Consider the following 106,207-nt stretch of genomic DNA (forward strand, 5'->3'; position numbering starts at 1 on the left):
ACCCTTGATCTCTAACACATACTATGCTTAAGCATGTTGATACTGACAATTACTCAGTGTAACATTTACTAACACATAAAAAGGGCAAATACCCATAACTGAATGAATACAAACAAAATTAGGCAAATGTCAACCTGAGTGAGATCACTGTTTTTGAATCCCATAATGTTCAATGTAGGCAGTTTTATAAAAATGAATTATGAAACACAAAGACAATAGAAATATAAGTTATTTATTAATCAATCCACTTACAAAGCAGGTGGCTTAATGCAAGCTTATTGACATCTTCACATATGATCCATGGGAACATGTCTTCCACATACAGACAGTGATGTTACTGACTGATGCATTTGCAATCTGGGGCATATTAAGCATATTTAGACAAATAAAATTAGGCTATCCTGTATATGAAAGTATCTTGATAATATGCATCCTGAAGTGGATTAAAACTTTCTCCAAAAGAGAAATGTTAGTACATTAACTTAACTTTAATATTCTATATTATGCAGTAAATCTTAACTATAGAAATTAAAATTTTTAAATCAGTGATCGACTCTTGGTAATGTATGAAGTGGGAGTCTAAAACCAGAGCAACAGTAGGTTGACAGTATAATTTGTGCCTCACAGTATCTGCAGATTTACTGTTTTCAAGCTTAAAGAGAAATAAAACAAGAGACATGTAGATTCAGCTGACTTTATTTATCTTTAAACTAATAAAAATCCCTTTAAAAGTGATTCTGGGACCTTTAGAAGATCTAGGAATGCACAGATACCTGCCGATGACTGCAATTCTAAATCCTGACTAAATGTGTTTACAAAAATCAATGTAAGCAGATATCTTTACTATGCGTGCTTAGCAGAAGACTGAATGAAATTCTACATGTCTTCAATTTCCCTAAAATTTTGTTAAATCTGCAAGTATATACAATCCAGCTAATTGAAGTTAATATTTAGTGTTCATCAGAGCTGTTTCACAGCAGCAAAAATTGAATCTGGGAAATAAAGTTCTAAACGATGTAGGAAAAAGATAAATACAATAGGAACAGCAGTCTAAATGTATGGTATTAATATTCAACTCTATCTGTATTGTGCTAAAAGGAAAAGGATACACCAAGAAGAATTCTATTGATCGCTCTGGTGATGTGAGTACCACCTGCATCTGGTTGAAATGGTTGTATTCTGTCCCCGGTACCGAGGGTGGTGTTGAACTCAGAACTCCATATGGTAAATACACAGCAGCCGTTCTGTCCTAATTAAGGAATGTCTTAATACACAATATTATCATCTTCTAGAGGATCTTTATACATTAAACTAAAGTACATGATTGATTAAATTAAACGTTAGTAATGGATAAAAAAAATTCATAATTCTCAAGACCTGGTACTATGTAAAAAACAAAAAGACCACAAAATTCTACTTACTAAAGCAGCTAATCTTGCCTGCAAGTTTAGGGTCACAAGCCCATAATATGTGCAAAGAAATGCAATACAAGGAACCATGCAAAAATACAGGAAAATGATACAGGAAAAATGTCAAATCTAGAAAAAAAAAGCTTTTATAAATACATCAAAATCAACTGTATACATAAACTGTAGGTCTAGCATTAGTTGTACCATGTAGCAGAGCCAGCACTCTTAAGTTCAAGGCTTCCGAATCTGCGCAGGTAAGTCATGCCATCTTTGGTTGATGCAGTACCAGGAAGGTGGGAATGAGAGGGAGGGTAAGAGTTCTGAAACATGGTGTCAACTTTCACTTGGCAGCTGGGCCTCAATGTCCACTCTGCAAATGGGGCACTTCTTATTGGTGATCAACCACTGGTCAACACACACTTGGTGGAAAAGGTGCATACAGGGAAGGCGTCTATCATAAGCAAACAAAACAAAAAGCAAAAGTTAATTTTAAGACAAGTGCAGTGGCATTTAAACAAATGATACCTACAATACTTCAGTAATGTTCTGAAGTTACTAAACATTTTCTCTTCTGTTAAAAAAAAGAAACAAAAAAACCCCAAAACCCTCCCTACTCAAGATTATATACCTACATTAAATTAATACTTTGGGCAATGTAATGTATTAATGACCAAGATAATTAAATATCACAGCTAAAGAATCAAATTATATAAAATCTCAAGAATTTTAAGAACAACAACTATAGTAACAATTATTCCAGCTTTGTTTCTATACATGAGCTGCCAATGTATTGGAGTTGGCAATATGTTCCCCACAACATAATACTGTAAATATATTTTTAATATCAAATCACTGTATTTATGAAGCACTTGCAAAAAAATTCTCACTTAATTCTCTCTTGAAAGAATTATATAGACATACAGCAGCCATATCATACTAATTAAGGAATGTCTTAATATGCAATATTATTTTCTGTCTAGAGGATCTCTTTAACACATTAAAGTACATGATTGATTAAAGGTTAATAATACTGTTTCATGAGATCGTTTTCATGTTATATCATACTATGCTACTCTTTTAAAAGCAGATTAAACAGATATGTATGCTTTAGTACACTACACTATCAATTAGAAATAGAGAAATAAAGCTTCCATGCACTAACATGCTAATGTTAAATCTAACAGTAGAGTAAAGGTTACTGACTTAAGTGTCAATTTCAACTTCCACCACTGTTGAGTTGTCATACATTTCAGAATTCATATTTTGTAAAAATAGCTAAAAAGAGGTGTTCTAATTTCTCCCTGCACAGTATTGTCAATACTGTAAAAAACAGTTATCTATATTTATAAATCTTCATTGGAAATAAGTCAAAGAACCTTCAAACAGCTTCAAACCCTCAAACAGCTTCAAACAACCTTCTATGTGATATAGTAGACAATAAAAGTTTATAACTTTTCTCTCTCTCTTAGTCAACTGAAGAAATATGATACAGGTGTTATATATGTTATAGAACTTGCTTCATATGGGATTATGTTACATTAGAAAAAACAATAGGAACGAAACAGTTACTTAACAGATTATAAAAAGGAAAGTCTAAAATATTTGGTTAGCATAATAATATTTTCTAAATCACATAGTTGCAAGAAGAAAACAGTCTACAAATTGAGAGGAAATTTTAGGACAAGATCACTTTATAAAAGATGATGTAAAACAAACTGCATGGAGCTAATCTGGATCCCTCTCTTTAAGCTTTGGAGAAACATTAATATACATGTTTTGGCCTCCAAAGTCTCTCACCTCTCAAGTTCTCTGTCCTGCAAGATTCAGGTAAGACAATACTGACCACAAAATCTCCCTGGCCAAGTCTTGGTGTGGCCCTAAAACAGGTAGTATATTTCTCTTTGATGTTAATACAGAAACTTAATCTTTTTTACTGTTTAATTCACATTACAAGGCAATTCTACATATCAGAGACTGGTAACAGGGTACGCTAGGAGTAATCTTTATTTGGTTTCTGGTCTGCTTTATAATAAAATTCCTCTTTTTTTGGCTGTGTTGCAGGTCTGTGGGAGATTAGTTCCCCGACCAAGGACTGAATCAGCACCCTCAGTAGATCAAAGTGTAGAGTTCTAACTACTGGGCGACAAGAGAATCCCCTCAAATAAAATCTCTTGTACAGTTTTGACAACGAATTTTAGATAATTAGTGTTTAGTTACCTCACATCTTCACCTTCCTCTAAAATAGACAAACAGATAGTACATTTTTCCTCTGTGTCTTCCTCAGTCCCTTCTTCCCCATCTTGTTTGCAGTGCAGTTTCCTCTGTGAGAACCAATCAGTTGTTACCTTGTTAGTAGAGATGACATTATTGAACAACTGAGTAAAGTTTGTGTTTATTTTAAAAACAAAACAAAACAAAACCATACATTCACCCACAATATATTTCCCAGATAAAACTGCCATGAATTAAAGGATGAATTAAGTGACTATTATCAACGAAGTGTTCTCTTAAGACCCTTAAATAATCAGCATCAAAATTAAAAGTAACAGAAATTCATTAGTCTGAAATCTATCATTTCTAACCCACAATCAGGATCATATATACTATTTTGTCCCATCATGAGGCACAGCCAGATAAACTTCGTTTCATTAATAAATGTTTCAGATAATGTTCAAAAATGAACGTCAGTTACAGTATTTAGCTTAAACAGTTGAGAGGACTTACATTTAATGGTAATACCCCATTAATACTCTTAGGAAAAGAGTGAAAAATACAATAAACAGTCATTTTCACACTTCATTAGTCTCTATAGTATATAACAGTTTGTTGAAAGAAATTTATTTAACATGCCTACTCCACATCTTCTAGATGTAACACTACATAAGGAATATAAGGGTAGAATATAAGAAATGTAGGTCAATTAAGTTCCTATCCAAACAACTGACTAGCTAAATTATGGTGCCACTATAGGATGGAGTTCTGTGTGAGCTATTAATAAGAATGCGGGTCATCTGTAGGTGCTGATATAGGATAAAAAGAAAATGGACAAAAACTGTATGTATATTATCCCCTTTGAGTTATTTTTAAAAGTGGAAGAAAAAATATATACATATGCACATTATTAAAAATGCGTGGAAGATTACCTAAGAAAATTTTAAGCATGATTTTTCTTCTGGGAAGGAAAACTAGGATCATTAGAGTAACATACTTCAATTTACAGTTTTAGATTTTTTAACCATATGCAATATATTGTTTTAATAATAAAAAAATATAGTTGATAGACTCCACAAACTTGAAAACAGTCCATGATATTAAATGTTATGTATTTCAACAATAATGTAAATGTTTCATAGAATAAATGCTTACCTTTTTGTATTTATGTGGATATGTACATCTTTCAATTGTCCCCTGGGATGCTCCACGATTAACATTTCCTAATCTTTCTTCTAAATGAATAAGTTCCTGAAGAAGAATAACTAGTATTAAAAGCCAGTATGATTATTCCTTGAACAGCACAGTCAGTATTGTAAAAGCAATAAAGTACCATATTTATAAACATGCAATGTAAATAGAGTATTCAAAAACCCATATATGGTAAGGCAAATGGCTGTCTGTAATTATTTCTCAGCTAACTGAAGTGGTATGGCAAAGTTATCTTTGTAGACTAGAGCAACGTATTACCACATGATCCTATATAAGTCAGTAAGCATGTATGCATCTAGAAGATGAAGTCACTGCAGTAAAATAGGGAAACAAGTCAAACAATAGTTCTTGACTCCAACTTCCAAACTGACATGAAGAAACAAAACATTAATCATATTTAAATGATCTGTTCTTCCAGAAAATTCAGATATTTAGCAAAAAACTGAATTACTTAGGTTTCTTTTTCTATAGCAAAGCTTCTCTAAAAACTAAGCTTAGTCAAAAAGCATTAGGCATTGATTATAGTAGAAAAATATTTTAAAAACCTAAATGTTTTTCTAGAAGAATGGTTAAATTATATTCATCCACCCAGGAGAATATCAGAACTATCAAAAACAATGTACTAGTCAAAAAACTTATAGTACTTATTTCCCAGATATATTGCAAAGAGTAAATTTATACAAAAAATGTTATCACTAAATTCTAATGTATTACAAGCATCACACGGGTTCAGTAAAGCATATAAGTCTAGTGCATTTAAAAATTTTCTTAACTTCTTATTTTGTATTGGGGTAGAGCCAATTAACAATGTTGTGATAGTTTCTAGTGAACAGCAAAGGGACTTGGCAACACATACACGTATCCATTCTCCCTCAAACTCCCCTCCCATCCAAGCTGCCACAAACATTGAGCACAGTTCCACATACTGCATTTATTTAAAAAAAAAAAAAAAAAAGCATTAAGGTTTTTCTTGCACATTTAACGGTATGGTTCTTTATCTGATATTTATATTTATTTAATAAATTTCTACATTCTTCTATTATTAGATATTTTCAATTACTCTTCTTCAATATTCGGGTAATTTCTGATGCTGATTAATATTACTTATAAATCTTTCTATAACAATCCTTAGAAGCAATATAGATGTGTTACTGCCTTTTGATCCCCAGTCACTGCAGCAATGCTATAGTTATAACTATTAATATTACATATACTCTCTTTTTGCATTACAGATACTGTGGCAAATATCATTAATGCTATTACATACCTCAAAATTGCCCCTGAAAGGACCTCTGAATGATGTTCCATCCAAGCCTGATGAAATGTAACGAATGTGAGGATAGCCTGCCATGTCAGGAACCTATTTGAAGAGAACAGGTAAGCTAAATGAATTAAGAACAGGCTCAAGTTTTACTGCTACCATCGAATAATTCAGATACTCAATTTTCTCCATCTAGCTTCTCAAAAAAATCAACTTCAGGAAGAATACATAACTCCAAAAAAGGCATTCCGTTAACAGGTTCCTCTTCAAAAATGATCTCGTTTATAATAACTTTTAAATTATCATCAGAAGGAAAAAAATAGAAACAGCAGTTCCATGAGATAACAGATTCTCTTCTACTTGATTTATTTTGCACAAAGAATCCTAAGTAGAGAATACTCAAACTTAAGAATGATGTTCTTAGTAGCCTAAACATACAAAGAGTAAAATTTTTATAAGATCTGGTCAATTTCAGAGAGCTTTATTGTACAGTATTAAGAAACAGAAATGCATAAAGTTTTCTAACAAAACTTAATTTCAGGATAAAAGTTTTATTTCCCTTTCTCTAACCCCCAAATAGCCAAAGGTACCTTTGGCTGCTCTTTTGGTTTGGTTCTATTAGTGAAGTTTTAACAGTTTTTAATTTTTTGTTAGCTAAGGTCAGTCTTCACAATCTTATTTGTGAGCTCACCTACTTGACAGAATTTGTTTGTAACTCCAAAATAAATAGCTGTGCTCTCACAAGTCATTCACAGACCTGCACAGAGCAGCAAAAAAATCTGAGCTGCCCAATACGTTCTCCCAGTTGAGGAAGAACAAGACCCTGCCCATTCGTTTCAGTTCTTACACTTTATAAACAAGTGTCTTTTTTGCAATGTATTAAGTGCAATGTTTTTCACATTTTTGTACTTTTTATAGGTCATTTTGTTGTTTAAACTGATCCCCAAACATAATGCTTAATTGTTAGCTAGTGTTCCTAAGTGCAAGAAGGCTGTGATGTGCCTTATGGAGAAAATATGTGCACATAAGCTTCGTTCAGGCATGAATTATGGTGTCATGAGCTTGGCCATATGCTCAATGTCAATGAATCAACAGTATATATCAAATAAGTTGTCTCTAAACAGAAAAATACATTAAAACAAGGTTATGCATTGGTTGTTGGGACTGGAGGCTTGCAATAACCTAGGGCTATATTCACCCTGGGAATAATGGTTCAATAATGGTTCACTTCACAATAACTCTATAGTACATTAACTACCATGAATAACAAGAGCTGACCGTAGTGTTAGGAAGGGGATATTCTGAGACCATTCTTGCATTTTTATAAACAAATCTCCATACTTATTTGGCTTCCACTAAATCATAATACACTTCTAGCATGTTTTACAACTTTAAAAGACAGTTCACACATGGAAAAGAATTTAAAATAAGCAATAATTTCTACGCTTTAAGTAGCCTATTATTTAAGTATCTGCAACTTTCCTTATAATCAAGATCAATAGTATCCAGCTCTAAGCAGATAACCTATCTTCCTACACATCTCCAAGAGAAATGAAAAAATCAGAAAGGAACTTCTGCCTTCCAAATTACTTAAAGCTGCACTTCTCCTGTAACCCTCCATAGCCTTCTTTCTCTAACTTTTAGGGATAAGCTTCCTCTTTCTCTTACCCAAAGGTAAGCTCTATCATTTGCTCCCCTCTTCTCTTGTTTCCCCAACCTGGACCATCCCTAACTGCTACCCACCCTTTTCCTGGATATCGTCAAACAAGTCCTCCCTAATGTTACCCTGTTTTGTCTTAAACCTAAAATTACCTTCATGTTTCTCCAAACCCAGGTTCTCTAATCCTAATAGTGAGAGACTGTTAGTCACTTAGTCGTGTCCGACTCTTTGCCACCCCATGGACTAGAGCCCTCCAGGCTCCTCTATTCACGGAACTCTTCAGGCAAAAATACTGGAGTGGGTAGCCATTCCTTTCTCTAGGGGATTGTACCTACCCAGGGATCAAACCTAGGTCTCCTGCATTGCAGGCAGATTCTTTACCATCTGAGCCATCAAGCAATAATCAATCCTGGACCAAATGCCAATGCTATTTCCCACTTTCCCTTCACAGCCAAGTTTATTAGGCAAGTAGTTTATATTCAGTTCCCACATATTTTAACTTTCCCTACCTTACTGTGATCTAAGAGGCACCCCAACCTCCATCCCTCATCATTACTGAAATCACTTCGACAAAAGCTGCCAAAAACCACTCTAATGCCAAATGCATTCAACATTTTTCAAACTTTACTTTTTTGTGATGAAACACTACTGACCATGTTATTTTGACATTATTCTAACTTTGTTTCTCCTCAACTACCCTAGCCAATTCTTGGAATTATTTGTTTGAAGCACAGTTGTTGTTGTTGTTTAGTTGCTAAGCTGTGTCTGACTCTTTTGTGACCACATGGACTGTAGCCCGCCAGGTTCCTCGCACCACTGAGCCACCCAGGAGGCCCTGAAATACAGTATTATCATTTAAATACAGTATTATTATTTGCCAAGGTTCTTTCAATCTCTCATCAGTCTGCACATTTTTCTTAGAAATCTAATCCTCTTCCATGGATCATGTAATATGACAGACAAGTGACACATGTAATATTTTATATTGACAGATCACAACCTATCTTTAACTCAAAGACCAGTTTATTCTTTGGAGATTCAGACCATAAACCCAACTTCCTACTGGACAGTCCACCCTGACACACATGTATCTCAGATTCAATATGTCCAAAATCTAACTCACCTAACCCCTTCCCTAAATCCTCATCTAATATTCTCCAAACTAGTGAACGGCAGCGCCATACACCTAACAACCAAAGCTAGATATCTGGGAATCATCTTAAATATTACTCAAACAGAGTCCATCATTTTTAGGTCAACTGCCACTGCCCTTGTTCAAGCATTCATCAACTTTCATCTCTTCTACTATGTGTCCTTCCTTCCACCATGAAACCTATTTTCCACACAACTGAAGAGATGGTCTATTTAGGTACAATCTGATTAAATCATTCTACAACATAAACATGATCAAGACATCCCTCTTTCAATGGAGTCTAATTTCTAGTTTCCTGGCAGGGCATGTATTTCATTGCTGAGTGACCCTCACCCCTAAGATCTAGAAACAGCAACTAGGATTTTCCTGGCTTATGCTATCTGAAAGCTCTTTACATGATGTAGCCACTTTAAGAGCACCATTCTCTATTCCAAAGCTTGCTTAGAAGTTGCATGTGTAGTAAAGTGTCTTGGAAACCTTCTCTGTAATACTTCTACCCCTACAAAACTACTCACTTCTCTGTACTATGCAATATGTATTATGTGAAAAGCAAACTCAATTTTTGCTGAATTTGCTCTTTAGAACTCAAACTGGTGTCAACAAAATCTGAATATGTTCAAATCAGTTACAATTAGTACAGTTTTTCTACTGATCAGAAAATAAAGTATGAATGCATTAGAACAGACCCATTAGCATTTATGATGATAAAGCACATGTCCCACTAAAAGTGGATAAAGATTGTCATGTCGATATAAAAGGAAAAAAATGTCATTTTTTACATCAAGAAGAGTATATGTAACACTGCAAATACAAACACATATTTTACTGCATCTAATATCTTCTTATAGCACAATTTCAATCTAATAATAATAATTCTAATCCTCTACTGAAACACCTATTAACAACTAATACATTAAAAATATTTCCAAAAAATAATTTAGAAAAGGAAGAACAGTTTTTGAAGGCAACTATGTTAGAATTTTGAAATCTTCCTATTTTACCATTAAAGGTAGAGCTCCTAACTGCAAGTGATGAAGCCGAGGTGGTGCATGGTAATGGGCCAAGTGAGGATGCAACGCTCCAGGTGTGTAAGTAGCTGCAGTTACTCCAGCTTCAATTCCCAGTTCCCTGACAAAAGAGAACAGTTTAAATGTTAGACATCCTTACAGTGTCTATTATCAATAGAAATGCAGGAGTATGTTTACATTTTTTAATGTCACCTGAAGATTCTTATCTTACTTAGCTGAGAAAAAAAGATAAGTTAGCCCCAAAGATATAACTAATAATTTCAAGTTCATTTTAGAAACTAAAATTCAAAGGTTCAATTTTGTGACCATGAGGAGCAAGGCATTTGTATCCAGGTACTTCTATCCTTACAAAGGAAGGACATACAATGAGTGTCCCTAAGTTTCCTTCCAATCTAAAAGTCTGATTTTTCATGAGAAGCAAATACAATTGAGTTTACTTTTTTGGTTTATATGAATGTTGCTCCCAGGTCTTTTGTTTGTTGGATAGTGCCTCTGGATTGTTGGCATCAAGGATAATTCGAAGAGTAAACACTTCTATACCTTATAAAGCAAGGGTAAACAAAATTTTAGAAAGTAAAACTGGTAAATATCAAATCTTCAATTATTTATTCTCATTTTATATTTTGTCTGAAAAGTGATTGTGGATCAAGATCTCAATAACTACCTACAGACAACAGATTCAGAAAGAAAATTAAAGCAAATTTGCCTCCATTTCTCTAGGAAACAACTCAAGCCTGGAGGATCCAGGCTTGATTTCCCTTGTCAATAGCAGGGGTTAAGGGAGGTACAGCAAACATGAGTAAAAAGGTGGGGGTGCTGGATAAAGAAGTTATGAAAAATTTAGGGGTTTTACTTTGATGGTAGATCTCTGAGAAACAACAACAACAAAAAAGCTCTACTCCAGTTTGACAGGGTTCCCTGCCCTACAACTCAAGCTGCAACTCTTTCCTCCCCAAGTCTCTTATGACTCACCCAGAGACAGTGAGTCACAGCTAAACTGGAATTCAGTTTCTCTGTATTATCCTTAAAAAAAATTTTGTATATCTAGCTATTTGCAGTGCTAGGTCTTACTTGTAACACTCAGGATCTTCAATCTTGTTGTGACATGTGGGATATTTACTTGCAGAATGCGAACTCTTAATTGTAGTATGTGAGATCTAGTTCCTTGACCAGGGATTGAACCCAGACTCCCTGCATTGGAAGTCCAGTCTCAGCCACTGGACCACCAGGTAAGTCCCCACGTTACCCTTACCCTACAAAGTATCTCTTCCAACCTTTTCTACCACAAGAAACTGATCACAGCTCTGAAATAAACAAGATACTGACCAGGCAGATCTCTCCGGAGCCTGTCGAGGATGTGAGGACATAGTCTGAGGCACATGAATATGATGCCCGTGACCATAATTTGGGTGCATCCTATGTGGATGGGGTGGGGGGCGTTCATGTGCCCGCCTGGAAACACAGAACACAAAAAGACCACTGGAAATAATTGAATAATTGGTTATTTCTTAATGTAGAAAGAAACAATCTAGTATTAATATTATAAACATCTATAGATTAGCCTTGAAATTAACTCTGTAATAAATTATAAAAATGCAATATAAAATAACCTAATGATTAGCAATAAATCAAGAAACCATAGCCCCACAAATTCTCACTACTCATTTATTTCAATGTCTCCAATCCAAATATCATCCAAGGGAAAAAACAGTATCTTTATAATCTTTATATAGCAGATATTTTAAAAAGGATAACAGGAACTAAATGAAAATAAAATTTTAAAAATTAATACTCCAGCATATGCTACGGACACAAGGAAGTTGTTTTAAGAAATGGAAACTATCTTGCTTCATCTTTTTGCTGTAATAATATTCATCCATTTTAATGGATAAAATTTCTAAGAGAAAAAAAAACTTCTAAGGAAAAAAATTTAACCTGTGTATTTTCTTCAAACACATGCAAATACATGTCAACACATCTGGGAAACTGGTATTACTTCTATTCACACTCTTTATTCATCAGTCCAGCTTACTGTATTTTCTCTTTCTAAAGTCTGTCAAATTTACAAATACAAATGGTCACAAAGTTCTAAACGAATGGCACTTGAGCAAAAACATTTCTAGGGATTCATTTCTATAGTCTAATTCTTATTTTCTACTAGTTTCAAACACATATACAGATTTTTCATGTTTAACCTTAATGATTCAGAACAAGCAATTTTCTAGATACTGGAAGATAGAAATATTAATTAGCAACTTTCTATATAAAGGGTCACTATATTAAAATGACAGAAATAGTCACAGATTCTAAATATAACCTTAAATTATATAACTAAAGAAAGAAGTTACACAAGTGCCAGATCATTGATTAAATCAAGAATCTGCAAACATTCTGTAAGGGCCGAATACTTAATATTGCTTGCTCTCTAGGTCACATGGTTTCTGTTGTAACCACTCAACTTGTGGTTTTTGTAGTGTAAAAGAAGCTACAGACAATATATAGATGAACCAGTGTAGCCATTTTCCTGCATAACTTTAATAGGCAGGCAGAATAAGACCAACAAAGTACACTGCCCCAAATTAGAACATCAGGTCCTGAGTTTTCCAAAGAAAACATAAAGTTCTTTTTGTTTTTATAGTCTTTTCACATGAAATAACCTGATATAAAATTTTTATGTCGGCACCTACAACTCAGGATAAGACCTTCTGGTTAGTAAAAAATTAATTTCCTAGTGAACTGAGGATTAAATATAGCTATATCACTTCTGAAGACTTTACAGTCTTAAAAACCAATGGAAAAAAAGAATAAAGGGTGATTATCTTTTTAAAAACATAAAACATACGTTGGATGCTGCATCATTCTCCTTCTTTGAACTTCCATCCTCTGCATCATTTCATGAGGATGCAGTCTTTGTGCTGGAGGTGCTGTGGCTGGAATATGATGTGAAATTGGCTGGTGTGTGGGAGGAAGATGCTGAGGGATTGGTGCAGCTGTACTGGCTAAGTGAGTTGGAGGTGGGGGTGCCACGGGGTGAGATGTTGCATGAGACGATATTTGAGAATGGAAAGCATGAACTGGATGAGGAATAACATAATCCACTTGAGGCGGAGGCTGAGTCTGAGGAGGAGGGTTTCCATGAGAGTGGGGGCAGGCAGAGGTTTGATGATGAAGTGGTCTTGTCAAAGAAGCATCTGTAAGAAAAGCACAAGCACCACAAGGTTAAACATATATTGCCATAATACATTTGTGTTATACTTTACAAACATATTAGTGTATTTTTATTTTATAAATTCTTTATCAATGCTTGAGTCTGCTTAGTCTTGTTTGGCAACCTGCTTTCTTCTTTGAGTAATCATAGGTATCTTCTCAAGTCAATATATATAGCTTTACTTCATTCACAGCATTTCATTACAGGAAGGCACCTAAATTTATTGATCGCCGTTGATAAAAACTGGAAGCCATTATCAAATCGCCATTGATAAAAACTGGAAGCAAACCAAAGCTGCAAAAACATCTCTGTGTATAATTCCTCTTGTGCTCTCTTTCATACATGCATGTACACGAGTGTCTGAACACAAAGGCACACACTCATACACACCACTCACAGAAAGTTTCTATAGCATAAATTCCTATAAGCAGTTCTGAGTCTGAAAGAATAATTTAAATTCAGATTATTGTTGTTGATCATGTCCGACTCTTTGTTACTCTATGGACTGCAGCACGCTAGGCTTCCTTGTCCTTCACTATCTCCCAGAGTTTGCTGAAACTCATGTCCACTGAGTCGATGATGCCATTCAACCATTTCATCCTCTGTTGCACCCTTCTCCTCTTGCCCTCAATCTTTTCCAGCATCAGGGTCTTTTTCAGTGAGTTGGCTCTTCGCATCAGGTGGCCAAAATATTGGAGCTTTAGCTTCAGCATCAGTTCTTCAATAATATTCAGGGTTGATTTCCTTTAGGATTGACTGGTTTGATATCCTTGCTGTTCAAGGGGCTGTCAGAGTCTTCTCCAACATCACAGTTCAAAAGCATCAATTCTTCAGTGCTCAACCTTCTTTATGGTTCAACTCTCATATCCATACATGACTACTGGAAAAAACAGCTTTGATTATATTGACCTTTGTTGGCAAAGTGATGTCTCTGCTTTTTAATATGCTGTCTAGGTTTGTCATAGCTATTACTATGCTATACTATTACAGGTGCTTTAAGTTCCGTGGCTGCAGTCACCATCCACAGCAACTTTGGAGCCCAAGGAAATAAAGTCTGTCACTGTTTCCATTTTTTCCCCCACCTATTTCCATGAAGTGATGTGACCAGATACCATGATCTTAGTTTTCTGAATGCTGAGTTTCAAGCCAGCTTTTTCACTCTCCTCCTTCACCTCCATCAAGAGGCTCTTTAGTTCCTCTTTGCTTTCTACCATTAGGGTGGTATCACCTGCATATCTGAGGTTATCGATATTTCTCTCAGCAATCTTGATTCTAGCTTGTGCTTCATCCAGCCCAGCATTTTGCATGATGTACTCTGCATATAAGTTAAATAAGCAGGGTGACAATATACAGCTTTGATGTATCTCCTTCCCAATTGTGAACCAGTCAGTTGTTCCCTGTAAGGTTCTAACTGTTGCTTCTTGACCTACATACAGGTTTCTCAGGTGGCAGGTAAGGTGGTCTGGTATTCCCATCTCTTTAAGAACTTTTCACAGTTTGTTGTGATCCACACAGTCACTTTAGTGTAGTCAATGAAGCAGAAGTAGACGTTTTTCTGGAATTCCCTTGCTTTTTCTAGGATCCAGTGGATGCTGGCAATTTGATCTAAATTCAGATACTAGTTGACAAAACACCTTTCCCAAAAGTTTACCATAATTAATTACCATCAACAGTACATGAGAGTTCCTGACTGTCACATATTTTACATGCTAATCAGAAAAAAATTTTGTATTCATGAATCAATTATATTTCTTCCCAGAATTATCTATTCACATTGTTAGCTTATAATTCACCTTTTTCTTGATTTATAAGTATTCCTTGTCATAAGGTAGTATAAACATTTTTCCAAATTGTCTCCTGGTAATTTTACTCTGTCATAAGCATTTTGCTTTTGTAAAATCAAAAGTATAAATTATGTATTCATAAACACATAAATCATGTTCTCCTTAATCATGAATGGTTATACAGCACTATAGAGAGGACAGCATCCTGCAAGTCCGGCACGCCTGTAACATGTTATTAGTCCTAGGCACGCCTGTAACATGTATTTTCACCACTGCACTTCTCTCCCTGCCCCATGCTATTTTTCTTGTGCTACATTAAGGAGAGGGCATATTTGCTAGCTACTTGCCATGAAAATCAGCCTTTATTAAGATGGTTTCACCCATTTCTTCGATCTGAATCTTTACGTTGCAAAATGACTGTTGAAAGGTCCCTTAAGGGAATACTTTTCTCTCTTACTCTTAAGAGATGAGCATCAGTTTGAGGTCTAAAAATAAGTTTGTCTCCTCCTTGGATTTCAGCCCTAATTTCATTTCACTTGTAAGATTTTCTTGGTAGTCTGGTATGGAGCCATAGCATTTCCCTAGTTTCTTACAGAAAGATTACCTTCAATTTTTAATTGCTTTAATTCGTGCAGCAGGGGTGAAAGTTAGGTAACCACAGACTCATTCAGCCATACGTCAAAGGAAAACTTGTTAACATATATTTAAAGGAAACTTTCACTGAGCTCAATTTAAATTGTAAGACATATTTTTAAACTAATTTTCTAAAAGTTGTATTTTCAAATCAATGTTTTACTCTAAGAAGTCACAAAGCTCAGTACTTCTTAGTCATCAAAAAAGAAGTTACTAAATTCTCTAACTGTTAACTATTCTTCCTCAAATTTAGAGCATTTTTCCCAGTTTCACAGCAAGGTTTTCTAACTATATAATTATTATACAAGAAATAATATTCACAAATACCACAAAATGCTAAAGTTTTGCTTTGGAATTAATCAATTTATTTAACTCTTCATCAATCATTTTTCAACTTTACTAAGGTATAATTAACAATTAAAACAATATATCTAAAGTGTATAATATGATAATTTGACACATTATACCATGTGAAATGATTACCACAATCAGTTTAATTAACATATACATCACCTCACACAGTTGCCAATTTTTGTGTGTGGTTAAAACTTCAGCCATCATTATGATGCAGTGTTTATCTAAACAAAATAATCACTAATCATTGTATAAAGGTGATATATTCTGCATTCCCACAGACCATTTCCCTTCTTCTCTGTATTATGTGTTCCTACCAGTAAAAATAAACAGACAAACAAAAAGTGTTCTTGATATTGTTTCTTAAAAGTTTAGCATGTCACTTTAACCCAGCAATCTCAGTCCTAGGAAGTTACCCTACAGACTAGTAGAAAACTACAAATAATTTAAATGTTCATCAATTGAGGACTAATTCAATATACAATGGAATATTATGAGGATATTAAAAACAATGAGCTAGAATTTTATGTACTACAAAAATCTGAGATGTATTGTTAAATTTTTTAAAAATAAAAAATGAAAGGCAAATACTATGTTTGATATGATCCCATTTTTTTAAAAAAGGAGAGATATGTCATAATAAGAGATGTGTCATAATAACACATGCAGAGAAAGAAAATTTCTGAAAGGGTTTATAATGAACTATAAACAGTTGCTACCACTGAGGTATTGGGATTAGTGGGAAGAATGGAGAAGGATTTTTAACTTCTTATATTATTCTGTGGTTTGAATTTCTTAAAGTGTACACAAGTTACTTTTATGATAAAAAGAAAACATTAACTTTTTAGATTAGAACATAAAAAAGCAAGGGATACACTTATAAATTGCTTCAATATATTATTTTTAAAGAGGAGGGGGAGAAAACCACACATTTTGAGTTCCCAATAAAAGATGATAAATGAAAGATGAATATCAACAACTATTACAGAACAGCCTGCACATCCTGCCAGTGTTCACACACGGAATTTGTCCACTGGTTAATGTTTTGCAAAAACTTGCACTCTTGAAAAGATAAATGATGTATCACCAGATTTCACTGTACAAATTCTGGGTTGACTCTAGCTGTGTATGCAGGACACAGATTTTTAAAATTATAGGGCTGGAATCGTAAGAAGATAAATAACTGAACATTATCCCTCATATGTAATCAGAGGACAAAAGCAAATTTCCTTGCCAATGTTTTGCTTTATTCCTGGCATGAATTTTCAGTGCTTTTTTTTTAAAAATCAAAATATTTAATAAGTTTCCATCTGATTATTAGCCTATGATTTGACAAAGCAATAAATATATGCTACACAGCCTAAGGTTATTTCTCATTTCTTGTATCTTATAGATTTCAATTTCTTAGAAAAGTCATATCTGATTCTATTTTAACTGCTTGTGTGAAAAGAGTACAGAAAACCTTTCTACAATTGTCTTTCTGTCAAGGAATTTTCTCCTGTGTCTCAGTTAAGTTTCAGAATTCTTAAAGTTTAATTTCCTATGCATAGAAACAACTACTAAACCTTCCAATTTCTTTTTAATACTAAAGGATAAATATAAATTCCTTAAAATTTCCTTTTATAGGAATCTAAAGTACCATTCAATGTACGTCTAATAGATAGACATTAAAATGTAAATGTTAAAATGTAAATTAGACAAATATGATACTTTTTATTATTTTCCCAGACCTTTTAAAACAACATCTGCCGTTTTTGCTTAAGAAGACCACTTTAGGTATGTGAGGTGAAGGAAGGATGAAATGGGAAAAATACACTCCACTTTTAGGTCAAGGAAATACTAGAAATTTATAAATTAGAATTACTGAAAGGTTATTAAATGGAGGACAGTACAATGCTTCATTTATGTGCCTCTAAGTTCTTTGCCTATTAAATTTATACTTACAAGGAGGTGGCATATAATGTCGACAAGATGACAGTGAGGCTGGTGGAGGGGGCTGGGGCTGGGGCTGGGCAACCATGCTTGATCCATAACCATCTATGGATAATGGCTGACTCGGGGCAGCGGCAGCAGCAGCCTGATGGCCAAAGATTGCAGCTCGGGAAGAAGAAACAGGACAGCAGGGGTCAAATGCAGATGCTCCATGAAAACCAGCACTTCCATGACTTCTGATACCACTGCTGCTCAGGTCTACTGGCAATGCCTGCTGTATAAAGAGGAACTATGTTTTATCTTTCTAAAATTTGGTCAAAACATTGTTTATGGTATACTATAAAAGTACTCAATGTAATCTAGAAAAATAGAATCAATAAATTTGAAACTGGTAAAATTTTGAGTGTGAAGACCTACTGAGCACCAAAAAACACTACGTGTATCTTGGATTGTAAAAATTATAGTGCTTATCCACTTAAAAACTATAATCAATTTTAAATAATCAAGCATGTGATAGTGCTTGAACAAAAGTTAATGTATTATTTTAAGATCTATTTATCTTCCATATACTAGATCTTAAGAGAGAAACTTTTAAATCATACGTTGATATCCTCCTTTACACCAAAACTCTGACCGGTAATTTAGGACTCCTTCAGAAAACATATAATCATGCCACTGAAAACATTCAAGGTTTCAGGTAAAAATCTCATTTTTAAACTGTACACAGCAAGGATTCAACTAAAACTCAAATAGTGAAAACATTATCCAAGATAACAAAGGGTCTAAGATTATTCAAGCTAAAACTATTAGCTTTGCCTCTTAGTTACCTTTTTCACTTAAAAAAAATTAAACCACGATTACTTTTATTAGTAAGATAATTTTAGGGAAGGATCATTTACCAAGTTGAAAAATCAAAGAGTCTAAATTCCATCCCTACTAGAGCACTTTGAAAAGTCCCAAGGAAAACAAACGCTTTACCGTCTACTCTAGAGCAGATAACAGAAACAGAATTGCTTCTTTATATTCTTGAGTATTTTAAGTATAAGCCTTTGCTTAGTGTTCAGTACAGCTGCAATTTTTTAAATGTGATTAAAGAAAATGAAGATGTTATATATGGAATAATATGTAGGGATTGTTCACTACTGAAAGCTGGGGGGCTAGAGGTGAGGAAAGCGAGGGTAATGCATTTAATAGAGGCCCAGGTCACTTAGTCCAGTGAGGAACCATAGCGGTCTTAGTATATTTTTAAAAATTTATTTTATTATTATTATTTTTAGAGACAGAGTGGTCTTTGTGGTTTCAATGGCCACCCTGTTCAGAGGATAAAAGAAACATAAGAAACTCTGGATATTAAAAGGGAAGGAGGAGGATGGTACAGAATGAGGGAAGGACAATAGAACTACTTTCCTCTTGTACATTATGTGTCTACAATCAATTAAGTAAATATCTGACGTCTTTCTTCAGAGTTGGCAAATACAATATCAGCTTCTAATGTGGATAAATAAGGTTTAAGAACAATATTTTAAGATTGTGAATTATTACTGATGACTCAAATCCTTTGTGTATTTCCTATTTATGTTAAAATTTGGCAAATGGACTGGAATATTAACATACTATGAAGGTGAGCAAATTTCCTATCTTCTTCTCCAGTCAGTGATTAAGAAAACTCCCAAAGAGTGAGTAAGGTGGGGTGAAGGTCCTCCTAGAAGCAACCGAGGGTAAAGTTAAAAGTAGAGAATAAAAAGGGGGGAAAAAACCAACAGAGAGAACCCTCTTCTTCACAATTCCAAGAGTTCACTCAATTCTTATTCTAGAAGGAAAAGTGGGGTTAAGCAAGATGGTACAGAAATAGCAAATATTACTTATTTGCTGTCCAGTCGCTAAGTCCTATCTGACTCTCTTGCGACCCCACAGACTGGAGCCCACCAGGCTCCTCTGTCAATTGGATTTCCCAGGCAAGAATACTGGAGTAGGTTGCCATTTCTTTCTCCAGGGGATCCTCCTGACTCAGGGACTGAACCTTGGTCTCCTGCATTGCAGGCATCTTTACCACTAAGCCACCAGGGAAAGTGAAAGTGAAAGTTGCTAAGTCGTGTCCAACTCTTTGCAACCCCATAGTCCATGGAATTCTCCAGCCAGAATACTGGAGTAGGTAGCCTTTCCCTTCTCCAGAGGATCTTCCCAACCCAGGGATTGAACCCAGGTCTCTTGCACTGCAAGTTGATTCTTTACCAGCTGAGCCACAAAGGGAAGCCCAAGAATGCTGGAGTGGGTAGGCTATCCTTTTTCCCGCGGATGTCCCCGACCCAGGAATCAAGCCAGGGTCTCCAGCACTGCAGGCAGATTCTGCACCAACTGAGCTCTTAGGGAAGCCCTTTACATAGATCATAAATAATGCATAACACTAATTAAACTATTCTATCAAAAGAGAAAGTTACACCCAAAGGAGTAGTATGATAGAGTCAAGTGACTACTAAAACTTCTCTGTTGTTAAGACTAATTAATCCTCCCCAATCTTTCTCTGCCTATCTACAGTCTGACAATGAGACACCACACAATTATAAATCCTAAGATTAGTCTCCTTCTCCTCAGCTTCCTACTATGTCCACACAGGTCTCAAATATAGACTATATGAGACTATCTCAGGTACATGTGGTTAATTTCAGAGTCCTACAAAGAGCTACACGAATCTCAAACTGTTCATATCTCCAAAACCTCACTCTTTAGCTTCATATCCATTATCACTATTGAATGCCTGATCCTGCTGATTTTCCTCAAGGTTTGTGTATACTCCAAATACTTCTACTTAGAGACAGATGTTAGAGAAGATCTCCTAGAGAAGGAAATGGCAACCCACTCCGGTATTCTTGACTGGAGAATTCTGTGGACAGAGGAGCCTGGTAGGCTACAGTCCATAGGGTCACAAAGAGTCAGACAGGACTGAGCAACTAACACTTGAGAGAGAGAGAGAGATGAGCAGGTCACACCTATATTTGACACAAAACAATAAGAGATTCTACCTACAATTAAGTCACTCAGGTTGCTTTTTTAGGCCCAAAAGGTAGAATAGGTGTAGTCAATCAACAGATGTTAGTACTTAGAACTGCTGTTAACAGAGCCAAAACATCATCTAAAATCTCTTTAATCACATTTCCTACTAAACCCTTTCAATTTTTTTTTTTTATATCAGCAGCTAGTTTCTTCTTAAGGGAACACTTCACTTTCTCAATTTTAATTTGTCAGAACCAGAAGAGATAATCATCAAAAATTTAAAAGACGAAGCAAGTAATGTACTTGAGGAAAGGCCGGAGGGTACAGTGGAGCAGTTACTCTGAATTTCACTTTAACTTTTTCTAGCCCATTTTTTTTAGCACATGTGTCACTTACCATTTTATATTACCCATTTTGTTTTTTAAAGTATGCACCACCCAGGTTTACATCACAATTATACACAGAAACAATACAGCAAAAGTTAAAATAGCACATAATACCTCACTTTATTTACTCCACGTGATCACCAATATGAATTTAACACTATTTGACATTTTAAGTACTCACTAATAATATCAACCAATTTACTTAATTAGCAAAAAAAATTATCAGTAATTTAAAAATTACTGATAATTTTTTTTGCTGACATTTCAATTTCCCAGAAACTAAAAACCTAATCTGCTCCTGAGAAACAGGAGGTTCCTCCCTGTATGGTTTTGCAGCTGAGAAGTCTGTTTATTTCTAGATGAGTGGAGATTACCGGGAGGCTCCAGAAGAGGAGGTAGAGGAGGAAAAAACTGGGAGAATTCCCCAATTTCTCATGAATGAGGCTGACACTGCAGTTTCAACACCTTTGTTTGAAATGAAATCCTAAACATTAAATCCACCTATATTTAACTAAAAACACTGAAAAACATTCCAGAATAAAAAATAGTATCCAATTATCCACATCCCTGGTCCCCTCAATTGGTTGCAATCATTTACAACATGAGAAAATCCTAAATACTTAATTAAAGAAAAAATCACAGGTCATTAAATTATGCCACTCTTGTAGCGGCAAAAAGAATGACTTATTTGTTACATAAACTTTATCATTAGGTTTTTTTCTCTGGAAAGAGCTGCAATTTTAAAAAATTAAAGAAAAAAAATATAAATAAATAAATAAAAAATAAAAAATTAAGAAGAACTCATCAAATTCCACATACCTGGTCATGGTAGCTGGCACTGGAAGTACTATTTGCTCCACAAGGTGGCTGTACTTGTGGAGGTCTTTCCACAGGACATGCAGGGTCACTAAAGGAAGGAGACACTGGGACGGCTGGGTGGGGAGGATGATGATGGTGGTGATGATGCTGAAAATGGTGGCCATGCTGCTGAAAGCAACTTGTGTGTGGATGTCCTAATGCGTGGTGATTCTGCGATGGCCCTCCACAGGGCGAGTGCTGGGGACAGCAGGAAGGTAACCGAGGCATTGCAGGAGGGCCAGTTTCTGTTACAGCATTAGACGCAGTTCTCCTCGAGTCATCTTGAAATGAAAAAATGCACAGATCAATTAAATGATCAAGTATCACTGTGTAAAAAATATGTGTGTGTGCTTAGCTGCTCAGTCATGTCTGACTCTTCACAACCCCATGGACTGTAGTCCACCAGACTTTTCTGTCCATGGGATTCTCCAGGCAAGAATACTGGATGGAGTAAAGTAGCCATTCCCTTCTCCAGGGGATCTTCCTGACCCATGGACCAATCCGGGTCTCCTGCATTGCAGGCAGATTCTTTACCATCTGAGCAACCTTGTGTATAAATAGGTAAATAATAAGTGATTAGTGAATTCAAGTATCTGTAAATAATAATGTGATATAGTCACATTCTTAACATGTATATCCTGTAATTTTAGGCAGTGGTCTTCACTGGGATTTTCTTCCAAGCTTCAAGAGGCTTATATTAACCATGATGTTTAAATATGGCAATAAATCACCTTTTCCTAGGTCATGATAAATTATTAGTTTTTTAAAATAAATTATTAGTTTTAAATTGTATTTTAAAAACTCCAAAGTATCATGGGAGTCCTTTCACTATATACAACAAATGCTCTTAATACTATAAATCATTCCTATATAATGAAGACTACTATGTCATACTTCTTAAAATCTTAACTTCTTAAAGATATAACTATCCAACTCAGAGCATATCTGGCTAAGTCTCACTAACATCCAAAGTCTTTTCCCTTTCTCTAGTCTCTAAACTCAGACCCAATAGAACAAAAGAAATGATAAGATTCTACCTGGTTGAAAATTAAAAGTCTCTTGTAATAATTTTGTGACTCAAAGTTGAATAGTGGGATAAAAGAATGGAGTCAGATGGGCTTAAATTCTAATCCTGAGCCTGTCTAATTTGAGTAATGTGACCTTAAGAAAGTTATTTAATCTCTTTCTCACCTATTAAATGTAGCAGTAACTATCCTGCATGGTTGTTCTTAGAAAAGATAATAATCTTCTAGGTACAAAACATCTGAGTCCTAATTATGCTCTGTCACATGCCCAGAGTTACTTTGAAGGTACATTCTCCCAGGCCAGAAGAAAAGCAAATGTGTCCCCAGAAGGTTTATCCTAGTGTTTCAAACTCCTCTAAGAAACAGTACCCTTTCCTCAAACTACATATGTGCAAATTAAAAAAAGATAAAAATGGAGATACATTTTCTACTTAAAAATAGAGGAATAGAAAACCCAAAGCCTGTCCTTCCTTTCCCCCACATGACTCATGAGGCATCTCCTCAGAATTCTTAGGATTCTAGAGTACACCTGTGTTCCAGCAATATTTCTAGAGTAACCAATACCAGGGATACCCTATTGCTATTTGGCTCACAATACAAAGCTATTCTCTTCTGGGTCAATGTACCAATTAGGAATCTTCTGGTTATTTACAAACAATACAAAAAATCCAACCAAAACTGGCTAAAACAATGAAGGGAATTTACAGACTCACATAAATGAATCTGGGTGGCTCTGACTGATGGGTGTGATTGCAGTACACCTCCCTGTAATTCTCCAGGGTCTGCCCTCCTATACATGTCCTATTCTGCTGTTGCTGATTCTCTTCTGGGCAAACCTAAACTCTTCCTAAACCCTGTTAGGCAGTATTTCTATTCTAAATCTCTGAATATTGTTGTTTTTCCCCCTCAAGCTCCTATTCTGGCCTATTTGGGCTAATTTCCTGAGCCCTTTTGTACAGGTTCTTAACCTGAGAACTAGAATTCAGGAGTCTGTAAACTCAGATAGAAAAGAATTACACTAATCTCTAATAGCCTCCTGGAATTAGTATTACCTTCTTATCATAAGTTGAGAGGTTAAAAATCACAAGTAATTTATAACAAAACCAAAAAAGATAAAAAGTTAACAAGTTGTTCACTTTTAAAACATAAGTGATAGCAGATTCAAAGTCAGTTTGATAACTACACCCCTTTCATTCATTTGCATTTCAAATTTCTTGAATAACCTGGATAGAATCACAACTGGCATACTAGGAACTGACTATGATCAACAGCTATCTTAGTTATGCTGAATCAAAAGTAGCTATTTTCTATAGGCTATAATATTTATAGCAATATCATTATTATAGGATCTTCACTTCCTACAACATTTCTGAGGTTATATCTCAGTCCCCATGTCAAAATGTTACACAAGTAAATGTCATTTATTATGTGTTACTTCAGAAAAGAAAATAAAAAACCTTTAGGACACTAAATCCATTCAGTGGATGGACTAAATGACCTTCATGGTTCCTTCCAACTGTGACACATTAATTTTACAAATCCGAAAACTCTAAGACTCAGGAGATAAGTCTAACCAGAGCAAGAGACCTAGGGACTGCATGACCAAAGTGATAGATATGACATTTATCTGTTTAAAAATGACTTGCCCTCTTGGTCTTCAATTATTCCAAAAACAAAGGTCACAGTGAGAGAAGAGGAAGCACAATAACTATAATATCCTTAAGGCTGAATACATATTTAAGGGGTTAAATGATTAACAGTATGCCCCTCAAAAGAGGACTGACCTTATAGCTCTACTTCTTAGGGTACAGTTTTGACTTCCAATTAAATTAATATGTTTTCCTACAGTCCAGAAGCTCTTTGTTGCTCAAACAAGGTAGAAATCCAAAGTAAAGACAACTGAATATCCTCTTGTTCAAGAGTTAATAACCAAAGAAATCTGCCAGAGCAGGGTGAAATACAAAGATATCTGATTAAGCAAATAAACCCTGCCTTTTTTTAAAATTAAAATTAGACTACTGAGTGTCCACTAAAAATAGACCATCACAAATCTACATCAGAGAAATTAACTCCATATCCCAGTGACATCAAGCTGGTTAAAGTACTTTTACTGTAATTCTAGGAAGATTACCGAGATGTACTCATGCATTTATTCATTTATTTGGCAAGTCTTACATATAATAATAACATGGCTAAGGATCTATAAAGGTACTGGAAAATACAACAGTAAAAAGGAAAGTCTTGACCATTAAAATAATTTAGGGATATTGTCTGCCTTTGTTGTTTTATCTCTAGCAACTAGAAATAAGCTACAATGTAGGAAGATCAATAAGCACTTGCTAAATTTAAGCTAACCTCACAAGGGAAAAGAGGCATACCTGCATGGGAGCAGCTTAGTGCTAAAAAAAGGAAGACTTGATCTTTTGTCCTCAAGGAGCTCATCATCAAGCACAGAGAAAAATTTAAAAAGAAATCAACCAGTATTGTAACAGAAGCTCTGGGTTCTAGCACAGTATAGAGCAACACTGTCCCCCAAGGAGTATCCAGCAACAACCAGGGATACTTTCGGCTCTCACAACTGGAGGGGAGGGGGCACTATGGGTTATTCAGTGGGGAGAAGCCAAGAATGCTGCCAAATATCCTACAATGCACAGGAGAGCCTGCCCGCCCTTACAGGAACTGTCCAGCCCAAAGACAAGAGTACCAAGGCTGAGATATCCTGGCATAAAGAAGAATACAGGATTCAAGCTAGACTATGTAAGTCTGAATTCTGGCTCTACTGTCATATAACCTTCACCTGCAAAATGAGAATAATGTTACTTCACCTGCAAAATGAGAATAATCATAGAATCTGTCTCATAGGTTATTACAAAAGTCAGAACTACTATAAAGAAATTATTAACCAATATTATGAGTTCCACAGGTTTTAGCTAATATTATCCACTACAATTGTTAGCTCTTTTTATATTGTGTTACCAGTGCCTAGAACAGTGCATGCTACATAGCATGCAATCAATAAATAGTTTGCTGGATAAATGAATACACAAGATATGTATGCATACGCTAGGAACACATTGAGAAATCACACAGATGATAAGTTGACTGGGGGCATGCTGAGTTTAGGTGACTGCAGAATGGTCCAGAGGAGAGGAAGCTGGTATGAAAATTTAAAACAAGGAGAGCAGTCTGGAAGCACAAAATGGTGAGTCATTGACTATTGGTGGCAAGTGAAAACACCTACAGTTATGAGATGGATCAGTGAAAACAGAGATGAGAATAGAGTTCTGGGAGAAAAGAAGATGAGGAGAAAATTTACTGCCAGATTTTTAAACACCCTGTTTGTTTTAAAAGGAGTCAAAGTTAAATGAAGGAGTTTAAGGTGAAGAAGATCCCTTAGGTGTACAGACTTAACACAAATGCACATGTACATGTATGAAAGGAATGAAACCAGCACAGATGCTGAACACACAGGCAAGATTAAAACAAGGTCAAGGACACAAAAAAGGATAAAGAGCAAAGATAAAGAAACTGGAAGCTACAGGAAGGGAGTTAAGAGACCAGCAGTTAGGAGATATGGATAGGTATAAACATACAAAAGTTTGTTTGTTTTTTTTACATACAAAAGTTTTTAATAAAGGGGCTGGAAGTTACACGTATTCATGCATGAGAACCTTCATTTATTTTTTTAATCCTCTTTCCACCCCCAGAAATGAGAGTCTTAAGAAAAATAAGACAATTTTGGAATAGACACTGAGGGGAAGGAAAGGGAAGGGAACTAACTGAGGTATATCATACTATCACAACTTATTACCAACAGCCCAAGATTTGATTCCATAAATTCAGGAGGCACCGATCTGCATGGTTCTATGATTTTTATCAGCCCCATTTAGAAACCTGGATAAGAAAGAAGCTAGATCGCTCAAGTGATTCAAGGTTGGACATATGCAAAAAGGTGCAAAGAAAAGACAGGATGTGAAGAAAATAGATAAATGATATTCTACAGTCCTGGAAGGAAATGAAGCCAGCAGAACTGAATGCTCCTAATATAGTCTGACTATCTGTACATGCTTTTATCAGATTTATACAGAGGAACAACTTGGTCTTGAACAAGATTCTCCTAGTCTAGAGAAATGTAACATGATTAAGTCTATCAAAAGGGCCATCATCAAAAGATAGAATAAATATCATGGAGAGGGTCTACTCATGCAATGATGTTACTACTTAATAGATTAAATGTGAATCCTAACTAAACAAGGGTGTTAAAAAATAAGTACATAAATAAAAGCACTGAGATAAAGTTTTCTTTAAATAAAGTTAGGACTGTTTCAAAGTTGTCTTTATTTCAAAGTTGTCTTGAAATAAAGTTGGGACTGTTTCACATAACATCTAGATAAACATAAGGTACAGAATGCAACCAGAAAAGAGTATGCAATCAATAAATGAAATAAAAACCCATTTCACTTCTGCCTACATTTTATTTTTCAAAAAATGCAGTATTTAAAAGATTCCCCTAGGAAACCTCCTTGTTTCCTCAAGGTTCACCTTAAGTTTCCAGGGAAGGGAGATCTAAACCAGACACAAGCAGTTTTCCAATCTGCTCAATGTTAAGTTATAAGGATAGAAGAATTAAACATATTATTAAAAGCAAAAAAAATTTTTGATATAAAATATATGGTGGTTTCATTATTAATGGTGATTACTATTATTACTGGTGATAGAGGCAATCTACGATCCATAGGGTCTATGATGTCTCTGTTAGTAAACAGCAAGTTCCTATCTCTGTGCCATCATTCAGGAGAGAAAAACGGCTAGTTTAAGACCTAGTCAAACAGCTGATAGGAAAGAACCAGAGACGGCACTGCTAACTGAAACTTAAGAGATAATCCATAAGCTAAAACTATAAAACTTGCTCTTTAAAAATTTTTATTGATATATAGTTGATTTACAATGTTGTGTCAGTTTCAGGTATTAAGTGACTCAGTTATTTACATATATACATTCTTTTCTGGGGGGTGGAGTGGGTGGGCTTCCCTGGTGGCTCAGATGTCTGGAGAATTCCATGGACAGAGAAAGCCTGGTGAGCTATGGTCATGAGGTCACAAAGAGTTGGACATGACTGAGCGACCAACATTTTCACACATCACTTTCACACGTACTCTTTTTTTACATTCTGTTCCGTTATAGATTATTACAAGATACCGAGTATAGTTCCTCTGAGGTATACAGTAGGTCCTTGTTGGTTATCTGCTTTATATATCAAAGTGTGTATATTTTAATCCCAAACTCCTAGGGATGAAGGAAGAAACAACGTGTTGTTGCAAGAAGGAAACTGTTTTAGAACTATTGAGAAGACCATCAGCTTCATACTGCACACAATCAGCACCAGCATATTCCCTTAACTCCCCAGGGGGCCCTTCTTGCATTTATTTTTCCCTTTTTTTAAAACTATAAAACTCTTAAAACATAAGAGTGAATCTTTGCGACCTTGGGCTAAGCAATAGCTTCTTAGACACGACACCAAAAGAATAAACAATAAAATTGAGGAAATGGACATTGTCAAGCTTCTTAAAACTCCAACTCCTACGTTCAATTCTTTTGGATACATATTTAGGAGTCGATTTTTGGGTCTTATGGTAACTCTGTGGTTAACCATCAGAGTGTCTTCTACCATTTTAAACTCCTACCAGATGTTAATAAAGGTTCCAATTTCTCAATATCCTTATTAACACTGGTCATCTTCTGATTTCCTGTTTCTTGCCTTTGTTTTATTTAATTATAGGCATCCCGGTAGGAGTAAAGTGGAATTTCATTCTGGTTTTGATTTGCATTTCCCTAATGACTAATGTTTTCATGTGCTTCTTGGTCACTTATATAAATGACCTTCTTCTTTGGAAAAATGGCTATGTACATTCTTTGCCCATTTAAAAACTGGGTGGTTGTTCTTTTTACTGTTAAGCTGTGCAAGTTCTTTATAATTCTGGATACCAGACCCCTCTCAAATATATGATTTTCAAATATTTTCTCCCATTCTGTAGGCTATCTTTTCACTTTCTTATAATTACCCTTAATGTACAATAATTTTAAATTTTGATCAAGTCCTATTCATTTTTATCTTTTGTTGACTGTATTTTTGGTGTCAGCCATTCAATTCTCCCCCATCTCTTTCAGTTGACCTATAATACTCTGGTAACATAGCACACAGGAACTCAAATATGAAGTCACAGTCTAATTCTAATAGAGAGCACTTTGTTAACATATGATGTTTATTCTAAGAATATACTCTTGCTAACACGGCTAAAATCTTAATAACAACCATTCTTTTTCTAACAAACAGTCTCTCCCCGCCCCTTTTTATTTTTTAAACATACCTCCTGTAGAAGTACCAGTCATACTATTGCTTGTGAGAGTAGTTGAAGTCTCTGACACTGTGGAGGGTTGGCTACTAGTGACAGCTGAAGCAGTATCAGAGGCCTGCTCAGAGGTAGATGGATTTGAATTGTTAATGGAAGCGCTTGTGGTTTGTGATTCCATTCTCGCAGAAGTGGTTGGCACTACAGTAGGTTCTACAAAATACAAAATGTTTATTTAGCATTTCAAAACAAATTAGGCAACGCGTTATATTTTAATGAAAGCTAATATTTTTATAGCTATTAAACTTAAAATGTGAACCCTCTGATAAGTACAACATATAGTTTAAAAAGAAAAGCTTTCGTAAAGTTAAATCAACATTAAAATGAAACGGTACTGTATTTTTAAACATATATGTGCATACTCCAATAATTCAAAGGACTAATAGTTTTTTTGGGTAAGGACTATGTAAGTTTTCTGATCACAGGTAAAGTAAAAGTCCCTCTGCTATGTTCACACACATTGTCACAGTACACAAATTGTACTTTCTCTGGTACCTATGGATTTTAGAGTCACACGGTTTGGATAGAAATTCTGATTTCACCACTGACAGATTGATCCAGGAGAAATTACTTAAATACTCTCCATTTCCTCATCGATAGAACTAGTAAAGCACAAAATTTTCTTCATAGAACTGTTGTTAGGATGAACAGAGATCACACATATGAAGCACTTATATATGATGCTTTAAAAATGGAAGTCATTTAATAAACATTAGCTGTGATTTTTAATATATTTTAATTTTTTACATGTCTTTTGTATGTTTTCCCCCAATTTTTTGCAAATATTTTTATCAGTGCTTTCTAATAAAAATTAAAGTTTCTGTAGTAGAAATTAAAAGAAATTTCAGGTAGACCTTAACTTATGAATGGGTTCTATTTTAGACTCTAATTATTAAATGACTTTAATAATTAATAATGGGAATAAATCTGTCCAAAGCATAGTCACAATAATTAGAATTGTAAAGAAGATATTTAAAAGTGATACAGAATAGAATGAGAAGACAACCATTCTATACAATGCAGTACAGGAGACTGATTACTGAAAAACAAATAGTGCCTGTTAGTCTAAACGGAACCCTATACTTCAGATGCTTAAAGAAATATATTTGTCTAAACTTAAAAGGGAGAGGAAAGAACTTCTGTTTATTTGCCAATAGTTTACCTGTTTCTCAGTCAGAGGTATTGAATTTTTTGGCTGAATAATTCTTGATTGGAGGTGGTGGCTTAGAGGTGGGCTATCCTTTGCATCATAAGATGTTTAGCAGCACCCCTGGCCTCCATCCATTAGATGTTAGTAGCACTCTCCCTCCACTCTGAGAATCAAAAGTGTGCAGATACTGCCAAAGGTCTCCAGGCACACAAAACGGCCACTAGGTAAGAACCACTGTTCTAACTAAACTTATGTTTTAGATTTATTTTTAGTAAGATGGAAGCCTTCCACTGAGAGAAGGGAGTCTTATCTACTAATCACTGGAATACTTTTAACATAAAAGTATTCTGTTTGAACTAAATTCAAGTGGATTAAAAAGTTACTTAGATGGCAGGTGTCACATGGGAAAACACAAAAAGTTTCCAAAAGAGTCATCGATATTTAATTGGATAATCTTTAATAAATCCCTATTATATTAACCACTTCTTACAGATGATTTATGGTATTTCCAAAATAAAAACCAAGACATTGTTAACTGAAATGTAGACATTGAGAATAAATTCTCTCTTCATAAACATCTTAACTCCAAAGTATTGGTACTCTGAAAGTTATGATCATCCAAACTGCCAACAGCCAATATTCGAGTTGATTGCACAAGGCCCCTAACTCTTCTGACCTAACAAATGTATTCTTTATCTAATTTATAGCTAACTGCCAAAACTAATGGACTTCCCTTGTGGCACGGATGGTAAAGGATCCAATCCATATATGGCTTACCAAATATTAAGGACATTATGATTGAGGGCTTCTTTTTAATTTATTTTTTATTGGAGTATGGTTGCTTTACAATATTGTATTAGCTTCTACTGTACAGCAAAATGAATCAGCCATACATATACATATATCTCCTCCCTTCTGGACTTCCTTTCCATTCAGGTTACCACAGTTCATTAAGCAGAGTTGCCGACCATTTCCTTCTAAGATGTAACTATCAGTATCTGAAGATAATTCTCAATTTGAGGGAAAATTCACAAATGTATTCATATATTCATACTTGCTTACCACATTTCCTAACCTCTGCTTTCCAACTCTAGCGTTGTTTCCTCAGTTACTTGGGTAGAGCTGTATGTAAGCCAAAGAAGTGACGTGTAAGTCTTAGTCGCTCAGTCATATCCAACTCTTTGCAACCCCATGGTCTGTCCATGGAATTCTCTAGGCAAGAACACTGGAGTGGGTTGCCATTCCCTTCTCCAGGGGATCCTCCTGACCCAGGGATGGAACAGGGTCTCCTGCATTGCAGGCAGGTATTTTACCATCTGAGCTACAGAAGCCCTGTAAGCCAAAACGAAACACTAAAGCTAAGCAGCCCATAAAGTAACCATATTACACTGAAAGATAACGTAACTTATAAAAGCAAATTCAACATCTCAGATAACTAGTATTAATCATTTAAACTCAGTTACACTGCTTTTCTGTTCTGTATTTTAAAACTGTTGTTTCTATTTTTCATAGTAAAGTTAAAGTATGACAGCAATATTATAAATGAAAGTAACACATAAGTCTGAGGATAGATCAAACTACCACTTGTAAAAATAATTATTTCTAAGAAAACAACTACCAAGCAGTGAAACAATAACCAGAAACAATTTTTAGACACAACTTACAAACTGGAGTTATATTATCAATTGAAAAATAACATTAGGATATCTGCCAACTTCTCTGTAATTTAATAATATATTATTGACATATTATTATTATTACCAATAATAAGAAGCAATAAGGTTTCTAACATATTAAGATATTTCATTTTACTAAATTGTCTTCATAATTCCACACTGCTAGCATTCCAACTTACCATCTTCATCAACAGTAAGGTCCACAACTTCTGCTGCATTCTGCCTCAAGGGCTGTATAACAGTAGACATTCTATTGCGGTTCCGTGGCTCCTGTGGTCGACTTGTATGAGAACTTGAACCTTGGCTCCAGTGAGATCTATTGTGTCCAAGGGTTGACCGAGACCTAAATAACAAAATTTTTAGTCACCTAAGAAATCATAAGCCTTTCTTACAAAATAAGTTGTGAAATTCTTCATGCAAGAATTCTCCAGAAAGATAATCACAACAGAATTTAAAATTATGACTAGCATAATGCCGAGCACTCAATAAACATCTGTTGAATTAAATATTTAATAAATGTTCATCAACCAACTGACCTAAGAAAATGAAAAATATGCTAGGCCTATAAAATATAGGATTCTGTTTCAAGAGTGCTGCTCTCTTTTCAAGGTGTACTTTGAATAGTCACCTGGGTTATAATCAATCATTTACATTTTATGTTAATACCTAAACTTATTCACCATAGATATAGTAACAAAAATATCAACACCCTAAATATTTAATAACATTCACATGATCTTCAGTGTTGGGAGTCCAGAACCAAGTTGTTTCTGGGACTGTCCTAAAAGAGATTTGAAGTACGAGAGATTTCTTGCTATCAGGAGAAGTAAGGATAGTTGTAGCTAGTTTACTGCAGCTAACTATACTTTGGCAGCTATACATAACATCATTGTTTGAGCCACTTTATGCTTTAAAGGCATATAACTACAAACCCTCAACACTGAACTCCTTTTATCATCTTTTAATTATGTGTATTGTACTAAATTACTTACAGGCATATATTTTATTTTTACAAAATTGTAAAGAATTCACTGTAATGATCTGGATTAAAGGTACAGAGAAATGGTATATAGAATATGCAGTTCTCAGGAACCAAGGAGAAAAAATAAATGTTTTAGGAAGATGGGGTTTGCTACAAAGTTGGTTTTTCCTCCTGCCCAAAAATGTAAAACTGCCTATATCGAGGGTGGGATGTTCTGAGAGAATAGCACTGAAACAAGTATACTATCAAGGGTTAAACAGATCACAAGCCCAGGTTGGATGCATGAGACAAGTGCTCAGACCTGGTGCACTGGGAAGACCCAGAGGGATGGGATGGGGAGGGAGGCAGGAAGGGGGATCGGGATGGGAAACACATGTAAATCCATGGCTGATTCATGTCAATGTATGGCAAAAAACCACTACAATATTGTAAAGTAATTAGCCTCCAACTAATAAAAATAAATGAAAAAAAAAAAAACCTGCCTATATGCTTATATGTATGTATGTCAGCATGTATGGAAAAAAGTGAGCCAGATCCACTAACATGTAGTCGTCTACATATGAAATTGATCACTCAAAGTTCATACAGAGAAGTTCAGAGAAGAAAGCCAAAGTTCAAACTGAGCTGAAAATGGCCTCAGCAATCAGAGTCTAGAAGTTTAGAAAGAACTTCAAATTGTAAAATTAAATTTTCAAGTAATAGGACTACAGTGGTTAAATCCTCAGAAACAGATTAAAAAAAAAAAAGACAGTTTATTCCAGCAAGAATTGTACATATTAAGGCATGAGGATAAACAAATGCTTCAAGATGAAATAGTTTTAGATAAGGAGAACAATCACCATTTAAAATTCCTGAGAAACCAAGAGTCTTTGATGAAACTGAGCAGCCTATTATTTCTGAGAAACTGTTAATAGCTGAAGAAACTTCCAGGTCATTGCAGTACTTTGGTGAAAACTTCACAGGATGTACTAACTCCAAATATAATGTTTAGTGAAGTACCAGCAAAAATCCTGATGTATAAGGAACAGTTTCAGAGAGGCCTTAGTGGCAATTGTCAAATCCTGACACAAGGAGATCTGAAATATGGATACATTCTCTCTTAGAGGAGGGGCGAGGAGCCAGTTGAAGTGACAAAGTTATGTTCTAGGTAACCAGAAGGAAAATAAATATGAGTAATGAGCTTATATGTCTTTTTCAAGAGCACTGTCTACCATTATGTAAATGCATTTGCTTGAGTATTTAAACATCTGCATGGTAAAAAAGCTCTCCAATTCCATGAAAAAACAAGTTCTTAGTTTCAATAATCATTATAGCTCATAAAAACCAAGTTAATGTTGTATCAAGCATTATGGGCAGTCACAGGTATCTATGGCATATACCATGAAGTATCAATTTTCCTTCAAGTATGGGAAAATCATTTAAATTTAAACAAGGATATGTTATAGAGTGCTCTCTTCCATGCCATTAGAGCAGTACCCAATGAGAAAGTGTTAAGCAAAGCAGCATGTTCTAGATATGACTGTAACATGAACATTTTTTTTCAATCAATAATATTAAAATACAACAAGCAAATGCATTTCTAAATTCATTCCAACACAAAAATTAAGGTTCATCCATAGATTAGTTTTGTGCATGAAATGAAAGAGAGGAGCAGTTCACTGCTTCCTTTATCAGTATTTGTAACCATCTAAAGCCCAAAATGAATACAGTATTAGGGTCTCTCTCTCTCTCTTTTGGTCAAAGTGATTCTCAAAAGGACAATGTCATTTCAATTATTTATCAAAACAAACAAGGATATCCCATTCATTTTTCACTACAGAGCTTATAACAAATTACTGAGTGAAGGACAAAAAATTTTTAAAAGAGGTTTTATACAAAGTTGTCCTAATCTAAAAGCATAAATATCACTGGTATTAATGAGAAACCAGGAGTTTGTGAACTCTGAATCATAAAACAAACTCAATTTTATAAAACACCAAGTAAAAATCAATATTTACCTAGAGCAATGACTCAGCTCTCATTGTATACTTGGGGTGCTTAAAAAATACTGATTCCTAAGATTCTGGTTCAACTGGTCTGGGCCATGATCCAGCAACAATATGTATTTTATAATCTTCCCAGATGAATCTAACTCAGCCTGGTTTAACAACCTGGTTTAATACTCAAACTAGGTTTAAAAAAAAAAAAGTAAAACAATGAAGATATCTGCAGCACAAATGTGTCTAAATATTTATACTTAAAACTTCAAATATACAACTAGGAATTAAAATCTTACCGATAGCTTTCCCCAACTGTTACTATCTCCACTTCACTGTCAGTTGAGGTAACATTAATTTCTTCATTGGCAGTGATCTGGGGAGTGGAGGAAGCTTCTATCACCACGACATCTTCATCAATATTTCCTAGAAAGAAGAAAATATATTTGAAGGGTATATGAGATAAACAAAGTCCTACTGTACAGCACAGAGAACTATATTCAGTGTTCTGTGATAAACCATAATGCAGAAGAATATTAAAAAAAAAAAGAATGTATATACATGTGTAATGTTATCAACTTGCCAAACAGAAGAAATGAACACAACATTATAAATACTTCAATTTAAAAAATTAAGGGCATATGCCTGTCAGCTAACTTATAGACAAAAAATTTTGACAGAAATTAGTCACAAAAGTAAAACTCTTATCTGTCAAACTTTTTAAAGCCAGAGTTCACTACATATAGTGAAAAGTTACTTACTCTTTTTTTAAATTTTTATTTATTGTTTATTCTTGGTTATGTTGGGTCTTCACTGATGTGTGTAGGCTTTCTCTAGTTGCAGCAAGCAGGGACTACCCTCTAGTTGCAGTACACAGGCTTCTCATTGTGGTGGCTTTTCTTCGTGCAGAGGACAGGACTCTGGGACACGCAGGCTTCAGGAACTGTGGCGTGTGGCCTCTAGAGTGCCTGCTCAGCAGTTGCAGATCACGGGCTTATTTGCCTTGAGGTATGTGGGATCTTCCCAGACCAGGAATCGAACCCCTTGCACTGGCAGTGCGGGTTTTTAACCAATGGGTCACTAGGGAATTTCCAGTACTTACTTAATCTGTACATATTTATTTTTAATTCTTCTTATGATTTTTGTTTGTGCTTTACAAACTTTTAGTAGTTTCCATATGAATTTGCATATCATATAAGGACATTAACACTGTAATATTTGGAAGTAGTCATTTAAGATCTTATGTAAGATATTCACATTCTGTAAGATATTAACATTTAACATATAAAATGAAGACACTACACTCTCTGCACACTTTCTTCAGGGTTGTTTTTATTTGTGTGATACGGTATGTTTTAAGAAATACAGTGACTGTTTAGTTTTATGCTACAAAATCTTTAATTTTTCTGTACACAATCTTTTTTTTTCATTTATTTTTATTAGTTGGAGGCTAATTACTTTACAATATTATAGTGGTTTTTGTCATACACTGACATGAATTAGCCATGGATTTACATGTATTCCCCATCCCTATCCCCCTCCCACCTCCCTCTCTACCTGATCCCTCTGGGTTTTCCCAGTGCACCAGGTCTGAGCACTTGTCTCATGCATCCAACCTGGGCTGGTGATCTGTTTCACCCTTGATAATAAATATACATGTTTCAATGCTGTTCTCTTGAAACATCCCACCCTCGCCTTCTCCCACAGAGTCCAAAAGTCTGTTCTGTACATCTGTGTCTCTTTTTCTGTTTTGCATATAGGGTTATCATTACCATCTTTCTAAATTCCACATATATGTGTTAGTATACTGTAATGGTCTTTATCTTTCTGGCTTACTTCACTCTGTATAATGGCCTCCAGTTTCATCCATCTCATTAGAACTGATTCAAATGAATTCTTTTTAACAGCTGAGTAATATTCCATGGTGTATATGTACCACAGCTTCCTTATCCATTCGTCTGCTGATGGGCATCTAGGTTGCTTCCATGTCCTGGCTATTATAAACAGTGCTGCGATGAACATTGGGGTGCACATGTCTCTTTCAGATCTGGTTTCCTCAGTGTGTATGCCCAGAAGTGGTATTGCTGGGTCATATGGCAGTTCTATGTCCAGTTTTTTAAGGAATCTCCACACTGTTTTCCATAGTGGCTGTACTAGTTTGCATTCCCACCAACAGTGTAAGAGGGTTCCCTTTTCTCCACACCCTCTCCAGCATTTATTGCTTGTAGACTTTTGGATAGCAGCCATCCTGACTGGCGTGTAATGGTACCTCATTGTGATTTTGATTTGCATTTCTCTGATAATGAGTGATGTTGAGCATCTTTTCATGTGTACACAATCTTTTCTAAAGTATTCTAAGTTTGGAAAATGCTTCCTTATCTAGAAGACATTATATTGGGTTCAATGTGTTTCCTTAGTATTTACTTCACCTAGAACTAATTTTTACTTCCAGCATTAGATAAGATTATTACTAGAATTTGGCCCTGCTAAATGAAATAATGTAGTCCCACGTGCACACACACACACACACACTCACAAAAACATTGTATGATTTCACTTATGGGTGACTATCTAAAGTAGTCAAATTCACAGATAAAGTTGAATGGTGGTTACCAGGACTGAGGGGGGAAGAAGGAAAAGGCAGCTGTTAATTGGGTATGGAGTTTCAGGTTGCAGGAAGAAAAAGTTCCAGAGATCCATTTCACAACAATGTGAATATTCTTAAAACTACTGAACTGCACCCTTTAAACTGGTTACGACGGTTAAACAAAAATAAGATAAAAGTTACGCTCCATTTCTTCTCTTGCTATATTTTCCACAAATCTAGGGCTAAACTATCTTTTTTAAAACAGTCTTTTCTCTTCATTACTATCACCTGTCTAAAGGGCAGCCAACAATTTCTAAGATATGCTTGAGATAAGAATTTTCCAATAAAAATTATATTGAGAGCTTAAAATTTCATCCACTTTAAGTGTACATTTCACTGACTTTAGTACATTCATGAAGCATAACCATCACCTCAGTTCAGTTTTAAAATATTTCCAATACCCTAAAAAGATCCCACGAGCCCTATTTCAGTCACTCACCTACAGCATCCCTACACCCCTACAACATGGAGAAGGAAATGGCAACCCACTCCCACTATTCTTGCCTGGGAAATCCCATGGAGAGAGGAGCCTGGTGGGCTATGGTCCATGGGGTCGCAAGAGTCGGACACGACTGAGCGTGTGTCCGACTGAACCACCCCTACAACAACTAACCTGCTTTCTGTCATTATGGATTGATTTGTATTTTCAAAAACTCAATATAAATGAAGTGATACATTATAGACACTTTCATATCTGGCTTATTTCACTAAGCATACTTATTTTGTGATTTATTCATCTTTCTGGCATATCAATAGTTCATTCATTTTTTACTGCTGAGTAAGTATCCTATCATATGAATATATCACAGTTTATCCATTCTTCTGTTATTGACAGACACCTAAATTTTTCTCACTTTTGACTATTATAAATAAATGCATGTACTTCATGTATACATGTGATTTCATTTTTCTTGGGTAAATTCCTAGGAATGCAATTTCTAAATACTATCATAAATTTATGTTTAGCATTTTAATGAAGTGCCACATTGTTTTCCTAAGTGATTGTTCAATTTCACATTCTTGCCAGGAAAATGAGGGCTCCAGTTTGTCTACATCTTTACCATGAATTATTATTGTCTCTTTTTTATTATAACTGTTCTAGTGCATATATTGGAGACGGAAATGGCAACCCACTCCGGTGTTCTTGCCTTGAGAATCCCAGCGACGGGGAAGCCTGGTGGGCTGCCGTCTATGGGGTCGCACAGTCGGACACGACTGAAGGGACTTAGCAGCAGCAGCAGCAGCAGTGCATATATAGTAGTATCTTATTGTGGTTTAATTTTCATTTCTATAATAACTAATAATGTTGAGCATTTTTTCAAATGCTTATTAGCCACTGTGCCAAAATATCTATTCAGATTTTTCATTCATGTTTAACTTGGACTTTGGTGTTGAATTATAAAAGCTCTTATACATTCATTTTCTTAATGGTGTCTTATGAAGCATAGAAGTCTTTCATTTTAAGATGGTACCAAAGAATTTATTTGCAGGGCAGCAATGGAGAAACAGACATAGAGAACAGACTTACAGACATGGGGAGAAGGGAGGAGAGGGTAGGATGTATGGAGAGAGTAACATGGAAACTTACACTACCAAATGCACAACAGATAGCCAACAGAAACTTGCTGTATGTCTCAGGAAATTCAAACAGGGGCTCAGTATCAACCTAGAGGGGTGGGATGGGGAGGGAGGTGTGAGGGAGGTCCAAGAGGGAGGTCCAAGAGGGAGGGGGATATACCTATAGCTATAGCTAATTTATGTTGAGGTTTGACAGAAAACAACAAAATTCTGTAAAGCAATTACCCTTCAATTAAAATAAACAAAATTAAAAAGAAAAGAAGTCTTTCATTTTGATGAAATGCCATGTCAGCAATTTCTTTAATGGATCATGTTTTTGGTGACTCTTTAAACCTCTACATAACCAACAGTGACTAAAAATTTGTATGTTTCTTTAGCAATTGTGTAATTTAGCTCTTAATATTTATGTCTGTGATCCATTTTGTTAATCTCTGTGTCTGACATGATATAAAAGGTCTAAATTCACCTTCTGAGCATGTAGATCTATAACTGTGGGTTGAAAGGACTAAAATAATTCTATTTTGATACCTAGTACAATCAGGTTTTCTTAATTATTCTTCAGGATTATAAATCAAGGGGAGAGAAAAATTCCTGAGATTTGGACTGGAGTGGTGGCATTAGACATCACTTTAAAAGCCCTGATATCTCTAAAACATATATACTTCCATCCAAGATCACATCTTGTCATCTACCAATATCATATTTATAAACCCCTAAAAAAACAGAGAATATGGTTTTATTATAAATGTAATTCTATAGTTACATAATTTTCTTCAGAGAAGCCAAATGTACTTCAATTGAGATTATTCTTAGACACTTTATTCTCTTTGCTGCTTTTGTAAACATGTTACCTTTTTCTCATTGTATTTTCTACGAGTATGTTGGCATTCCATTGATATTCAATTTTATCCAGTTCTGACAGAACGCTTGCTTACCACATGATAACAAATGGCTCAACTTTTTTCTCAGTGTGGAGTTGACACAGTCTACATTCCTTCACCTGAGGCACCATTTCCAGACATCCTGGAATTTCATTTGTAATATAGCTCTATCATCAAATATCTGCACTACTTCAAAAGCCAGCCAGTATTTGGAGGAGGTTACATGTCCATGATTAGATATATAACATGTTCTCTGATACTGATACTCCAAAGAGGATAATAAGGCATGCACTAGTAAAGCACAGAGGCAATGAAAGATGTTATGATTTGAGAAATAGTTATTTTAAAAATATCCCCCCAAAAAAAAAAAAAAAATCCCATAACATTTCTATTTTGGAATACTTATAAATTGTTCTATCCTCTAAATAGAAAAAAAATTAAGATTTAAAAACTATGAGATGTGCAAAATTTTAAAGTAGTTTCTAAGTTCTAAAGACTACACACATAGACATGTTCAGGTCAAATGTTTTTTTGTTTGTTTCTCGTTTGCTTGTTTTGTTTTTACATATGGGAAACCAGGAGATGCCTTCTCTGCTTTTTTTTTTTCTTTTTAATTGTTTTTAATTTATTTACTTAGATACACCAGGTCTTAGATGCAGCATGCAGGATCCTTTATTTGCAGCATGTCGGATATAGTTCCCTGACCAGGGATCAAACCCAGGCCCCCTGCATTGCTAAGGCATAGTCTTACAGCCATTGGACCAACAGGGAAGTCCCTAAATGTATTTTTAACATCATAAATATCTTAAACACAAAGAACAACAAAACTGCAGCACTTAAGTGTCTACTTAAAGTAATATTCTCAATTCAATTTCCAAATTACTTTTCTAATTCTTCATATCTCATACATGATACAGATTAAGATAAAAGCTCCCAGAAGTCATATATTTAGAACTAAAAGTATTATATATAAAAATAAAACACCATGGATTCAAAAAAAAAACAAAAAACTCCCTTATTTTAACCTATCAAGTAGACATTACCATTTTACATGGAGAAAAACTACATCTGCATATCAACTTTATTGGTGATTTCCCTCCATGGTATGTATATATGAAATTTCTTTACAAGTCTGTAAAGAAATCACCTAATGTTGTTGTTCAGTCACTAAGTTGTGTCCCACTCTTTGTGACCCCATGGACTGCAGCCTGAAGGTAATATTAAACACCTTTCACATAGTTAAGCAAAGTCAAACATCAGTTCCAATGATAAATTATACAAAGCTAGCTTTGCTAATGCATTAAAATTCAATTTGTATCATTTTTTATGAATATAGAGGTTGTATAACTAAAAGTTATATAAGTAACTCATTTAGGCACTGTTCCTCTATTTGCTTAAATGTAATTTTTCCAAAAAGAATCTTTATAAGTATTACTTGAACACACTACACAAAAATTATGTAACTAAATAACTATCACAATTAGGCAAGATTTGGGTATCTTTAGAATGACTATTATTTAAAACAAAATTTAAAGGAAATATCCCTTAAATTATTAAGTTAACCCTAATATAGCTTTAAAAACATCAACAGGTCACTTCTTATTGGACCAATTTCATTTTTATGTTGTCTTTTACACATAGAAATATTAAATGACAGGAAACTTTAGTGTAACTAAAAGTGATGGGACTGCAGGTGACTTAGCTATTTCTCTTAAGATTACTTATTTTATTTGTACTTCGTGAGCAAAATAAAATGTAACAACCTGGATAGTGTAACAATGGTAAACAAAAACAATGGTTGCTCTCACAGACTTCTTCAAGAATCCCTCCATATCACTTGTTATTTTCGTTTCCCTGTGTCTTAAGTCTGGTATGATGCCAATAACAAGAAGAGCTTCCAATTTGTGAGCATATACTCTGTCCCACATTTAATATTCTACATGTCTAGCTCCATAAGAAACTGAAACTTAGAAAGTTTAAATGACTTGTCTAACAAATATAAGCAACACTTGGAATTAACACCTAATTCCAAATCTGAACTCAGACTCTTTACATAAAATATATCATCATGAAACGCATACTCAAGGAGCTGATGCCTGTTACTATCAAAAGAATCTTCCTGTTACAGTTGCCATTGCTACTGCCTCCATCTTCTGTAGTCACAAAGTTACTTAAGTTTTAATAGCTTTGACTCTTCTGTGGGATGCTTTTGTTGGGTATCTATTCAACAGAAAGGAAAACATATACATACACAAAGAATCAGTATCCAAATGTTCACAAACAGTATTATTTACAATAGTCAAATACTAGAAACAATTCAATGTCCACCACCTGACAAATGGTAAACAAAATGTGGCTTATCAATACAGAGGCATACTATAAAGGAACTAAGTAATAAAATGAATAGAATTAAATAAAAACAAAATGAACCTAATTACTGATATCTGCTACAACATAGATGAACCTCAAAAGACTAAGGGAAGTGAAAGAAGCCAGATACAAAAGATCACTTATAGTATGATTTCATTTATATGAAAATGTCCTGAAAAGAAAGTCTGTAGAGACAGCAGCAGATTAGAGGTTGTATGAGGAGGTCAGTGCAGGACAGAGACTAACTATAAACAGGCAGGTGGGATCTTTTGAGATTAATGGAAACGCTCTAAAACTGTGCTGTGGCAGTGGCTGTACAGCTCTAAGGTTTACTAACCACTGAACTGTATGCTCAGTGTGGGTACATTTTATGATAGGTAAATTATACCTCAGTAAAGCTGATAAAAAATTTACAAAACATTCCCTGCAAGATCAAAACTACATTTCAGTAAATGAAAAGACATTCCATACTCTGAATAGGAACACCCAAAATCTTAAAGATGTCAGTTCGCTCTAATTTAGCCTACAAATACAATTCCAAAAAATATATCGTCATGTGTCTCCCCACTACCACCATCCTCAAATAAAAAGTTGATTATACGTTCACTTGGAGGAAAAAACAGGAGAAAATAATCAGGAAAATATGAACGAGTCTATAATTAAAACTGTGCTTCTAGTACATGGACAGACAGACTGCCCAATGGAATAGTAGGAAAGCTCCATAAATAGATCCAAATGCTTATGGAAATTTAACATATGACAAAGGTGGCATCTCAAGTCAATAGGAGAAAGAACATTTTAAACGGTTTGGTTTGGGACAGTTGGATAGTCACATAAAAAAAAAAGGATCCATTCTCCACATCGTAAACATCAAACAGGTCTGTGCTTTGTAAGGGGGAAAAAAAGGTAAACAATACAGAGGCCAGAGGGAAATGGGTTAGTGGGAAAAACTTTACTAACTATGATTAAAAACACAGAAACAGTAAAGGTCAATAAATGTGACTAATCCAAAACAATTTTTGACACTGCAGAATCAAAAACTAAAGACAATTTTGAGGAAAATGTGCGATATAAAATACATCTCTCTAATATATACATAAAAAACTTCTAAAAATGGATGGATTCATGTCAATGTATGACAAAAATCACTACAATACTGTAAAGTAATTAGCCTCCAACTAATAAAAATAAATGAAAAAAAAAATGGATGGAATAATGACCAATATTCTGAGAGAAAAATAGGCAAATGGAGTGACTGATCTCAAGAAAAGAACTGCAAATAACTTTTAAATACATGAAAAGACACACAAACATTACTCATAAAAAATGCAAATTAAAATACACTGATATACTACTTCTTCCCTATCAAATGGACCAAAAAATTAAAATCTAACAACAGATGCTGCTGGAAAGGCTTTGGGGAAATAGGCACTTTCACACAACGCTGATGAATCCAAAATGGTTACATTTCTTCACAGAGAAATTTGGCTGTATTTTTAAAATAACATACTCTTTTGTCTCTGACCCAACAATCCCCTCCTAGAATTCTATCCCAAAGATACAATGGCATAAACTATCAAATGACATATATAAAAAGCTATTCATTGCAAGCCAATTCATAATAGCAAAAATCTGCAAAATTGTTCATCAATAGGAGACTGGTTGAACAAATTAGGATATAACTATACAACAAGTACTGTGGACCTGTGGAAAAAATAAAAGAGGAATGAAAAAGAATGAATAGAGGAATGAAAGCCTACATCTCATATCCATTTTTTTATTCCTCTAATATATCTCTATACTCTAGCAATTGAATATATTGTTAAGTGAAAAAGAGAGCTATGTTGTGCCTAAGGGGAGGATGTGGGTATGTAAACATATATACACATACATATATATACATTTGCTAATCTTTTTGAAAAGAAAAAATGGAACAAACTAAGGCAAAAATAGTGAGAAATGACTATTAGTGAGAAAAAGACAAGAAGAGAGGGCAGAGATGGAAAACTAGACCTCAATGAATGCACCTTATTTAAAAGTTTTGATTTTGTTCAGCCGCTTAGTCGTGTTTGACTCTCTGTGACCCCAAGGACTGCAGCATGCCAGGCTTCCCTATCCTTTACTACCTCCCAGAGCTTGCTCAAATTCATGTCCATTGAGTCAGTGATACCATCCAACCATCTCATCCTCTGTCACCCCCTTCTCCTGTCCTCAATTTTTCCCAGCATCAGGGTCTTTTCCAATGAGTTGGCTCTTCACATCAGGTAGCCAAAGTACTGGAGCTTCAGCATCAGTCCTTCCAATGAATATTCAGGGCTGATTTCCTGTAGGATTGACTGGTTTGATCTCCCTGCTGTCCAAGGGACTCTCAAGAGTCTTCTCCAGCACCATAATTCAAAAGCATCAATTCTTCAGTGCTCAGACATCTTTATGGTCCAGTTCTCACATCCATACCTGACTATAGGAAAAACTACAGCTTTTACTATATGGACCTTTTTCAGCTAAGAGATGTCTCTGCTTTTTAATACCCTGTCTTGGTCTGTCACAGCTTTGCTTCCAAGGAGCAATCATCTTTTAATTTCGTGACTGCAGTCACTGTCTGCAGTGATTTTGACTTCAGAACCAGGTATGTGCTTCACAGAATTAAAAGGCAAAAGTAAAAATTTTTACAAATCCTTTAAAAGAAAAATACAAAATCCTGCAGCAACCATGAAACAAATGATCCTAAATGCATATTAAATTGGTGGCAATAACCACACAGAAAACCAGCCAAGGGCAAGAAAGAAACACACAGAAAAAATTTTGCATTATATTCAACAGAATTATTGTTAGTAATAAGTATTTTCATTTAAATTCACGTATGAATGTTTACTTGTCTATGTATTTATGATTTGTATAGAATAAAAGTTAATATTGTTAAGAATCAAGATTTTCAATGTAAGAGTAAACAGATCAAAAAGTAAAACACAAGCTTACATAAAAACCTCAATCCTAAATTTTCAGTGGAAATAGTCACGTGAATTAATGATTTATCTTTCTATAATCTTTACAAACTACATCCATTAAAAAAGATGAAAAGCAATGATAACCCAATAGAACAATGAGCAGTTTTGTTCCCAGTGTATAGTTTCCAAATATCATTTCTCAATAAAAAGCAATCAGGAGTACTTGGAATGATTAGTTCCAGGTTTGGGACAGGAAATGAAAAGGATGAATCTGGACTATCTTGTTATATCAGAGAGAAGGAAATTATCAAAGTTTACTTGAGTGGTATCAGAAGGACACAGACCAACTTGAAAATGCTCCCACTGGCCAAAGATGAAACTATTTGAACATCAAAAAGAATAAGAAGACTGCAACACATTAACTATGCCAAAATCCATGATCTCAAAATGGTACTTGAAAATGAAAAATCTCTTTAAATATTGCTAGAGTTTATTCTGAAAAAATAGTAAATGAATATAGATAAGATCACCAAAGCTGCTAAAAGTATTTTATGAAATGTTGATGGGAAATTTTATAGTGGAAGGATCAGGATGACACAATCTAAACCCTCTCATCAATTTTAACATGTGATACAACAGAAAGTGCACAGTGCCACCAAGGAAATGTTGCTAAACTGAACCTGAATCTAATCAAGCTTTTAGATCTACTAGTCTGTAGGAAATATGTAGTATATAAAACAAATTAAATGATATGATGTCAGAAACAGTTCTGAAACTCTCCATTAAAGAAAAATACAAGTGAGAGGTAAGAGATGAAATAAGAATGGCAGAATGTTGAAAACTGAAGTTAGATTCTGAATATGTAAGAGTTAACTGTGTATTTATACATTTTTATATTAAAAGTGTGAAAATTCCCATGCAAAAATTATAAAATAACAACAAAAACTGTTACTTTTAGAAAAGAAATATTCATGAATTTAGATATAATTCACAGTGGAAGGACTTTACAATTCCAAGGGTTGAGCATCTTTACAAGTTGAGTACACTTGTAAAACCCTTAAGTCAATACAGTATGGAGTACAGTCACAAAATATGAATATACACCTGTTGGATATATTTTTAAAAGCTGTAAATAAAGTGTACAGCTATGAGATATAAAACAAAACAAAAAACCTATGAAAAATGGATTTTCCAGTCATAATATAAGGAAAAAAGGTATATGTAGCTTGGGATAAAATTTCCAGTGACAGCATCACTCATGGAGTCAGCAAGTGCTATATCTTACACAAAGATGAGAATAATATGATCTTGAAAACTGTCCAACTTAAAATGTGGTTCTAGTAATTACCAAGTCACTGGTACCTAAGGTGTGTGTGTAATAAGTATTATTATTATTATAATTTCTATTATCAGGAAATGTGAGTACCAACATGCAATATTTCTAAATTGATATTTATTCAACATTTTATATATGCAAATAAATTAGTGATTTAGTTTTAAGACTAAAACTACTACTTTAGATAAATGACTTCTTTAACTATAGAAGTATAGTTAAATGTATATATTTATGTATACATAAATGTATATATTTCAAGACAGTCAAAACTTTTTTTTTCTCCTCAGTAGGAAAGTAGAACTGACATATTCTAGCTCTCTTATTTGGGGACATACATGGTATTTAAATTTCCTTCAAGTCTGGAAGGAATATAATCTATAAATATTTAAAGTTAGTAAAATAAGGAGGTCCTCAAAAGCACAGTTAATTGGGAGAAACCAAAGCCTATGATACTATATAATAAAAATCTAAACAGGAGTTCAGAGAAGGCACACCGAACAGCTCTCTGAAACTTAGCTGCCACTAGGTTATTTCAAAACATGAAGTTCTTGGCAAATATTGAGAACAAAACAGGATGTATAAACTCTACCCAATTGGCAAAGAGAAATAACTCAATGTCCAACAACTCAAGTTGTGTATCATTTTGGCTTTCTAGGCTTGAATAGAGAGCTCTAATAAATTTAAAAGACAATAATGATAAAGCAAAAGGCAAATAGGGATTACACAGAAATCTGCTGACTACATATGAACTAATTTGTTATACAATATAAAGTACTGACTTAAATAACTCATTCCTGGTAATCTGGCAAAACCCTTTAATTATCTACAAGAGTTTTGCCTTAGAGAGTTTGAAGGTTAAACAAAAGACTTTAACATGTAAAACATTCTTCCCATCAGTTCACTACAGTAATAATCAATAAGCGCTGATGAATAGCCTTATGAAAAAATTGTCCCAGTACTCCAGATAATGCCCATCCACATTACAAATCATATTACTAAAGTTTAGTAGATAAATCCTCCCCTGATCGTTTACACACACCAAAACACACTAGACCTGGAGTCAAAAAGCCAGTGCTAAAAACATATCTAGAAGAAAACCCTACTTCAAAGAACCTAAAGAAGTCAATTTTTTGAGAGCACTCAAAAATTTTTGACAATACACCATTCGCTGTTCACCTGAAACTATCGTAACATTGTTAACCAGCTATACCCCAATACAAAATAAAAAGTCAAAATAAAGATTAATAAAAAAATACAATAAAGTGGAATAAAAGAAAAAAATGTTTGACAATACAGGTAAGTCCCATCAATATTTAACTATTCTGTATATAAATTATTCTAAAATGGTCTTCTAAATGCTTCTCTATGATATGAAGATGATAATGACAGAATCTACCTCCAAAGAGTGGGAGGATTAAATGAGAACACATATAAAACACTTAAAACATTACTGTGCATGCGTGCTAACTTGCTTCAATCATGTCCAACTCTGTGACCCTATGGACTATAGCCCACTAGGCTCCTCTGTCCATGGGATTCTCCAGGCAAAAATACTGGAGTATGTTGCCATACCCTTCTCCAGGGGATCTTCCTGACTCAGGGATCAAACCCACACCTCTTATATCTCCAGTACTAGCCGGCGGGTTCTTTACCACTAGCGCCACCTGGGAAGCCCAGAACATTACCAGCACAGAGTAAATACCCAACAAATACTAGGTACTTTTTAAAATTTTATTTATTTATTTGGACTACACTGGGTCTAAATTCATTGTTACACATGGGCTTTCTCTAGTAGCGGCAAGTAGGTGCTTCTCTTTGTTGCAGTGTACAGGCTTCTCATGGCAGTGGCTTCTCTTGTTGCGGAGCATGGGCTCTGGGCCCTGGGCTTCAGTAGCTGCGGCTTGCAGGCAGTAGTTGTGGCTCACAGGCTTAGCTGCTCCATGGCATGTGGGATCTTACTGGACCAGGGATTGAACCAGTGTCCCCTGCACTGGCAGGCAGAATCCCAACCATGCGACTACCAGGAAGTCTCCAATACTAGGTATTTTTACTATCATGATATCCTCCACTGTTGGGGCGTGAAGAACTTGAGGCAAACTCCTTGGAGGGCATCCTGGCAACAACTGCTACCAATTTTAAAATGCATATACCCTGTGATATACTTTTCAAATTATTCCTTAAGATATGCTTACTTAGACATATAAAAAATGCATGCAGAATGCTGAATACTGATGAATGTAGCAAATATCAACAAAAATAAGTTGATTAAATAAATTGTGGGACATGTATACAAAGGGAATACCATGCAGCTTTTTTTTTTTAATGAGGTAACTATACATACTGATATTTTTAAAACCCACATTACTTATCTACATTTATATATACTTCCACATTTTCTGAAAGAAGTAAGAAACTGCTAACTGATTACTTTTGGGTAGCAAAACTGGAACCTAAGAAGAGGTAAACTTACTTTTTACTTTATAGTTTCTTGGTATTTTTAAAATTTCACACCAAATGAATATTATTATTAAAAACTAATTTAAAACAAAATTATGGTCTAGAAACGAGAAAACATCAAGAGTATTTGGCTTCAACTTTTGGATCTGTTTTCAGAGACAAACCATTAAGGGTAATATTTGAAAATAATGTAATTCTTACAAGAAAGTTTAAAAACCCACATGCTACAACAGTACTAAACAAGATTTTAAAATGAATTAAGAGTTTGAATTTATCTTGAATATTTGAGGATATACAAACTCCTTTCTTCCTAGATAAAGACACTGATCCAGACCTATATTTACTCTACTCTTATGCTTCCTTACAAATACCAGTTCCTTGGAACTTCTGCTTTACATAACCAACCATGCTGTCCAACTGATTTCAAGCAGACACTAGATTATGTTTCTCCTACTCCCCAAACCAGTCTTCACTTTCCAATTACCTGAGAAAAATGTAAAATGTGACACTTAAGCAAGACAATTCCTATTATCATTTCCCTCTTTCTCAAGAAACTTCAGGGAATGGCTGCTGTAACCTTCTTTCAAGTGATCTCAATGAACTTTTTTAAAAACAAGTATTTGGGTAGGTTTAAAAAAAAAATGAACTAACCATAGCTAAGACTAAAATTAAGAACAAGGTTGCTGATTTCAGTGTTCTGGCAAGGATGGAAAAATAAACATGGAAGAGGAGAGGGAGTCTTAAAAAAGGAAGGGACCCATATAGAAGGAGAGAAGAGGGAGAAATGGTCATCTGCAGAGAAGGCTAGTAGGCTTTGCCCTCAACAGGAAGACACCAGGCAAAAACCGGGAAAGTTCTGCCAGTAATTGGAAACCATGATCTTTGCCCCATAAAAATCAAGCTCTCTCAAATCCCATTTTCCTTATAATTTCACAAGAAAGTAATCTTTTACCTCAGTTCAGACTTGACTCCTCAATGCTCACTTCATCAAACTACCTTAAGTTACTATGAAGTGCAAAAATGGTTTATGTGTAACATACACTTCAGAGACTATACATAAACTTATTCCAATTAAATGTAACATTTACTGTGGTGAGGGGTGCACTCCAGCTAATGATTAATCTATTTTTAACTGACTAATCACAGGCTTGACTGAGTGCTGTCAGGACTAAAAGTTTGTGTTTCAGTATCACAATAAAAGCTACCTCTCAAATGCTTGAAATTATTTTTTGGTTATAAAGAACATGACAAAGGAATAGTAAACAGAAAGAACAGAGTACTTAAGGAAATATAAGTCTTTTTTAGTGACCAGAATTGTCCCTACTGCAGTTGAATGTAAAAGAAATCTGTCACATAGCTACCTAAAAAGGTACTCATAAAAGGTAAACATATTAAAGCAGCACTACAGGGAAAAAAAGAAACTATACCGTAAGTCAACAATTCATAAAATATAATCTGATATGTATAAAAAGAAAATTTTTTCAGAACAACCCTCAATAAAATCTCTTGCTTCATTTTCGTCAGAAAAATAGAAAAATTTACAATTTTCTATTTAAAATTTTAGAAAATTTAAACATTTGTATCTCAGAAGAGGGGTCATGGCTAAATAAATCTGGTTATTTATAGAGCTTAAACATAAAAGTTAAACATAAAAGTTAATAGAGCCTCATATTCCTTTTAAACCTAACGAAATCACCAAATGTAGAAGAAAATAAGGACAAACACAATGCAATAGCTTCCATGCTATGCTAAATTTAAGGAACAAAATTTTTACCTGAGGGAACAGTTGGATTGTTTTGGTGGTTTTCACTGGTAGAAACAAACAAATCTTCTTCTCCTTCAGTTGATGAGCTGGAAGAGGATTCACTGCTGAGGTCATTCTCACTGGAACTACTAGAACTGGGGAGCAACGCATATTTTCTTCGGGCTAACACTTCTCGTTTTTTCCTCTGCATTAATATCCTCTCTTTTTGTTTCTGTGTCCTCTGGGAGGAATTATTTTTCACAAATCTCTTTCTGCATGGAAGTCTCCTTAATGAACTGCTATGAAAACAGGGTCTTTTCATTAACAATCCTGAAACGGATTCTGTCTCAGTCCGAGGCCACTTATGGGACCGTGAACTATGAGTTCTACTTTTAGCACTCAAAATTGCCTGGGAATGTCTTACAGAGACTTCTTTATCCTCATCCGAAGTCACAGTATCAGAATCTCCAAAATGTAGACTAGATGAAGGAGAAGAAAGACAATCACTAAAAGAGGAATCATTATCTTCATCACTTGGTGTTTCTAGGTGTTGTCTCAATCCTAATATTCCCTGGTTCTCTTTAGCACAATTTTGCATGTATGAAGGGCCAGCCTGCTGGCTTTTGCGTTTCTTCCTCACAACACTTTTTTCTTGCTCTTGTTGGTTACCATTCATGTCCTTCTCTTGTTTTTGAGAATCATCACACAAATGAGAGAATTCATTCCCCACTTTACTATTAATCATCTCAACTCCAGCAGGAAAACTTTTGGCTGCCCCGATGGGCTCTGGATGCAAGAGGATCCCTTTCAGACTCTCCTGTGTCTTTGGTGCATCAGAAGGAATCTCACTCTTCATATCCACTTTTAAGGTATACAGCTTGTTATATTCAGGAGTCCATTGAGACATGGGAAACTTTAAGGAAGGCCTAGAAGACACAACACGATATTTAAAAGATTGTCAATGCGTTTTATTATAATATTTACAGAGCTCTCATATCCACTGAGAATATTCCTGTGCGTGCGTGCTAAGTTGCTTCAATCATGTCCGCCTCTCCAGCTCTTTGTGATTCCATGGACCATAGCCCATCAGGCTCCTCTGTCCATGGGACTCTCCATGCAAAGACACTGGAGTAGGTTGCCATGCCCTCCTCCAGGGGATCTTTCCAACCTAGGGATCGAACCCACATCTCTTAAGTCTCCTGCATTGGCAGGCAGGTTCTCTATCACAAGCGTCAACTGGGAAGCACGAATATTCCTGTTATAGGGCAGAAATGCCTTTTTCTCATCAGGATATAAAATGGCTATAACAAGTCATTTTTCTGATACCTCTTACAGATCCAATTTTTAGAAACAGAGTAAAGATCATAGAACCTAGAACTTAAGTCTACTTCAAAACTTATCTTAATCAAAAAGCTGATCTTATTGTATCTTCCTAACATCAGCAGCATAATATATTTGGTCAAAACCAATTTCTCCAAAACCTATTATAGTAAAAACAGATAAAAGGATCAGAATTCAAAAGACTTTGATTAGTCAATAATGTTTTTCTTTTATCACATTTTAAAGTGATAATTATATCAAATATTTTCTGTACATCTTGATGGTTACTGTGATAGATGATTACTATAAATAATGAATATAAATATAGCTTCTCTTTTGTGGTTCTTTCCTTCACACTACTCTAGTCTCTTAACAAGACTCAACTCACCAATAGACAGTAGACACAACTACTACATTTCATGAAGTTTTAGATACATATAGAAACAAAAAAGTCAAGACTGAATTGCTTCAGATCACTCAGTTAAAGCAACACAGCAGAACATAAAAATCAAACTCTCACCAGCCAATCTAAAAACCTAAATCATTGTATCTCTAAAATTATGAGCTGCACATCTGGGAAGCCCTAACAAGAGAACCTGAAATTAAAACATCTACATCAAAGCAGTGTATATACAAGAATGGTGATAATGTAAGGTATTAAATATCATGACTCAAAATGGAATACATTCTTGGGATGGGAGGTGGGAAGGAGGTTCAAGACGGAGGGGACATATGCATACCTATGGTCGATTCATGTTGATTATGGCAGAAACCAACACAATATTGTCAAATAATTATCCTTCAATTGAAAATAAATACATTTTTAAATGGAAATATACTCATTTAAAAGGTAGTTAATAAGACAAATGAAGACCTTTACTAGTGCTAAAAATGATTTAAACAATGTTAACAATTTTAACTTAAGATTTTATTGAGGTATAACAAAAACACATATATTCTAAGTTTACAGCCAATGAATTCTCACACTTATGTAACTAGCTCCAAGATCAAGAAACGTAAGATAACTAGCATTCCAGAAATCCCCTTCCAGTCACTCCACCCACCAAGAGTTTTAACTATTATCCTAACTTCTAACACCATAGCTGATTTTTGTACTTAACACCCACTTTGTAAACTACTTCCAAAAAAAGGAGGAAAACAAGATAGATATTTAGTAGCAAGATTTTTCTTCTCCACAATTGACAATTACAGGAATAAACAACGTCACAGGTATATGTTTTCGTTTGTAACTATTATCAAATAGATAAAGAGATGACAGTGATTAAAAATTGAAACAACCTATTTCTATACGAAGCTATCAAAATCTCTATCTTCTTCAAGGACAGGTAGTGTTGTATCCAAGATCAATCATCAAGCCCTGTCTGGAATTCAGCAGGATCAGCAGTAAAGGAGGAACAAAAGATGGGTTTACATATGTATAGAGCAATGAGCAAACTGTAAGAGGCAGCCAGTCATACAAGGATCACCAAAATTAAATGCAAGAAAAACAAGTCACAGTAAGGCACAGGTATATGTGATTCAAGATTCAAGTAGGTCTCATTAGGAGAGCTACAATAAAAACTACAGATAATAACAAATGCTGACAAGGGAGTAAAGAAACTGGAAGCCTCACACATTGCTGGTGGGAATGTAAAATGGTACATATACTTTGGAAAAGTAGTTTGGCAGTTCCTCAAAAGATTAAACACAGAGTTATCATATGATCCAACACTTCCACTCCAAGGCATAACCCAAGAGAAATGAAAATATATATCCACACGAAACTTTATACACAAATATTAATAGTACCATTATAGCCACTCACAAGAGCCAAAACATGTTAACAATACAAATGTCCATCTACTGATGAATAAGTAAGTCCACAAAATTGATTAACACTCAATCATCAAAAGAAATGAAGTACTGATTCACTTTACAACATTATACAGACCTCAAAAACACCATGCTAAAAAAAAAAGTCATAGAAGACCACTTATTTAAAGACTCCTTTGATGACTGTACAACTCAGTTCATATTCTAAAAACCACTGAGTCCAGTACACTTAGAGTGAGGAGATGTGTATGGTATGTGAATTATATCTCAATAAAGCTGTTGCCAAAAAATAAAGCCATAATCAAGATTTCTGGGCCTCAGATCATTACGATCACCCTCTGGGTCTTGGCAAAGCAGATCCTGAGAGGCAATAAAAATCTGCCAAAAGAACAAGATAAATTTTGAGAACTGGAATCCATAAGAGAATTTACAAAGAAATGATTCACTGCATAATTTACTAAATTCAATTTCTTTTCCATTAGTTTATGCCCCAAGGCCAAAATAATGAACTCTTTATGTTAACTCTGCTCTGATTTTTGGTGAATTTTGTCTGCCGAATTCAAGGTGGAAAGGGAGTAAGAGAGAGAAGTGTGGAGTAAGGGAGAGAAGTAAGTATGGTGCCGCATGTATGTGCATTTGTATGCCAGTAACTGTTCTCTCCACTGTCACGCAGTCCTTAGATGCAATACTAACATCCCATATTACCTGAGATGTTCCCACCAAGGGAGTACAAATGTATGCTCTACTTTGAACTAAGAAGAAGAGGAGCAAGGTCATGAAAAGAAATAAGTATCAATTCTATATTTTTTAACTAAAAAAGCAACAAAATTGACACAAAGGATCAATACAGAATGCTCTGAACTACTTGCTATTTAATAAGATTACCGTCTAGTATTTTATTTCTGTAAAAATAATTGGTTGATCTAATTTATAAAGGTAATTTTGTACTAGATATATCTAGTTCCTTGGCTGTATTATGAATGGTTTGATATTATACAGTGTTTCAATACTGAAACCATAATACTAGTTCTTCTTTGTACTGGTTTGATTCAATCATTTTACTGCTATTCATAACAGCAGCATACCAATTACTCCTGATATTAGTTTAGGATACAGAATGAGTAGTAAATCCTGCGTGAAAGAAGATAACAGCTAAAAAGGCTAACTTTCAAAACTAAAAATTAGGGTTAGGATTTGGCAATTTACATTATAAATTAAGCTTATGTGATGTTATAAGTTTAATAATGGGGGTAAAAACCCACTAAGTTTATCAATACAACTTTCAGGAGCTGTTACTTCAATACAGTGATGCAGTTTAGAAAGAGTCATCATTATTGGTATGAACCTTCACTACCAATGATAAATATATTTTTATAATTAACACAATATTTTAAATTTTTAAATAAAAATAATTTTACAGAACTCTAAAGGAACAAGATTTTAAAAGGAATACATAAGATAATTTTAAACTTTCTATTAAAGTTTTAGAAGTTTTCAGAAAATGAACTAGAAATAAGTTTGCTCTTTATTTTCTTTCATATGTTAAAGTGAAAGTCGCTCAGTTGTGTCCAACTCTTTTCGACCCCATGGACTTCACAGTCTACGGAATTCTCCAGGCCAGAATACTGGAGTGGGTAGCCTTTCCCTTCTCCAGGTGATCGTCCCAACCCAGGTCTCCTGAAGTGCAGGCAGATTCTTTACCAGCTGAGCCACAAGGGAAACCCAAGAATACTGGAGTGGGTAGCCTATCCCTTCTCCAGTGGATATGCCCAACCCAGAAATTGAACTGGGGCTTCCTGCACTGCAGGATTCTTTACCCACTGAGCTATCAGGGAAGCCCAGAAGTCCCTTTCATATAATTAAATGGAAAAAAAAGGAAAGAAGACATAGGATAATGAAGATATAGGACAATGGAGCTTAGAACTGTCAGACTCTGAAAGTTGCCTTAGGAGAGGTCTGCTCAGGATCATTATCTCCCCTGAAAGGGTAAAGAGGAACCAAGAAGCACAGAGAGCACCAAGTTTACATTTAGAGTTCACATGGTCTGACTATCTCATCTCAGGTTTACTCTCTGAATGCAGAAGTCTTATGCCCCACCCTCCCAGTACAAACTTGACCTCAAATGACTTAGGGTAGAGAACTAGCTGACTAACCAAACCACCAAGAGGAAGATTTCAACACAACGATATTTTATATCTCCAAAACATTCTAGGAAGCTAGAGGAAATAAAGGCATTACAATAATAACCAAAAAAGCTATAGTGAATTTAAGAACTTCGAGAAAATATTAAGGGAAAATATATACTCAAAGGATACTGAGATCAAATTGAGGAACCAGAGATCAAATTGTCAACATCCACTGGATCACAGAAAAAGCAAGAGAATTCCAAAAAAACATCTACTTCTGCTTCATTGACTATGCTAAAGCCTTTGACTGTGTGGATCACAACAAACTGGAATATTCTTAAAGAGATGGGAATACCAGACCACCTTACTTGCCTCCTGAGAAACCTGTATGCAGGTCAAGAAGCAACAGTTAGAACCAGACATGGAACAACAGAGTATGCCAAGGCTGTATGTCAAGGCTGTATATTGTCACCCCATTTATTTATCTTATTAGAAGAGTGAAAAGAAAGAAAGTGAAAGTGAAGTCGCTCAGTTATGTCCAGCTCTTTGGGACCCCATGGACTGTAGCCTACCAGGCTCCTCCATCCATGGGATTTTCCAGGCAAAAGCACTGGAGTGGGTTGCCACTTCCTTCTCCAGGGGATCTTCCCGACCCAGGGATCGAATCCGGGTCCTCCACAGTGCAGGCAGATGCCTTACCCTCTAAGCCACCAGGGAAATCAAGAGTACATCATGTGAAATGCCGGGCTGGATGAAGCTCATGCTGGAAGCAAGACTGCTGGAAGAAACATCAATAACCTCAGATATGCAGATGACACCACTCAAATGGCAGAAAACAAAGAGGAACTAAAGAGCCTCTTGATGAAGGTGAAATGAGGAGAATCAAAAAGCTGGCTTAAAACTCAACATTCAAAAAAAGAAGATCATGGCATCTGGTCCCATCACTTCATGGCAAATAGATGGGGAAACAATAGAAACAGTTAGACTTTATTTTCTTGGGCTCCAAAATCACTGCAGACGGTGACTGCAGCCATGAAATTAAAAGACGCTTGCTCCTTGGAAGAAAAGCTATGACAAACCTAGACAGTATTTTAAAAAGCGGAGACACCACTTTGCCGACAAAGGTTCATATAGTGAAAACTATGGTTTTTAGTCATGTACGGATGTGAGAGTTGGACCATAAAGAAGGCTGAAAGTGAAAGTCGCTCAGCCATGTCTGACTCTATGTGACCCTCTGTATAGTCCATGGAATTCTCCAGGTCAGAATACTGGAGTGGGTAGATGTTTCTTTCTCCAGGGGATCTTCCCAACCCAGGGATTGAACCCAGGTCTCCAGCATTGCAAGCAGATTCTTTACCAGCTGAGTCACCAGGGAAGCCCAAAGGAAGAAGGCTGAGTGACAAAGAACTGATGTTTTCAAACTGTGGTGTTGGAGAAGACTCTTGAGAGTTCCTTGGACAGCAAGGAGATCAAACCAGTCAATACTAGAGGAAATCAACCATGAATATTCACTGGAAGGGCTGATGCTAAAGCTGAAGCTCCAATACTTTGGCTACTTGATGCAAAGAGCCAACTCATTAAAAAAGACCCTCATGCTGGAGGCAGGAAGAGGAGATGACAGAGGATGAGATGGTTGGATGGCATCATCGACTCAACGGATATGAGTCTGAGCAAACTGCAGGAGATAGTGAAGCACAGGGAAGCATGGCGTGCTGCAATCCATGGTGTTACAAAGAGTAGGACGCAACTGAGCAACGGAACAACAAAAGGTACTGAGTGAAAGGGAAGTTTATAATCCACATTTAAGTGGGATCACTGACAAAACGGAGTAAATAGTCAACCAAAGTTAAGTGTTTTCATTTGTGTACTAAACAGACGTGGATTCAAGTCTCTGGCCGTGACTAGCTATGTAACCTAAGGCATATTATTTAAACTAACACTGTTTCTCCTCTATAAAATTGGGACAATAATAGTACTGACCTCGTAAAAGTACTTGGGGTTAATGAGAGTACCTACCACAGTGCCTAGCATAATGGCTGTTATTCCTTTTTCAGAGCAGCTGTTATACACATAAGGTATACAATCTTTAAGGTCTTCCCTTATAACTAAAAATAAATGAAATCCTTAGAGTCAAAGAAAGGCATAAAATCATCTGTTTCTACAGAACCTTAAAGTGACAAAGGTTTTTTGGCACAAAACCTATGAACGCTAAAAATTCTATGATGCTGTATGGCAGAAACCAGCACAATACTGTAAAGTAATTTTGCTCCAATTAAAAAATAAATTTAAGAAAAAAATATTCTAAATTCTCCTTTACTATGGAGGATTAGCTGAGGAGCAAGACGCTTCAGCTCCCTAATTTCTAATACAAGACATACTACTTTTGGAAAAAGAGAAATTAAATGTCTTTCAAATAATAGGTTTCTATTACTCAGTGAACTTAATGATTTTCTTGTTTGTCTTGTTTAAAGTACTCTAAAATCCCTAAGTATTAGTCATCAAAGAAAAATTCAGCTAGCACCTATTTAGGTCTCCTATCAGTACAAACTGGGTGGAGTTCAACATATTATAAAAAGTCTACTGCTGTAGTCATGATTGTGTTATTATCATGGCCAGTAGCAAAACGAAGGGTGTATCTATCCTGCCAAGTCTGAAGAGTATCTGGCAGTCAATTTCAACTGGTTAGGAAGGCAGTATTACAAATTATAGGGTACAATGCACAAATGTCTAACATTTGCGCATTTGTGCATTGGCTTGGACTTTGGAGTTCATATTACAACATGAAAAGTGAGATATAAAGATATTGCTAATTACCTATTATATAAAATATATTCTATCAAGAAAAAAATGAAAGAATCGACAAAAAAAGGCCTATATGCAATAAATTATAGAACTGTACAACACACTCCTCATAAGTGGAGAGATACCACATTTCTGAATCAGCAAACACTCCAAATTGGCTCTGTTATAAATTAGAAGATAAATTTTTAAAATTTTATCTAAAATTAATTCAAATTCATACTGTCTATATTCAGTTTCTCATCATTTTGCTCACTAGAAACTTCAAATAATATTTAATAAAAAATAATAGCCCAGGTTGGATGCATGAGACAAGTGCTCGGCCCTGGTGCACTGGGAAGACTCAGAGGGATTGGGTAGAGAGGGAGGTGGGAGAGGGGATCGGGATGGGGAATACATGTAAATCCATGGATGATTCATGTCAATGTATGACAAAACCCACTACAATACTGTAAAGTAGTTAGCCTCCAACTAATAAAAATAAATGAAAAAAATAATAATAATAGCAACTATATGGCTATGTGTGTAACTGAGGAGGGTAGAAGTGAAAGGGCAAATCTGAACTCAAACTTTTTTTCCTTTTGTAAAATCAGGCAGTAATTTTACAACAAAGACAAAATTAGGGTATGTTCTGTTATCACTTATATGTAGAACCTAAAAAATAAAACAGAAATAAGACTCACACATACAGAGAACAAAGTAATGATTACCTGTGGGGAGAGGGAAGGAGGAAGACCAAGATAGGCATAGGGGATTAAAAGGTACAAAGTACTCTGTATAAAATAAATAAACTACAAGGATATACTGTACAGCACCAGGAAACACAGCCATTATTTTAAAGTTATTTCATAATAACTTTAAATGCAGCATAACCTATAAAAACACTGAACCACTATGTTGTACACCTGAAACCAAAATATTATCAATAAATTACACATCAATTAAAAATTAAGGGCATAAGCATAAAATAATCTGCTATGCAGCCTTTGAAAATGAGGCAGCTTCTGTACGATAATTTTTTAAAAGCAGATTGCAAATAAGTCTGTTAAAATGTTGTCCTTTTTTGTAAAACAACTTATGTTTATACATGCATGGAGAAAATACAAAAAAATATACACTTAGTTTGGGACTGTAATTGTGGATGGAGATTTAAAGCACAGGTTAGGAGCATATGTATTTTTATGTAACAAATTCCTTCATGGTTTGAATTTTTTATAAAATGATCATTTGCCACTTCTGAAATCAAAGTAGAAGAATTTTTAAAGGAGTGAAAAAAGAACTATGTTCTATTTTTCCTCTAGACTAGGACACAACTTTGTTATTAGCAGATTTCTATATAAATCAAATATATGATAGTATGATCTTTATGAGAATCTTGACTAAGCATAAAATTTCTCCTTAGTAACCAGAAATGACCACCTGTCCTAGACGGTTTAATGACAAAATAAGGCAGAAACTGATAGATGGCAATTAACTGTTGGCAAATTTGAATGAAGTTGTCAAATTTGAGAGATGATTATCCTTTTTAGTTAATGATACTACTCTATAATCCTAGGCATGTTGTTTCTGAACTTATCTCTATGAAGAAAATTTTCATGCTTGGAAAGTAATAATCTATTATCAAACCATTTCACAAAATCTTTCACCAATTAAAGTATAATAATTATTGAGTTAAATGAAAAGTATCAGTAAAAAGTCAAAAAATGTGCAAGGAAAACAAACCTCCACAATCTTGCATTCAAGTAATCAATCTGTCAAATTCCAAAAGGCTTCAAATTTACAAACTACTCTTAGATATTACTATTATTTAAACTTTCACTTTGCAAAACTGAACTTCAAATGGCCTCCAGGTTTCCTTGGTGATTGGAACTCAGTGAATTGAGAATTCTTTATTTTTAAAGTGACAGAGGCCAATAAAAAGACTTTTATAAGTGGAAAGGTATCTACTTTAACTAGCCTAATATCTTACCAAAATTTAACAATATGCAAGAGCTAAATGTAGAATTAAACTATACTGCTAAATAAGATCTGAAATCTTCACCGGAGCAAATTTAACAATTTGAACTAATTTTTGTCAGCCATTTTAAGAGAATTGGTCTTTTACTTATGAATAAACAGTCACATATGTTGAATGATGCCAAAGAAGTAAAGAGAAATAAAAAATACAAAAATAAAAATTACTGTGACTTATGCAAGACTCTTTGAAGAGAACAACCTCAACAAAGCAGTGAGCACATCCTTGTGAGAAGCAGGAAATACTATTTAAGATAGGTAGGGTGGATCCAAATGATGGTAGGCTGAGAAAGTCAAAATGAAAATTTCTCACTGATATAGTGTATGCCCAGTTATTCAATTAATTACAGAATGACTAGAAGTCTACGTCAAAGGCAAATGCAATGACCAGTTAAAGTGCATACACAAGAATCACTACCTATAATGGGCTTTATGGTTCTGTGGGCAGAGTATAAATAGATACAACAATAAAAAATGTGCAAGGAAAACAAGAAGAGACCAGGGAGAAGGCTTTGCAGTGGTGGGGGCAAAAGGTGGTTTTAGGAGTGGAGGGTCGTGTGAAGGAAGGAGAACTTATTTACCAAATCAAGGGTTGCATATCCAGCATCAACCAAACTTAAGCCAAAATACCAAAATATGACCTTGAAGCCTTTAACATTTTTTCAGAGAACTACTCAACAAGCGAGCCAGAACCACAAACTGCAAAACACTACAGAATTATGCTGTTTCGGAATGAATGTTGTTTTTTGCTGATACCACACTTGGTCCTAAACTTCATACTCCCACCCAAGCAAACACTCATGTTAAAATATGTTATATCTTTTATGATTCAGTAACTTATAATTCCTTTGCATAAAATACTTCAAGTTTTATCATGTTGTTGAAAAAACTCCCCTTTTCTCTTTCTATAAGGCAGAAATAAATACTCCATTTATTTGGAAGTCAGATTTATATAACTTTAACTCCTGAGAACAGAACCTAAACAGAAATGAGTCTATGAAGGTTAAAAATAATTATCAGGAAGGTCACATGCAATTCAATACTCAAAAACTATTATTTCATATTTAATACTAATAAGCTTTTACATTATTTTATATTTAATGCCAATAAGCTAATACTGGTAAGTATTGTTTGGATTTAACAGATGTAACACTGGTGGCAGCACCTAAATATTAAAAGACAGAAGAACTAAAGCACTTGTCCCAATAACTAAAGAGTCAGCAGTTTGTCTAGATTAAATAACATTATTTATGTGAAAAGATTCTGAGGGCAATACTGAAATAAAGCAAAGAATAAAAGCTCATGTTCTGAATCATGATTCTGAGCCCTCCAGAAGACAGACTGTTCTCAATAAAAGAAGCATACCGCATGCTTCAAACATATTTATAATAATATGGGTAATTTTTAGTTGCTTACCATGGTTAACATGGTTACATGTCAACTGTGACTAACAATATCATCTTAATTTCCATTGAAAATGTACAAGATGACAATGTCAATAGTACAAAAAAACTGCAAATAAATTCACAAAAATGGTAAAAAGCATAAAGTTTTTAAAAATACAAAATATCTTCAAAATATGAAACTATATTCCTAAAATGCAAAGTTTCTTCAACTGATAAAGAAAACACAGGTGACTTCTATCTATAATGTCTTTATTTGAGAAATTCAAAGAGCAAAATAACCAAATAGTAAAAAAAAAAAAAAAAAAAGGAAAGAGATTCAGCTTTGTTATTTAAAAACTTTAATCCCTAGTGGGTATCATTCCTCAGATCTAAGTTGCTAAGTATAAATAGGAGAACATAGGCTGAACTATAGAATTTTTAAGACAAGAAATTGGAAAGTTCAGAAAACCTGTGAGTATCACTGACATTCTTTAACTGTTACAAGGATGAACTCTGCTGTTCTGACTAAAACCTTTTCAGAGCGCTACAGTTACCATTTCAAATCAGGTTTTCCAAGATAATTCAACAATAAACTCTTTGCATGATCCAGGTCCATCCATTTTCTAAAATATTTAATAAAGTTTCAAGGAAGAAATAGATTTAAAAGCTCCAATTTCCATTACTTGGAACCCAAGTCCAGCAAAAGCAATTTGGAAAAAGGCTCCAACCTTCCTAATCTTTTACCTGCCCTGACAGTCTGCAAATGATTACCAAAAATTTCAGCATTATAGAAAAGAAAGGTAAGACTGAAATAACAGCAGTTACAGCAAAATAATACAAATATTATCGATGATGACAGCAACAAAGATGAAAATGAAGGAGAGGAATAGGCTCTAAGAAGACCGCAATTTCTGTAAGCAGAAATTCTCAAACACACTTCTTTGTCCTTCGCAGGTTTCTTGATGATACCCTTTCTTTTTGCATCCAGAGAGTTCATTTTTTCTTAAGTTCAGAATAAAACAGAAGAACCTAATGACTCTTCCCTATCTGGATGTCCTACAACAAGCATGCCTTAAAGCTTTCTAACTTTTTAAAAAACACTTAGAAGTACTTTTGAAAAGCTGCTTTTATGACTCCACAGCAGAAGACAAAGTCAACACACATAGATATTACCAAGTGCATGCTCAGCCACACAGTCACATCCAACTCTCCAACTCCTGGTGATTCCATGGACTGTAGCCTGGCAGGCTCCTCTGTCCCTGGTATTCTCCAGCCAAGAATACTGAAGTGGGTTGTCATTTCCTTCTACAGGGGATCTTCCAGACCCAAGGATCAAACCCAGGTCTCCTGAACTGCAGTCGGATTCCTTACCACTGACCCACCAGGGAAGCCAAATACTTCAATTAATAAATGTATCTCCTGGGTTAAAATGTTCAGCAACCATACATTAACAACCAACATGTACACAAAGCACACATGCCCAGATGTGTGTGTGACTGTGTTTTAATATGCTTTTGGGACATAAAGAGTAAAGGAAGGGAAACTATTATATCACATGAGAACAGCTAGGTAGTACTTCCAAGCACTAAATGTTAAACAGTGTCTTAATCATTAAATATATACTGTGTGTGACTGTGTATTTTATCATGTTTTTGTGATATAAAGAATAAAGGAAAGAAAACTTATTACAGGAGAACAGTTAGGTGGTACTCGCAAGTACTAAATGCTGCAGTGTCTTAATCATAAAATATATACTACAATTACATTAAGACAAAACACCAGAATTAAGCCATTTCTTCTGATGCAAACTTGGAAATCTTTGGTCCCAACCTTGACAATCTTGGTTTGGTGTTAGACCATAACGAATCTTCTTCAGCTAGAATGTATACCAAATCAAAAAATTCATGTGTTATGGACTGAACTGTGATCCATCTACATTCATATGTTGAAATCCTAGCCCACAGTATCTCAAAATGTGACTATATATAGGGCCCTTTTACTTCTTTAGAAGCAATTAAGGTTAAATGAGGTCATTATGAGTGGGCCCTAATCCAATTTGACTGGTGTCCTTTATAAAAAGATGAAATCTGGACACTCATAGAGACACACTTGTTCTTGAACTTCTACTCTCCAGCACCGTGACAAAATAGATTTTTGGTGTTTAAGTCACCCAGAATGTGGTATTTTGTTATGGAACCCATAGCAAACAAATACACCATGCAATAAACATCTCCTAAATATCTTAATGTGTTAGACTGTCCCAAAAGATGAATAAGACATAGACTTGTCCTTAAGAAGTTCAGTCAGTTCAGTCACTCAGTCATGTCCAACTCTTTGCGAGTCCATGAACTGCAGCACGCCAGGCTTCCCTGTCCATCACCGACACCCAGAGCTTGCTCAAACTCTTGTTCATTGAGTCAGTGATGCCATCCAACTATCTCATCCTCTGTCGTCCCCTTCTCCTCCCGCCTTCAATCTTTCTCACCATCAGGGTCTTTTCTGATGAGTCAGCTCTTCACATCAGGTGGCCAAAGCATTGGCGTTTCAGAGTCAGCATCAGTCCTTCCAATGAATATTCAGGATTGATTTCCTTTAGGATTGGCGGGTTTGATCTCCTTGCAGTCCAAGGGACTCTCAAGAGTCTTCTCCAACACCACAGTTCAAAAGCACCAGTTCTTCAGTGCTCAGCTTTCTTTATGGTCCAACTCTCACATCCATACATGACTACTGCAAAAGCCATAGCTTTGACTGTACTGACCTTTGTCAGCAAAGTAATGTCTCTGCTTTTTAATATGCTGTCTAGGTTTGTCATAGCTTTTCTTCCAAGGCGCAAGTGTCTTTTAATATCATGGCTGCAGTCACCATTTGCAGTGATTTTGGAGCCCAAGAAAAGTGCAGCAGATAGAGAAACCTATCAGTGGGTAATTAAAATACAAAGTCACTGAAACACACTGAAGTAGAATCTAATTCAATTTCAAAGGGGAGGCTGTACCAAGGAAGGTTTTTCAGAAGAATAAAAGGGAAAAATGAAATGGGAAGGAATGAGACTTGATTACCCTATTTTTCACAGCAGAAGTTCTCTGAATTAACTACATATTTAATGATGAAGTACACCTACAAAATTTTAAAACCCAGTGATCTGAAAGACAACACATGATCTTCTGAAAGACAGCATATAATCTTCAAAGATGCCATTTCACTTCAAACAATTATGTCTAGAATTATTAATACTGTTAAGAATAAAAGAAGAAAATAACATGACTTCATTTATTTATCTCCTTACTTATGACTGTGCTGGGTCTTCTGTGCTGCACAAAGGTTTTCTCCAGTTGTGGTGAGCGGGGGCTACTTTTCATTGCAGTGCTTGGGTTTCTCATTATGGTGACTTCACCTGTTGCAGACCATCAGCTCTAGGTACGAGGGCTTCAGTAGCTGCAGTGTTCAAGTTCAGTAGTTGTGGCACATGGGCTTTGCTGCCACGCAGCATGTGGGATCTTCCCGGATCAGAATGGAACCCATATACCCTGCACTGGCAAGTGGATTCTCAAACACTGAACCACCAGGGAAGTCCAAGATGACTTCTTGGGATACTTATCAGCATATGAAAGAAGAGACAAAGGTCCACACAATTACAAAATTTCTCCCAGAAGTTTTCTGAATTTAATCTGAGACAGAGGAATCTACTTCACAAGAACTAAAGCCCTATGCTCTCCTTTAACCTCTACCTGTAACACTAAGCTCCCTACCACTCTCATCAGGCAGCACAGTCTCAACTTCATTACCCTTCAGTAGACAGAGAAGAACTGTAAGCTAGAACACACTTAGAAGTTAAAACAGAATAAAGAGCAGTCCCAAAACTTGTCTGGAAATGTACAGATAATCAGCAACATAAAATGAGGAGTAAAATTAAAAATTAGCCTACACCATGAATTCTAACAGCTGTTTTTAGCAATGATTTCACATGAAAGCATAAATGGAATGTTCACCATAGTCTCAAGTGACACAAAGTTGAAAAAGAATTACGTATAAACTGAATAACAAAAATCAAGACCTGAAAATAAAAGTTTAGAATGAGATGAGCAAAATTTTTTAAAAGCATAAACTTTAATATAAAGTACAACTAAGTTTACCTTATATATAGATTAAAAACATAGGGGAGGAATGTTTACATTTTTCACCAAATAATTTTCCTAAAGTCAGTAACTGCGTAATTCAGAGACAGTCACTTACAAATGCTCCAAGTTGTAATTCTGGTCTAGTTCTACGAAAAGTATATAAGATATAACCATCCTTTTTGGGGGCCTTAAATATCAAAGTTTTCTGCTCTGAATTGATCAAATTTAAAATTTTTAATTTATGATTTTCATAAATCATCACTATGTGGTCATTTTAATGAAAGTAGAATAAGAAAAAGTGAGTTCTACCAGCATCTTCCTCATCGATACTCACCTTCACAAGGATAATTCTCTAGACATCACTCTCAAATTTCAACAAAGAAATTCTCCCCAAACTAATAACATGCAAAAGTAAAATGTATGTCAATATAATAGCGCAAAGCACAGGACAGAAGCAAATAGAATAAACCACTGTAAGTTTCTTGTATTATATATGAAATAAACTATTATTCCTTGAAAGCAGACTCTGAAAACACTTAAGTCAAAAGCAGGCAAGAAATGGGGAGAAAAAAGGAACAGAAGAGGTGGAACAAATAGAAAACAAACAGCAAGATGACATTAACGCCAACTGTATCAAAACAGGGTACTATTAGCATATGGATAGACTGGAAAGTCCAGAAATAGCCTCACACATATCATCAAATGGTTTTCAACAACAGGTCCAAGAAAATGGGGAAGGAGACAGTCTTTTCAACAAACGGTGGTGGAACAACCAGTGAATTATGTGGGAGAAATTTCAACTCCTACCTCACATGAGACAAAAAATAAGTCAAACAGATCACAGACTTAAACCTAAAAGCATGTACATGATCACACCACAGGCAAAGATTTCATAGATCACAAAAAAGACTAAACACTTTAACTGATAAACTGGACTTTATCAAAATAAAAACCTTCTACTCTACTCCATTAATACCATTAAGAAAAGAAAAAGTCAAGATAGCATGCTTAAGACAGAGAAAATTACATGTACATACATGCAATTCAAAAAACTAAAATCATGGCATCCAGTCCCATCACTTCACGGCAAATAGATGGGGAAACAATGGAAACAGTGACAGACTTTATTTTCTTGGGCTCCAAAATCACTGCAAATGGTGACTGCAGCCATGATATTAAAAGACACTTGCGCCTTGGAAGAAAAGCTATGACAAACCTAGACAGCATATTAAAAAGCAGAGACATTACTTTGCTGACAAAGGTCAGTACAGTCAAAGCTATGGCTTTTGCAGTAGTCATGTATGGATGTGAGAGTTGGACCATAAAGAAAGCTGAGCACTGAAGAATTGGTGCTTTTGAACTGTGGTGTTGGAGAAGACTCTTGAGAGTCCCTTGGACTGCAAGGAGATCAAACCCGCCAATCCTAAAGGAAATCAATCCTGAATATTCATTGGAAGGACTGATGCTGACTCTGAAACGCCAATGCTTTGGCCACCTGATGTGAAGAGCTGACTCATCAGAAAAGACCCTGATGGTGAGAAAGATTGAAGGCGGGAGGAGAAGGGGACAACAGAGGATGAGATAGTTGGATGGCACCACCGACTCAATGGACAAGAGTTTGAGCAAGCTCTGGGTGTCGGTGATGGACAGGGAAGCTTGGTGTGCTACAGTTCATGGAGTCTCAAAGAGTCGGACATGACTGAGCAACTGAACAACACAACAACACATAATTTATATGTATACATTACACAAATACACACCCAACTTGAATCCAGAATATATGTAAAACTCTTACATCTCAGTAAGACAAGCTCACCATTAACAGGTAAACAATATTTAACATTTTTCTAAACACATACATATACAAATGGCCAGTAAGTACACAAAAAAATGCTCAATAGTTTCCCGTATCAGGGAAATGTAAATTAAAACCACAAGATACAACTCTATACCCAAATAGGGCTAAAAGGCTAAGAAGATCAAAACACCATGTGTTAAGGGATGTGGCACAACTGGAACTCCACATACAACTCCAAGTAGCTTCAAATAAAGTCACGTTTATCTAACCTATGATTCAGTAATTCCACACCTAGGTTGAAAAATACAGGTATACAAAACTGTTTGTATGCAAATATTCACTTATAATAACCAAACAGTGGGAAAAACAAATCTCCAAGGAGTGAAAAGATAAAGAAATTTCCACATATCGGTACAATGGGATACCAAACAGCAACAATAACAGCAGCAAAGGAGCTACTGACACAAGTAAACATTATAGATGAATCTCAGAAACATCCTGCTAAGGGAGGGAATCAGATACAAAATATCTATCTACACTGATTTCATCTGCATGAAGTTCTAGGTTAGGCAAATTTAATGCAAGATAAACAAAATCAAAACAGTGGTTGTATTCTACAAAGGACTGGAAAAGAACTGAACAGAAGGTACATAAGGGAACTTATCTGAGGTGATGGTAATGTTCTATCTCTTCATAAGATTTTGATTACACAAATGTATAATTTGATAAGACTTAAATGGTACACTTAATATTTGTGCATTTAACTATATGTAAATTTTACTTCAAAAACAAAGAACTATATATAAATATTCAACTCTAGTTAATGACATGGAAGCTGAATTTGTTTAGGGGTAAAATGCACTGTTTGCAACTTAATTTAAAATACAAAGCCAAAAAAACCACCACAAACAGCAACTGACTTGACTGGTGAAAGATTACAGGAATGGATAGATGGAAGGATATGTGATAAAACAAAAAAGCAAATTGGTAACTGTAGAATCTAGGTAATAGGGAAATGGGCGTTTGCTGTACAATTCTTTCAACTTTAATATGCTTGAAATTTTCCACAGTAAAATGCTAGCAAGAAAACATTTGATGAGCAAAAGAAGCCAGACACAAAACAGTAACATTATATAATTCGTATGTATATGAGATTCTAGAGCAAACAAAACTAATCTATAATGTCAAAAATCAGATCAGTGGTTGCCTGGGACAGGAGCTAGGGATGACTTACGGCAAAGGAACAAGAAAGAACTTTCTGGGGTAATGGAATGTTTTATGTCCTGACTGGGGTGTTGGTTACATGGATATATGTATTTGCCAAAACTCACTGAACTGTACAGTAAAATATGTACCTTATACTTTTTATAAAATTATACTTCAATTAAACTGATTTTTTAAATGTGTTCACTATAAAAAAAATCTGAAATACACAGAAAAAGCACGTAAAAATTAAGTCCCTCATAATCACACCATCTTTCTTTCTCTTTTGACAATAGCCATGCCCAGTGGAGAAAAAATACAACTTAATGTTTTCCTGAAAGGCAATACAGAATGAATTCTGGAATTCCTTCCTTAGGTTGACTCAAAACCTAATGAACTTAAATCCCTTCAACCCCATCATTGCTATGAGCCTTCATCAAATTACTAACCATTCTGTGCCTAAATTTCCTCACCTGAATAATGGAAATATTTACCTCAAAGTTTTGTTGTAAATGTTAAGCAATCATCCTGGCAGAAAAAGCCCACAATCTTCCCCTGCCGTGAATTTTTTCTTTTGCAGGGCTTCAATTCTGTACGTACACCCACCTCAAAAGTCAGTCTTATTTGAGAGAACCTCAAATTCCTCTTGTTGATAAGACTAAAACCCTGAGTTGTTAAAGCCCAAAAACAAGGACTGGAATAACAAAATAAAACAGAAAACTAGATTAGAAAAGATGTCAGCTACCTTGAGAATGTAAGATCTAACATTCTGAGCAACAGTATACAAGGGTACAATTTCTCCCTGAGTGAATTCCAAGATGTATAATTTGATAAAAGTTGTTTCTGCTTTATCGATGTGATCTAGGTCAAAATATGTAACCTGGAGAATATTTATTAAAGAATGTGATGTTCCAAAGAATGAGAAAAAGAGTCATAAGAGAAAAACTGACATTTTACAAATGAAAGTAAAGATATACTGAAAACTGGACTGGGGAACACCTCTGGATAGAGTGTACACTCATATAAACTGAACCTCATGAAGAAAAAAAAATAATTTAGACCATGTAGATCATGCCTGCTATTCTGCTGAGTAAATACCCAAAATGAACACAAAAACATAATATTTTACTACTCTCTAGTTGGTCTCACTTCCCATGCACCACTCATGACATGAGCATCTTGTCAGATTCTAATATTTAGAGCCATTTATTTTTCCTAGAACGTGGACCACAAACACAGCCTACTACTGTCTACTACTTCATCTGGTGTTTAACAATGAAACACAACTTGTGCCAATACTGGAGGAAAAATATCCTTTTGGGGCTTTTAGAGACTGTGTATCTATATTTTACATTTTATGGGCAACTTTAGGGATTTCCAAGGTTATTTGGACAAAATGACATTTTTGTCTTCCTTGAATCTATGCATTCAGATAGCAAGTGAAAATCTTTTGTGGCAAAAAGCAAAACTGGCAAGCTATTAAACAATCTGAGGGTACTGGTTTGGAGAAACCAAGAAGTTACTATCCAGTATGCTGTCAGCCACTTTACTCAAAAAAACCTTCTGAATTTTTTTTGCTACCAGTATCTGCTCAAGGTGATAATTTAAAAGATAGTTAAAACACTACCCTGTTCCAAGAATTTCATGTTCTACATAAATACAGAAATCCTAACCCCAATATGGATTCCCATACATGTTAAGTCTAACCTACATTTACGCATATACTTTTGAGGCAATCTTCAGGATTTTAGTTTTAGTGTACATAAACTGTGACTTCTTCCTGTTAGGGAAGACAGTGGCAACTGACAAAGAGGCAACTAGGGATCAATAAAGATGACAGAAGACAAAAGAACAAAAATCTTTTAAATTGAAATTTGTTCCAAGATAAAGGCAGATGACTGAAAAACAAGTCCAGGCCTTATAACTGCTACCATGAGGAAAAATATTCACTTACACAGGAATAAAATGGGTAAATGCAAGTCTAGGAAGAAGGTTTTAGGAAGATCAATTCAGTTCTAGCAGGATAGTAACAGATTAGGCTACCCAAACTTTTTCAATTCCAAACACCTGGAAGCAGATCAGGATCTGGAAACAACACTCAAGTAAAAGAAATTAAATTTAGAACAGTTTATTAACATGTTAAGAGATACAATATCACTGATCGTATATTAGATACCATTTACTTAAGTACTGTGGTCAGTCAATAAATATTTATTGAGAGCCCATTACAAGTTCTAGGCACAGGGATCAGCAGGGAATGGGATACAGAAAGTTTCTCAAGGAAACTGCATGCAAATGAGGACAAACAAGACACAAGGAGACAAATAATCAAGATAATTTTAGAAATATGTGCTCTTAAGGAAACAAAACAAATAGTAAAGGTTAACCATCAACAGTGTCTTAGACAAGAAGCTAAAAGACACAATCATGAGAAGGAACCATCCACCAGTCAGCCAAGCTACACAGTTCTGGAGGAAGAGCACTCCTAGCAGGGGGAATAGTAAGGAAATGTCATGTGGCAGGAACAGACTTAACATGTACAAAGAACAGGAGTGGGAACAAAGGGAGAGGATGACATACAAGGGGATCAGAAGTGGTCAAGGGCCAGATCAGATAAAGCCTAAAACAAACTATGTGCCATGTTTTTATTTCACTTTATCCTCACTAAAAACTATTATCTCCAGGGAACTGAGAACTACGGAAGTCAAATGACTTGCCTAAACAGGTCTGACACAAACACTTGGATCTTAATTCCTACAAAAATTGCTGGATTTGGTCTCTCTTTTTAAAAACTAAATGTATACTTATGAGGGCTTTTACATGTTCACTCAATACTTCAGTTCTGAGACCTTATTTTTATGTATAATCATTATGTTACTCAACCACAATTTCTTCTCTTTATAAGGAAGATTTTCAGAACTCAGCCTCCATAGTGAGGGAATGCTTAAGTTTTAATAAAATGAAGTAACTGTTAAATAAAGATAAGAAAAGCACAAAATATTACAGAAGAACAAAAGGGAAGGCTACAGATTCTGGAGGAGAAACCACAGACGCTTAAGAGCTGGTCCTTAAAAGGAAATGGCAACCCACTCTAGTATTCTTGCCTGGAAAATCCCAAGGACAGAGGAGCCTAGCGGGCTACAGTCCATGGGGTTGCAAAGAGTCAGACATGACTGAGCACACATGCAAAAATAAGATTTCCTCAAGTGGAGAATAAGGATAATGGCAAATAGAGGAATGGCAGGCAGGAAGATGGTTATGAAAATAAAATGACCACTTTTATCTGTTACTATATATAGGTCTTTAAAGAAACGTGATTTCAGAGAAATTATAATTAAATCCTTGATAATGAATCACAATATGCAGAAATTCTGTCATTAAAATTTTTTATCACATGATTTTAATAAGACTACTTTGTATTAAAGAACACAGATGTTAAAAGTAGAAAAAGGTTTTGTGAACATATTTACTGCAATTATTTTTTAAAAGATTTATTCACATATTTAGATATGATTTAACCAATAGAATTAAGAAAAAAGCCCATTTCCATACCAACAATATAACTTGCTCCTAGCAATACTACTATTATTTACCAAAGCAAAAGTTCACATTATATTTAAACCTAGTAAATTATACACATATCTGTATCTCAAATTTCCATGCAATCCCCACTAAACTGTCAGTAAAAGTATTTTTTAATACACACACACACACACACCCAAAACTAACAGCAAGTATGGAACAGCAACAAAACGCAATTATCTGATTTGACAGCAATTATAAAAACAGAATAGAGGAAAAAAGTACTAAGAAGTTATTAAAGCTAATATTTCCTAAAATCAAAGGACATAAACCCTTGCTATCTTTGCCCTGTTGTTCAGTCGCTAAGTCATGTCTGACTCTCTGCAACCTCACAGGCGGCAACCCATCAGGCTCCTCTGTCCATGAGACTTCCTAGCCAAGAGTACTAGAGTGGGTTGCCATTTCCTTCTCCAGGGGATTTCACTGACCCAGGAATTGAACCCACATCCCCTACATTGGCAGGTGGATTCTTTACCATTGAGTCACCAGGGAAGTCCACCTTTGTCCTCTTAAACCATTATATTCTTATGGTAAAAGGTTAAACTGATACTTATACAATAAAAGAGGGAATATGAAGTATGTTCTTAAAAAAATAAAAACAATAAAGCAAAATAATCTAAAATTGTGATTCAACTATATTAGGCGAAAGAGTAAAGAAAGAAGTGTGAACTCCTTTTCCATAAGCAGTCAAAGGTAAGGCTTAAAACCGCTTAATCCTGGGACTTCCCTGGTGGTCCAGTGGTTGAGAGTTCACCCTGCAATGCAGGTGATGTGGATTTGACTACCGGTTGGGAAACTAAGATCCCACATGCCTTGAGGCAACTAAGCCACAACACAACTACTAAGCCTGCTAGCCAAAACTAGACAGTCCACACACCGCAACGAAAGCTGATGCAACAAAGCTCCTACATGCCACAATTAAGACCCAATGTAGACAAATAATTTTTTTTTAAAGGTTAAAAAAACTGCTTAATCCTCCGTGTTAACCAGTTGTAGCAGCAGTTTTCAAACTTTTTGACTTGTGAACCCCTTTACACTCAATAATTGAGGAACCTAAAGAGCTTTTATTATGTGGGTTGTATGTACCAGTATAATATTATAAAAGAAAGTTGGCAAATGTTTTAAAATTTTAATTCTAAAAACAGCAATAATAAACCCACTCCATGCTAATAAGTAACACTTATGAATATACTTTCCGAAAAAACTGCATGGCACTGCTGCTCATTTTTGTAAATCTCTTCAACAGAGAAACCTGGATTCTTATATCTGCTTCTGTATTCAATCTAAAATGAAAATCCATTTTCACACAAATATGTAGCTGAAAAAAGAAGAATTTTTTTAAATTTTACTATGTATTTACTTTTGGTTGCTCTGTGTCTTCATTGCTGTGTGCACGCTTTCTCTAGCGGCAGTGCACAGGATTCTCACTGCGGTGGCTTCTCCTATTGCAGAGTACAGGCTCTAGGGCATGCAGGCTTCAGTAGTTGCACTGCTGGCTTACCTGCCCCAAGGCATGTGGAATATCCCCGGGCCAGGGACCAAATCCCCGTCCCCTGCACTGACAGGCAGATTCTTAACCACTGGACAACTAAGAAAGTCACAAGGAAGAATATTTTTAATAGTATTTTCACGTAAGTGTGGATATTATCCTTCTTTGATATTAAGCCAAAACTTAAAAAGTATAATTCTGTAAAGATAAGTTGCAAAGGGGACTCTGAAACCGTATCAATGAAACTTTTCAGACCATTTCACTTAAAATCTATTGCTCTATCTTTCACTTAAGAAGGTCTTACATCCACAACATGATTTTGTAATATCATGCATGGACCTTTTGAAAAAAGACGGTCCACTGAGTTATGCACATCTTCCAAACACTTCACTGTAAGATAGCAAAGAAAAAAAAAATCACATGTTAATATCATCAATTTCATCAGCAAGGTCTTAAGAAGTTGCGAAGATCATACTGGCAGATATGTTTTCCAAAATTCTAATTTCTGCTTGAAAGCCTTAATTTTATATGGCAATAAATTTTGCTGGTCCAAGTGAGAGGCTCATTTCACTTATTTTTGAGAAAATAGGTACAAATATCCATGTTTAAATAACCATAGTTTGTCACTCTTTAAGTAAAAATAGTGTTCCATGAAAAAAGCAACCAGCTAGCTAGTTTGGCTCACACCTCAATCACACAAATATTTTTCTTCAAGACAAACATCATAGTTTGGTATGGAGCAGTAGTGTCTTATAACATTCTTCTCATTTTGTCACAACAAATATTAAAAAAAATCTACTCAAGCATCAGGATTAATGAAATTAACAAGCTCTACTGCTTCATGGAGGATATTCTTAAATGAAATCAGCTCCCCGCCCCCAACCAAAAATGTAAAGTGATGAAGAATATGACTACTGGTACAATTTTTGCCACTGTCTTGATATGCACTGCAGGGCCAGCAGATTTATGTATCACTGTGCTTGGACCACTAATTCAAATGTCAACACAGTAAAGCAGCAAAGAATACGTTAGCATTATTATGAAATAGTTTCAAACCAACAGGTAATTTGAAACATTTGATGATCCTCTCAAGACTCCACAGATCACATTTTGAGAACTGATGCTCTGGAAATATATATAAAATAAGAAGAGGAACTAAATCTCCAGGGGAAAGAACTCCATGGTAGGAAGACAGGGATGGCAAGGAGACATCTTTCCCTGTATACCCTTTGTACCATGTGAATTTGGTATTCCTTGTATGTATTTTATCTTAAAAAATTAGACAATTATTTTCTTTAAATGTAAACTGACATCTTACAGTGGCTAAGTATATATACAAGCATATTATTTAAATATAAAGGTCAATATAGACAAATAAAATTTTTTAAGAGCTGAAAATATTCCGATTTAGGAAGCAGAACTAGGAGACTGGGAGAAGTGGCAGAGGAGACTGCTGTTTTTTCACTATAAGCTATTCGGAACTTTTAAACCATGTACATTTTAATTGGCTCAAAAATAAAAAATCATTCAAAATATTGCATGGAAAAATACTTACAAGCTAAAAAGACAAATAAAGCAAATACCTACGCACAGGTGAGAGAATGGAATACATTCTCTGTGAAATACATCAAGATAACGGCAAATGCCTGGAATAATGTGCCTGTGAGTTTTCACTCTTACATAAAATATTACTGTATATTATAACAAAAATATTCATTTAAAAAGCTAGTTTAAAAAAATTAAAAGCTTAGTTCAAAAGCAACAATTTCCTTAGACCAGAATGTCTAACTCAGTTAAAATCAGTTAAGTATGTAAATCTTGTGTCATTTTTAACAGTTAAGTGGTTAAACTCTCCCCCCCAACATATCCACATCCACACACACACACAAATAACATAAAATAATCTTTCATTTTTTTCTTCTATTTCATTTTATCACAATTAAGATCAAATCAGAACTTATTTATTTGAAAAAGAAAATAAAAGAATTGCTTTAAGGTAAATATAATTGCTAATCTTATGTAATTACTTCATAAACCCACTATCAAAGTCAATCTTAAATATAGTGTCTCATAAGATGTCCTGATCAGAAAAGAAGCAATTATTTCTACATACAAATAAGTAACTCAAAAGCAAACTGCATTCCCCACTATATGGACCTTGGAGAAAGGACTGAGATAGAAAAGATGTAAGTTAAACTTGGAATATTTTGCTGTGCAAAAAGAGAATATACTCCAAAAAAAATTATGAGTATATCAAAAAAGACACAGAAGCCAAAGAAAGGCTCCCACAGGACAAATCCAAGACAATCTGAGCAACAAAATAAATAAAGGCAGTAACAGAGTATAAACCATTGAGTAAGACAGGAAGTACATAAGTCCATATCAATGAGATAAACGGATTTTTCTTTCTTAAAACAGAATGCCTACTGACATAAAAGAAGAGTCAGAAAATAATCATTCTGCAACCATCAGTGTAAACATCAGTACAGGCAAGAAGCATCAATGGATGTTAATATAGGAGGGAACTTTGATGAAGATACAGATCTGATTAGTAGCAGGATATCTGCACTATCTCAAAGTTATACCCACAGATTGCTTATTAGGTGAAGAAGAAAAATAATAACTATACATCCTTGTGAAGAAACCAGACAACACCATGATCAGAAACTAAAAAACTAACATCACCACTGAGGGGCAGGCCAACGGCATGTACTTCAGTATCATACCCCAGAAAGGATACAAAATCCCCAATTGGGGAGGCATAGCCCAAAACTAATTATGGGGAAACATCCACAAATCCAACCTGAGAAATATTCTATGACATATATAAGCCTGTATTCTTCAAAAATGTTAACACAATGAAAGAGAAAGCCTAAGACACTGTTCCGGACGAAAGGAGACTGAAGCGATATGACAACTAAATGCAACTGGCAATCCTGACGCAAATCCTATGGGGGAAATGCTGTGTGTGTGTGAAAGCCACTCAGTCATGTCTGACTCTTTGCAACCCCATAGACTAGCCTGCCAGGCTCCTCCATCCATGGAATTCTCCAGGCTAGAATACTGCAGTGGTTAGCCATTCCCTTCTCCAGGGGATCTTCCCAACCCAGGGATGGAACCTAGGTCTCCTGCATCGCAGGCGGATTCTTTACTGTCTCAGCCAATGGTGCAAAGGTACAAATGTTATTACTGGAACAAAGGGACAAAACTGTAATAGAGGCTAGAGATTATCTAATGATATAGTACTATCAGTGTTAGATTACCTGAATCTCATTAACTGTATTGTGATAATGCAAAAGAATACAATACACAAAGAATATTTAGAGACATGGTTATAATACATGCAATTTTCAAATGATTCAGAAAAGAGCACTAAAGCAAATGAGACAAAATTTTTAAAATGGTAAATCTGACTAAAGGATACTGAAGAGTTCTCAGTACCATTTTTTTAATCTTTTAAGTGTGAAATTATTTCAAAATTAAAAAAATTTAAATAAAGGCAAATTGGATGTCAAAAGGTGGTTTAAAAAATTACTTATTCTGATGCCCTATAACACATATGAATAAGGGAAATGAATGCAACAGTGACTCAGACTGGCACAATGCTGCATATAGAACTTCCTAAACTCTCAATTCTCTAGAAAAACAAAACTGAACAAATTTTGGGGGGTTGAGGGGGAGGGGAGGCAGTTCTGTATAGCATGTGGGATCTTAGTTCCCCCGCCAGGGATCGAACTTGTTCCACCAACTCCCACCCTCAAATTGGGAGTGTGGAGTCTTAACCACTAAACTGCCAGGGAAGTCTCAAGAAAAATGTTTTTTAAGTAACCACATAAACACTAAGATGCTGATCCCATATACACTCAGGAAAACACAGAAATCTATGACTTCACGTCAACACAGACCACACTGAGGGATTCTCCATTCATCCAGCAAACCATAAGCTCCTTTGCAGGCAGGCCTTAAGGTCCTGCTCTTTGTTTTAACTCAAGCACTGACACAGGGCCTGAAATAGAGCAGACATATTTGCTGAATAAATGATGAATGTTTAGAAAGAGGAACAAAAGTCTACATTTTATCAAAATTGAGAGGAAGAGAAAGAAAAGGAGAAGACATCTAAATAGGGTATCAATTATTTCTAATGCATTTAAAAATATGAAAATTTTCAAACCCCACAAAAGCAGAGAATATTATTACTATGCATATACCTACCTCTCCAACACAATTATCAGGCTATTTCACAATTGCTTCATCTACACTCATCTCTCGCATCTTTTTTGGTTCTGAAATAACTTTTAAACAAATACCAGACATCTTATTTCTCTTCCACATTTTTCAGTTTTCATCTCTAAAAATGAGCATTTTCTTATATAAACATAATGCCATTAGTATTCTTCACAAAAACTAACAATAATCCTTTGATGTCATCTAATAGCTATCTACCTTCAAATTTCCTCCTAAGTGCTTCAAAAATTACTTTCTACAATTGGTTTGAGTCAGGACTTAAATAATGTCAACACATTACATTTGGTCACTATACATAAATTCTTTTTTTTACATAAATATTTTTAACCTTTTTACTACTACTAGTAATTATGAAAAAATCTATTAGACAAACCAATTAATTAATTCACACTTGTAGATTCTCTAGAATCAAACCCAATCTAATGTATTTACTATTCCCTCTGCAGCTATCTTCCTCCAGATTGCCACTATACCTGATTCTTTCCAATCACTGATTGCAAATCAAATATTACCTCTAAAAAAAGAGGCCCTTTCTAACCTCTCAATGCACAGTAGAGTCCCACTTTCATTCATTCTCCATTATATGCCCCTGTCTTCTTCATGGCACTTAGCACTACATAAAGCTGCTCTGTTTATTATTTCCTCTAATAAAACGTCCACTTCAAGAAGGCAGAGTGCCTTCTTCACTGAAGGCCAAGAATAATGTCAATAACATGAGACAATCAATAATACTTACTGAATGATTAAATAGCAATGCAGTAAAAGTTCAGTTTAGTATTTGTTTTTAAACATTTGTAGCTCACTGCTCACATCATGATGTAAATTGAGTACCTGCAGAAACTCAGGCCAGCTGTTACCAAGACACTATGGGATACAGCAAAGAAAGAATAGAAGTATAAGGCATTCAAAAGCATTTCTGGACTTTTACTGAACAATGATTACAGGTTTCTGAAAGAAAATTTATTCAGAATGATTTAAAGCACATTACCAGGAGTAAAATAAAGTTCCATTTTTTTTTTAGTATCATATGAGAGCCATTAAATTAGGAGTAATATCTACAATGGGACAGAAGTATTATCTAGACTATGGCTCACTCGCTTTTTTCCTTCTCTCTCCCCCCAACCCAGTCTCTAATATACATACACCATGGAAGAATTTTACATTTTCAGATAGCATTTCTTTCTGGGGAATGGGTCATGATGAATATAATTAATACCCAAAAACACCTAACTAAAAATGCAAACCATTAAATTTGAGACCTGGAGAAAACTAGAGTTATCTGCCCCACACTTCTCATTTTTCAGCTGAGAGAGATCTGAAGCCCAGGGTGGTCATCAACAAAGTCACAGACCTAATGAACAGAAAGCAAAGCTACATCTAAAATCCACATCTCCTGTCTCCAACCCTATACTCTTTCATAAGATAATGTCACTCATAGAATGCTAATATCAAGTTATAATATTCTTTACCATCATTTTTAGTAATGTCACTTCTTTTTTTCCTATTGAAATCCTAGCCACTAGAGGAAAAGTCAAAACAAGGACACACCTAATTATACTCTAAGTAAAGCATGTTACAGAAACCCCTTTTTGACAAAATAATACAATAAACATCTGAAAAAAACTAACTGGTTTGATTCAATGAGGTTTTTATTCCAGTTTACATTTTAAAGTGAAAATAACTATTTAGAAATATCTGCTGATTATTCCTTCATTTTAAACAAGTAAATTGTTGATCTCATATTAAAGATCAGTATAGTTATTTTTCAACTATTTGCAGAAATTGAGTACTGATGTGAAATCTGTGAAGATGAAACCTCCACTACGGTGCATTCAAAACAAAATTATTTCTTACTACATCTTTCTTCAAAAACCAACTCCAGTGAAGAACTAACATGCAAGTGACCAAAAAACACCAAACATAAGGGGGAAAGTGACAGAAATATCCATACACATAAGATACAGCAACCTTGATAAACAAGAAGAGACTCTACCCTTCCTAGTTTCCCTACAATATTATTCAGACCTATTCATAAATACCCTTGCCAGTTCTTAGAATACTAGTATGAACTGTAGAGGCAAACAAATGCACAGGAGAGATGTCATTTGTCCAAGGTTAAATGATAAGAGATGGACAAGAGTAAAACAAAGCAAGGCATTAAAAAATAATTAAGATTCTTTTCAGAGTAAAAGGGTTTCTTTCTCATTCTGCTTGTTCTGTCTCATAAACACAACTAAATGTTACTGTTTAATATGAAAAATAACATTGTTTACATTTGACATGAAAATTTTTACCAAAAACATACAGTAACAAAGTATCAAAATGTAGACTTTCACTCTAGTGAAACCCTCATTTCAAAACGTCTATGTAATATCCAAATCACATACTAACATTTGAAAGCAATGACAAAAAAAAACAGAAATGCGAAAGGAAATGGAACCTTAGTTTATCTTTTCCCCAGTCTGTGCTTTTTGGTTGAAGAGATCCCTAAAACAAGAAAATTAAACATAAAACACCAAATGAAATAAAGTTTGGATTAAGTCAGGTTCAAAAAGCGTTATGAACTATAAAATGAAATCTATGTCAGCTGGCATCTTATCACCCCAGAGAGTTCTAAATTCATCCTGCACATAAATCAAGAAACAGGAAAGCATGCAATACAATGGAGTCACCCCACAGTACAAACACGAACAAATTAAACGAACACCCTATACTTCCTGGTATTTTTTTAAATGTTAAAACTTAGACCTGAGTTAAGAACTTATCTGTAAAGATCTACTCTAACCTATTTAAGAACTATGTGACAAACCTCATTTCTGCAGCACAGAACAAATATTTCCACAACAACATTGCTACCGGCTCTGATAAATTCTGTAAAAAAAAATAATAATAAATAAAAATAAAAATATCAAGCTTCTTTTATAATGACCAGCCAACCAACACTTTACAAAATCTGACGCGTCTGTATTTCTGCTGTTCCGCGGTCTACGTTTCCTTGATCACAGAAGAAGGCAACTCCCTAACCGTCAGGGCTGACTTAGCGCCCTCCAACACCCCGGGTGCGGGTTACCTTCATCACTCCATTGTCAAATCGCACTCCCACGCCTCAGTCCTCAGCCCCCGTCCTAAGACTCTAGAGAGTCAAAAAAGGGAAAGATATCCCCTCACCCACCGTCCTTTACTGAGGAGGGTGGGTGTGTCTGGAGACGAACGCTCTGTCAAACACAATCAAATCTTCCGCGGAAACCCAGACCCTAAGCCACAACGGAGCCAGCAGTAACCGGCCGGTCGCCGACCCCAGCCTTCCGCGGCCGCAGCCCTTCCTCTTTCTCCCCTCCAGCCCGGCCCCTCCCCCGTTGCGCGCACGCGCGGCCTCCAATCGATCCCCTCCCCCCTGGCCCCCCTCACCTGAATCATTAGCCACCCTCTCCCCAGGCTCTGGGAATCACTGGCCCAGGAAGGAAGACAGGAGATGTAAGCGGGGAAGAGGATGCGTCGACAGCCAGTGATCTGCGCCTCAGATGTTGGCCTAAGAGGCCCCTACGGTCAAGAGCAGCGTCTGTCACCGCCACCAAAACTGTACCAGCGGCAGCGCCTGGTTCGGCCCAGCTGACCCGGCTTGGGTTCAGAATGCCTAATTTGGTCCCACGGGAACTCGTTCCCCGAAACTGCGGGCGTTTCTATGCTGCGCAGACCGAACACCTCGCCACCGTCGCCGCCACTGCTGCTGCTCTCCAGTCGCCGCCGCCTAACCAATCCCTCCTCTACCGAGGAAGCACGACACTCAAGGCTTTACGACAGTTCGCAAAGTGAGAGCGCAGTAGCCTTCAAGCCTCCATTAACATGTTTGTTTCTGCGCTTGCTCAGATGCCCGTTTCTCACCGTCCGGCCCCCTCTTCCCTGGCCCTCCCCCTTTGTACTCCCCTCATCAGTTTGTAGCCGAAACCTAGCGATGTCATAAAGCTCATTTTATGTTCATTTGTGAAATGCGTTCAAAATACTGACTACATCTTGGTTGATTTTTTTCATAACCGAAAGTTACAACCGCAGAATTATTAACTATACTTAAGGTAACGAACAAAAACGTCATGGTTAAGTCTTTCACGGCAAATAGTACTCAAATCATCCTTACCAATGAGTTCATCACCGTTGAGGTGAATTTGCTTTCAGAATCAGATAAAAAATGGTAATAGATATCCTGGGAACTAACTGTACAATCGTGTACGTTTTCTTATTTTATAAAAATCAGGAGACAACAGACGCTTCATTACATGCATTAATAGGCTGTAGGCAAAACGGATGTAGGCATTGGAATCAGTAAAACTTCCTTTCAAATTCCAGTGAGTGAACTTATAGGTTAGGGGAGGGGGTTCGGAGTAGGGATAGATGGGGCTTTGGGGGTTCACCTGTACACACCACTATGTGTAAAATGGATAACCAACAAGAACCTACTGAATAGCATAGAGAACTCTACTCAATATTCTGTAATAACCTAAATGGAACAAGAATCTTTCCGTTCAGTTCAGTTGCTCAGTCACGTCCAACCCTGTGACCCCATGGACTGCAGCATGCCAGGCTTCCCTGCCCATTACCAACTCCCAGAGCTTGCTCAAACTCATGTCCATCAAGTCGGTGATGCCATCCAACCATCTCATCCTCTGTCATCCCCGTCTCCTCCTGCCTTCAATCTTTCCCAGCATCAGGGTCTTTTCCAGTGAATCCGCTCTTCACATCAGGTGGCCAAAGTATTGCAGTTTCAGCTTCAGCATCAGTCCTTCCAATGAATATTCAAAGACTGATTTCTTTTAGGATTGACTGGTTTGATCTCCATGCAGTCCAAGGAACTCTCAAGAGTCTTCTCCAACACTACAGTTCAAAAGCATCAATTCTTCGCGCTCAGCTTTCTTTATGGTCCAACTCTCACATCCATACATGAGTATTAGAAAAACCATAGCTTTGACTAGATGGACCTTTGTTGGCAAAGTAATGTCTCTGCTTTCAAATATGCTGTCTAGGTTGCTCAAAGCTTTTCTTCCAAAGAGCAAGCATCTTTCAATTTCATGGCTGCAGTCACCATCTTCAGTGATTTTTAAAAATTAAAAAAAAAATTTTTCAGTGATGAAAATAGCAGGTGTCTAATTGATTTGAGCTTTGTAAATCTGTTTCCAAAAAGAAAGGAAGGCAGGGGAGAAAAGAAAGAAAATGTCAATTATACCTCAAGTTTTAAAGATCAAAAGCAGGTTAAAAATTTTTAACTACATTAGTAACTCATGTGATACTTCTGTTGCACAGTGCTAACTGGGATCCAGACCCATATGGCTGTTTACTGGTTAGTACACAGGCATTTCTAATGCATCTTGTCCAAAATAAATTAATGAATGTACATAAATAGTGTTTAAATCTCATCCATCTCAGGTTTCACTGTCTCTTTCAATAGGACCAAGTTATCTAACGAGGAATATAATGGTCATCTTTGATGACTCTCTGTTCCTCACTCCCTACCTCTAATCAAGCAGTAAGTACTTCCAATTCTGCCAATGAAACATTTCAAATGTTGCAGATCCACTCATTCCTCTCTGTACTCTGTACCAGTTCAGGTCTTTCATATATTTGGTACTATTCATTTGTTTAACAAACATTTATCAAGTACTTACTATGTGCTAGACATTGTGCTGAGCATTGTGAGTACCAGATACATGACCACTGTTTTACTTGAACTATTTAAGAAGACCCAGAAAGCAAGTCCACTATTTACAATATAATGTGGAAGGTATAGGATGGCATACTCATGCTCTGAGAACACATAGAATACTGTAGTCAAACCAAGAGAAGGTAACATTTAAATTTTGCAACATAAATAAGACAGTTACATAAAGCAAACAGGGCATTGTCCACAGAAAGATTAGCAATGCTAAGCTACAGAATCCTCTAGTTGAAACATCATGAAACAAATTCTCTACTAAGATCTACTGAATGTATCCTGCAAGGAAAGTCTCAGGAAATAAGGGAAGCAAAGTAGACAGAAATGTATTAAGAGTTTTGCTAGGAAAAGGAATTTTAACTATTTTATATTTAAAACTATGAGATGCTATTAAAGGACATCAATCAGAGGAAAAATAATCAGATTTGACTCTTAGAGACACCATTATATAAGGCAAGTAGAGGATAGACTGGAGAAGGGCAAGAGGAGAGGAGCAAAGACCAGTTGGAATTGCAGGTAAAAAGGGGTGAGGGTAGTAGAAATGAGCAGGAAGGGACAGAAACAAAAAATAAGAAGAATAAATAACTACATGGTTATAGGAGGTGAAGGAGGAGAATCTCAGAGACTTCCAGATTTATGGTGAATGGTTCGGTGGTGGCACCATTCAAGAAAGAGACACAGGCTTGAAAAACCCAACTTTGGGGGTCTGGAACTTTCAACTGGTTAGGATGAGGGAGGAGGTTGAGAGAAAGAAAATTATTACTTCTTATATTGGCCAAGTTGAGTTTACCCAGAGTGGAGATTCCAATAAGCTGTTGAAGTTACATGTGTGAAGCTTAGGAGAGAGGTCTAGGCTAAAAACAGAGATTTGGACTCATTAACTTATAGTGTGATAGTCAAAAGAATAGTTCCAATGAGGTCACACAGAGTATAAGTGAGATGAGACAGATACCTGGGAAAGTCTGCTATTTTAAAAGCTGAAGAATGAAAAAGATTCCCACAAGGCTATGCATGGGCCAGAAAAAAAGGGATCAACATGTAACAAACAGGACCAATGAGGAAAAAAGTTTCAATAAAGAAGTGAATGGTGAGGGATATGAAATGTCTGTTAGTTTCACAGTATGGAGATCAGTAAGTAGGAGCAGTTTCAGCAACTCTTCTACATTTTAGAACAGAGGTTTTCAACGGGTTGGTTTTGACCGCCAGGGATTATTTGATATATAGTATATATTGGTTATCACAACTAGGTAGATGTTACTGACATCTAGTGGTTTAAAACAAGGAATGCTGCTAAATGCACAGCACAGCCTCTCACAGCAAAGAATTATCTAAACCAAATGCTAATAATATTCCAACTTAGAAGTCCTGGTTTAGAAAGGACTAAATGGGGTAGTTATACAAGAATCAGTACTTTTTAATGAAATTTGTAGTAAATGTAAAAAGAAAGATAGATATCTAGCAGAATATGGAATTTAAAAAGGGGAGACTTGAATCATGTTGGTAATTGAAGGCACAGGAGAAATGAGAAAGGTGAATGGAAATCAAACAAATGCTCAGTGGAGGCAGAAGAAATGAAATTCAAAGCTCAGATGGGAGAATTAGCCTTGGATAAGAGAAGGGATATTCTTTTCACTGAAACAGGTAGGGAGGAGGAAGAAGTGATTGTATAAATGAATTAAGTTTGTTAGCGTCAGGGAACAAGTTGAGGGCTCGCTCAAAGAATGGAATTGATATCTCTGCAAAACATGAGGTAAGGCCATCTACTAAGACATCAGATTCGGAAGTTGCTGAGTGGAGAGTAATTAGAAGAGAGAGATTTAAAATAACTCAGAATAGTCAATAACATGATGACAGGGCAGACAATAGAGGCAACAGATCAAAGGCAGGAAGCCCAGAGCAGAAAAGGGGTGAGACTGACAGGAAGGACAGGTGCCAGGGGTTGTATTGAAGGGAAGAGTGGCAGATTATACCCACTTCAGTACTCTGGCCTAGAGAATTCCATGAACTATACAGTCAATGGGGTTGCAAAGAGTTGGACACGACTGAGCAATTTTCACATAGAGGTGGGAAATATCTCTCATCTGAATTACACACAATAGTTTCCTGGTTTCTATGGGTCTACTCTTGCCAGCATCGCCTCCACCTTCAACCACTATCAGAGTGGCAGAAACTGAGACACTAAGTTAAAATTCTTTAATAACCCTCCATCAGCTTCAAGATAAAATCCAAAATCCTTAACTTGGCAAATAAAGCTCTTCCAAATCCAGATTCTCCAGGGTCACATCACACCACCTCGTTCTATGACCCTACTCCCTGTCCCCGCTTAGACTTCAGCAGACTTCTCAAACTCCTTGCATTCTGTAGAAAAAGTATAGTTCTGATATCTTCCTGCCTTTGCACCTACTCTCCATTCTTTCAAAATATTCTCACCCTCTCCCCAACCCCACCCCCACTTTCATCTGCTCACCAAACTCTTACCCATTCCTCAAAGCCCTCCTCATGAAGAATTGCCATATCTCTCTCCCCACTCCCACAACAGACCTAATAATCATTAGAACTTTGGTACTGTCTTCAATCTTTGCATATATTTCTATTAGAAGTATTATAGTTATTTATATATACCCATGTCTGTCCAGAAAAACCCTAAGATCTATATATATATATAATGTTCTTGCTTTAGCAGAAAAATATCACTTAAAATATTTATTGAACTTACTGAATAAGAAGATTGGAGTTCTACAGACCTGTGGTTGCTAAGGAGGAGAGGGTTTGGGGGAGGGCTAAAATGGGAGTTTGGGATTAGCAGATGCAAACCATTGTGTACAGACTGGATAAACAACAAGGTCCTCCTACAGCACAGGGAAGTAGAGTCAATACCCTGTGATAAACTATAATGGAAAAGAATATGGAAAAATGTGTATATATGTATAAGTGAGTCACTTTGATGTACAGTAGAAACTAACACAATGTTTTAAATAAACTACACTTCAATAAAACATTTTTTATACTTCAATAAAAATTTTTTAAAAAAAGAAGATTGGGGTCCTAGTCTCAATTTCACACTAAGAAAACAGAAATCTTCAGTCTTTTTTTTAAATATATTTATTTATTTTATTTATTTATTTGGCTGTTCCCGGCCTTAGCTGCAGCATGTGGGATCAAGTTCCCTGACCAGGGATTGAACCCTGGCCCCCTGCATTGGGAGCACAGAGTCCTAGCCACTGGACCACCAGGGAAGTCCCAAATCTTCAGTCTTAAATCTTTGAACTCTTCCAAAAATTAACTTTACTTTCTGTGGAAAGATTAGGGCTAGCCAACATATATGTTTCAAACCAAATTCTGTCTGCCAGGAACTGCAGCAAAATAATGTTTACCAAATTAGCCTGCACACATGGGCCAGTGGTGCCTAACTATCCAGTAGATAAGAAATTGAGGAGCTGGTTCTAAACATGGAAATACTGAGCTGTGCTAATGGATCATCTGCAATAAATGGGGGGAAAAAAGGAATTTTCTCCAAATTATTGAAGTCAGAGGGAAAGGCTGGTATGCCCGCCATCCATTGCATAAATACTTCATAACTGTACGAAGTTTGAAAGTGAGAGTATGCTCATATGGTCAGCTTTGTGAGCTCTTTAAAAAAAAAATGAAGCAAAGATTGGAGGTTTAATGCAATGAGATACAGGGTTGGGGGAACTTGTTGAAATATTTACTAAAATATTTCCTCAGATAAAAAGCTTTGGGAAGAATTAAAAGGATCTAAGAGATGCACTCCTCAGAACACTTACTGATTCACAGCATTCTACTTTTTGTTGCTGCACCAAGGTATCACTGGAATCTGAAACTAAAAAGAAAATCTTATAAATTCCACAGCACTGCTGATTTAGTTAAGGCAGTGCAGGTCCTCACTAAAATTCTATATATACAACTTGATTTCAGACTATAAGGTTGCAAACAGATTGCGTTTAGTTTGAAGATTACAATCTTTATTATACATACACAGAGAGACAGAGACAGAAAAATAGGAACAGAAGGTAAGGAGTCAGTAGGCACTCCACTTATTTCCTACTACTAAACTGTTCTGAAGTCAATGGAGTCAATTTTGAAAAATTGGGGAGCTCTTTAGTGGAATGATAACTTCAAAACATAGGATAATCTTCATGAGTATTATCATTTTTTAAAGTTTCTCTGATTGTCTTTGGAATGAAACCTTCAAGATATATTTGAATTAGTCAAATACTATTATCTGTGTGGCTCAGTTATTGAAGAACAGAAATAACTTATGGACTAACAAGGAGACTCAATATGCCTGGAATTTTGTAGACAAGCATTTGAAACTTAAAGTATCCTGAAACATTTCAGGCTATCTGGCCAAATTCTGGGTATATTTAAGGCCACATGGTTCTGTGATAGTATGTTTTTATGTATGTATGTATTTTTAAAGTGTCTTTATTTATTTATTTATTTTTACATTTTTAAGGTTTCCTCTTCATATTCATTTTATTTATTTTAATATTTTGGCCAAACCATGTGGCATGTGGGATTTTAGTTCCCCCACCAGGGATCAAACCCATACCCCCTGCCTTGGCAGCTTGGAGTCCTAACCACTGAACCACTGGGGAAATCCTAAAAGTAAATATTTTTAAATAAAACAATAGAAAAATAAAAGAGAAAGTCACCGTTCACCCACAGTTACATAAGCCTAGCATCACTCTGAGGTTTCCAGACTGACCGACAATTGTTCTCAGAGTAGCTTAGTCTTCTCATTACTAATATTTTTTATATTTTTTGTCAAAATTGGTCACACACTTACCCGTGAACTTTTAAAGTAAGTTGTTTTAACTCTTAGAATATTTTTCCAATGTTGTTAAAAACCATAATTTTTAAAGAGCTCACTTTGTAAGTAATAAACAAAACAAGTTTGTGATCATTAAATAGACATACTCTCCAAAGTCCCTTAAAGCTCTAACATTTCATGGTTTGCTTCAGACCTAATAAGATTTATGTGAACATTGAATATTACAATTTCAAGAGTGATTTACAGACCGGTAAATTATTTGCAAATTCTGAACAGGAAGTAAAGACGTTTCTCTGTACTTGCTTGCTATTTATAGATTATGTAAAGTTTTCCAAAAGCACTCAATGTTTCCCTAAACCGTATTAGTATTTACTTAACTGCCTAACATGTATCTTGACTATTATTTTTGATTATAGGATTGTTAACAGACATTTTGCTTTGTTTACTCTACAGATTGTACAAATATATCAGTACATTTAAAATACTGATATATTGGGGGAATATTCAGAAAGAGGGATAGAGAAGAAAAGAGAATGAAATGAATCTGTCCATGCAATAAGAGGACTTTTTTTTTTTTTTTTTTTAGTTCTACCACTTTATTGCTACCAACCCATCTCCCTCCACCCTTGTGCACACATGCTCAGTCATGTAACTCCATGGACTGCAGCCCGCCAGGCTCCTCTGTCCATGGACTTTTCCAGGCAAGAATACTGGAGTGGAAAAGAGGATATTTATAAAATATTTAACAGCTTGAATCTGAATGTCTTTAGTACTCAGGACTTCTGGTAAGATTTTAATTATTTTTAACTTTTGATAGAGCATAAGTCACTATTAACACTACTGTTTTAGAAATTTGGAAATGTTGGAGATTTTAGTTTTAGATTTTTTTCAGATCTTTACTTTGAAATTTAATTCAAACATTTTAAGTTGTGAAAATATAAATTGGTCAAAATTGACAACCCAATTCTGAAAACATTTATTTGGATTATAAGGATAAATAAAATCTTTCTACCCTGAACTGAAATTCAAACACTAATTTAGGATTGAGTTAAACTAGGAAAGAGTGCCACCTACTGAATCAAAATTACTTAAACACCTCAACATTAAGTTCATTCTCAGAACCTCTAAAGTTCTAGCATCAGAGATGTATATTTTAGATAATTTTCATACAGAAAATACCCTCTGAAAAGTTATTTAACAAAATATTTCTTCCTAGTAGAAGAATAACAGACCAGTTATGTGTGTTTTTCATGCCCAATATCACCTGACAAATGGCAAAGGAATCAAAATGGTACAAACCCAAAACAACAAGAGTGGGAGCAGGTCATCACCAAGCAAATTATTCCATATCTGGAAGACAGAAATCAGATAGAGAGCTGTTAACTGTTGAGCAGAGTGAAGAAAAATCTACACCACGAAATACTACCAGAGGGGCTGCACTAATTAGGGAGCTGGTGCACCTTGGAGAACACACCAGAGACTAAGGACTCAGGCCAAAGACAAGAGAGGCCAAGAAAAAAAAAAAAATGTAGAAATGAAAAATAAAGAAATTAAGTCTATATGTGGCATGATCAAAACTCTCTATGCCTCTCTTCAGCACACAAAGAATGTACAGCGTGACTTCCCCAGTGGTCCAGTGGCTAAGAGGTCTTCCCTGGTGGCTCAGTGGTAAAGAATCCACCTGTAATGCAAGAGCTATAGGAGACACAGGTTCGATCCCTGGGTGGGGAAAATGTCCTGGAGGAGGGCATAGAAACCCACTCCAGTATTCTTGACTGGAGTATCCTATGGATAGAGGACCTTGATGGACTACAGTCGATACAGTCCCAAAGAGTTGGACATGACTGAAATAACTTAGCAGGCAGGCAGGCCAGTGGCTAAGACACCTCACTCCCTATGCAGGGGCCTGGGTTGAATCCCTGGTCAGGGAACTAGATCCCACATGACATAATTAAAAGATCCCTTGCCTAGCCAAATAAATACTAACACAATATATTTAAAAAAATAGAATGCATAGTATCTAGGTTTTGAAGTCCTAGGCTAAAAACAAGGGCAGGGAGTTCTGAAGGAAAAAAAAAAAAGAAAAAGCAGATTGAATTAGTTAAGTAGTTGGTGTGATAGCTTACACTAACTACTTCACTTTAAATACTAATAAGTCCACCTGCCAACACCTGCCTGGCAGTAGACATCATCCTTTTACACATTAAAGTTTTTATACTATATAATTTTAAAACATTTCATTTTTATACTACATAATTTTAAAATATTTATTGAAAACCAAGATATGCTAGGTATTTGAGGAAAACCTGTAATGCAAAAGAGATCAAGTTAAGCATTAAGAAAAACTGCAGAGATAGAGATAATTTAACACAGAGAGAGTGAAAATATTTTAACCCTCCTGCTAATATCCTCATATTTTTTAAAAGTGACACTGCCTCCTTTATAACAAAAAAAGGATGTGATGATAAAAGTAAGAAAGAATGGTTGGAAACTAAAATGATGATTTCTAAAATTAAAATTCAATAGAAAGTTTGAGAGATAAAAGGAAGAAAATTTTCCAGGATATAAGGCAAAAAAGGAAAGAAATATGAGCGAAAAGGTAAGAGTTATAGAGGACCATTCCTGGAGGTAAAATATCTTGCAGAAGTCTCACAAAGGAAGAACAAAGAACACGGAGAGAAGAAATTATGAAAGAAGCAATAAGACATTTCCCAAACCAAAGATTTCTGAAGTTCTAACATTGTTTATTCACTCATCTCTCCAGAGTCACTGAGATTGTTTCTATCTTTTGGCTACTGTGAATAATGACGTTATAAGCATAGACATAGGGCTTCCCTGGTGGCTCAGAGGATAAAGCGTCTGCCTGCAATGCAGGAGACACGGGTTCGATCCCTAGATTGGGAAGATCCCCTGGAGAAGGAAATGGCAGCCTACTTCAGTATTCTTACCTGGAGAATCCCATGGACAGAGGAGCCTGGTGGGCTACAGTCCATGGGGTTGCAAAGAGTTGGACACGACTGAGCAACTTCACACACACACAAGCATAGACGTACAAGTCTCTGTTTGAGTTCCTGTTTTCAATTCTTTTTGATGTATACATATGAATGGAAATGCTGGGTCATACTGTCACTCCATGCTTAGCTTTTCAAGGGTTCTAATATCTCCATGTCCTGGCCAACACGTTATTGTCAGTCTTCTTTACTAGTAGGTCATCTAGTAGTCATCCTAGTAGGTATCAAATGGCATCTTATTGCAGCCTCGCTGTTTTATTCTCTTACTAGTTACTTTAAAAGTTCCTTAACAAAACCATTCTTACTTTTATTATCCTCCTAGGGAAGAATTTATGAACGGTGTAACAGCATTTACCACATACATCCCCCAACATGCACATACATCCTTTGCGATATTTTCGTCATTTAGTATTGCAATTCTGTATAATTTAAATGCCACATTGTTCTTTCTTCACACCTGCTACTTTCACTGTCAGTGTGATTTAGATTTATTCTCATAATTTTCTTTGATCTCCATCACTTTCTGCATCTATTCTTTCATGCAAGAGGGTTTTCTTTCTGCATGATGAATGATTTAGAGAATATTCTTTAATGCTTATCTCCTGTTGAAATAACTTTAATTTTCTTAAAAAATATAATTTCTTTTAATATCATCTAAAAATATATCAATTTTACCTTCTTTATTGAAGTATATCTAGAAGAAGGAGCCTGGTAGGCTGCAATCCATGGGGTCGCTGAGAGTTGGACACGACTGAGTGACTTCACTTTCACTTTTCACTTTCATGCATTGGAGAAGGAAATGGGAACCCACTCCACTGTTCTTGCCTGGAGAATCCCAGAGACGGTGGAGCCTGGTGGGCTATGGTCTATGGGGTTGCAAAGAGTCAGACACGACTGAAGTGACTTAGCAGCAGCAGAAGTACAGTTATTTTCTCAAGGGACCTTTGAGATAACATTTCACTGTTTTCTGAAGTCCTTGTCATTGAAATGTCAGTGTTGGGTTTAAGTGCAGTTTCTTCAGAGTTAATGTCTTTTTTTTTTTTTTTTTTTTTTGATGAGAGATATCAGATACAGTGAGGGAACTTAATAAGAAAAATTGAAGTCCCAGAAAAAAAAAGAGAAAGAAGGGATTTGAGACAATATTTTGAAGAGATGGTCATTAATAGTCTACTAATTTAAGAAGTCCTACAATGCCCAAGCAAAATAAATCCTCAACTAAACACATCTTATAAAAATGAAACTTCAGTAAATCAAGACAGGGATAAAAAAATTAAACAAAAACAAAAAACCCAAAATGATAGCATAATACACATTCTTGTTGAGTGTACATGGTACATTTACCAAGCTATATCAGTTACACTCTGTGACATAAAACAAGTCAGCAAATTCAGAAAGATTAAATTCATACAAAACATCCTCTCAACTTAAAGTATTCTAAAATTCAGTAACAGAAAGATATTTGAAAAAAAAACTCCCCAAATAATTAAAAGTTAAACACAACACATAAATAACCAATGGATCAAAGGTCACAAAATAAAAAGTCTAATGTTATGGATTGAATGAAAATAGAACCACAATTATTCAAAAGTTATGGGATGCCATTAAAGCTATGTTTTCAAGGAAAGGCATAGCATCAAATGTTTATATTAGAACAGAAAAATTTTAATATCAACGACCTGTTCTTCCATCTTAATAAATTACAAGAGCAACTTAAACTGAAAGCAAGCAGAAATAAGGAAATAAAATTTGAAAAATAATAATGAGGCAGGTGGGCACCAGCTAGGGGACTGTGGGGCTCCCACAGGGCCACAGAGGCTACACAGCAGCTGGACTGGAGGTGCCCATGGCTCCTTTGTTTCCCGTGGCAACAAGAACTTGTTTAAGAAAATTTCCTCAAAAACCATTAAGCTCATGTCACTTTAGACTCCTCTAGACTATGGCAGTTTCTCAAGTTTTCCTTGTTTCTGATGATTTTGACATTTTGAAGGGTTCAGTTCTGTTCAGTTGCTCAGTCGTGTCTGACTCTTTGCGACCCTGTGGACTGCAGCACGCCAGGCTTCCTGGTCCATCACCAGCTCTCGGAGCTTGCTCAAATTCATGTCCATCAAGTCGGTGATGCCATCCAACCATCTCATCCTCTGTTGTCCCTTTCTCCTCCTGCTTTCAATCTTTCCCAGCATCAGGGTCTTTTCCAATCAATTCTTCATATCAGGTGGCCAAAGTATTGGAGTTTCAGCTTCAACATCAGTCCTTCCAATGAATATTCAGGACTGATTTCCTTTAGGATTGACGGGTTTGATCTCCTTGCAGTCCAAGGGACTCTCAAGAGTCTTCTCCAACACCCGATGCTCATCTTTATACTTTGAACTTTATACTTTGAAGAGTACTGGTTAGAAAAATGTTTTGGTATGAAGGTCTTTCCTTGGGATCTCTACTTCCAAGTCATCCAGGTTGGAATTACTAATGAAGAACACTTCAAAGAAAACCAAGGAGGAGGATCATGAGCACTAAAGGCCCAGGATGGCCTTCTTTATAAAACACTGACAGTCTCTGGACACTTCTGATGTGAGTCAAGAGATCTGTAACCTGAATGTGGGGTTTCCAAAGTCTCTCCGACTTTAGACCTTTCAGCCTGCTGTGTGTATTGGAAGACAACTCTTCTTGTTGAACAGAATGAGCACAGGATTTCACCATCTCACAGAAAAGCACTGTCCATGTGAGGCACCATTTGATGTCTCAGTAGACCCTGAGGAGTGTGTTGCCTATAGTGTTTGCTTGAGACAAAATGCAGCTCCAGCTGAGACCAATTAGTTACTGGCAGTTGCTGATTGTGAACCCCAGATGAAAGACTACATACAAAATGATTTAAGGGAACCTACAGCCTCCTCTAATATCATGAAATCTGCTGTGCACTCAAATCTGTGTGGACTCAATCAGGAGGCACTCAAAAAGCAAATAATAGAATATAAAAGGAAGACAAAAGTGCTTGGGGGTCAAGAAAGCCTTTAGAGGTTTGAGCCCAGTATGACCAAAACAAAAGGAGAAACGACTGGTTGAGTTGACAAAGTGATAGAAAAAGAAAACAAACCCCTCATGGATGATGACATCTCTCCTAAAGAGGATCTGCTGCATTAGAATTAGTGTAAATGATCTAGATTTTGCTAGTGCATTTTTGGAGGAGCACACACGGGAATATGAATGTGAACTGCTAGAAGATAAATTAGAGGCAAAGAGAAGAGGTGACAAAAAGGAACCCAGTTAACTTGTTACAGAACGTGAATTAGTAAGTCTGTGAGACATTAGCTCTGCTGATAAACTTCTTTTGGGAAGTTAAACTGATGTAGAACAACAGTTGCCATAAAAATCTCTACTATGTTAGACCTACCATATGATCCTGCAATCCCAATTCTGGGTTTATATCCAGAGAAAACCATAATTCAAAAAGATGCATGCACCTCAATGGTAATGATGGCACTATGTAAAATAGCCAAGGCATGGACAAGCAACCTAAATGTCCATCAACAGGAGAATGGATAAAGAAGATGTGGTGCAAATATAAATGGAATATTACTCAGCCATTAAAAACAATGAATTAATGCCATTTGCAGCAACATGACGGACCTAGAGATCATCATACAAGTGAAGTAAGCCAGACAGAGAAAGACAAATACCAGATGATATCACTTATATGTAGAATCTTTAAAAAAATGATACAAATGATCTTTTATACAAAATAGAAATAGACTCACAGACATAGAAAAGAAACCTGTGGTTACCAATGGGGAAAGGGGAAGGGGGAATAAATGAGTAGGAGCTTGAGATTAACAAATATATACTACCATATATAAAGTAGATAAACAATAAGGACTTACAGTATAGCACAGGAAACTATACTTGATATTCTGTACTAACTTACAAGGGAAAACAATCTGAAAAAGAATATATGCGTATATATAACTGAATCACTTTGATGTACACCTGAAACCAAACACAACATTATAAATCAATTATATTTCAATTTTTTCAAAGTCTGTACTATGTTTTATGTCTATGTACTATGTTATTATGTTTACACATATTATGAACTCTACTATGGAAAACAAATTTTTAAAATTTTCCAGATAGAAAAAAAATAAGAGCAGAAATCAATGAAATAGAAAATAAAAACAAAAGAGAAAAGTGAGTGAAATCTAAAGCTAGTTCTTTGAGAATGTCAGTAATACAGATAAACCAGTAACCAGGTTGTTCATGATTAATATAAATAAGAGAGAAGAAATAAATTGTGAATAACAAGAAGGAGAGAGAGGACATCACATTAGAGCCACACATTGACTTCATTGTTTTAGAACTTCCTTAAAGAAAACATGAGGTCCAGATGGCTTCACTGGTGAATTCTACAAAACATTTGAGGAAGAAATAATGCCAGTTCTATACACAAACTCTTGTAGAAAATAGATGACTGAGTGTTACAGCTCTTCTGGAATTTGTCCAGCAGGTTTTCCGGTTCACACCAGAAAGCCAAAAAAAAAAAAAAAGAAAAGAAAACAGGTGATTGAATGTAACTCAACTCATTCTATGGGGCCAGTACTGCCCTAAATCAATGCCAAACATATTATAAGGAAATTTAGAACAATATTCCTCATGAACATAGGTGCAAAAATTCTTAACAAAATTTTAGAAAATCAAATTTGGTGATACATAAACATGGAGACTATATCATGGTTTAATCACAAGAATGCATGGTTTATATAATAATACAAAAATCAGTCAATGTAATTCACCATATTTTCACACTATGAAAGAAAAACTAGATGATTATTTCATATGATCCAGAAAAAAAATTAACAAAATTCAGTATCCACTCATGATAACTCACAGCAAATGAAAAATGGCTGGGGGGAACCTTCCTCAATCCAGAAAAAAAATCTATAAAACACCTATAGCTAATATTATCCTTAATGGTGAAACACTAATGTCTTCCCCCCTAAAATAAGGAACAAAGAAAGTCACTATCATAGGCTGAATTTTCCTCTGCCTTTGCAGTCAGAGCCCATAATTCCCTTCTGTCTCAGTGAAATTATGTTTATATCTCCTACTAGAGCATTTATTACATTTAATTAATCCATTTACCCTCTAACTGTACTGTGACCTTTTAAGGCTAAATCCTTTGTTTTACTCAGTTTTATATAAATATTTGTTGAATAATTCAATCAGAAGGTGTAAAGGGGGGCTTCCCTGGTGGTCCAGTGGTTGGGAATCCACCCTGCAATGCAGAGGATGCCAGTTTGATCTCTGGTTGGGGAGGATCCCACATGCTGCGGGGCAATTACTGAAGCTGGCACAGCCAGAGCTCCACAATGAGAGAAACAACCCCAGTGAGAAGCCTGCACACCGCGACTGGAGAGCAGCCCCTGCCCTCTGAAACTAGAAAAAGCCCGAGCAGCAACGAAGACTCAGCACAGTAAAAAATAAGCTAAAAACAAACAAACAAACAAAAAAAAAGAGTTGTAAAGGATCTTAAGGATCATCTAGTTCAGTAATCTTATTTTCCACCAGAGTAAAGTAAACCCTGCAGAGATCAGATAGCTTTCCAACATTCCAGGACAATTTAGTTAGTAGCAATAATCTATTTTGTTTTTTCACCTAAGAGGTACCACCTCCTCAAACTGATCATTAAGTAAAGTCAACTTCATTCACATTATAAATGAGATAATTATGGTTAAGAAAGTTTAAATTACTTGACCATAGTCAATATTAAGTGTTAAGCAGTACACAAAGACAAGATGATTCATGTTAAAAATATTCTCCACTGCTTCACCTTTGGTTTATGCAACAAAACCTGTCTTAACAATGAGACAATGATGCAATCTAAAATTTTGAAACTGAATTTTCAATGTGAAATACACACTAATTCCTTGTCATAAGTGCCAGTTTATTTATTTATTTTTTTAATAATTATTTTATTTTTGGCTGTCCTGGGTCTTCGTTGCTGCATGGACTTTCTCTAAATAGTGTGAGCAGGGGCTCCTCTCCAGTTTTGGTGCCCAGGCATCTCATTGGGGCTGTCCTGTTGTGGCCCACGGGCTCTAGGGCACACAGGCTTCAGTAGCAGCAGCACATGGGCTCAGCAGTTGTCGCACGGGCTCCAGGGCAGAGTGCTCAATAGTTTGAGCACAGGGGCTTAGTTGCTCCGTGACATGTGGGATCTTCCCAGGTCAGGGATTGAATCTGTGTCTCCTGCACTGGCAGACAGATTCATTATCACTGAGCCACCAGGGAAGCCCTAAGTGCCACTTTAAATAAGCCATATTTTATTATATTTACTTACATGTTTAAACATTCCCAGTCCTATTCTCTAATAGTATTTGCAAGAGTTTACATGAACACATGTAATATCAGGGTAGAAACCTAAATAGAATAAGACTGTAGAAAACCAATGAAAAATAAATGAGGATAGGAAAATTTGCCCAGAGATAGTTGTGATACAGAAATACATACCATAGAATATTGGACAAATTCTAGACAAGAGCCACAAATCTAGCTTAGATTCCTTTCAGTCAAAGGCAATAGGGAAATGCAATCAGCTACAAGATTCACAAGGATCAACAAGGTAATATATCTCAGAAGAGTCAGGAATCTTCCTTATGTTGAGACTAGAAACAAATATTATCATCAAAAGATAATACTAAAGGAACACTGTGTGACAGTAAACAGCTTTCTTAATAACATACCTGTAATGATTATCACGGTGAATTTCATAAATAGAAAGAAGCTGAGGAGATCTACACCACAGTGAAATCCTTCCCTAATTCCTTAAAAAATTACTATAACAAGCCTTGGAATTAGGTAATGTGAGTACCCAGATTTGTTCCCTTTGAAAAACTGTTTTACTATTCAAGGTCCTTTACATTTCCATATAAATTTGAGAATCAGTGTTCCAATTTCTATCCAAAAAGCTTGGGATTTTAGTTGAAACTGGGTTGAATCTATGGATTAATTTGGTGTAAAGGATATTATGATAAGGTTACAATAATCAAGACAATGTGGCAATCTTTTAAGGATAGACACATAGCTCAATGGAACACCCAGAGAGTTCAGTAATAGTCCAAAACATATATGTTCAGTGGGTTTTCTACAATGTGCCAAGGTCATTCAACGGGGCCATTCATGTAATAAAATGATTTTTGACTATTATTTCACACCATATACAAAAATTAACTTAAAATGGATCAGAAGCTTAAGAACGAGAACTATAGTACCTTCAGAAGAAAACATCAGATAAAAATCTTTGCGTCCTTGGGTACACAACTATTTTTAGACATGATGTAAAAAGCATTAATCATGAAAGGAATGATAGACTGGTCCTCAAAGCTTAAAAGTCCTGTTCTTTGGGGAAAAAAAATATGGTACAAGCTAGTGAATAAGAGAAAATATTTGAAAGTCATATATCTAAAAGAGGACTTTTATGCATACTACTTGGATGTCTCAGAAATTGCTAATGGGACTATAAAATGGTACAGCCACACTATAAAAGTGTGGCAGTTTATTAAAAATTGAAACATACATACCATATAACTTTTTCTTCTCTACTTTTGGAAGTTCTTTTCAAATTAGAGATATTAACTGTTTTTGACACAGCATTCACATGCCTACGCCTTTGTCTGAGGGAAATGACTTGAGCCCACATGCAAATTTTTACACAAGTGTAAAATGCAGCTAATTTGTGATAGTGAAAGGCCAAAATTAACCAAAGTCTTTTTTTTCAATAAGTGAGTTAGTAACAAACTCTGGTACCTCCATGCTATGGAATACTAAACAATATAAATCAAAATAAAAATTATTAGTACATGTAACACCTTTAATCTCAAGGGACTTATGCTGAGTGAAAAAAAAAAAAGACCATTTCGGTGATCCCATTTCTGTAACATCCTTCAAATAAATTATAAAAAGGAAGAATAGATAAGTGGCTGCCAGGGATTAGGGTTGGTGGGGGTGGGGGAGAGGAGTAGCTGTGCTTCTAAAGTAGTAGCACAAGGGAGATGTTTGTGGTGATGGAACAGTTCTGTATCTGGATTGTAGCGGTGGTTGCATGAACCCATGTATGACAAAATGCCAAGAATTATACACATGCATCATAACAATATAAATTTCCTGATTCTGATACTGTGTTATAGTTGCATACGATGCAACCATTTGGAGAAACTGGATGAAGGGTATGTGGGAACCCTGTACCAACTCTGACTCTCTCAATAGTATCTTCTGATGAACAAAATTCTTAATTTTAGTTTTGTCAAATATATCAATCTTTTCTTTTATAGCTAGTCTTTTTTGTGTCATTATAAATAATTTTTTCTTAATTTAAGGTCATAATAATATTCTTCTAATAGTATCTTTGAGGAGAGACCGATCTGAGTGCTAACCCTCAGATCAAGCCTGCCTGTTTTGAGTTGGGATATCAGTCTTCTGCATGTGAACTTGGATTTATACCGCTGGCTCCACCGGTTCTCAGGCTTTTAATTATGTCATTGGCTTTCCTGGGTGTAAAGTCAGGATGTCTTCTTGATCTATAGATTTAGGAAGTTCAACAAAGACCAAGTAGGATATATTTCTAAAAAACATATATGAAGACATATGTCCAGATTGCCGATACCAGATCTTGAGACTTCTCAGCCTCCATAATTGTATAAGCCAAGTGTGCGTATACATACATACACACACACACACATACACACACACACACACATATTGGATAATGGTACTGTTTCTCTGGAGAACCCTGACATACATCCAAATTTAAGAGTGATTACATTAACTATTACTGTATTAAATACTTCAGGTAAAAGAAATGATTGTCAGCCTAGATTAAATAAACAAAGCCAACTGTATGTTAGTTAGAAAAGCACATTTAAGAAACACACAATAAAGACTGAAGGCAAAACTTTGTAAACACTAGCCAAGAGACACCTAGTATAGTATTAAAGGGGAAAAAAATTCACTAAAGAAAAAAGGCTTACTTAATAATGACTGAGATTTAACAACTGTACTTTTGTATGCACCAAAAACAAAGCTTTAAAATATATAAAGTAACCTTTGACAGCTCTACAAAGAAAATCAACAAATCCACATTCTTGGGAAAATTTTATCCCACCTCTCACAGTAATTTATATAACAGGCAGACAGAAAATCAGTAAGGACATAGAAGATTTGAACTATGTGTTCGTTTGTAACAAATACAAACATTTGTTTTTGTTTGAACTATTTGTATTTGTTTAACCCAAATTCTGAAAGAGATGGGCATACCAGACCACCTGACCTGCCTCTTGAGAAACCTGTATGCAGGTCAGGAAGCAACAGTTAGAACTGGACATGGAACAACAGACTGGTTCCAAATAGGAAAAGGAGTACTTCAAGGCTGTATATTGTCACCCTGCTTATTTAACTTATATGAAGAATACATCATGAGAAATGCTGGGCTGGGAAGAAGCACAAGCTGGAATCAAGATTGCTGGGACACATATCAACAACCTCAGATATGCAGATGACACCACCCTTATGGCAGAAAGTGAAGAGGAACTAAAGAGCCTCTTGATGAAAGTGAAAGAGGAGAGTGAAAATGTTGGCTTAAAGCTCAACATTCAGAAGACTAAGATCATGGCATCTGGTCCCATCACTTCATGGGAAATAGATGGGGAAACAGTGGAAACAGTGGCTGACTTTATTTTTGGGGGCTCCAAAATCACTGCAGATGGTGATTGCAGCCATAAAATTAAGACGCTTACTCCTTGGAAGGAAAGTTATGACCAACCTAGATAGCATATTAAAAAGCAGAGACATTACTTTGCCAACAGAGGTGTGTCTAGTCAAGGCTATGGTTTTTCCAGTAGTCATGTATGGATGTGAGAGTTGAACTGTAAAGAAAGCTGAGTGCGAAGAATTGATGCTTTTGAACTGTGGTGTTGGAGAAGCCTCTTGAGAGTCCCTTGGATTGCAAGGAGATCCAACCAGTCAATCCTAAAGGAGATCAGTCCTGGGTGTTCATTGGAAGGACTGATGCTGAAGCTGAAACTTCATTACTTTGGCCACCTCATGTGAAGAGTTGACTCATTGGAAAAGACCCTGATGCTGGGAGGGATTGGTGGCAGGAGAAGAAGACAACAGAGGTTGAGATGGCTGGATGGCATCACTGACTCGATGGACATGAGTTTGAGTAAACTCCAGGAGTTGGTGATGGACAGGGAGGCCTGGCTGCTGTGATTCATGGGGTCTTAAAAAGTCAGACAGGACTGAGCAACTGAACTGAACTGAAACTATGTATTTGTATGTAACAAGCATTTTTGTTATTTTCAGAGGGGGCACTTATCTGATTCACCTCCTGTGTCACTACCTGAAGAGCTCCATTAGGAGAAGGATACAATGATACAACTATTGCCAGCAGTAAATATGGAGGTCAAGCAAGGACATTTCATGATATAAAAGGTTTTAAGGCCCACGGAGGGCTTCCCTGGTGGCTCAGTTAGTGAAGAATCTGCCTGCAATGCAGGAGACCCAGGTTTAATCCCTGGGTTGGGAGATGCCCTGGAGAAGGAAATGGCAACTCAACTCCAGTATTCTTGGCCTGGGACATCCCAAGAGGAGCCTGGTAGATGATAGTCCATGGTGTCAAGAAGACTTGGGCATGACTTAGCAACTAAACCACCACCACTAAGGCCTACCTGAAAGTAGGAGTAAGGAACAATTGACTTTGGGCAGGAAGATGGTAAACAGAGAGTAAGATGTCTCAAAAATAAAAAAGAGTGAATAGTATAAATTGGGGCTAAGCATTAGGAGGAAGGAAAAAAAACTCTTTTCAGGGAATGCAAATAAACTTGGATGGAAAACAAGATGTTACAGAAAAAATTGCAATAGGTTTGGGATCATCCTAGATTTTCTATTTACTAACTCTATGTTTTAGACTACTTATTGACATCTTTCTTTTAATTAAAACATTTTTTTCGACTGCGCAGCACGTGGGATATTAGTTCCCTGACCAGGGAACAAACCCAGGCTTGCTGCATTGGAAGCTGGAGTTTTAACCATTGGACCAACAGAGAAGTCCCTTATTAACATATTTGAATCTCAGGTTTCTCTTTCATAATATAAGGATCATTCTATTATTGGCTCTCAGAACACTGTATATTTCTCTTTCATCCCCCTAGCTACATTTGCAATTTTGCATGTGTTTTCACAATAGATTATGTCTTAAAAAAGGCATAATCAATAAAAGATTATGCCTTAAAGGGCTGAGTGCCAAAGAATGGATGCTTTCGAATTGTGGTCCTGGAGAAGACTCTTGAGAGTCCCTTGGACAGCAAAGAGATCAAACCAGTCAATCCTAAAGGAAATCAACCCTGAATAATCACTGGAAGGAGTGATGCTGAAGCTGAAGCTCCAAGACTGTGGCCACCTGATGTGAAGAGTGAACTAATTGAAAAGGACCCTGATGCTGGGAAAGAGTGAGGCAAGGAGGAGAAGGGGGCAACAGAGGATGAGATGGTTAGTTAGCATCACCAAATCAATGGGACATGAATCTGAGCAAACTCCTGGAGATAGTGAAGGACAAGGAAGCCTGGTGTGCTGCATGCAGTCCACGGAGTCACAAAGAATTGGACGTGACTTAGCAACTGAATAACAACAACATGGGTTTCCCCCAACTTAATTTGAATTACTTCAAACTTATAAAAAAAATATAAGCAGTATACAGTGAACAACCTTATGCCCTGCATCTAGATTTCCTAATTGTTAATTTTGCCTAATTTTGTCACATTCATCTCCCCAATTATTAACATCTTGCCACAGTTATTGTAGCTTATTTGTATGTTCTCTCTTTTTCTCACACTGTACTCCCCCCTCTTTTCCATTTGAAAATAAATTGCAGACAGAACTACACTTCTAAGAACTTTAGCAAGTATCTCCTAAGAACTTGGACATTCTTTTTTTTTTTTTTTTTTGGACCTTGGACATTCTAAAAAATAACCATGATATAACACTCCAGATATTTAACATTGATACAATAACACAAAACCAAATTTCCCAGTTGTGCATTTAGTAGCTTTTTCAGTCTTTGATCCAGGATCCAAACAACAGTGATAGACAAAATTTAGTTACCATATTTCTTTAACCATCTTTATTCAAGAAGTGCCCTACTATTTTTACTTTCATGATACAGTCAGGACCTCCATAGCCATGGATTCAACCACTGCTGGTCAAAAATATTCCCCTCCAAATTCCAGAAATTTCCAAAAAGCAAAACCTGAATTTTACATGTACTGATAACTCTTTATATAGCATTCACATTGTAATTAAAATTATGTATACATCACTTGCATTGTAGTAGATATTATAAGTAATCTAGAGATGATGTAAGATATGCCGGAGGATGTGCACAGGTTATATGCAAATATGTGTGTGTTGAGTTTGACTCTTTGTGGCCCCAGAGACTGTAGCCTACCAGGCTCCTCTTTCCATGGGATTTCCCAGGCAAGAATACTGGGGTGGATAGCCATTCCCTGCTTGAGGGGATTTTCCCTACCCAGGGATCGAACTGATGTCTCCTGTGTCTCCTCCTGCCTGTATTGGCAGGCAGATTCTTTACCACTGAGTCACCTAGAAAGCGCAAATATGCAAATACAGCTCAAATGGTAAAGAATCCGCTTCAAATGCAGGCGACATGGGTTCAATTCCTGGGTTGGGAAGATCCTCCGGTGAAGGGATAGGCTACCCACTCCAGTATGCTTGGGCTTCCCTTGTGGCTCAGACAGTAAAGACTCTGCCTGCAGTGTGGGAGACCTGGGTTTGATCCCTGGGTTGGGAAGATCCTCTGGAGAAGTGAATGGCAACCCACTCCAGTATTCTTGCCTGGAAAATCCCCATGGACAGAGGACCCTGGCAGGCTACAGTCCATGGGGTCACAAAGAGTCAGACGTGACTAAGCCCAACATGACACCATTTTATATAAAGGATTTGAGCATCTGCAGATTTGAGTATCTGAGGAGTTCCTGGAGCCAGTCCCCCACTGATACCAACAGACAACTGCACTGCTTTGTTTAAGAATTCAGAACAGTTATTTTGTGCAATGTTCTACTGCTAGATTGTCTGATTGTTTTCTCATGATGAAGTTAAACATTCTTGACAATTTGGCAGGTGATGTGTCCTCCAGTGATTCAGATCAGAAAGTACAGGTCTCCATTTTAAGATAACTCCACTATCAGATTTTTTAAAAGACAAAAACTCATTTATTCAACAGATAACATGATCTTTGGGTTAAAAATAGCCTAGAGAGTGTATTAAAAACCATAAATATCACTTTGCAGACAAAAGTCTGTCTAGTCAAAGCTATGGTTTTTCCAGTAGTCATGTATGGATGTGACAGACTATAAAGAAAGCTGAGCACCAAAGAATTTATGCTTTTGAACTGTGGTGTTGGAGAAGACTCTTGAGAGCCCCTTGGACTGCTAGGAGATCAATCCACTCAATCCTAAAGGAAATCAACCTGGAAT

General features: G+C 35.8%; 1 protein-coding gene and 2 non-coding genes across 12 annotated transcripts; 1 reads left to right on the forward strand and 2 right to left on the reverse strand.

The window, feature by feature from the left end:
* Window positions 1-211: 211 nt before the first annotated feature.
* Window positions 212-82,951, reverse strand: RNF111 (ring finger protein 111). Of its 10 annotated transcripts, none has more exons than XM_043471829.1 (14): window positions 82,574-82,951; window positions 51,288-52,183; window positions 35,599-35,725; window positions 32,521-32,684; window positions 29,474-29,668; window positions 22,042-22,361; window positions 17,858-18,116; window positions 12,777-13,125; window positions 11,261-11,386; window positions 9,908-10,034; window positions 6,100-6,192; window positions 4,776-4,871; window positions 3,627-3,730; window positions 212-1,860 (listed from the first exon to the last, which is right to left on the reverse strand). In XM_043471829.1, exons 2-14 carry the CDS (start codon window positions 52,162-52,164, stop codon window positions 1,743-1,745), a joined length of 2,955 nt encoding a protein of 984 aa, XP_043327764.1. In that variant the 5' UTR covers window positions 52,165-52,183; window positions 82,574-82,951; the 3' UTR covers window positions 212-1,742. The 10 variants fall into 10 exon arrangements, with proteins under 10 accessions (XP_043327764.1, XP_043327763.1, XP_043327760.1 ...); XM_043471828.1 differs by having other exon boundaries at window positions 17,858-18,119; XM_043471825.1 differs by having other exon boundaries at window positions 11,261-11,413; window positions 17,858-18,119.
* Window positions 82,952-88,029: 5,078 nt separating this feature from the next.
* Window positions 88,030-88,102, reverse strand: TRNAG-CCC. Its single transcript has one exon. It is a non-coding gene; the product is annotated as a tRNA-Gly (tRNA).
* Window positions 88,103-97,133: 9,031 nt separating this feature from the next.
* On the forward strand, window positions 97,134-97,195 carry LOC122444435. The gene has a single exon (XR_006270269.1). It is a non-coding gene; the product is annotated as a U7 small nuclear RNA (small nuclear RNA).
* Window positions 97,196-106,207: the final 9,012 nt, after the last annotated feature.

This window comes from Cervus canadensis, chromosome 6, assembly GCF_019320065.1.
Source record: "Cervus canadensis isolate Bull #8, Minnesota chromosome 6, ASM1932006v1, whole genome shotgun sequence".
NCBI classification, from domain to species: Eukaryota; Metazoa; Chordata; class Mammalia; order Artiodactyla; family Cervidae; genus Cervus; species Cervus canadensis.

Bases quoted from the DNA above. Each gene is read 5' to 3' on its own strand.
- RNF111 (XM_043471820.1), bottom strand. From the start codon at position 52,164: ATGTCTCAATGGACTCCTGAATATAACAAGCTGTATACCTTAAAAGTG. The intron at 35,726-51,287 runs GTAAAAATTTTG...TCTTCTTTCTAG, and splicing joins CAATCCAACTGTTCCCTCAG to GAAATATTGATGAAGATGTC. The intron at 32,685-35,598 runs GTAAGATTTTAA...TTTGTTATTTAG, and splicing joins ACAGTTGGGGAAAGCTATCG to GTCTCGGTCAACCCTTGGAC.